The sequence below is a fragment of the Castor canadensis genome, chromosome 5 (genome assembly GCF_047511655.1).
Source record: "Castor canadensis chromosome 5, mCasCan1.hap1v2, whole genome shotgun sequence".
In the NCBI taxonomy this organism is placed as follows: domain Eukaryota; kingdom Metazoa; phylum Chordata; class Mammalia; order Rodentia; family Castoridae; genus Castor; species Castor canadensis.
In genome coordinates, this window is record NC_133390.1 from 127,265,194 (window position 1) to 127,367,893 (window position 102,700).

The following is a 102,700-nucleotide window of genomic DNA, read 5'->3' on the forward strand; positions in this document are numbered from 1 at the left end:
GTCCTTAGATCATGCCCTTGAAAGAGATTGTAAGACCCCGCTGGTCCTTGGTCTCTTTCTGTTTCTTGGATAATGAGATGTAAGCAGTTGGCTCTGCTTCCTGTTCCCCATCATTGCAATTTGGTGCCCTCACCAGAGACCCAAAGCAATGGGATTGACCAGTCTTGAACTGACACCTCTGGTCGGTCTCCCTCCCTCTCTAGAGTGCTGGGATTGCAGGTATGTACCACCAGGCCCAGCAATCAGAGAAAATGGGCTAGAGGTGTGGCTCAAGAGGTATACCGCCTTTGCAGTACAAAGCACTGAGTTCCAAACCCAGTCCCACCAGAAAAAAAAAAAAAAAAGATGGACTGCAAGTACCAAAAAATGGATCAGTGACTTGATCTCTCCCACTTGAGACCTATGTACATAGGTAGCTGCTGGCCTCAGTTATAGTATACATTGATGCTAGCAGGAATTTAGCAAAGGACACACCACTGTCCTCAGAGTATTGGCTTTTGTTCCTGTGGTCACAGGTATTTGATCACATCTGCACTGAAGGCAAGATGAGGGCAAAGGCAGTCAATCTTGATAGGAGAGTATCCAAAACAAGGCTTTCTCGGAAAACTCCCAGCCAACCTGTACTGTGGGAAGACAGAGAAGCAACTGAGTCACTAACTTGTGTGCCAGAGTTGTCTGATGGTCCTTCACATCGTAAGGGAAGACTGAAGTTTCCCAACCAGGTGAGCTTTGTGGACTGACATTGCAGCTCCTGCCCAGCCCTGCAGGGCCCACACAGTGACTTCAAACTCTTCACCTCTAGGACTTGGCTCCCACTGGTTCTCATGCCCAAGGTGCCTTCTTCCCATCTTCTTCCTGAAGCTCACAGACCATCCCATTGTATTAGTTTTGTTGCTGTAACCAAAATATCTGACATAAATAATGTAAGGGAGAAGTGGTTTTTTTTTTTTTTTTGGCTCATGGCTTCAGAATTCTTGGCTCTGCTGATTCTGGGCCCATGGTGAGGCAGACCATGGTGACAAGCATGTGATGGAGGCTACTCACCTTACGGTGGACAGTAGCAGAGAGATGGAAAGGGCCAGGGACAAGATGCCCCAAAGGTCCACCCCACTGATCAGCTAGATCCAACCTCCTGAAATTTCCAGAACCTCACAAAAAGTGCCACCAGCTAGAAATTTAGGATTTAACATGTGAACCTGCAGAGGACATTTCATGTTCAAGCTATAACACCCATCTGTACAAAAAGATTTTTAAATGCCTCTTCCCTGAAGTTTTTCTGGGTATTTTATCCCGGTGTTTCTTCTGGTACATACAGTTGAGGTTTTTGGTTTTTTGTTTTTCTTTGAGGTAAGGTTTTGCTGTGTTGTCCAGGAGGACCTGGAATTTGTGGTTTCAAGTAACCCTCTGCCTCAGCTTCCTGAGTAGCTGGGACTACAGATGTACACCACCACATCCAGCACACACGCTTTCTTTTGTGGTACAATGGGGTCATATCCTGATCAACCCATCAGAAGTTGAAGTCGAGATACATTTAGCCGGGCGCTAGTGGCTCACACCTGTAATCCTAGCTATTGGGGAGGCAGAGATCAAGAGGACTGCGGTGTGAAACCAGCAAATAATTCGAGAGACCCTCTCTCAAAAAATCCCAACACAGAAGTTCAACTTAAAATTTTTTGGCTTTATGATGGTGCAGGCTGCCATTTGTTATTCTAAGAAACTAACCATGACTGGCTTAAAACGAGGATTTCATTGTTTTTCAGTTTCAATGCAATGTTCAGTGAACTAGAGTTAGGTATAGCACAGTAGTAGGGCACTTGCCTACCATGAGATTTGAGCCTCAGCACTGCAAAAACAAGAATGTATTAGGGACTCGGCGAGTTGTACACAAACTTGTAATCCCAACTACTCAGGAAGCAAAGTCAGCAGAATGGCAGTTTGAAGCTGTTAAAGACAAGGGTGCAGTCTGTGATCAGAAGACTTCCAAATTCTTTGTGTCCCTTGGGAAGAATCCATAGTAGGACACATGGGTGTAAATGGAGTTTGTTAGAAGGTAGGAAAGGAGACAGGTGCCGGTGGCTCATGCCTAATCCTAGCTACTCAGGAGGCAGAAATCAGGAGGATCATGGTTCGAAACCAGCCTGGGCAAATAGTTCACAAGACCCTTCCTCAAAAAAACCCTTCACAAAAAGAGCTGATGGAGTGGCTTAAGGTGTAGGCCCTGAGTTCAAACCCCAGTACTCCAAAAAAAAAAAAAAAGAACACCCTTTCCAGGTGCTTTTAAAACTTAGGTTAACCTATGGGAAGAATCTGGTGATTCTTAGCCAATAATTAATGAGTGGGGAGGGGCATGTGTGGTCTCCAGGCCAGATAAGGTCAATCCAACCATCTCTGAGCTAGGGCATGGGTGACCCACACACAGCTCTGTAAATGAATTAGAAAGCTCAGAGAAAGAGCAGAATGTTCAATTGGAAATGGAATACTAAATCCCAAACATTACCTGATTCTAGCCTGCCTCAAAGCTGGTCCAGACAAAAGCACAAGACCTTAGAGTGCTTGCCTAGTGAGCACAAGGCCCTGGGTAAAATCCCCCATCCCACAAAAAAATAACTTATAAGATATTCAACAGTTTGCTATAAAATAGGTTTACTAAACCAGGAATGCCATGCCTGTAATCCCAGCTATTTGGGAGGTGGAGGCAAGAAGATTGTGAGTTTGAGGTCAGCCCAGACAAATTAGCAAGATTCTAGCTGAAAAATAAGGGTTGGTGGTATGGCTCAAGTAGTAAAGCACTTGCCTAACAAGCAGGAGGTCCTGAGTTCGAACTCCAGTATCACTAAGTAAATAAATAAAAAGTTGATAAAGTGAGAGCACACAAGGGAGGTATGAGGATAGGTAAGACACCTAAAAAACTAGATAGCATTTGTTGCCCTCAATGCAGAGAAACTTCTTAAAAGCAACTGAGGCCAATAGGAAAAGGGGACCAGGAACTAGAGATAAGGTTAGATCAAGAAGAATTAACCTAGAAGGTAACACACACACACAGGAAATCAATGTGAGTCAACTCCCTGTATAGCTATCCTTATCTCAACCAGCAAAAACCCTTGTTCCTTCCTATTGCTTATACTCTCTCTACAACAAAATTAGAAATAAGGGCAAAACAGTTTCTGCTGGGTATTGGGGGGGGAGAGGGAGGGAGTGGGGGGGTACAGGAGGGGGTGGGGAAAGGGGGGAGAAATGGCCCAAACATTGTATGCATATATTAATAAAAATAAAATAAAATAAAATAAAATAAAATAAATAAATAAAAAGCCTCTGAGCTCCTAAATTTAATCCTCTGTTCTGCAAAAACAAAAAGGCTTTCTGTTAGATGATTTTGAGTAAGGTCAAGGTTAGCAAGGAGTCTGTGCTGTGAAGTCCAGTAGCTGGATTTTCAACCTGCATTGGGTCGGTCAGTGCATCCTCACTGTTAAGGAAAACATTTGATCCTGTGGCTGATCCTCCCCATATCACATGAAAGCATCACACTGCATAATACGTGTTGGAGAGAGATCAAAATTCACCTAGGCTAGGGATGTGTTTCAGTGGTAGAACACTTGCCTAGTGTTCACTAAGTCCCCAGCACTGAGAAGTATACCTTCTACTCCATGTTACCACTTTCACACCCTGCTGAAATAAAAAATGTAAGTAAAATCATTCCAAGTGATAAAAGCACCTCCCTAGCAAGCTTAAGTCCTTGAGTCCAAACCCCAATACCGAAAAACAAACAAACATGCCCTGATATTCCTACCGCTAATAATCGGTCACTTTTCTGACTTCCTAGCTAGCAATAATGCCACTTACTCACCCCAAGTGACTTTGACCAAATGACTTATCTCATGTTTTCTGACTGATTTGTAAACTGTGGGTCCCTCCTCCTTGGGGTCCAGAGTGAGGGTTAAAATGAGATCAGAAGAGATAGAGTGCCTGCCTAGCAAGTACCAAGCCCTGAGTTCAAACCCCATACTGCAAAAAAAAAAAAATGAGGATGCAAAGTACAAATGATGTCACTTTCCCTCCTACTTCCTGCAGTCACCCTGTAGCCTTCCTTCATCCCAGCCTCATCTTTTTGAGTTCCTCTCATTCCTTCTTCTTGGTTCCCACCTGGAGAATAGTGACTGATGATGTCATGGATCCCAGTAGTCAGACTCCATATCTTAATTGTCTCACTGGGGACAAGTTTCATGTGGAACAAGATGCTTTCCTTCTTTTTGTGCCAGTTTTTTCATCTGTACAGTGGAAGTACTTATGGCAGGGAAACAGTACTACCTTCTAGGGTTAGAATGAGGTTTAAGGGCTTAGCTGTTGTTAACACTTGATTTTGCCTTGGACCCCAAATCTTCACACGGAGCTCCACAGCTCCCATTGTAGGTAAATCGTAAAAGTGTTGAGAAAGCCAGATTCCCTGAACTCCTAACATTTTGGAGGTACCAGTGGAAGTGGGGGTTTCCTTGAGGTAAATTGCTATTGTCCTTTACTTTACTTTTTTTTTTTTTTTTTTTTGGTGGGACTGGGGTTTGAATTCAGTGTTTCCCACTTGCAAAATCACTCCTTCAGTCCATTTTGCTTTGGTTGTTTTGGAGATAGGGATCTCACAAACTGTTTGCCTGGGCTGGCCTCGAACCTTGATCCTCCCAATCGCAGCCTCCTAAATAACTAGGATTATAGATGAGCCACCGGTGTGCCTGGCTTTTTTTTTTGGGGGGGGAGGTGGTGGATATTGGGGTTTGAACTCACACTTGGAAGGCAGCAGCAGGCACACTACCACTTGAGCCATTCCACCAGTCCTGTTTTGTGTTGGGAATTTTCACACAGAGCTGCCTCCTGCCCAGGGATCCCACAGACCTTAAAATCTGTCTCTTTGAGGCAGCCTCTAGTTAGGGAAAGTTTGAGACTCATAAAAAATATATGAGTTAATATTGTATGTGTGTGTAGGTTGCCCTCATCTGGCCCAGGGATGACTGGAACCACCCTCAGCTGGTCCAGGAACCACCTGGGCCCCTCTCCACTCTGATTATTGGATGGAAATCACCTGATTCCTCCCTTCCCATAGATTAGCATAAATTTGTTTTTTGTTTTGTTTTGTTTTGTTTAGCTTGTTTTAAAAGTACCTGGGGAAGAAAAGCACTCTCTCTCTGCTCTGGATTCCACCTGCGCCCACCATGCCCCTTTTTGTATTTCCCTCCCCTATTAATAAATTCCATTTACACCCACGTGTCCCGCCATGGATTCCTCCCAAAAGGACACAAGGAATTTGAAAGTCTTCTGATCACAGACTGCATTGCACCACCAACATCTTCATGGTAACTGCTCCAGCCTCCCTCCTTAGCGTCTATGAATTCCTCCAAGCCCCCAGATGTCAAGCGGCCACTTCCCACCATGAGGGCTGTATCTTGTCCAGCTGTGCTGCCTAAAATTTTCTTCCTTGCACTTCCCAATGCATCAACATTCAGCATTCTCATACTGCCTGTCCTTTGCCCTCCTCCTCCAGGGAGGGTTCTGCCATGGTCAGCTCCTTTCACCCAGGATAACTGAAGGCATGTTCTGGGCTGGTGATTTTTGGTGAGCCCTACAAGAAGCTGGCAAATCTTGAAACCAGAGTTTTGGGCCAAAGACATACAAAATGGAGACAAAGATGCCAAGCTTTTCCTGTTTTTAGGTAATTTGTGGGCTCAAGTAAGGAATCAGTGCTTTTCAGCAAAAGCAGTTTGAAGGCTTCTTACATTCCGACTTTTGTGATATGTTCTCTGTCAACTGTTTTCTTTCCCCTCTGGGAGTCTAAGTACCTGTGAAGATAGGCTGTGCATTACAGTGTGTGGATTGTTTCAGGTGAACAATAAAGTCTGCTTAGAAATTTAGATGATGATTTCTTTCTGGGATAGACAGTGCTGCACAGACCCAAGGGTCACAGGCCTGAGCATCCTTGACCCGCTGAGCCTATGGAGCAAGTTAAACAGTGGCCCAGGAGAGGCAGGTTAGTTACTGGTCAAACTCAATCCTCCAAGCCAGCTGGCCCAGCGTAAAATAAACAAACCCTTGCACAAAGCCAGCGTTTTCCACATTCATCTTCCTTTTCTCTCTGGGAAGGAGGCAGAAATGTCGGCTCGGGGGTGGGAATGGGGCTGCCAGGAGAAGGCAGCGAAGTTCATTAGCCCCCTCATTTGGGGTAAAGGGAATCCGTGTGGTGACGCACAATTGTCCTGGAGGATTTAGGGGGATTTGCCCAAGTGTCCCCCTGCGGGCCCCCGGCCTCCTCCTAATCCCGTCCACATTTCAGACTACTTAGGATCGCATTAAATGTCAAAGCCGGCGTTTAGGGAAATATCTACATTTCGTATGCATCGCCCGGGTCAAAAGAAAAGCTGAGGGAACCTGGGAGCGTTTGGCGCGAGAGGCGCTCTGTGTGGTCCCCGGGTGAATGGGCCGGGGCGGCGCCCCGAGGCCTCAGCGCAGGAATGCGGGCCTTTCACATGGAGAAAATGCTAATGCTTTGTTCCCGCCTGGCCTCTGAGGCGCGGGGCGCCCTGCCCAGCGATTGTCACAGCTCCATTTGCATGCGGGCGCCCCCCGGGCCCCCGCACGCCCCTCCCCCAGCACGCTGGGCTCCCGGTGGGACAGTCTGCAAATGTCCTCTGCAGTCACCTAATCCCCGCGGCTCTGCAGGTAGCCGCTCCGAGGGATGGCCTGCCCCAGGCACCAGGCAGGTGGAGAGTTTCTACTCTGTACTTAGCATGATGACGCTTTCGGCCTTTGTATGTGACACACTTAGCAGCTATCCCACGGAAGAGGATCAAGGCGTTTGGATGAACCGCTCTCTGGTCCAGCTGCACATCTGTCCCTGGGGACAGTACCCTGTGTTTGATTGACACTTACTGTAGACTGGCCAATACGCGGCTCATCTGCATAGCAACGGGGAAAGGCGTGGCAGGCACTCACTGATGGGTCACAACCCACGGGGCTGGGGTCCCATGGCACAGCCCCGAGGCGCGGACGCTCAGCCTGCGGAGCGTGGGCCCGGGCTGGACCTTGGCGCCACAGCGCCACCTGCCGGCGTCCGGGAACGCCGCGCCCCGCCCCACCGCACCCGAGTGCCTGAGCCCCGCCAGCTCCAGCCGCGCCCAAACGTGGAGGCCGGCCCACCTAGTTTCATTTATTTCACTTTGTTCGTTTTCTTTTATTTCTTTTCTTTATTTATTTCGTTTTGGCTTTGGTTTGGTTTGATGCGTTTAGAAACAGGGTCTCGCAGTGCATCCCATGCTGACCTCAGCCTCCCAGTTTTTTTGTTTTATTTACTTTTTTTTTTTTTTCTTTTCTAGTGGGACTGTGGTTTGAACTCAGGGCTTCACACTTGCAAAGTAGGTGCTCTATCGCTTGAGCCACGCCTCTAGTCCATTTTGCTCTGGTTGTTTTGGAGATGGAATCTGGAGAACTATTTGCCCGGACTGGCCTTGAACTGAAATCCTCCTGATCTCAGCCTCCCAAGTGGCTAGGATTACAGGTGTGAGGCACTGGTACCCAGCTATTTTACGTATTTTTATTTCATTTTTGTTTATTCTTCATTATTTTATTTGGTTTATTATTTCATTTGATTAAATGTATTTCATCTGTTAACTTCATTTATTTGGGGATTTTATTTTTTCATTATTTAATTTTTAATTTTATTCTATCGCATTAATTTAGTTCACGTTTTCACTTCACTTTATCTTGTTTTACTTTGTTGTGAAAGATAGGTATGACAAACTTTTTTATCCTATTCTGAGGCTTCTGTATTTTTTATGCCTCTGAATTTTTGAAATGGTTTAAAAAAAAAGAAGTCTGTGTTAAAACGGGGGCTGGTGGCTCACATCTGTAATCCTAGCTACTAGAGCTAGGGAAGGTGAAATTGGGAGGATCACAGTTCGAAACCAGCCCTGGCAAATAGTTCTTGAGACTCCATCTCCAAAATAAGAGCAAAATGGATGGGAGGTGTACCTCAAGTGGTAGAGCGCCTGCTTTGCAAGTGCTAAGCCCTGTGTTCAAACTCCAGTCCCACCAAAAAAAAAAAAGTTGGGTCATTTGGTTAGGAGGTGTGGCTCAAGTAGAAGAGCTACTCTCTAGCCTTGCACTTGCTAGAGAGTTCAAATTCCAGTACTGCCAAAAAAAAAAAATCGAAAGAAAGTTGGAGGGCGCAGGTGGCTCACACCTGTAATACTATCTACTCAAGAGGCAGAGATCAGGAGGATCATGATTCGAAGCCAGCCCAGGAAAATAGTTCATTCAACTCTTTCTAGAAAAACCCATCATGGAAAAAGCCCTGAGTTCAAACCTCAGTACCACAAAAAAAAAGAGTAAAGTTAGGTCAATCCGATTTTTTAAGTCCTGTCTAAACCCTTGCTCAGGTTAAAACCCATTTCCCAGTGCATACAGGGCAGACTTTAAGAGGAGACCCCAGCTGGGCACAGGGAATCCTCACGCCTATAATCCTCACAGAGATCAGGAGGATTATTAGTTCGAAGCCAGCCTGGGCAAATAGTTCTAGAGACCATATCTCAAAGAAAAAAAAAAAAAAACAAGCTGCTCTGATGGCTCCTAGCTACACAGGAGGCAGAGGATCGTGGTTCAAAGCCAAGCACTGGCAAATAGTTCCAAAGACTCTCAGAAAAGCCCATCACAAATAACAGGCTGTGGGGTGGCTCAAGGTCAGGACCTGAGTTCAATCCCCAGCACTGCAAAAAAAAAAAGAAGGTCCTAGCCTCTACCTGAGGATTAGAAGAAGACTTCACACAGGCTGGGGGGCTGCTCAGCAGGGGAGCTATGCCTTGTGCTTTCCAGCTCCAGGCCCCAGGCTCAGTCTGGAGCACTGGGGTGGAGATGGGGTCTGGGGTTGGGGGGCTGCTGTGGGTGACTCAGGAATTAAATCCTTCACACTGGAAAGAACTGGTGTGGGTCATGTATTCTTTTCTGGAGGGGGAAAATGATTCACTATTTACTAACAATTGTATTTCTGATTTTCACCATATTTTCCCCAAACCTTTTATTTGAAAATAATAAATATAGCTGGGCATCGGTGGCTCATGCCTGTGAGCCTCCTAGCTACTCAAGAGGCAGAGATCAGGAGGACCTTGATTCAAAGTCAGCCCTGGCAAATAGTTCATGAGACCCTATCTCAAAAAAAAAAAATAACCATCACAAAAATAGGGCTAGAGGAGTGGCTCAAGATGTAGACCCTGAGCTCAAGCCCCAGCACCAAAAAAAGAAAAGAAAATATTCAATTTATAAAAAAGACGGGAAAATGGTGTAAGAAAACTCTTTATGCGCTAGATCTACCAATTAGCATTTTGTCTTCCAATTCAACCAATTAACACTTTGCCAACATATGCTTTAAAATTCTCCCACTCTCATACACACACACACACACACACACACACACACACACACACACACGCTTTTATAGCTCGACCTCTGAGCTATATCCTCAGCCCTATTTTCCCCTTTTTCACTGAAAAGAGAGGATAAGGTGTGGACGCCATGACACTTCATCACTAAACACCTCAGTCTACATCTCCAAGAGATGCCATTCATTCTCTTTTATAATCACAGTTCAATGATAACCCCTGTGAAAGTTGACATTGATATAGTAAGTTTATCTAATAATACACAAAATATATTTAAATTTCCCACAATGGCTCTCAAAATACCCATTATTACTGTTTTTCCCCTGATCTAGGATCTGATTCAGGATCTCAAATTGTCTTTGGTTGTCCTACCATGTACTGGGTTTGAACTCAGAGCCTCACACTTCCTAGGCAGGCATGCTACCTACCACTTGAGCCACTCCACCAGCCCTGTTGGGTATTTTCAAGATAGGGTTTCTTGAACTATTTGTCCAGACTGGCCTTGAACCTCGAACCTCCTGATTTCAGCCTCCCAAGTAGCTAGGATTACAGGCATGAGCCACCAGCACCCAACCTAAGTTTTTATTTAGTCTTCTTTAATTCAGAACATTTCCTTTTGGCTTCTCATGAGAGTGACAGTTTTGAGTGCTCTAAGTGAGTGGACTTGGAGAAGTTTCCTCTACCTGAATTCATGTATTTCTTGATGGTACATGTGGTTTTTACAGTTGGAGGCTCACTGTTTTCATTCCCAAATCCCCTTCCCCAGGGTGAAGGTCTTCTGCTCAGAAGCCATGCCTAGGGTTTGTTTTTTTTAACAGTGATAAAATACACTTTTATTTACTTTGTTGAGTCAGAGGATTGTAAAAGAAATTATCTCTAAAGTAGATATTAGGCAAACAGAAAAGCCCTCTAAAAGTCCAGTTACATTGGAGTTTATTTAAACTAAGGGGAAATGGTGAAGACATTTTCATGCAATACATACTTGGTTCTTTTAAAGTTTTTTTATTATCATCTTATTGTTGTACTGGGGGTACATTGTGATATTTACAAGACATACTTCGTTCTTTAGATAGCAGATGTGACAAAAAGGCAGAACAGATGGACAAATGCTGCATTGTGACCCACGTGGTGAAACACCAGTATCTGGGCGTGCATAATCAAAGACCTGTCCCAAACACTTTCCAAAATGCTAAGGCTAAGGTCGAATGCCTGGGGCCACACAGGGATGGAGTCGTTTTGGCTGGGGGCCCAGCACTGGGGAGGCTGAGACAGGAGGATCTAGAGTTCCAGGCCAGGCTGGCTACTTAGCAAGACCCTGTCTCATAAAAAAGGGGGTAGGGGGAGTTAAGAGGATAAAGAGGTAAACATTCAAAGTACACTGTAAGCATCTATGGAATTACACAATGAGAGCCCTTCTATCACCAATGTGTGCTAATAAAAATAAATAAATTATACTGGGCCAGGCGCCAGTGACTCACTGAGAATCCTAGCTACTTGGGAGGCTGAGATCAGGAGGATCAAGGTCCAGGTCCAGCCTGGACAAAATTTGTGAGACCCCCATCTCCAAAATAACCAGAGCAAAATGGACTGGAGGTGTGGCTCTGGCTCAAGCTTGTTGATCCCTGTTTTGCCAGGTAAGCCCTGGGTTCAAACCCCAATCCCACCAAAAAAAAAAAAAAAAAAAAAATCCCATAAAAAAAAAAAATACTGGGACTCAATTTCTTTAAAATCACTGTGCAACTACTGACGAATGGATCAAGAAAATGTGGTATCTATACACAACAGAATTTTATGCAGCCATGAAGAAGAACGAAATGTTATCATTCACTGGTAAATGGATGGAATTGGAGAACATCATTCTGAGTGAGGTTAGCCTGGCCCAAAAGACCAAAAATCTTATGTTCTCCCTCATATGTGGACATTAGATCAAGGGCAAACACAACAAGGGGATTGGACTTTGATCACATGATAAATCGAGAGCCCACAAGGGAGATATGAGGATAGGTAAGACATCTAAAAAATTAGCTAGCATTTGTTGCCCTTAACGCAGAGAAACTAAAGCAGATACCTTAAATGCAACTGAGGCCAATGGGAGAAGGGGACCAGGAACTAGAGAAAAGGTGAGATCAAAAAGAATTAACCTAGAAGGTAACACCCACGCACAGGAAATCAATGTGAGTCAATGCCCTGTATAGCTATCCTTATCTCAACCAGCAAAAACCCTTGTTCCTTCCTATTATTGCTTATACTCTCTCTTCAACAAAATTAGAGATAAGGGCAAAATAGTTTCTGCTGGGTATTGAGGGGGTAGGGAGGAGAGGGAGGGGGGTGGAGTGGGTGGTAAGGGAGGGGGTGGGGGCAGGGGGGAGAAATGACCCAAGCCTTGTATGCACATATGAATAATAAAACAATAAAATAAATAAATAAATAAAATCACTGTGCAAGAAAAGCAGCATTGAAGCCAAGTGCTAATAATCCTGGTTACTCAGGAGGCAGAGATCAGGAGGATCAGGGTTCCAAGCCAGATCCTGGCAAATATTTCTGAAGACCTTATCTTAAAAAAAAACAACCATCACTCACACACACACAAAAAAGGGGGTTGGTGGATTGTCTAAAGTGGTAGAGCACCTACCTAGTAAGCATGAGGCCCTGAGTTCAAACCCCAATACTCACTGCTGCCCGCCCCCCACAAAAAAAAAAGCAACATTGAACTTCGAGCATGGTTAAGTGGTGCCTGGACTAAATAGAAGGTGGAAAAGTTGAAGCTCTCTTCCTCTCTTTCTGGTAAACAACTGAAGCTGAATTTGGAAGAGCTTTTCCCCATGGGATTTCACCTTGGTAGGCCTTTTTAACTTTTTGCTTGAAGGAGGCACAAGCTGGTGCTCTCACCAAGCCAGACTCACTAAGCCAGCCTCTGAGTCCTCTGCTTTGTGCATCGAGGGGCAGTTGATTTGGTTATTTTGGGAAACCATTTCATTTATGCTGTGTCCAGTGTCATTCCACTTACCATGTCTACAGGAATATTGATCTTAAGTCTTGTCCACCTGGAAAATTAAATCCAGCTCACAGATATTTTAAAACACTTGTGTAATGTTTCCACAAATACTTGAATTTGGTAGAATTTTTTGTGTTTTGGTTTTGTTTTGTTTTGTTTTTCAGTGGGACTGGGGTTTGGACTCAGGGCTCTGCATTTCCAAAGAAGGCACTCTAGTGCTTGAGCCACACCTCCAGTCCAATTTGCTCTGGTTATAGGAACTCTTCCTAGGAAATTATAAATATTTCTCTTAGACACCAAATAGAAATCCACTGGTGATCTGCTGTTGTCTATCTTTCTGGTTCTGAAAGCTGTAAGTCCAAGGTCAAGGTGCTAACTCAGCCTGCTTCTGGTGAGGGCTCTCTTCCTTCTTATCTTCTCCCTGTGTTCTCACAGGACCAGGAGAGAGGACAAGGACCCCTTTTCTAAAAGGTTTCTGCTTTTGTTTTCCTGCCTATTTAGATCCCAAATTCCTGTCCCCACGCAGCTCCCAAACCAGCCCAATAACAAAGCACCAAGGCATCTGAATTTCCCAGATGGCAGGTCTGGACAGACTGGGGCACTCTGCTTTCCATTCCCTTGCACTGTTTGTTTGGTTTTTTTTTTTTTTTGTGGTACTGGAGTTTGAACTCAGGGCCTGCACCTTGAGTCATTTTGCCAGCCCTATTTTCTGTTTTTGTATGCATGATGGGTGTTTTTGAGATAGGGTCTCTGGAACTATTTGCCTGGGCTGACTTCAAATCCTGATCCTCCTGATCTCTAACTCCTGAGTAGCTAGGATTACAGGTGCCTGGCTCTTACTGAGGTTTTCATTAGCACACAGTACTGGACAGGGAGGAAGCTGAAGATTGGGAGAAGGCTGCAGATTCAGGCAATTAGAGGCTACCACAGTGATGAGAGCAGCAGCATGGCTGTCATGGTGACATACAGAGAGCACAGCAGGCCTGAGCAGAGGACAGAGAACTTCGAGCTCAATTGCAGCTAAATTTATGATAGGCTGGAGAAGAGACAGAGACTCCAGAACCACCCTGCTTGGGTCGGACTCACACCTCCACCACTTCTTGTGTGGCCTAGGACTTCATTTCTCTGTGCTACAATTTCCTCATTTGTAAAATGGAATCACAATCCTCTTGCTGCAGCCTCCTGAGTGCTGGGATTATAGGCAGGGATCACCAGGCCTGGCTCTCTCTTCAATCCTGGAAGGAAGTATGATGGATTAATGGAAAAGTCCCAGGCTTTGGAATTAGACTCCTGGGTTCACATCTTAGTTCTGCCACTTCCTGGCTGTGTGCTGACCATGTGAAGGCTGCTTGGCCTTACTGAACCTTTGTTTCCACATCTATAAAATGAAGGTTATGCTCATTTGGAAGGTCAGGGTAAGGAGGAATGCTTCCTTAGTCAAAGCTGCAATGGCTACTAGTGCTGCCTGTGAAATCCCGTCCACCAGGGATGGTAGCTACTGTGGGCATAAAAGTATGTGTAGCTTATACCTGTAATCCAAGCTACTCAGGAGACAGGGATCAGGAGGATTCTGGTTCAGACCCAGCCTGGGCAAGTAGTTCATGAGACCCCTTCTCAAAAATACTCAACACATCCAGGTGCTGGTGACTCTCACCTGTAACCCTAGCTACTCAAGAGGCAGAGGTCAAGAGGTTTGTGGTTGGAAGCCAGCCCCAGGAAAATAGTTCGAGAGACACCCTATCTTGAAAAAAACCCATCACAAAAAAGAACTGATAGAGCAGCTCAAGTGGTAGAGTGTCTGCCTAGCAAGCATGAGGCCTTAAATTCAAACCCCAGTCCCATACACACACAAAAAAAAAAAGTGTGAAAACCTCCAGGGACCTCACTAGTGGCCTCCTGGATCAGAAATCTGAAGTTATATTCACCTGACCTCCCTTTCAGGGCAGGCCAGTCAGCTCCCCTCCAAAATAAGTTTGGTCCCTTATTCACTGATTTGAGAAAGGAGCGAAGCCCCTGGAAACGTGTGAGCTAGACTGTGGATCAGGAGACAAAGCCTCAAGCTGTGAGGGTGACTCAGGGGCAGGAAGAGTGCTTTCCATGCAGAGCCCACATTTGATCCGTCTGTTCCCCCCAACCTCCCAAAAAATAAAAGGCCTAGACAGGTTTTTCCTTTTGTTTTGTTTATGGTTTTCTTTCATTGCCTAACATCGTGACTACATTTTTTGGTGGTACTGGAGTTTTAACTCTGGACTTTGGGCTTGCTAGGTAGGCATTCTGCCTCTTGAGTCACAGCTCCAGCCCTTGTTTGTTTATTTTGAGACAGGGTCTTACTACATAGCCCAAGCTGGCCTCAAACTGGAGATCCCCTCCTATGTGCTGGGATTACAGGTGTGTGACCTCACATCCAGCACAAGAACATTTTACTGCTTGAGCCACTCTGCCAGCCTACAAGAACATTTTAAAGAAGTATAAAGAAGTGTGTGTGTTTTATGGGACTGAAGGTCAGAAAGGACAGGAGCAAATGGAAGAAAGTGGAACTGGTGAGAATTACTTGACCACAGGGAAGTTTTGTTGTTGTTTTATTTATTTGTTTTAGTGGAATTGCGGTTTGAACTCAGGGCTTCACACTTGCAAAGCAGGTGCTCTACTTCTTGAACTACACCTCCAGTCCATTTTACTCTGGTTATTTTAGAGATGGGGGTCTCATGAACTATTTGCCCGGGCTGGCCTTGAACCTAGATCCTCCTGATCTCAGTCTTCCAAGTAGTAAGGATTACAGGAGTGAGCCACCAGCTCCTGGTTGTTTTTTGTTTTTTGATACTGGGGATTAAACCCAGGCATGCCAGGCAAACATGCTCTACCTTGCTGGGCACCAGCAGCTCAGGGCTGCAATCCTAGCTACTCTAGAGGCAGAGATCAGGAGGATCGAGGTTCAAAGTCAGCTAGGGGAAATAGTTCTTAAGACCCTATCTGGAAAAAGCCCATCACCCGGGCTGGCAAAGTGGCTCAAAAGTGGTAAAGTACCTGCCTAGTAAGCATGAAGCCCCAACTTCAAGTCCCAGTACCCCCCCTAAAAAAAAAAATCTGAAAAACCCCTTCACAAGAAAGGGCTGGTGGAGTAGCTCAAGGTGTAGACCCTGAGTTCAAACCCCAGTACCACAAAAAAAAAAAAAAAAAGCTCTACTCTTGAGCTACACCCCCAAAACCCCAGCCTGACAGAAGTATTCTTGGGTCCACTGAGTCTCAGGCAGGATAATTGAGCCTGAGAGGGTGAGTAGAGAAACAGCTCACATACAGGTTTCCTTTCTGGGACAAGGACTATTTTTCATTATGATCCACAATCCAGGTGACTGTACCTAGTTTCCCAGTCAGAATCCACTCTGCCTGGGAAAGGTCTGCCCTAGCTCTAGAGACCCTAATTCCACCTGTTTGGCTAGTGTTTTGTGTTTTAGAGAGTGATCCTGCTGAATTAAAATTCAATTAATCCAACTTTAAGGGCAAGAAAAACTATTAGTGAGAAATCATTAAACAGCACATAAACCCTTTGGGGACATGGAGTAGTAGGAGAAGCACAGCCTAGCTTTTGTTAAGGTGCTTTTGGGCCCAAGGAGTGAACTGTTTGAAGGAATTTTAACAAGATAGTGGTCAAAGTGGAATTTGTTCTTGTTGTTTATTTAAGGCTTTACAAGGCCCTGGCAGGTCCCCTGGGTCTGGAGGGGAGAGTTTGGTAACTGTGGTGAGAGGTAGACTCTTAGGGGGGCGTTTTCTAAACCTGTGAGGAAGCAAAACAATTGGCCTGGAGGGGTCACAAGTCTCAGGGTCCTGAAAGACAAAGCAAGCCTGGGGGGAAGTGTCTGAGACTGCGGGTAGGGAAGAGACCTGACAGCTAATGAGCAGGGGATCTTGGGAGCGGAAAAACAGACTCACCCAGAGGTTGTTGGGACAACTGATGAAATGTGAATACAGTCTGTGGATTAGATAATAGGACTGTAGCAACATTAAATTTCCTGATTTTGATAACTGTACTTGGGTTGTAGAAGATAATGTTCACAGTCTTAGGAAATGCACAAGGAAGTGATTGGGGCACCATAGCTACAGCTCTCCTCCCAAATGGATCAGAAACCACACGTGTGTGTGTGTGTGTGTGTGTGTGTGTGTGTGTGTGTGCACGCACACGCGTGGGTAGATATGTACAATGTGGAAATGGCCGTGCACACGTATTATGGACATGTAATATGAATATCTTATGAAAGGCCAAAATGTTAACAATAAAAATAGTAAAACTAAATAAGCCTGCAGGATGCCAGTCATACCTACTCAGGAGGCAGAAATCAGGAGGATTGAGGTTTGATGTCAGCCAGGGCAAATACTTCCAGAGACCCTAATCTTGGAAAAAAAAAAAATCCATCATGAAAAAGGGCTGGTGGAGTGCCTCAAGGTGTAGGCCTTGAGTTCAAACCCCAGTACAGCAAAATAAACGTAAGTGATAAAAACTAAAGGAAAGGAGGAAGAAAAAGAGAGAAAGAGAAAGAAGAAAGAAAGAACGAGGTAGGTAAGAAATAAACAAAATGTTCATATCTGATCTTATTTTGCTTATATATTTTGGGTGCTGGGAATGGAACCCAGGGCCTGGCACACACTAAGCCAGTGTTCTACCACTGGCTACATCTCCAAGCATGATAACATTTATTGGTGGTTTCCCCCTGCCCAGGAATATACTAAAATAGGTGCTAATAGATTGCACAAGAATTAGGAGTCACCTCAAGAGAGGCTCTCAGTCGGTGAAAAGCCTTGCCCGTCCTGGCTCCAGCGAGGCCTGAGCTTTACTGAAGGCCTCTGGTGCCCAGCCCTTGCCTTCAAGGCTGGTAGCTTTCTGGAGGAGACAGACATCTACAAAATTAGTGCTGGATGTGCCTACAGAAACTGTGTTGGCAGCGTGAATGTGGGAAAGTGCTTCTCAGTCTTCAAGGAAACTGCCAGAAATGGCTTACTTCCCAGAACATGGGATACTTGAAGTAGGTTTGGGTTTTTGTTTGTTTTGGGCAGTATGGGTTTTGAACCCAGGACCTCATGCTTGCTAGGCAGTCATTCCACCAGCCCTTTTTTGTAAAGGGTTTTTCAAGATAGGGTCTCATGAACTACTTGCCGGGTCTGGCTTCAAACCTTGATCCTCTTGATCTCTGCCTACTGAGTAGCTAGGATTATAGGCAGGAGCCACTGGCGCCTGGTTTATTTTTGTTTCTTGAGGCAAATTATTGCTGTGTAGTCAGGCTGGCCTCAAATTAGTGACCCTGTTGCTTCAGCCTCCTGAGTGCTGGCAGTGGGATTACAGGAGTACACTAACATTTTGTTGTTTTTGGCACTGGGATTTGAACTCAGGGCCTCAAGCTTGCTCAGCATCACTCTATCACTTGAGCCATGCCACCAGCACCTTGAAGTAGGTTTTGAAGGCTGAGTGAAAGTCAGAGAAGGAGGTTGTGAGCAGGGGTGGAGAGACAGTTTGCAAAGCAGAAGGAAGAGTCAGCAACTGCCTGCAAGGGTTCTGTCAGTGTGTGTGGAGGGAGGTGGGCCCTGCAAAGCATGGGGCAGGAGGCCAGCCAGGTGAGTCTGCAATGAAAGGCATGGAGGAAGACAGCATGTGAGCTGGGATCTGAGGAAAGAGACCGCCAAGGATGCTGCAAAACCATGACCTACCTAGACAGAGGGCATGTCTGGAACAAAGAACAGAGGTCAGGCAGGAGCAAATCCCAAGGGATGGGGCTGGTAAACACCTGGACACTGAGAGTTGGCTGCAGGTGCGACTCTCAGAGAGTTGTGCAAGGTGTTTGCCTCTCACTTGAGCCTGCGCACTTTCACATAAGGCCTTGGTGGAAGAGTTCCCAGGTCAGAGTCACTCCAAGAAAACATCCTAGCTTGGGGAGAAAGGCAACTGTTGTACACTGTTGGGGGGAATGTAAATTGGTATGCAATTAGGGAAAACAGTATGGTGGTCCCTTGAAAAATTAAAAATAGAAAAGCCAGCTGGGCATCAGAGCTCATGCCTGTAATCCTAGCTTCTTGGGAGGCTGAAATAAAGAGGATCGTGGTTTGAGGCCAGCCCAAATAGTTCTTCAGACCCCCATCTAGAAAAAAACCAGGGAAAAATGAACTGGGGTTGTGGCTCAAGTGATAGAGTGTCTGCTGAGTTCAAACTCCATCACTGCCAAAAACAACAACAAAACAGATTTAAGACTCATACCTGCATATAAAATAGATAGCAACTGTGTGCTGGTGGCTCAGGCCTGTAATCTCAGCTACTGGGGAAGCATTGATTAGGTGCATCGAGGTTCAGTTTGAAGTGAGCAAATAGTTCTAGAGACTCTGTCTCAAAAATACCCAACATGAAACAGGGCTGGCAGAGTGACTCCAGTGGTAGATTGCCTACCTAGCAAGCATGAGGCCCTGAGTTAAAGCCCCAGTACCTCAAAAAAAAAAAAAAAAAAGGAGGACTGGGACAGAGCTGAGAGGTCTTAGGCAGCCAGGTATAAAGCAGTTTGAGGTAGCTTCTCTAGGAAAGAGGGAGTCCTGGAACTGGGGGACAGGTGGACGACTGAAGAATGGTTACTAATAAATGCCATAGAGCTTGTCAGCTGGAAATTCAGGCATTTGGAGTAAGGTATAACAGCATGGATTGACATCTATCTTTTGGTTTTTCTGCTATATTTATTTCAAGTGTAACTTTTATATTATTTTTCCCTTTTGATGGAAGACTTAGAGTTACATTTTTGAGAAGAGATTGGGAGCTTAGCTTTGACATTGCCAGTAACAGGTAATGGGGGGTCTTGAGGTGGGAGGACTGTAACTTCTGTTATGGAAAAGAAGGAGAATGTGACTGGTGGTGGTTGCACAGGTCCAGGGTAGCAGAGTGATGAGGCAATGACACACTAAAGGTAGTCAGGCAGTTTACAAGTCCCTCCAGCAAATGCTGAGTTTTTGTTTTTGTGGTGCTGGGGATTGAACTCAGTACCTCAGGCTTACTAGGCAGGTACTCCACTGAAAGAGCCATGTCTCTGGCTCTGTAATAAAACATTTTCACAAGCTTATTTAACCTGATAGGCTAGTACATATCATTCTTGCTACAGGGATGGAAAATCTTAGGCACAGAGAGGGTCAGTAAGTTGCCCAAGTACACAGTAAAGAGTAGGGGAATCAGGATATCAGCTTACCGGAGTTTTAAACTATTTTTAATTACCAGTACTGAGTGTTTACTCTTGTGTTTTAGATGTATAATTCCAATTCAAAACTTCCCTAATTTATAAAGTTCTAGGAAACTAGACTTTCCATCATATCCTATGACATGTTGCTATGAACTCAGTGTTGCTGAAAGCAGCTCACAGTCTTCTGTAATGGTCCCAAGGCCACAGTCAGAGTAGAGTGAAGAGGCTATAGCACACCATCCCCCCTCAATTGGTGGGCAGTGATTCAATAGGTGTCTGTGTTAGACTGGTATCTACCCCATATGCTCAAAATAGTAATTATGATGTAATGTTTATTTTATTTATTTATTTTTTGAAAAAGCACATACTCTGGAGATTTATGTATTTAAAAAAATTATGTGATTGCACCCGGAGGATGATGGTGAAAGGTGCAATTTTGACATCAAAACAGGAGGTTGCATGGAATATTTAATGAAAGGATCTGATGAGAAAAGCAGATTGGAAGTCAAGTTGCTGTGATGGAAATGTGGCCTAGCCCACAGTCCAGGGTCAGAGAGAGTGGCAGGGAATGGTGTCATCTTTGAAAACAAAGTAGGGTTACAGACACATGGGGTAGAATGCAAATTTACGGCCTACCTACTTTCAGGGCTGGTTTTCTTTTTTAAAAAAGTGGTTACTTATTAAAATAAGATGATTTGTTTTCAGGATTCAGGAAAACTGGAAGGCTGCAGGCTCCTCATCTCTTGCTAGGAAAGAGTGTTTACTAGTTAGGATGGCAATGAAAGTTTTAATTCAATATAGTTTATAGCAGGGGACTGTGTCCTTGCTTTTCATCTGGACACACAGAGCAGCCTTTTCTAGATCAGCCAAAGTCTTCCTAGGTTCTAATACTAATGTATTATTTACCTATCACTATGCCACATTAAAAAAAATCATAGCTGCGTTTCTATACAGTTGGGGTTAAATTGGATGATTGACAATTCCCTCTTCTCTGTAGTAAATGAAGTCTTAACTGAAATTAGGAATGTGCTATGTACCAATTTACACTGCAGGACTGCTTCCTGGCAACGTCTGTCAATCCAAGAAAAAAAAGGATGGGAGCAACTTTTCATGAAGAAAAATCAAACCTCCTGCACCTTCTCTTTCTCTTTTCTTTGTGCTTTATTCTGAGCAATTGTCCTCAGGAAACCAACTCACCAACTGCTGGCAAGTTTGATTCCTCTTTCTGGACTCACAGCCTTCCTGCTCCTCAAACTTTTACCTTAGAAACAGGGCTGCTGGGTTTTTTTCCCTTGTCATTTTTTCTTCTTCTTCTTCTTCTTTTTTTTTTTTTTTTTGTGGTGGGTGGGGCCAAACCGAGAGGGAGACAGCAGATCTGGGCCATCTGACCCTTCTGGCAATTCTCTTCATCTGTTTTCCTTTTGTTTTTTTAAAGAAAAGAATTTTAAAGCAATCAAAGAGAAGAAAAGAAACAGAATCAGGAAGATTCTAAACTAGCTCTGGAGTCAGGCTAGTATGCTGGAAAATGACAGGAGTATGTAGATTTGTGTGCGTGTGCAATTTACAGCTCTCAAATTAGGATGAAGAATCTTGTTCTGGCAGTGCAAGATGGCATGAGAAGCTCTGTCTCTCAACAATTGGTTTATTTTTGATGCTGAGAATTGAATTCACGGCCTCCTGAACATGCACAAGCTACCACTGAGCCACACCCCTAATCTCTAATTTATTTTTATTTTTGAGATTAAGTCTTTCCATGTAGCCTAAACTGACCTAGAATTCTGATTCTTCTGCCTCAGCCTCCTGAGGGCTGGGACTACTGCCATGCCTGGCTTCAGCCCCTAATTTCAGTGATAAAACCTTTATTTCTTCATGTGGCAGAGGAGGTGCTTAGTTTCAGTTTCATTGGATGCAGCTTCCCCACTCCTCACACATTTTTCTGGTGGTCACTGATCTCTACTTTTGCTCAGGGGGTAGGGAGGGTGCCCTTGAGGGCAGCTGAGGACTGAGACCATTCTAGTGGGGCTGCCAGGCTCTTCTGGGCTTCGGAAGCTGTCCTCAGACCGCACCTGGGAGCACTTAGGGCCCTGTCTTCCAGCACCTTTGCTCAGTTGAGTTGAGTTAAGGGCTCTTTCCAGGATGATCTCCCCCTGGAATATGATGAGCAAAATTAGGGACGTCTATGCATTGTAGTCCCTCTCATCCTTTATGACCCAGGCACGGTTGTCTTGTCTTCTTGTCGTTGAAGTATAATTTCTATGGTGAAATTTTGCACAGATCCTGAGTGACGTTTTATTTATTGGTAGGACTGGGTTTTGAACACAAGGCTTCCGGCTTGCAAAGCTTGTGTTCTACAGTTTGAGCTGCATCTCTAGTCCATTTGGCTCTGGTTATTTTGGAAATGGGGTCTTGTGAACTATTTGTGCAGGCTGACCTCAAACTGTGATCCTCCCTAACTTGGCCTCCCAAGTTGCTAGGATTACAGGCATGGGCTGCCGGTACTAGGCTAAATGACATTTATTTTAATTGAGACAGGGTTTTGCTGTGGCCCAGACTGGCCTGGAATTTGTGATCCTCTTTCCCCAGCTTCCTAGGGCTAGATTACAGAGGCGTGAGCCACCATGCCTGGCCATTTGTAAGTATTGACAAGTGTACACAACAGAGTATAGATTTTTATTTCATTCCCTCACAGTTTCCCCCTCCCAGCTTTTCATCCCCTACCTCCATATCTTACTTGTGCCTGTTCTAGAATGTCCTGTAAATGGGGAATCATAACAGCACGGATTTTGTGTTTGGCTTCTTTCTCCCAACATGATGTTTTGATGCTGATTATGGATTGTACCGGTTTAAATTGAACCAAGATATCACTCACGGTCAGACAAGAGTAAGATGGGGACAACTGAGGACCCATTGGCCTCCAAGGCCTGATACTCCCTAAATCTTGGCATGCTGCCCCGTGGTGGGCCCTTCCTAGCTAGTCTCTTTACAAGGCCAGCAAGTTCCTCTCCCAGAACCGCCCAGACAGCCTCGGGCACCACCCAGATGGCCGCGGGGCCGTCACCGGGTCGCCTCCTTGAACAGCTGCCCCTACTCCCATTAAAACTCCAAAGGGAGCTGGCCCCTCCACGGACCAGAATTCAGATTCGTTTAATTCCACGCATCCAACTGTACACAAAAGTGTGATGCGTTTGTGCTGGTCCCAGATTTGTAGAGTCCTTGAGAAAACGTAGAAGGAAAAAAAGAAAAGGTGGGGAAAACCGCAGCTCTCCGGAGGCAGGGGATATCAGCCTCCGAACAGCCAGCGTTTTAGAATGAAGTCTTTTCTTTTCTTTTTTAAATAAACGGAAGAGTCGCTCTCTGCTCCTCGCTCGGAAGGTTTCAAAGGTCGTCACACTGAGGCCCGGGGGCGTTCATCTCCCCAGCGGCCGGGAGAAGGGAGGAGGCTGGTGGGAGGGGGAGGGAGCACACAAAAGCGGCCGTGCCGAGAGGGCTAATGTTTCCTGTTTGCCTGGAGCCCCCTCCTCTGCGTCCCCTCCCCCAGCCCCCTCCCAGCACTCGGGCGGAAGTGAGTTTGCTCCTTTGGAGATTAAAAGGATTCCGAATTCCGATCAGTCCCAATAACCGGCGTTCTGGGAGGAGTAGAAGAGGCGGCAAAGCAGAGAAAGCGGGGGCACGCGGGCGCGCGCACGCAGCCCGAATTGGGGGAGTTGTGCAAAGCCCCAGGAGGCCAGGGCACCGCGAGAGCAAAGCCCGGTAGGCGCGGCGCAGCCGGGGCCACCCGCGTCCCGCTTGGAGACTCGTTCCTGAAGGAAGATGACGCAGGCTGGTGCCGGCGGCTTTGGCCACGCGGCTCCCGAACTCGCCGCGCGGGGCCCTTGCCTGTTCCACTGATTACAGCACGCCCGGGAGGAGGCTCCGTCCCCGAGGCTTGGGATCGGAGGGGGGGACCAAGGCGAGGGCGAAATGGCCCGATGACAAAGGAAATGTGATCCCCCTTCGCTGCCAAGGTTTCAGAGAGGACGGACGTGAGGAGGAGGAGGGGCGCGGGGCGCGCGCGGAGCTCGGATAGCATTGCACGACGGCCCGCGCGGAGCGGGCAGCGGGTACATCTAATATCTTCCTGCCGATGAATAATTCAGGGCGGCCCGCGGGGACCTGCGGCCCCGCGCTGCAGCGCGGCTAAGCCGGAGGGGAAGGAGTGCACGAGAGGCGCCCAGGCCGGGCCGGCCGAGGCGGGGACACGAGGGTGCCGGGCCGCGTGGGGCGCGCGTGCGTGTTAGCTCGGGTTGCCGCGGCCCGGCTGGGCCGGCGGGCGCGCGGGAGACTCGAAGCGCGTGGGACGCGCGTGCGTACTGCACGCGTGCGGCCCCGAGGCCGGGCCAGCACGAGGTGCAGCTGCGCAGGGGCCGACCGCCCTGAAGGGGAGGCTGCGCCTGGTCGTGCGCAAGGCCCGACCGCTGCACGCCGGGCCACCCAGGAGCCCCTGGCCGCCGCGTCATGCGGCGGGGCGGCCGGCGTCGCGCCGGGGGACACCAGCTTGGCGACGCGCTGCTCCCGCCTTCAGGAGTTTGGGGCTCCTTCCTCCTCCAAGAAGAGACGAAATCCGTTTAGCGAAAAGCAACACACCAAATACTCGTGCAACCAAATTCTGCTCTCGCCGGGACTGGATTCCGCCGTGGACTCTGAATTTGGGGGCTCCTCGGCTAGCGCGGAGCGAAGCCCCAGCTGCTCCAGGGAGTAGGCTGACCTCCCAGCCCTTGCTCGTCCCTCGCGTGCCGGGGCTTGTCCCGGCCTTCCCGCTTGGAAAGGCACGCGGCCCCCACGACCTCCGGGAGGAATCCGTGTCTCCCCTGCATAGTGGCATTTAATGCCTGTAGTGTTGGGCCCGGCAGCGCGCAGGCCGGACGTGGCGAGGCCGAGGGGACAGCGTCGATCGGGTGTCGGCTCCCGGATTGCAGGCGCCTAATCGATGCGTTTTTGTGAGTGAGTCGGTGGCTCCCCCACCCGCCTCGGCCGCTCTCTCCTCCTTCTCCTTTTCCTCTCTGGTCTCCTCCCTCCTGGGCCGGCTTGCAAATGGCTTCGTTCCCCGAGACTGACTTCCAAATCTGCCTGCTGTGTAAGGAGATGTGCGGCTCGCCCGCCCCGCTTTCCTCCAACTCGTCCGCGTCGTCGTCGTCCTCCCAGACGTCCACGTCGTCCGGGGGCGGCGGCGGCGGCCCGGGGGCGGCGGCGCGCCGCCTGCACGTCCTGCCCTGCCTGCACGCATTCTGCCGCCCCTGCCTCGAGGCGCACCGGCTGCCGGCCGCAGGCGGCGGCGCTCCTGGAGAGCCGCTGAAGCTGCGCTGCCCGGTGTGCGACCAGAAAGTCGTCCTCGCCGAGGCGGCGGGCATGGACGCGCTGCCTTCGTCCGCCTTCCTGCTCAGTAACCTGCTTGATGCCGTGGTAGCCACGGCCGATGAGCCGCCGCCCAAGAACGGACGCGCGGGCGCCCCAGCGGGAGCGGGCGGCCACAGCAACCACCGGCACCACGCGCACCCGCGCGCGGCCGCCTCCGCGCCGCCTCTCCCTCCGCCGCCGCCGCCCGCGCCTTCTCGTTCGGCTCCGGGCGGCCCCGCCGCCTCCCCGTCGGCGCTGCTTCTGCGCCGGCCCCATGGCTGCAGCTCGTGCGACGAGGGTAACGCGGCCTCGTCGCGCTGCCTTGACTGTCAGGAGCACCTGTGCGACAACTGCGTCCGCGCGCACCAGCGCGTGCGCCTCACCAAGGACCACTACATCGAGCGCGGCCCGCCGGGTCCCGCGGCCGCCGCCGCGGCGCAACAGCTCGGTCTTGGGCCGCCCTTCCCCGGCACGCCCTTCTCCATCCTTTCGGTGTTTCCTGAGCGTCTCGGCTTTTGCCAGCAGCACGACGACGAGGTGAGTGCGGGCGCGGCTTCGGAGAGACTGTCCAGGGGGTGGGGTGGTGCGTGCGTGTGTGCTCCACGCGGGAAGCAGTGCCCGTTTCAGGCTTGTTTTGTCTCTGGGTTTCGTGGCAGTCGTTAGTATCTAGTAGGTTATGGCCTGAAAAGACCCAAATTCTGGTGTCCCCCTTTGCTTTACTGCGTGGCAAAGCGTGACACGATTGATCTGGGGAGGGGAGGTGTGTGTGTTGATGGGTTGTGGGTTCCTTGTGCGGCCCGCCGGAGGCCTCCGATCGCGCGGAGAGGGCTCACCTTCTCTCATTTTTGTTTGTAAACCTCTCGGATTGTTGGGTTTAAGACGGTCATGGATCGGGAGGAGAGTTGCGTGGATGTGTGTGGAGTACATGTGCGGGTGTAGATGTGCGGTCCACGTGCGCGCTGGGCGGGGGGTGACTTTTTGTTGTCGTTTGGACAGCGTGGCAGTCGCTGCGTCCTTGTGTTGGTAAGGCGACGCCTGTAGATCTTGGAGGGCCAAGGGGCTGCCGTGTGGAGCCCTTATCTGTGCGTAGCTATTGCACGTTCTATGTAAAATTGTGTTGTGGCCCCTGAGCTCTCACGGCCAGTTGCCGTTTGGCTTTCTGGGCCCACGGCTGCACCCTGAGGTAGAAGGCGAGTCAGGACGACCTTACCCATTCCCTAAATCACCTGAGACTCTGGTGCTGCTCCCGCCGTCCCTACGAGGAACCGGTTTCCCTGGTTAGGAAGTGTCCCCACCCTGCTCACACACAGGCTGTATTCGCCTTGGGAAAATCCGGAGCTGCTACACGCAGCTAAAGCTGGGCGTACAGCAGTCTTTGGGCTTGATTCCGCTCTTTGGGCAGTCGGACAAACCTTTTCCGCTTTGGTACCGGGCCGGTACCATCTTGTACCTGCTCCAACCCACTGGAGGCTGGGGACCAGAGGGTTTGAGAAGCAGACTGCTTGAAAAAGGGGGTCTGTGACATAAACACATGGTCTTAGAGGTTTGGTGTGTGATCGCCACAATCTTGCCTTGGGGTGGGGGTGAGGGGGAACAGGAGATGCAGAGGCTTTAAAAATTCTGCGGGATTCGGAGCGGGACAACTGGTGCCGAGTACTGTTGAAGCCAGCACCGCGCCGCAGCCAAACCTGTTATTGGGGGAGGAGGGCGGAGCTATTGCCTGATAGCCTTAAGCCGATTTCGTTGATTGGAAAAAAGTTGAAATTCTAATTTTCAGTGAGCGCCTCCCTCTTCAAAGTTCCGTCCTAGTCTGAAGCTTGGGGGGTGGGGGGCCTGGCTGCCTTAAACTTTGAATGGGTCTCACAGTTAACTTATCTTCTGGGTGAATGTTCTAGCCTGTTCTTTTAGAAAATTCTAGGAACTGAAAGATGGAGCCAGTTTCCCTGCAGATTAGGATCGAATGGAGAGCGGGGGAAGGGAGAATTTGCCTCCTGGGATGGGCATTGAGTGTGTCACTTTTTATTTTTATTCCAAGTTAAAGGATCTACTTTTGTGTCTTTGGGCTAAAATTGTAGATGCTCAGCATTGCCATATTTAAAACCATTGAAACTGTGTGGGAGGGCTGGAAGTGCGAAGTGGAGCTCTCCTCACCCAGTGAGGGACCCGGATGCTCTCATGTCACTGTTTAACATGTGCTGTGATAGGTTGTGGTTGTTTAGAAAGCATTAAACTACTAACTAGGTTGTTAAAACAAATATCCCTTAAAAACAAAAATCTACTGTTTTGACCAAGATTCTACTTCTTGTTGGGTTTTTTTCATTTACACAAGAAAGCTTGGAAAGTATTAGATTACTGGATTTAGAATGCTAGGAAGTTGGAGTTTAAAGGTGTCAAACCAACCACGAAGAAGGCTATGGGAGAAAAAACAATCCTCCCCCTCAGTAGCGAGGTTCTTAAAGGCTGTCTGAAGTCTTCCCTTTCTTTGGATGGGAGTGATCATTAACGGTTTCAGAATATTGTTCCTTTAAAAAGCCATTGCCTGTGGCTGGGAAGGGGCCCTGTCTTGATGGTGACACACTGGACCCCTAAATCCATGTGTTTATACGTACCCTCTACTCCCGTTTTTAAAATATGCTGCTTCGCTGAGTTGCTTCCCTTGTCAACAAATTACTCCATTAAGTAATTTGGGGCGCCTTTTCCTTTGGGTAACTGATGCCACCTGACTTGGGAAGGAGGCCGGAATGCCTACTATCATGTCCAGGAAAAGGCTGCCTGACTGGGGAAGGCTGCGTTCCTTAAGCCTCGGCTCTGGAATGACTCCCCAGGACTGGCCAGTGAGGCGGGGTGTGTGACTCTTGGCGTGAAGCGATCTAAAAGGGGGCAACGGGTTTGCCAGTGATGAGCTGGTTTACTTTCTAGCTAACACACAGGGTTCGAGGCTTTAGCTGTTCTGGGGAGGGCGCGCGGAAGCTGCGCGGCCGCGGGGTCGCCGGGAGCCCGAGCCGCCTGCGTCCCCGACGCTGTCCGGCCGGCGGCTGCCCGCGCCCACTCGCGCGGCCCTGGAGAAAGGCGCTGCCAAGAGGCGCGTGCGCCCGCTGCTCACTCGTTGCCTTTACGTTCTTTTCCGCCTTTTGGCTCCCTGTGACCACGGAGGACGCGCGCTCTTTGCTACCTTGGAGGCGACACTGGGAAAGAAAAGAAGTCTGCATGTTCAGTGTCTAAAGGAACCGGTAAATGGCAGGAAACGGAGCAGAGTTTGAACGTGTCCAGGCCCCCCAGGAAAGGCTCTGTTATTCATGGTGACATAGTTGCCATCTTGAGTCAAGGGAGACAGTGTAGCTGGGCCCCACAATGTTCCCATAGGCAGGTCAGTCAGGGACTGGGATTTTGCTGAACCCCTTGGACTGAAGATGGGATGCTGGTGCCGATGCCATTTATTCAGTCGGTAGTTGCAGCTCTAAAATGCTAGAAATCCCACCAGATGTGACCCTGAATGTGGAATCTTCTTTGGACTGTGGTCTCTTAAAACCTATGCTCAAACCTATCCGATCTCAAGTGAGCAGTCTCTCTGGTCGACTGCATTTTATCTTGAATCTCATCTTTTTAGGTGTGCTTATACCCATTGCACACAAGATTCTTTTTAAATTATATGCATGTTTTGTGTAAACTATAAAACTCATACCAAAATACGTATTTTGGTACAAAATACAGTACAATTTTATTTCTTGTGCTACATGTCAAAGTAGATTTTTTTTTTTTGTTATAAGACAGTCTCACTTATGTATCTTCTGCCTTCTGGTGCTGAGAATGCTAGGATTATAGACAGATGTATGCCACCATGCTCAGTTCGTAGCTTTCTCGTTAAAAGAATGATTATAGACACCGGTAAAGAGCTTTCTTTCCTACCTTTATCCATACATTGACCTGTAGAGGTGACTGGATATAGCTAAAGTTGGTGAAATTCATGGTAAACTTTGAATTTCTACAAAAAAGTGGGATTTTCACTGGGATCCCATTGATTCAGAGGTGTATCTATTTATTTAATAAGCTCACAGGAGAGAACTAATGGGAATGACTGGATGGAAAGATAACCTTTCCAAAGTAACACAGGTCGCTACTTTGAATTTTAGCAGCTGTAAATTTTTAAGAAAATACTTGATGAAACTGTATGAGAAGAGAAATAAAATGAATGTTCATTATTGATATGTTAATTGCTCTCTGAATATAATTCAGCCATTAAAAAGTCATTCTTGAGCTGAGTACTTTCATTAAGGGCAATAAGGACCTGTGGAAGTGGGCCATAGCTAGTTTGGCATCTTGTACTCTGGTCATATTGCGGTTTCTTGGTGTGTCAGGTTGGTCTGGGGACCTTGTCACAATATTAAAGTTGTTTTTTTTTTTGTTTTTTTTTTTTTGGTGGGACTTAGGTTTGGACTTAGGGCTTCATGCTTGCAAAGCAGGCCCACTATTGCCACTCCTCCAGTCCTTGAAGCTGTCTTTCTCAGGGATTGTGAGACTGCATAGACTTGGTACAGTGAAGTCATGTTGGGAAGACAGTGGGCACTTTCTTGTAGATTTCTGGGCTTTATTTGACATTACTGTATGTTCTTTACCATTGACATTTTCAAAATTAAACACTCACTGTTTTTAATAGTGAGATCGCAAAAGTGTTTGAAGATTGAGGAAAATTGCTTTTTTCCACCCCTGTCCTATTGTATTTGTATGTACTATTTTTAGAGTCCTTTTTAGAGGCTGTAAAATGTCTAGGCTCCTAAAGCATTCCTTAAAATAGATGCAACATTCTCCTGACAAGTAAAAATTTGGGCAAATTTTTGCTTCAGATTTTTTTTTTTGTCTTTTTCATTTGAAAAAAGGCCCTTTTACTTGTGCATATATATCGAGGGAGTTCTTGTGGAAGCCATAAATAAGGAGGTGAAATGGCCAAAAGGCTTTTGGTGTTGAAGTGGTTTCTAGATTAGAAAGTGTTGGCAATTTTCATTTTTTGGTGATTGTGGAGCTCTGAAATCTGTCCCCTTCACCTGCTGAAAGTCACATGGTTTGCATAATCTTGCCATTTCCTGGTCTGATTTTTAAAACAAGCCGAGGTTTATTTCAACTGTATGCATTCTTAGTAACCTGTTAGGACTGTTTTGGTGCTTTTTTTTTTTTTTGGGTGGAACTGGGGTTTGAATTCTGGGCTTCTTTTGCAAAGCAAGCCATGCCTCCAGTCCATTTGGTGTCATTCTTCATAACCTTTAAGCAAAAAATTGAAATGAGTCTTAATATGCAGGAAGTTTCAAAATGATATTCCCACTCCCTTCCCTCTACAGCAGTAACAGAATTACAGGCCTGTCTTAGGCTGTTTTTGCCATCTTGGTTTTGGAAAAGCAAAAAAGTAAGACACTGAAGAATTACAGTTGCCTCAAGGGAGCACAGAAGCTATCCAGGACAGTCCACTCTTTCTCCCTTTTTTTCTCCTTTGAAGCACAGTTCCTTGGACGAGGGAGCTTGACCCATCTTTCCTCTTCACCTGAAGGTGACCTTCTGCTTGTGCAATACCAAATTACTCCTCTTCTTTTGAGTCTATTTTGTTCTGGTTATTTTGGAGATGGAGTCTCTCAACTACTTGCCCCAGCTGGCCTCCAACCTCGAATCTCCTGATCTAAGCCTTCCAAGGATTTTTTATTTGTGCCCACAAACTAAGTTGATCAAAATCAGATTGACTGCTTTGATTGACAAGTCTCTTACTTGTTAACAGCAAATTTGGGAAAACAGTGAAGACATCTTGGGAAGAAAAATGGGCACTTGAAGGCTTTATTCAATATTACTGTATTTTTTTTAATCATTGACATTTTCAAAATTAAGCACTAGTTTTATTTGAAATAGCAAAATCTTGAAAGTATTTGAGTAGAACTGTTAGTAGCAAATTTGGGTGGAGTGAGCAGCCGTTTGACTTCACCTCTTAGATGCCATCTCTTGCTTCCCTGGTGTTGCAGATGGATGTAGCTTGCTTTTGTACATTGAGTGAATGAAATGGGAAAATCCCAACTCCTTGGTTCATTGTCTCTCACCCAAACCCCACAGATTTTGAGGGTTCCATATTCAACTAATAATAGACTAGTTATGTTTTCATCCTTAATATTTTCGACTAAACACAGATGGTAGTTCCTACTTGAGATCAGTTCCAGACTGATTCCAGTTTTGTTATCCATAAGCGCAGAAAACTAACAGCCAGTTGTAAATTGTTGAAAATAGTTTCCTACACAGATGCCTTTTAGAAATGGTGTTTGTTTGTTTGTTTTGGTAGGACTGGAATTGAACTCAGATGCATGCTTCCAAAGCAGACAGGCACTCTTATCTACTTCTTGAGCTATACCTCCAGCCCAGAAATGGTGATCTTTATGATAAAGTTACTGCTTTCAGTAATTGCATGTTAGCAAATTGAAGTTGTGATTGTTTGGGGATTTTGTTATGAAGAAGAGGTTAACTTGTTTGTGAAATGGAACCCAGGGCCTTGGGCGTGCTAGACAAGCTCTACCAATGAACTGTAGCCTCCCAACCCTTTTCTTTATTTTTGTAGTACCTGGACTTGAACTCAGGGCCTGCACGTTGAGCCACTCCACCAGCCCTTTTTTATGTAGGTTTTTTTTGAGATAAGGCCAGGCTGGCTTTGAACCATGATCCTCCTGATTTCTGCCTCCGGAGTAACTAGGAGTAACTAGGATTATAGGGTTGAGCCACCAGCACCTTGCACTCCAACCCTTCTTTTTGGGGATGGGGTCTCCCTCCTGAGTGCTGGGATTACAGTTATATACCACCATATCTGGCTAAAAAGGGATTGATTGTTGATTGTGATCATTTACAGGAATAGGGCTTGTGCAAAATGGCATGTTCTCTCACCACTCACTGAGTCTGTAGCAGAGAACTGTAGAATGAAATAGACTGAGAACTTGCCCTCGTGTTTTTGACACCCTGTGAATCTTGGGGGTTTTGGCTTAGCTTTGGAGCATGAGTGGGTTGGGAACCCTTGGGAATGCCTAAACACCAACTGCATCCTTCAGTTACATATGGATGGTTTGGCTAGCCTTTTCCTTCTATCCTTAACCATTTGTAAGGTTAAAATATGTTTTCCAGCCAGGAGCAATACCCCTGAAATCCCAAAGGCTGAGGCAGGAGGATCTCAAGTTAGAGGCAGGACTGGGTTACATAGTGAGACCCAATCAGCAAATCTCTGCTCAGATTTTGCTGCTAAATATGGACCTCCTGACTACTCCAGAAGCACAGATTTTGTTGGGGGGATGGGAGTGGAACCTAGAGCCTCTTGCATGCTATGCAAATGCTGTGCCCCTGAGCTACACCTCCAGTGGAGACACAGGTATTTTTAAAAGAGAACTGTGAATGAAGTGGTGTCAGCAGTCATTATTCCAGTGTGTTGGACATTTAAAGGAAGCCAGTTTAAACTATATCTGCAGATTCTGGTCTGGGATCAATGCCAAAGGGAGGGAGACAATTTGTTTACTTATAACCACTGGTAGGCTTGCACTGAATGCCTCCTAGAAAGAGTGCATGCTTAGAAAAGCATGGGCAAGGAAGGTAGATATGGTGTGAAGAGAATTTTAGTAGTAGTAGAAAAACAGAAGATTTCAGATGAGATGTTGTTAGCAGCTTAGGCAAATGCCCTACCACCTAAGACACACACCCCCAGCCAACAACTTTTTTTGGTGGATGTGGGGTTTGAACTCAGCGTCCTGTGCTTGCTGTGCAAATACTATACTATGTGAGCAGCATGGCCCCAGTCTTTTTTATTTTTTTTCCTCTTTGAGCCAGGATATCACTGCAGCCAGGCTGGCCCCCTGCACTTGAGATTGCAGGTGGGCACCACCACACCTCAGTATTTCTTTCAGAAGTTGACTTTAGTTGGTTTTACTCGAACACTCTGACATCGTGGTTCTAGGTTTAGATTCTGCTTCGCTTCTGTTCTCATCTGTGATAGGAGGGTAACTATGCAGCCGTGTGAGGATTAGAGAGAACACATGCACAGTGTCATTGCAGTGTCCCAACACTGCAAGCCATTGTAAATATTAGTGATAGCAGACCCCCCCCATCACAGGGGGGAGGCAGTAGTAACACACTTTCCATTTTCAGTATTAGGAAATGTGGCAGAGGTGTGCAAAACCCTCTACCTCTGAGCCATTTCCACAGCCCTTTTTACTTGGTTTTGAGAACAGGGTCTCACTAAGTTGCCCAGACTGGCCTTGAAGTCACAGCCTCCAGTGCTGGCTGGCATCACTGCCCCCAGTTAAAATGTTGGGTTCTGATGAACTTTTTTCTTTACATTATCATATAGGTACATACAGAAATTTTGTGATGAAAGGGTGAAGAGTTGCTTGGGAAAGTGCCTGCAGCTTTGGTTTAATTTGTGGTTAGGACTTGTGTTTTCAGTTCAAGTGTTGCCCTGCAGTAGCCGTGTGACCTTGGACAAATCACTTAACTGGCCTGATTTCTGACTGGGTACCCAGAGATAGGAGTGGATGCCCCTTGGGGAGCTGTAATTTACATGTGAGTACTTTGAAAGAGCTAAAAGAATCATGACTTAAATATCCTGAAAAAAAATCTGACTTCAGTTTTTTTCTGCAAAAGCAATACAGTTAAAAATCCCTTTTCATGAAACTGCTGTGCTCAGCTGTAAATCCCAGATGAGGAAGAAGGAGGGTCTCTGGTTCAAGGCCAGCCTGGGCTAGGCAGTCAGACTCTATCTCAAAAACAACAAAGTTCCTGGTTGATGGCCAAGTGGTACTTGATGCCATGAAATAATTTGGGCAGTTCCACATTGCTGACAGGAGTTGATGTATCAAGATTGGTCATTACAACATTTGAGCCCTTGTCCTCTGCTCTAGAATTCAGATCCACGCTAAGAATGTGTAAGAACAGACTGTGTCCCCCTGCTTGAGCCTTGTGGTTTGTCTGGGATTGTGAAAATAAAAATGTGAACAAATGAACCCAGGAGGGGAGGGTAACAGTTTCCCCATTTGCTGGCTTTATATGTGATGCTATCTTTTAAATGATGAGATGAACTCTGAATACTAAGAATCACTGCGTGTAAGGATCAGATGAGGCCATGAGTTTGAGCTGAAAAGTTTAAATCTTGGACTATTTTTCTAATTCTTTCACTGTCCCTAGGAAGGGTGTTAGGTCTCTGTTTATAACCTTTCTGTAGGCACGTTATTGGCACGTAGCTGGTAAGTGACTTACTGGTAAGTCAGTCAGGGCCGGAGTCACCACTTGGTTAGTTAATTTAAAGAGTGTTGATGAACCAGGCCGCTGAATGGCAAGAAGAGGACACTCATATTAGTGCAGAAGCAGCTGTGGGAAGCAGCTGCCTACCCTAGGGCTGAGCGATCAAAAAGGATGAGGAGGCTCAAGTCCTGGGGGCCTGGTGCCGCAGGAGGAGGCAGTGCCAAATGGTCCTGCTACTGGAACAACCATTGTAGGAGTAAGTCTGTTGATGACAGGAAGCAGATAAAAAGGCCAAATCCTTCCTCCCCCTAAGCTGCCACATTGGCAGATCCTGATGGTGAGTCAGCCCACAAAGCAGAGGTATGGTTTGCTTAGTCCCTTTCACAAAGGAGATAACCACTGAGAGAATGAGCTGGGCCTGTGGCGTCCGCTCAGTGAGCAGCATGGCTGTGAAGGCAGCATGTCAGGTAGTCCATTGCTCCTGGCTTGTAGTACGATCTGACTTGATTCCACTCGGAGCTGCTTATGCAGACGTGGAAGACACCTCAGGAATGCAGCAATGTATTCCACCTGTCCTCCAGCTCTTACCAGCCGAACTTTACATTTGCCTCTAGAGGGACTGCCCTTTTCCTTCCTTGGCTACATCAATACTTGTTGGTAGTAGTTACACCAGTGAAGTAAAGGTAAAGATGCCTGGAAGCATGGGTGCAGATTTTTTTTTTTTTTTTTTTTGGTGAGATTAGGGTTTGAACTCAGGACTTTCTTCTTTCAAACCAGGCTCTCTGCGGCTTGAGCCACCCATTTTGCCCTTAAATGGCCAGCTGCTTTCGCCTACATCTGTGCCCCAGAACAAGAGGCACAGCTGTACCTTTGCTATCCTGCTTAATGGCTTCCTGTTTTGATTGTTTTAATTGGGGTGTAATTTACATATAGTAAAATTCATCTTTTTAGAGTATAATTCCATGCTTATTTTGGGGTGGGCAGTGTTGGAGTTTGAACTCAGATAATTGTTTATTAGATAGGGGGTTCTACCACTCAGCCCTTTACTAGTTGAGATGGTGTCTCCCTTTTTGCCTTGGCTGGCCTCCAACTGGGATCCTCTTCTCCTGAGGAGCTGGGATTACAGATATGAGCAGTTGTGCCTGGCTAATTCACACATTTTGAGAGCACATTATAACCACTACCACAGTCAAATTACAGAATAGTCCCATCACCTTCAGATTCTTTCCTCCTTGCCCCCAGCCTCAGCAACCACAGACCTGTTCTCCATTCCTATGGCTTTATCTTTCCTGGAATGTATAAAACACCTGTGTCTCTACTGGTGTAGTATTCCAGTGAGTGTCCTCTACAGGTTGTGCATCAGTTGAGGGACATCATGTTTGCCATTTTGGGGGGCAACTGTGAATATGAATGCATACTTAAGTACATGTGCAGTGCTGAGTTGGGTGTTGGTCCCTGTCTACTGTTGGAGTCTCCTATTTGTGCTTGTCAGTAAACTTTTCCCTTATCCCCCTGCAGGCAACATTTGCAGTAGACTGCTGGGAACTAAGAGTCTAGGACTTCCCTTTGGAGAATCCAGTGAGATTTTCTGAGGGAAACTGCGGTGTGCCCTATATATAAATACAAGTGAAGAAAGAGCCCTGCTGGCTGACCCATCTAGCGCTCCCCTTTATAATGATCTTTTTTTCCTTTGAGGAAAAAATAGGGTTTTGTTTCCTTTGTTTATTGTTGGTAGCTTGATCAAGAGCCTCCAGGGATTTGGGGAATAACCTAAGAAGGAAATTTATTTTTCTAATTTAGTTTGATTTAAAAAAAAAAAAAAAACCCACACAGGACAGGGCACCAGTGGCTCACAGCTGTAAATCCTAGCTACTCAGGAGGCAGAGATCAGGAGGTTTGAAGCCAGCCAAGGCAAGTAGTTTGAGAGACCATATCTCAAATACCTAGCCCCTTTCCACCCCCCACCAAAAAAAAAAAAAAACGAACTGCAGAGTGGCTCAAGTGGTTAAGAGTGCCTGGCTAGCAATCATGAATCCCTGAGTTCAAACCCTAGTTCTGCCAAAAGCAAAACAAAGTGGGGCTGGGTGTGGTGGTATGGATCTATGAGTCTACTATGAGGGATAGTCAGCAAAAAGCCTGAGACGTGGGCTGGGGGTGTGGCTCAGATGGTAGAGTGCTTTGTGAGGCACTGAGTGCAAAACCATTATCTCCCAAAACAAAACCCACATGCAAATAAAAAGAAAAACTAAAAGCTCTCTTTAGCTGTGAATCAACCCAGATATGTTGGAGCTTTGGAGAATCTTAGAATCAACCACTGCTGAAATGGCTCTGGCTGTGGTGTGGAAGGAGAGGCTGAATGATTCTGGTTCTGTGATGCTAAATGGAAGCCTATTTATGAAAGGGTAGTGACTCATTCCTGGGATATTAATTCTTGTGACTTTCTATAACAATGCACGTTTCATATGTGTGGGAGGGGGAGGAAGGTGGGGTTGAAACCCAGGATCTCACGCTGGCTGGGTTGTCACTGAATCACACCCCTAACATTCTTACCATGTTTATGCACTAAAGCACACTTCCCGAATTCTAGAACTGGAACCTGTCTTCCTGTGCAGCATCTTTGCTAACTAAAGTGTATGTTGTTTTTTTTTTGAGGGGGGGCAGCACACTGGGGTTTGAACTCAGGACCTTAATCTTGCCATGCAAGTGCTGAAATATTTGAGTCACACCCCCAACCCAAGTGTATATTCATGTTTTTAAATGATGTGAATAAATGCTAATAGCATGCAAAGACATACTGAAAGGCATTGATTTTATTTGGGCATCTTAGACTGTGAGAAGGTTAGCTGTATCTAGTGCAGCCAGCTTTAACATTGGAAAACAAAAGCTGGGCACTGGTGATTACTTCTGTAATCCTAGTTACTCAGGAGGCAGAGATCAGGAGGATCTGGGGAAAAAAAAAAAAAAGAGAGTTGGAAAACAAAGCTGCTTGTCCCCTAGAAGGAGGTCTGGTCCTCCCTTTGGTGTCTGAGCACTCATTACATTTGTCTTTTTTCTGCTCGTTGTCTGGGGTCCATTGCAGAATCTGAGCACAGACTTTGTCTGAGTTTAATGACAGTACCCAATTCAGCAGTGCCTTTTTGGCCTAGCCCCACAGAGCTTACTTTTCAAGATTGTTTGCTTGTTCCGTTGTAAAAACCAATTCTCTTGCCCATCAAAACAAACTGAAGTACAGAAGTCCCTGTCCTGTCTGTCTGGCTTTTTCATTTTGGTTCCTTGACTTCTGCACTTAAAAAAGGAATCACCATATGAGGGTCCTCTTTCTATCTTGAGGGCAAATAGTAGACAGGTTTGCTCAAGTTAAGAGAAAAGAGGAACCCAAATGAATGAATTCTTAATAAAAACTATTTTTGCTGGACTGACGTGTGGGAGGACAAGTGTGAGGCCCTGAGACCAAATCTTAGTACCTCCAAAAACCAAAAAAGCTAACTGTTTTTGTAATGCTGGGGTGTAGTGTAGCTCAGTGCCAGAGCTCTTGCCTAGCATTCCTGTGCTCTAGGTTCCATCCCTGCCACAGCAAAAAACAAAACAACTACTTTCATAAATACCATTAGGGCTAAACTGGAGCAAGGAAAAACAGTTTTGTAACCTTTTCATTCCCTTGTCCTTCACCATCCTCAGCTTGCAGTTGCTGGATGAAAGGGAAGCAGTTTTTTCTCAGGGTTAACCTTTATTCCCAGGGAATAGATTGAACTGGTTCATTCTAACATAGATTTAATTATACAGGTAATACACAAATGTGTTTCTTTAGATTATCTGTAGTCTTTTGGTGGTTTGGGATTTGAACTCAGGACCTCACATTTACTATGCAGGCACTCCACACTTGAACCATACCTCCAGCCCTGTACATTTTGATTTAAAAAACTTTATTTCCATGCAACAGCCATTTTACATACACAGCATATGGAGATAGTCTGAAATACGCAGTGCTGTCCATCCTGTACTGACTTTGCTGATCCTTACTAGCATTTATTTTACCCTCTCCTGGCTCAGGGGGTCTATACATTTGGCCATTGCTAGTGGCTCCTTGGCCTTGTTCCTCCACGGCGAGGGAGGTTCTGGGACCCTGGAGAGGCACATTTGAAATGTTAATAGATCCAGCACTTTGTCTTCCAGCCACATTTCCTCCCACCTCTGCCCACCCCATTGCCATCAATTCTCCTGGGAGATAAGTGGCTTGGCCTGTGTTTGTACCTTGTACTTCCGTGATTACTAGGAGGTGGGTGTAGCTTTTCATGTGTTTATTGGCCATTTGGGTTTCCTCCCTGAAGTTCCCTGGCCAATTTCTAGGGTTTGGAAAGAAATCAGTTTGTTGGCATTTTGGATCAACACTGAGTACTGTGTGTAGTGGTCTGCAGCTCCCCCAATTATAACTTAGTGTATACCTTTTTCTTGGTGGACTGGGATTTGATCTCAGGGTTTTCACTTTTTTTCCCCAGGCAGGACACATGGATGTGGTAAGAGAGGTAATGGAGCTTATTCAAAGTTATGGAAAAAGCTACAGACAGCCATATGATGGGCCAGGTATGAGGCTGAAGCAGAGAGTGTTTTTCTCTTCCCAGGTGCTTTTAAAACTTATCCTCATTGCCTGTAATCCTAGCTACTCAAGAGGCAGAGAGCTGGAGCATCATGCATGGCTTGAAGCTAGCCCAGGCAAATAGTTCTTAAGACCCTATTTAGGAAATACCCAACACAAAAAGGGGCTGGAAGAGTGGCCTTAAGTTCAAACCCCAGTACTGCAAAAAACAACCCCAAAAAACCTTACCCTAGCCTATGGGAAGGGAAAAACCTGGTGATTCATAACCACCAATAATTGATGAGTGGGGAGGGGCATGGGTGGTCCCTGGGCTTGGGTGAGGGTGGTTTGAGTTGTCCCTGAGCCAGGGTGTGAATAATCTGCACGTATTTGCAGTTGAAAAGGAGGCTTGAGAAAGAAGACTGTTCAACCTGAAATACTATATTAAGTCATATGTTTTAAGAGTTCTGAACTTAACCTTAGCTTGCCTCAGTTCTGCAACTTGGTTTTTATTTCTTTTAGGTTCAGGATCTGTGTCCACAAAGGTCTGATCTTGAATTAATGATGTTCTTGCCTCCCCCTCTGGTGCATTACCACGCCCAGCTTGGTTTGTATTTCTAATCTAGTTATGGACCTGGCACGTCTTTCCTTGTGTGACAAACAGTAGAGTCCCACTTACTCATTTCTATCATTTTTATTGAGGTATAATTTAGGTAGGAATAAAATACATTCATTTAGGTAGGAAAGTTATAAAATGCATTTTGATGAGCTTATATCTGTGTGAAAATACAGACCACTCCCCTTTCTCGAAGAAGGTCGGAGAGAGCTGTGGAGTGGAGGGGTCTCTAACGATGGGAAATTGCAAGGCCTGGTATCCTGGCTCATTTCTGATGGGGGCTAGCTGTAAAAGTCCCTAAAATCTTGTAAGGCAGTTAGCCTCTGAAGAGGCCCAGATTCTAGCTCTCTTTCTTTCTTTATAAACATTTGCTGTTGGGGCCACAATGCGAATGGTCAGGCCACATTGTTTTCCAGGGAGCAGATGCCTGCTGGGAGGCAAATTCCTCAAGGATTGCTTGGAAAATGTGGAAGTGAATTCCATTCAATCAACACACTTTTCACTGAGCATCTGCCATGTGCCCGGCTCTCTCCGGGTGTTTGAAGACACAAAGAAATAGAGCAGAGCTTGCCTTCTTGGGGACCTTTGCATCACTAGCAAGGGACATAGAACTACTGGGTTTTTTGATACCCTGGTTAATGATGTACATCTTTTGTAAAAGTAATAAATTATTTTTGATTACATACTAGATGCTTATTTAAAAAACAAAATCAAGCACTGAAGTGGGGCATGCTGAATGCCAGTTTCTGAGTGCAGCTCTTGTCCTTGGAGGGAAGACTGTTAGAGGCTAGTTGAGCTCCACTCAGAAAATTCATGGCTTTTTAGGCCTGTACGGCCAATTGCCCATGACAAATAGGTAGTTTCCATTCCTGAACAGTCTTCCCTTCAGAAAAATGTTGGGGTTTGAGCTTCTTAAAAAGGAGTTAGTTTTGCAGAGGACATTTCTTCTGGGGGTGTGGGACAGCTCCTGGCCATGGGCCAGCTGTTGAACATGACATTTAGAACTGCTTTCCACAGGATCATGAGGTCCTAAGGGAAGTGACATGGTCCTCCCAGTGAGGGCATGGGACTCCCAGATTCTTTACAGCAGGGTTCAGTAGGTCTCTTACTCCTTTTTTTTTCTTTTGCAGTATTGTGGCTTGAACTCAGGACCTACACCTTGAGCCACTCTACCAGCCCTTTTTTGTGATGGATCTCATAAACTGTTTGCCTGGGCTGGCTTTGAACTGTGATCCTCTTGATCGCTACCTCTTGAGTAGCTAGGATTATAGGCTTGAGGCACTGCTCCTGGCTTCATTTCTTACTCTTTCCTCACATGCATTCCAGCAGGAACTGAGTCTACTGGGAAATGGATTGAATAGGGAACTGGTTGTGTGGTGTGGCACCCTGGCACAAGGAAGAGGAGCTACAAGTGGTGGTCCCAAAGGAAAGATATGGAAGCCTTTGAGGAGCCAGGCGCTTGGAAACCTGGGAAGCACTTTGTTGCAGGCTTCATTGGCGACATCTGCAAAGCACACAGCACATGTTTAGCCAGTGTTTGGAGTTTGAATTCAGACTGGCTCTACTTAAAACCTGCCCCCTCTACTCTCAGAGCAGGAGAGAACCCCAGGATGTGTAAGTTTGCCTCCATACTTTTTCCTACCAGCCTCTGAAAGCCCCTTTCAGCCTCTGAATGTCCCTTTCAAGAGGCCTGAAGATTTTCCTAGTGTGTCATTAGCCAGAGGGAGAGAATGGGGCCTTCTCTTCCCAGCCCTATCCCTTTCCCTCCCTTCCAAAGGCCCTTTTTGTTGGGAATCAGTCTCCCTGAAATCTCCTTCTGTGGTTCAAAGCCCTTGTTTAAACAGCCCAGAAACCTCACCTTCAGTGCTTTGAAGGGAGGCAGTTGGTTACCCTAAAGCTTGTGCAGAGCATGAATACAAAGAAGACCCTCCAAATTAATGATTAAACCCAGAGGTTTAGGCCCCTGCCTCTCCTGAACTTGCTTCCTCACTTTTTGTGACTCCAGATTGTGTTGGGCTCTGATATCTACTCTGGAGTCTTCCCTTGGGTCTTCTCATTCCTCTGCCAGGACCCAGAGGTGTGGGGGCTTCCTAATGCCTCTTGCTGGGGTTGCTTTTTCCTGCCTGGTTTTATTTGCACAACAGTCCCAATTCACATGGTTGGGGCAGCAAAAACTCCTCCCCTGGCTCTTTATTCCCTCTCCAGGGCAGGAATGGCGCTTTCTCCTGGAATGTTGATAGCCAGGCCTGAGTGGCCAGCAACCATTGAAGCCCTTTGCCTAGGGAGTTCCCAGGGCCAGTGTGGTGAGAGAGGAGTGTGCCTGGCTGTGACTGTCCTGCAAGGTGCTTTCTTTCTTTCTCTTGTTTTTAAATAAAAGATTGGTTAATCAGTTTACAACTACACTCATCTGGCCTCATATGGCTTTCTCTGCCAGTGAAGACTTCCTTAACACTGGGTTTCCCTTTTCAAGGTGTTTGACTTCACCTAATTTGGAACCCAGAGCTTATCAGGGAGCCTCCTGACTAGGGTTGTCAAACTTAGCCCCTTCCCCACAAAAGCTGAATTGGAATTGCAAATAAATAGTGAATAAGTTTAGTATGATTATATCTTATGTAATATTTACTTAACAGTAGAAATTGTCTGAAATTTAAAGTTTGCACGGCATCTTGTACTTTATATGGCCATCTTGCTTTGCTCTGGCATTGTATTTTAAAGCTTTCAGATGGTGGGGAAAGTCCTCCACGAGATAACACGACTCTGCATTTGGTTCCACAAATTTTGTTGCGGAGTTCTTGTGACGGGAGTGTTTCAGTGACACTATATGAGACCAGGGGTTTTCTGACCCCCATCCCTGTAGGCCCTGGCAAAGGAGAAACCCTGGATGCCAAGGCTCTTTGGATGTCACCCAGGGTGCTCCCCCAACACCCTGGCCTCATTGCTGCTAACTACCCCGTAGTGGTCCTAGTACCACCCTAGAGGTCTCTGTTGATGAGGATAGTTTCTTAAAGATCTACCATTCCTGTCTCTAGGTTCTGGGGCAATAAAACAGATTGTAGTTCTGGGGTTTCTAGATTTTACACCAGGAGCACCCTTACTCACTTCTGGGCACCTTGTGTCTACCTTCTTTTCTCCAGCATAAAAAAAAGATTGTTCTTGTATGGTTTCAACAGGGCCTGTTTCTGGGTCTGCCCAGGAGGGAAATTCACAGAGTAGATTCACTGCAGGGGTGGAGGGTAGGGAGGGTGGATCATGACTCTTCAGAAAACTGATGGCTTGATAATGACAGATGTGTAGTGTTGTTCATTTTGGTGGTGCTGAGGTTTGAACTCAGGGCCCCGTCCTTGCTAGGAAGGCAGTCTACCACTTGAGCCCTACTGTTCATTTTGCTTTGACTACCATGCAGCTTGTAAGTGCTAGAGACCTCCCCTCCCACCAAAGATTTTTTTATTTTATTTATTTATTTTTTGGCAGTACTGGAGTTTGAACTCAGGACTTTGTACTTGTTAGGTGCATTTGTTAGGCACACCTCCAGCCCAAGATTTTTAGATTATTTTTTTTTTTTGCAGGGCTGGGAATGAAACCCAGGGCTTTGCACATGGCTAGGGAACACTCTACCACTAAGCTACTTCCCCAGCAACTTTGTCTGTGTGTGTGTGTGGGGGGGTGGGGCACACTGCGGTTTGAACTCAGGGCCTCATACTCTAGACAGGCACTGTGCGACTTGAGTCACTCCATCAGCCGACTTTGTCCTTTTTGACTCAAATTTAATTCTGTTTTTTTTTTTTGGTGGTAGTGCTGGGATTTGAACTCAGGGCTTCACCATTGTTAGGCAGGTGCTCTAACACTGGAGTCACTTCACCAGCTCTTTCTTGTGTTGGGTATTTTCGAGATAACAGACTGGCTTCGAAGTGACTGACTGTTTGTAATTGATTTTCTCCATAAGCTGCTTAGATAACGAGTAAAAATTGCTGAAATAAAGTTCAGTTAAAATAGAATGAAATTTGAGGGGCTGTACGTTGCCCAGGTTTTTCTGTTTGTTTTTTCCTTCTTTTTGCGGTGTTGGAGTTTGAACTCACAGCCCAAAGCTTGCATGGCCCATAAAAGTTTTTTTTGCTGTACTAGGGCTTGAACTCAGGGCCTTCACCTTGAGCCTCTCCACCAGGCCACTTTTTTGTGATTGGGTTTTTCGAGATAGGGTCTCTGGATCCTCCTCTCTGTCTCCCGAGTAGCTAGGATTACAGGTGTGAGCCACCAGGGTCGGGAGTTTTTGATCCAGCACATCTGACCGATGGGAATATCAAAGAATTGGACCACTGACCTATCACAGCACTTGGTGAAAACACTCCTCCTGTGTGCTGTGCTCCCTTCTTGGACAAAGTCTAGGCCACGGGATGGGTCAGGGGACTTGCTAGTGGGCCTCAGAAGCTGGGGGCAGTGAGGACTGCTAAACTCTCCTATGTAAAAACCAAAGCAATTTCAGAAACCCCAGTTAGCCATGTCCCTTTGCTGAGGCCCTAGCCAGGTGTAGGCATTTCTGATCCATGTTGTCGTGGTCTCCCCCCCTCCCCCCTCCAAAATGTGCAATTTGGTACAACTTCAGATCCCTTCTTGAGAGGTGGGAGGAAGTGGTTAATCCCTGCTTCCTTCCCTGGGACTTTCATGGGCCTCTGGAAGCCTGCCTTAACCTGGCCTTAATGGTCATAAATGACCCTCTCCCTGGGAAGGGCCAGGCTCCTGTGAATCTTTGCTTGGATTCCAAGGAGTTAGGTGCTTAATAAGTGCTTCTGATGGTGATACCTTTGGTTTTCTGTAATTAGAGGGATGAGGTGGGAAGCTTTGTAGGATTATCAGGGTGATGGCTAGAGCCCCCTCCAGCTAGAGCGCCGTGGGGAGGCAGGGGCTGCTGGTGTACAGGGTTTGACTCAATTTGTTAGGTCCTGTGTCTGCTGGTAAATACAGGTGGGATGGGACTCCACCCTCCAAGAGGGCCCGCTGCTTCCTGCTGCTTCTAGTCCATTATATCTGGTCTTCAGAATGGATCCCAGTGGATTTTGTATCTCTGAGGATACTCCCTTGTCCTTTCCTTTGGTTCACGTGGCAGTAATTACCCAGTAACTCTCTTCTTGCTCTCATGCTCTCTTTCTCTCTCGCTCTCTTTTTTTTTTGAAGTGCTGGAATCTAACTAACCCGTTCAGCCTGTGCATGTTAGGCAAGCGTTCTACCACTGGGCTATGTCACCAGCCCAGTAAGCCTAATTTTTGAGAAAAACCTGGTTGCTCAGGTCTTGGGAGATTTACTGACTGACCTTAGAGTAAGGGATACTGGGATCTGTCAAAATGGAGTGGGTGGCCGGGTTTTGCCCCAGGCATGGAGTTTTGATTAGTGGCACAGGAGCTCTGAGAAGGCATCATCTCCCCTGCTAACAGGTCTCCCCTTTTCTCTGCCAACTAATTCTCCTGCCTTCACAGGGCTTTAATTAACTATGTTTAATCCTCCCTGGGAAGCTGGCTTAATGCCTGGGTGGTGCTTAGCTGGTTAACTGGTGGGTTTTCTATTCCAGTCCAGCCTAGGAGAAGCTCTAACCCTGATAACCCCAAGGGACATAGGTGAGGAGCGCAGTGAGCTAATGTGACCCCTGTCTGCCCATTTCCACTCTGTGGAGGGGCTCCATGAATCCCACTGGATTTCATGTTATGCATGTAACTCCGGATACTCTGTTTTCTCTGGTTAAGGACTCAAGATACCTGAATGTGAAAGAAAATAAAAGAAAGTCATTCACCATTAGAGCAGAAGTATTTTCTTTCAGTGTTTTTGCAGAAAGCATTTTGGTGGTGCTACCTGCCTCATGCTTGCCCCTGGTTTATTTCATTCTTGGTTACTTTGTGTGGTCTTCTGCTCTGTGACGACAATGACTGTTAGCCCTGGGGCTCCCACCTCAATAAGATTTTGATTCTCTAAAGCTGGGGAAGGGCTTGGTTGCATCTTTTTTCTTTTACGGATGCCTCTGGAGTAGCTAGGGTTAATAGTCACACACCACCACACCTGGCTTACTTGTTGAAATGGTGTCTCACTAACTTTTGCCTGGGTTGACCTCAAACCACCATCCCAATGTGTGTCTCCCAAGGAGCTGGGATTGGGATTACAGGTGTGAGTCACTGTGCCCGTGGCTCCAAGGCATCTCGGGATTCTTTTTTTGGTGGGACTGGGGTTTGATCTCACAGCCTACACCTGGAGCCACTCCATCAGCCCTTTTTTTGCGATGGTTTTTTTTTTTTTTGAGATAGGGTCTCTATTTATCCTGGCTACTGCCTCCCTGGGGGGGAAAAAAAGAGGCACAAATGTTGCCCCTTGTGGGGGACTTCAGGTCACACCAGAGACTGGGTACACTGCTTTGTTTTGGGGTTGGCATTTTACCCAGTTGCCAGTTATAAATTGTTTGATTTTAAATTATGATCTGTTTATCCTCAGATGCTCTGGGGTTTTAGCAGCCCTTGCAAATAATGAAGTTTTAAATTATTTTGGTATTTCTTCATTGTCTTTGAGATATTACATATCTAGAATATTCATTCAACCTATATATAGCCAGCTCCTCTTCTGAACCACCTTTGGAAAGGGTCAACGAAGGCATTACAGTTCTAAGAAGTCCCTGCACACTTCCAGAGTTCCAGGGTGGAGTGAAAAGTCAGTTCTGACAGGTGAATGACAATAAGTTTTTGGCCTGAATTTGAGTGAATCATTCCTGCAGCCCTTTCTCATAGTATTCTGTCTTTCACCAGACAAAGGCAGCCCTGAACAGGTTAGGTGCTTCTGGGCCCCTCTGGGAACCCTTGTCCTGCTGTGAGGTGAGGCTGTGCACAAAGGCCTTGGTGTAAGACTCTGGTTCTGGTTTCTTCTCCAGTTGACGTTTCTGTTGTACAAGTGGAGTCCTTCCAGGTACATGTCTGTAGAGCTTGTGCCTGTTTAAGTCCTGGGGGGTACTGGAAAATTGCAGGAGGGTCTTAGGACAGTCAAGCAGCTTGTGAGAGAGGAGGGGTGGCTCTCTGCTGAATCATGTGAATGATTGCAGCACCACCAAAGAGGCCCAGGCCTTCTCCCCAAGTGGTCCAGCTGGGCCTGTTTTGTGGAGGGTGATTTTAAGACAAAGCTGAATGGAGTGTTGAGCTTTCCCCAATCCAAGTCCAGGCTGCCTTTTCTCCTCCCAGTTAGATACCAGGGAGGAGATGCAGGTGCTTTTGATCCAGAGCTGGATCCACTAATGCTCTGCACAGACCAGGAGCCCAGAGCAAAGAGGATAGGAGAGAATTTAGCTTCTGACTGCCCTACCTAAAACCTCCTAGATGTCCCAGTGTCCCTGACCTGACTGGGCAGCTCCTGCTGCCACACTGGGGGCAGTCTTGTGTCAGCCTTGCTGGGCAGTCCTTCCATCTGCTTCTCCACTATGAGGTTTGCAGGGAGTCTTGGACTTGGGTTCCTCACAGGTACAAACCTTCCCTAACATTGCGGGCCCTAAGCAACTCAGCAGTCATTGCACAAGATTACAGGCCACATGACTTGTGCCTCCAGAATTTTATTTTTTTCCCCACAATTTAAAAAATGGAGATGGAGACTGGCTCATTAGATAGTGCATTTATATATTTACTAGTTTTTAAAAATTTTAAGTTACAACCTTTTATCTGTTTTTTGAGATGGGGTGTTACGTTGTCCAGGTTGGCTTCTTTTTTTTGTAATTAGCATATATTAATACTCATTTCCCCTCACCCATTTAAAAATAATTTTTAATGAGTTTTATTTTAGTTGAGACTGGGGTTTGAACTCAGGGCTTCACACTTGCAAAGTGGGCACTAGACCCTGCCTCCCGGTGATTTTGCTGTGGTTATTTTGGAGATGGGAGTCTGGAAGTATTGCCTGGGCTTTCCTTGAACTGGGATCTTCCTGATCTCAGGCTCCCAAGTTCATTATTCTATTTTCATACTTGTATATAAAATACTTCAGTCATAATTGTCTCTCCCCCCCACATCACCCTCTCCTTTCACTCCTTTCACCCTTCCAATTGGGGTCCTACCCCCCAATGACCCTGCTATTGCTATATTCTGCATACAAGAGAAATATTTGTCTTGTTTTGGTCTTAAATTTTTTGGTAGGGGGGAGGAGGTGCAATACTGAAAAGCAGGCACTCTACAACTTGAGCCACACTTAGCCCCTATATTTAGATTTGTTTTGGTGGGACCGCCATGCTGTTCTTCATAATATAGCTGCAAGTTTTAAATGTGATAGCTGTTCTGTGTACACATCTAACCTGTTGTGAGTGCAGCCCCTTCCTCCTGAACTGGTGAATGTACCGACAACTGGAGAGGTTTGCCTGGGGCCTGCTCCCTTCCACTTTGGCCTCAGCATCTTGGCTTAGCCACTCTTAATATGGAACTTTTTTTTTCTTTTCTTTTTTTATAGTTGAGGTAGGACACATTTTAAGAAGTTACATGTTTGAAAGCACTTTGTACAAGCTACTTGGCACTGTGACCTCCTGCGAGCTGGAGCTCTCTTTGTCCTGGATTCCTTACTTGTTGACTAGGCATGATGGCAGGCCATACCTGTGTGATACACTGTCCACGCAGTGCAATGCAGTGCAGGGTGTGTTCCACAGCTGTGCACCCCAGGCTAGGGTACACTTCTCCCTGCACTCTTGGTTCTGCAGGCTGAGGAATCCTGCCAGAGGAGCTGTGCAAGGTCGGGTTTGCAAACTCTTATCTTGTCTCCAGAAGTCAGCTGGCCTCGCTGTTGCCCCAGGGCATGTGGTTGAGTCATGAGGATGCCACTGTTGGGGTAGGGCAGGGGTAGAAAAACAAGGACAGGTTTTGCTGAGTATTTGCCCTCTTCAGCATTTCATATAACTAAAAATTGCTTCTTTTTTTCCCCATATACCTAGGTTTTATTGAATTTGTTAATATTACAGAATTTTTGGACTGCCAAACCATGCCTGAGAATCCAAAGAAAGAAATAATGTAGTGGACAGCCTCGTCTACCCATCATACAGTATATTAAAACTTGATTCTTGTGCCTTTTGATAATTTCACAGTCTTTTAAAACATTAAGACTTGGAATTTATATCTGCTGCAGGTCTTCAGATCTCCAGTACAGTATGCCATTAAATAAACCCCTTCATATTTGTCTCAGCTCAGTTCTCAGCAGAATTTTGTGGGAAAAATGCATACTTAAGGAAAATACGTGGCTCAGTGTCCAAGCGATTGCCCGTCAAGGTTTGTGGTTCCCAAATGAACTCTTCAGTTTAACCAACAGTCTCTTTATTTGTTGTTTAACCATGCAACCTGGTGCTGGCTGACTTAGCCACTTGCTCAAGTCCTCAGACCCAAGTACACCAGAAGGCGGGCACTGTACCTGCTACCTCCAGTAATGGAGGAGATATTAGCCTCCTGGGACCCCAATTCCTGTGCGAGCATACTCAACACGACTGAACCTGTAGGAGTGTTGACTTGCCCGTTTGCTCCACTCTTGGCAGCAGCAAGCCTCTAATTCCCTCCTGCATTTGGCAAAGGGACCCTGGAGAAACCCAGACCCCGCATCAAGTGGTCACATACTACTATGGACTTTTTCTATTGAACCAAAGACACAAATCTGGGAAACTGCCAGACCATCTCATTAAATGAAAAGACATAAAAGTTCCTTTTTTACATGTTCATTTTTTGATGAATCAAGCTCAAATTCATTTGAGCTTTGTCCCACAGGCAAAGGGCCTGTGGTTGCTTTCCTTTGGCCCCAGGCAGTATTTAAATGTAATCTTTCATTTTTGCCCCTGGCCCTGCTGGGTGGATGAGAAATTAAGATACTGTTTTACACTATTCAAATGGGAAAATTTGATATTGGGTGGGCCTTTCAGCTAGGTGACAGGAGACTTAAGGGGGCTTAACTGTGACATAAATTTGGAAGCTGCGGATAGTCAGAAGGAGCCAGATCCCACAGGGCTGCTGGGCATTCCCTTTCCTGCTGGTTTAACCTCCATTCCTTTCACGGCAAACTGTATAGAGTGCATCCTTTTGTTTGCGTTAGTGTGTAGGCCTGGCACTGCAATTTCCCTCCAGGATTTAGTTTTATTTTTTAGTGTTAGGGATTGAGCCTAGGGCCTGTACATCCTAAGGCACTCTCTCTTCCAGGAAGTTTAGCATGTACGTCAACTAGAACTAAATTTTAAACAGGTAGAGGAAGGAGCCTGGAGAAGACCTGCAGGTCTAGGAAATCTTTACAGGTCTCCTGTGTTGCCTAGGTTAGCCCGAAACTCCTGGGCTCATCATCTGACTTAGTGGTCAGTGACCCTTTGAGAATATGGCACTTGTGTAGCTTCTTACCAGATTAAAGGGCACATTCATATTGTGCTCACGATTGAGGTGTTGTCTGGCTCTGGAATTGTTGTGAGTTATGCCCACAGATAGAAGGCAGCTCTCATCTAGCTGGAAAGCTTTTGTGGCTCACGATGTTCTTGGGATAGATCTGTTTTGTGTTTTGAAAGTAGAACAAAACCCCATTTGACTTGGATGATTTCAGAATTCAACACTAGCTCCTGTGGCCCCGAGGCCCGCAGTGACAAGCCCCCCAGCCTCACTGTTTCCATGTGTTTTCAAAGGTGTTGATAGTTCTGAGGTTTTGCTAGTGGGATGGGATTAGAAGGGAAATTTGCATCATTCATTAGGAAATCAGGGTTTTTGTGCGAGCATTATGGAGGGTAAAAAGCTAAGAGGAAAATTGTTTTCCAAAAGATTTTTGCAAGGCATTTTGGGTTTAACCTATGTATATATTTGTAGAGCACTGATGTCAGAGCATTTCCAAGGGATCTTATGTGTATTGACCATGACTTCTTTTAAATAGGTCCAGAATGGGTCTGCCAGAAGTGGAAATTGTCCTAAAAAAATACCTTAGTCATTTGTGATGACTGGAATCATTCTCTGTCCTGCTTAATTCTGGATTCCCTTTGCAGCAACTGTAAGACAACCATCAACTCTAACCTGAGAAAAACCAGCTTGTGTGGACTAGTTCTGTGGATTTAAAAAAATGTGTTTTAAGATGCAATACTGAGTGCAGGTTGGGAAGCAGACCCTGCCAGGGAAGAGTGTGTGTGAACTACTTACTCTAGCTGGGGAGTATAGGGGAACCATTCCCTGGCCCATCTGCCTGCTTCATGGGACCTTGTGCTTCGCCCCTAACATACATGTTGCAGTGGTCAAATCCCAAGTGTGTATTCTCCCCCTATTCTGGTTAGAAACCCTAATATGTGGGTGGCGGTGCTGCTGCTAATTGTTTAAATACAAAAGTTAATCCTTAATAATGTTGAAGAACAAGCCTTTGGAAAATTTCAGACCTTACTGTTCAAGTTAGCATATTGTCATTTTCATTTTCCTAGTAAAGCTGCTTATACGCTTTAAATAAGCCTTTCTACCTTCCTGCGTTTTTTCGGACTTGTCTTACTTTTTTTTTATTTTTTGAAACATTTTTATTAGCACATCTTGGGTGTACAGTGGTACCACGTCTCTTGGTTAGGTTCATCCCCACCATCACCTCCCTCTTCTTCTCCCCCCCCGCCCAGTTTAAAGTGACAGGCTTAGTGTTATTACATAAAAGTACATTGAGCGCATTCACCCTCTTTTACCTCCTTAACAGGACCTGTTCTACGTTCCTGTCCTTCACTGTTCCAGTGCATGTGCATTGTTCACGGGGTTTGCCGTGGTATTTCACCTGTGAGTTTATTGTACTTTAATGAGTCTAACCTCTATTACTTTTCATTACTCTCTCTGTCCTATTCTTTATTGTTCAACAGCTTTCATTCATTGTGCCTGCCTCCTATACAGATAGGATGTATTTCAATGTTACTCTTTTACTTTCTTTCCTTCTCCCTCCTCCTTGTAGTCTCCTCAGTCATTCCCACTATTGGAAGCACACTCTCTGTGTGTATTCATACATGATCATACTTGTGCTTGCATGTGTTTATTTTGGATCTATCTTCCTTCCACATGAGAGAAAACACGCGGCCTTTGTCTTTTTTTTTTTTTTTTTGTGGCGTAGTGGTGGTAGTGGTACTGGGGTTTGAACTCATGGCCTCACGCTTGCTAGGCAGGGCTCTACCACTTGAGCCGCTTCACCAGCTCTTGTTTGTGTTGGGTTTTTTCAAGATCTAGTCTCTTGAACTATTAACCTAGGTTGGCCTCGAACTGCAGTCCTCTTGATCTCTCCCTCCTGAGCAGCTAGGATTATAGGTATGAGCCACCAGCACCTGGCTTGTTTTTAGTTTTTTGAGGAAGCTTCATACGGTTTTCCATAGTGGTTGTATGATTTATATTCCTACTAACATTGTATAAGGGACCTCCTCCTCCCCCCAGTCCTCGCCAACATTTGTTGTTTATATTCTTAATGATAGCTATTTCTAACAGAAGTAAGGTAGAATCTTAATGTGGTTTTGATTTATATTTCCTTTATGGCCAGGGATGTTGAGCATTCCTTCATGTGTTTTTTGGGCCATTTGGACTTCTTCCCTGAAAAATTTCTGTTCAGTTCATTTGCCCATTTCTTTATTGGGTCACTGACTCTTTGGGAGTTCAGTTTTTTTTAGCTCCCTATAAATTCTGATTATTAATCCCTTGTCAGATGTATATCTGGCAATGATTTTCTCCCATTCTAGTGACTGTTTCCTTTGCTATGCAGAAGCTTTTTAGATTCATGTAGTTGAACAGGTATTTTTGAAAGTGCTCTTTCCCAACATGTGACTAATAATTTCATGAGCTCAGTTTATGCAATTTAAAATTTTTTTGGTGTTTCTGGGGGGGGTGGTGTTTCTCAATTTCTTTCCCACTTTTAAAGAACATAACTAAGTAGATAGTGAGTTTTGAGTTTCATGCTACAGTTAGTAAAATAACTGAATACAGTTGGTAATGGAACTGAACGCAATTGATGAATGGCTGTCCACAAGGAAAATCTTGGAATTGGAATCAGTTGGCCACATATCCAGTTTGGTTTTTTAGTTGGTCAGACCTTTTTCTCTGAGAGGGAAGAGATGGTTCTCTAAGCTTATTAGCTCCTTATGACATTACTCATAGAAAACTTTATTTGGAACTTAATAATTTCAGGGTGGCAAAATAGGGGTTGGAAGAGTATTAAAATTGCAAGAGGGAGAAAAAGAAAGGCATGCCACTTTTTCCATCTGGGCTTCAGCACAGCTTTTACTTAGGGGAGGGCCAGGAAGGAATTTTCCGTTCACTTCCTGTGCCCTAGGGAGCTGCAGGAACAAAGGCTCTGTATGGACCAGCTGCCATCTTGGCTATTTTATCATTGGCCCTCTGCCTTGCCTTAAATCGAACACAGATTCTCTGAAGGGAATCTCTTGGAACCTTTTGGATTGTAGGCTGCAAATGAAATTGGGACTGGGAGTGTGTCACGGCTTAATTTGGATCCCCTTAGGGGTACTTCCTGGAGGAGGACAGTGAGGACTGCGTCCTCTCTGACCAGAGGGAAGATGGTGGTCGGGAGATACTTTTCCACATACATGTGCCTCAGAGGGGTTGTGGAGAACTTGGAGATATGGGGAGCCAAGATGAGTAGTTCTGTAAATGCAATGTGATAAGAGAGCAGGGCCTTAAAGAGGCGTGAGGACTTAGAAACAAGGAAGATACTTGGCTAGAGATTTCACTCTTCCAAGTGCATGTAGGGAGCTGTGGAAGTCTGCTGTTAGTATCAGGTCTGTTATACCCACTTATTCTTGACCAGTAGGCAATGGGGAGCTGTTGAGGGTTGTGGAGATTGGAAGTCATGAAAAAGAAAGCAATTGGATTGTTGTAGAAATGGTGGGTGGCTGTAGACATGCCTCTGCCACAGGATTGCAAAGTTCTGACTGGGTAGAGGAAGCTTTGTGGAGGTGAGATTTTCAGGGGTGGGAGGAGTACAGTTAACTGTAAGTAGAGGCCACAAAGCATAGTGGTTTCTGCATTGTGTGTGTGTGTGTGTGGGGGTGCAAATTCAACCGTCCATGCCCCAGGTCTGTCTTCCTTCCTCCCTTCCACTGGCCCTTGAACTCAGGGCCTTTCCCTTGAGCCAACTCCACCAGCCCTATTTTTGTGAAGGGTTTTTTGAGATAACAGCATTCCGTAGAGTGCTGATTAGGATTAAACAAGTTTGTATGTTCAAACACACATACTTTAGGGCTTGATCCTAGAGTAAGTACTTGCAGAAATATTTGCCAGTATTAAGACTGCTGGCCTGGTAAAGCTTCAGTACACGAAACTCTGGACCCGCTATGCTTTATTTACACTCTCTGTGTTACACCCTGTGAAAATTTACAATGAAATTAAACTGCTAGTTGTCCTATTAACAATTTGGTGTTTACCATTCCACTTTTATGTTTTGTTTTAAAAGCCATCCCTCTGCTCCTCACTTAAGATCAGAGTTCTAAACAACTACATAAGCACCCATTTGGGTAAAAATACATAATTGTATTCTGACATGCAAGCAAGTGTCGCTCACTGAAGGTTTGGTCACAAATAGTAGCATACTATATACATTAGTCTGCTCCATATTTTTTCCATAGTAATAACGTATCTTGGCGTTTACTCCATGGGCCCAGAGCATCTCTTTTTGGGGCGGGTGGTACTGGGGTTTATGCCCGGGGCCTTAGGCTTACTAAGCAGGTGCTCTACCACTTGAGCCACTCCACCAGCTCTCATTTTTTAAAATTATTGTCCATTAGTCAATTAATGTAATGATTTTTAAATTAGTCTCCTATTGACGGCCTCTAATCTCAAATATGGTGCCATGAATCACCCATATTTTTAATGACGTGCTTAATTCCTAGCCAGATAGCTTGAACATACCTAGATCTGTCTTCTGGTTTGTAAGGGTTCATGTTTACTCTAGAAAAGGATGCCTTTTCTTTTTCCTGAGAAGATACTGAGGTTAACAGAGGCAGTCTAGCCATGCTAGACCAGGCTGACCTGGTGATACCAGATCCTCTTGCCTCCCAAGTGCTACTGTCACAGGCCTGCACCACCACAACTGGGTGAGGTTAAGATTTTACTGAGATTATAGCAAGCCAGTGATAAAAAAAAAAAAAGAGATTACAGCTGGCATGAATGGTGTATCCCTGTAATCCCAGCTACTAGGGAGGAGGCAGGAGGATCTTGAGTTCCATTCCAGCCTCCAGTCTGGGCAATTTAGAGATACTCTGTCTTAAAAAAATTTTTTTTTTCAACTTGATTTTTCATTTGTTTATACTGATAACTGTCTCATAATTATAGATAAACTGGGGGGTATAGCTCAGTGATAGAGTGCTCAAGGCCCTGGGTTAAACCCCAGTTTTGTAATGGTGATGGGTATAGCTCTAGGGACTGGAAGCATGCTCAGTGTGCCCAGTGGTAGAGTTCTTACCTACTAGCATGGAGGGTGGGGTCCTGGGTTCAAGTTCCATCATCACCACCAAAAAAAAAAATTACAGCTGTACTGGACTACAGTCTTGTCACATCTGGTGTTGGCTCCATAGAAACTGCCCAAGTATTTACATTCTTATTTTAACATTTTTGTAGAGAGATGCTTCTAGACATTGTTTAGGCTGTTGAAGTTCTGAGAGGATGTAATAACCTCTTGGGTTTTCAGAACCTGAATTTTCCTTTGGCTGCTTATGACTTCTGCCTGACCAGTCTGTGGGCAGAGGTAGGAAGGGACCTGGAGTGTCCTATTCATTTTCTAGGCTCCAGTCAAAGAGCAAAGAAGACATTTTCTGGTTGAAGATAGCTAACCCCTAGCTCTAGCGCTGCCCAAAGTGTGTTATGTTCTTTAACAGATGAACAGTTTCCGTATAATTCCGTAGAATGTCCACCCAGTGAGTCTTCTGCTCTACTTCCTGGTTAGGGCTGTAGTCATCTGGGGGCAGTGCTGGTCAGCTTTCTAGAAGGCCTGAGAGGTTTCTCCACTGCACTCCCCCCCAAGTCTGTTAGGGCTGTGGGATTTCCTATGGCTTGGGCTTCTCAGGCAAAGTTGCTGGGCTCTGAGAGTTTCCCCAGCACAAGGCAGACTATAAAAGGCCATCCCAGATTAAAGGGCAAAGGAAATAAAAAACAAAACAAAACAAAAAACACAGCCATCTTTTCTGGACTGGAAGTGACTTTTCTAGGAAAAGTCCATAAGTTCACCTAGATACCACCTCCTGTGTTGAGTCTGAATTTCCCTAACAGCCTAAATTGTTACTCGAAATTCTCATTTTTTTTCTTTCTCTCCCCCCCCCCCAATGGAAGGGTGCCTTAAACTTAAGGCTCTGAACTTGCTAGGCAGGTACTCTATCTATCTCTTAAACCACACTTCTGTCTAGCCCTTTATTCACAGTTTTAGATCTGCAAACTGTGGACCACGAACCAAGTCCGTCTCTTCTCCCCTTTGCCCTGATCTTTGTTTTTGTTCTTGGAAGGGAGTGTATCTCATCACCCCCATCTCATCAGCAGGTACACACAAGACCCAACAGGTGCCCAGAGCTCAACTCACCACCACTGATAGTGCAAGGGCACAGTGCCCCTTTTCTGCTCCAATTTTACTCTGGTGGGATACAGTGTGACACCCCCCCCCCCCGCCCCCCGCCAAACAGACTACGAGTATAAATCTCATTTCCTTCATTCTGTTTGTTGAAGTATTTATTATTCAGTGATGTTGCCAGACAGTTAGATGCTGGGATTGAAGCAATGAACCAGACAAAGTCTCAACCTTTGCAGTGCAGACATTGTAGTGAGCAAGGTTTACTTGAGGAGCGAAAAGTGCTGTGGAGGAGGAAACAATCCAGAACACACTTTTGAACAACAGTCTCCACAACAAAGAAGGGAATGGAAGTGAGGTGGACCTGTACCATGGGTAGCAGTGAGGACAGTCCCTGAGGAAGCAAGAGTGGAGCTTGCCAAAGAGACAGCAGGCCATGTAGGTGGTGGAGGTGGTAACAAGCACAGCCTCTGGTAGACGAACAGGAAGGATGGCTGGTCACACTCTGTGTGAGTATGGACTGCAGGAGCGGAATGGGATCTACCAGTGGGATTTAAGGAGAAGAATGGTGCCCTGATCTTTGACCTGTTAAAAGGCTCTGTCATCTGTGCAGGGAGCGACTGCAGGAAACAAGACAAGCTTTTTGGAGGCCTGGAAGGTGGTGGCATGCTTGGAAATGAAGAAAAAGTTCCTCAGAAAAGATGGTCTGCTCATACCAGAATGAAGGTTCAGGTCCAGGGACAGCATTTATGGGGGACACAGCAGGGAGGCCCCGACTGAGAGGAAGAGGAGTCAGCTCAGGGCTGGCCTTGGTGAAGTATGATTTAAAGTGGGAGTTTAGGGAGTCCTGCTTGTGGGATGGTGTTAATTAGCTGCCTCTGAATTAGCTGTCTAAACCAACAGTCCAGAGAAAGGATTGCCTGTGGTGCTGTCCTGAGCAAGGTCTGTACTGTCTGGTGTTGATAGGCAAGGTGGTAGCTTGCTTTTCTTCTGATGGAAAGTCTCCTTTTGGGACCTTTACGTTACACATCCCTGTTTGCACTTGCAGACTGCAGTCAGACTTCCTCTCCTCTGGGAAGTAGGCCAAAATTACACCCCAGGCCCTATGTTTTCTCAGTCTTTCCCCTGAACGTTAATTGCTTGGCCTAGCTCAGTTGTTGCTCCTGATAGATTGTGACCTCAGAGAGCACAGGCATGGCATTACCAAGCTGATGTAGTAAGGAATCCTGTTTAAAATAATACAGCCTCTGATTGGGGTGGTGGTGGAGGGCTGTGCTGCCTCCTGAGTGGAGGAGGGGAGGAGGGCAGCCTGGCCTCCTGGGCAGGCACTGTGGCCCACAGAGGAAGTTGGGTCAGAGGTCATCATTTAGTATACCTTTTCCCAATCTTATTTATGGAATCGCTCAACGTTCTTTTCAGTGGGCAAATGATACTAGCCCTGCAGAATGCTGGTAAAAGGCCTTTGAGTGTGGCCTCACCGCTGGTTTCACCCTGCCTTGAAGACAGAACTTAATTTGCCACTTAACCTGTCTTTTGGACCTGCCATCAGCATTTGGATTTTGTGCACTTAAAATGAACACTTCACCAACAGCCACAAGAATGTGGCAGAAATGGAGCTCAAGAGCCAACTTAGTAAGCACCCCAGAGCACGCCCGATCCCCTTCCATGTTCAGGTGACTGGAACAGTCACAGTAGGCTCTGTCACCTCAAGGTTGCCAGAAGAAGTTCTGTGCAACCCCCTGCTCAGAAGTGTGCCCTGGGTCCCCATTCTCTCCATTTTGCCCCTTTTCCCCCTACGCTTTGACCAGGAACTGTCTGCTGCTTTGCTCAAGCTGTTCCCTTTGACTCCCTTTGCCCTCCTCCATCTGTCCCATTCTCTCTAGGAAGCCATTTCTGATCTGCCTCTCCACCCCGAGGGCCTGCACTGCAGCATCTCATGGGCAGTGGGTGAAGTTCAGGCGAATTGGGCCTCGTGTAATTTTTGTTGATTTACCCCTTTTTCTTACATACCTCTTTCTCCAGGGTGGCATGCAGTGTGTTTTCCAAACTAGGTCATTTTTGAAAGCTGTTAATAATTATGCCTAGAGAACACAGGTACAGTGGGCCTCCCTATAGTGACTAACTGCCTATTCGAGATCACTAAGCTTGTTTTTTTTTTTTTTTCCTTAAATCTTCCAAGGTTCTTAGCTCCAAGCCTTAATTTTGGTGTAAATAGATAAAAATTAGCAGAAAATAGTTATAGGAGCTGCCTTTAAAACAGGTGAAGTTGAGGCTTAGGAGGGGAGCCATGAAGCTCCCCACAGCTGTCCACCGTGTCCAGCCAGTGTCTCTAGGGAAGGCTGCAGTGGGAAGTATAGGGTGGAAGGACTAAGGAAAAGCCACAGTGGCCAGGAACTCAAGGCACACAAATTGAAGGGTCCAGTAGAGCCAAATACATGTTTCTCTTGCCTTACATCTCCCCCTTTCCTGAGTTAGGTGCTCACCAAAATAAAGGTGACTTTCATCAACAGCAAGGCAGGAATTTCAGGGCCCACCCAGAGACCAATTTAAAGGCCATTGTCCGTTGTTTTCTCTTGAAACCTTGGGTTACATGACTGATACACCTGGATGTTTCCCCAGCTCAGTTGGTTTTGCCTTTTTCTCACCTTAGCAGGCCTGGTATCCCCCATCATTTGAAGGTTTTCCTTGGCTATGTGTGTGGGCGTGGGAGCGGGAGAGGCTTGGCGTCCTCACTCTCTGTAGGGCCCAAGTGGGGTGGCTTCCATTACCGCTGAGCCTGGGTCTGCCAGTTGCCTGGCCACAGCTAAGTTCTGTTGATGAAAATACAGCCTGTTTGAAGAGGTGCCTCACTTGAGCTTGTTGGAGTGAGGTTTGAGAAAGGCCTATCTCAGGGTTGAATTCAGGGCCCAGCACTTGCTATACAGGCAGGGGCTCCATGATGCAAGGCCCCCTCCCACCCACCCCCCATTTAAAAAAATTTTTTTTCTGGTAGCACTGGGGTTTGAACTCTGGGCCTCATGCTTGCTTGAGCCTCTCTGCCAAGTCTTTTTGTGATGGGTTTTTGGGCTTTGACCTGTGATACTCTTGATCTTGGCCTCCTGAGTAGGTAGCTAGGAATATAGATATGAACCACTGGAGCTCAGTTCTGTAATACACTTTTTGACAGAGGCAGAAGAGTCCAGGCTTGGGGTTTGGCAATAAATCCCTTGCCTTACAGACAGACCCCAGCCCCCTACCTGAGTCCCAACACCCCTTGCCCTGCTGGGGGGCACGGCACTTCCTAGAATCAAACTGAACGCCATGGGTGAAATCATCTACACCTTCCCGGGATTGACCCCTTCCTAGTTTAAGTAATTCTGGCTGCCAACAACTCTGGATTAAAATGAAGTTCCTTCAGTAATAAATCCTGTTCAGCCTCCAGTTGGACGCATGGTTTGAATGGATGTGACCCCTGGGAATCCTGGGGGCCCAGGAAGACCAAGATTGGACCTTTCTTACCAACCTTAACCAGGGCAGATGCCACTGACTAATGTATGGGTGGAGCTGCACAAGATACAGAACTTGCTAGAATGGGGAGAAAGAAAAGAACTTTAAAAAAGTTTGTATCTACATATTATTTTGTGGGCATGGGGTTTGAACCCAGGGCTTCCTACTTACTAGGTAGGCACTCTGCTACTTGAGCCACTCTTGTAGCCAGAATCCCCCCCCCCCATATTGGGGCTTGAACTGGGGGCCTTCACCTTGAGTAACTCCACCAGCCCGTTTTTGTGAAGGGTTTTTCAAATTATGGTCTCATGAACTATTTGCCCAGGGTGGCTTCGAACTGCAATCTCCTAATCTCTGCCTCCTGAGTAGCTAAGTGTGGGCCGAGTTGGCTAAAATTCCTGATTTTTTTTTTTTTTTTGGTGGCACTGGGGTTTGAACTGAGGGCCTCATGTTTGCTAGGCAGGCACTCTACCACTTGAGCCACTCCTCCAGTCCCAGAAAAATTTTTATTACATTGTTAAGAGTAGAATCTGGCTTTTTAAATATTAAGAAGAAACTTGTTAGTTAGTAGTTTATTCTTAGCTGAGTCTCCTCCTCTTGGCCAGTTTTCCCCACGCAGTGAGTACTTTCTCTTGTGTCTTGTGTCCCCCCCCCCAGCCCCATGACCCCCACTACACAGGCAGTTGAAACCTGCTTTACTGCTTTAGGGAGTGAAAGGAGTTCAGGTGTACAGTGTTGTCCCCTGTTGAAGAGATGGGGTTGGACTTACACAGCCACCAACAGAGTCTGGCCTTTTTTTTTTTTTTCTAAGTCAGCCCCCAGCCACTTCCAACTTTTGCCTAGAACACAACCTGGGAAAACTGTCTTCAAAATCTTGCATGTCTAGTTGAAAATCTGTGATTACCGTCGGCAGTGGTCTCAGTGTTGAAGGCAGTCTCTTATTTGTGGCTGGAAGCTGCAAGGCTACGCATTAGTACATCAGAGGTCAGATGCATGCCAGGTGGCAGCTGGGACACTAATGATTTCATAGGGCTTTGTATGGCACTGTAAATCTGACTAAGGGCTCTTTTTCCCCGCCCCCCCCCCCCCAAACCTCCAGTGAGTTAGTCCATGCTTGCCTCTTGGGAGATAGACTTTTAGATAATATTTATAATGGAGGGCAAAGGAAAATAATACCTAATGGGAACATTGTGGAAAGAATGGTAGCAACCCATTAGAAGTAAATTATGTGGGGCCATTGAAGTTAACTCATTTATGGGCTCAACAAGTATTTATTAGGTTAAATTAGGTAGGAAGAGCGCCACAGCTGAGGCTGGGCTCCAGGCTTCACCCCATCAACACCTACATTGTTGTTGGATGTCCTGCTTTGGGGTATAATAAGTGTACAATTTGAGCTTGCTGATTGCACCCACCTGTGTAGCTCCCCTCCCACCAAGGCAGTAGAGCACTGCTAACACTCCTGAGCAAGCCCCTAAGAGTGCTGACTTCTATCCCTCCTCCAGCTTGGTTTTACCTTCACACAAATGGATTTGTGCTGTATATCCTTTTTCTATTAAAAAAAATTGTTAGTGTGTATTAATTGTTCAAGGGGGTTTTACTGTGATTTCCAGACATGCAGAGAATGTATTTTGGTCACATTCACCGCCTCTCCATGTCTTCTTGATTATAGCTTTCCCTCTCCCCCCACCAAACACAGTGCATCAGTTATTCATCACTGTGGCACCTTCATCACTTCATCTGTGGGCATGGACGTTCCTCCCCCCTCCCCTTCTCCTCTCCTTTCTTTCTGGGGTTTGAGCTCATCTTCCTTGAGCTCTATCTCATCCCTAGTCCTTGTCTGTATTTTTTATTTATTTATTTTTCCAGTGCTGAAGACCTTGCACTTGGCCAACTATTTTTAAACAAAATTTAAATAAACCAGTTTTCTAAAACCCATGATACGCAGTAATTCAAAACAAGGTGGCATGTTCTAAGGTGCCCCTCAGTTTTCTTTTATTTCTATTTTGTAGTACTGCTGACTGAACTTGCAGCCTCTTGAACCTTGGTCCTCTGCCGTTTTTTGTTTTTCATTTGTATTTGAACTTGTCTCCTTCCTTTTGCCCAGGATGGCTTGAACTCTATCCACACCTCCTGAGCAGCGGGGATTCCAGCTGTGTGCCACCACCCCGGTGGCTGCAGGAGGACACACAAAACACAGTGTGGGTGGCACCCAACTGCCATTGGGAAAATGCTCTTTTACTATGGGAATAAGAAGTACATGTGAGGGACACCGAGCAGTGGGCATGGCCACCCATGTGTGCTTCAAGCTGTGTGGCTGATGTTGATCAGGGCTGCAGAGCCAAGAAGGGCAGGAAGCAGGCTGCTTCAGGTCTATGAGGTCTGGAGCAGAAGGGATGTCAGAGTCACGGTAAAGGAAAGGGGCCAACAGAGGCAGCTGTGTTCTTTTTTCACCTTGGCCTATAGGTGGATCTCCCCACAGCATTTTGATTCATCATGGTTACCCTTTTGAAGATGAAGTAGTTTTTCTTTTTACGTTACTATTAAACCTGTACAGACTAGACTAGCTCAGTGTATGAAGCACATCTTTAACTTGCCGCTTTTCCTACCCCAGCTCCTGGGCCTCTTCCCATCTTTACCCCTACCTTTATGTCTTGCCTGGATGGAGCCATTTCCCTGCTTTCTTCTAAAACTAGGCTCAGCTCCTTGGATAACTTTATAATCACAGAAAACTCCTTTGTTGCTATGCCATCAGTTTAGGAGTGCTCCTTGGGGAATTTTGTCTGTGGCCCTGTCAAGCCTGGTGAAAGGTGGTGGTCTAACATGTCAGTGTCTAGGGGAGAAAGGGGTTTTATTCCAGGATGAACTTATCTGCATACTCTTAATAATAATGGAAATTAAGTTTTTTAAATCAAATCAGCAAGTCAGCTCCACCAAGCACTAGCATTCAGCTTGAGAAACAGTGCTTTAAAAATGTTCAGAAATGTTTCTCGATGTGCTGTGGAGAGATCCTGGGTGTGCTTCTGGGAGAAGGACCAGTGGGGAGTGAGGAAGCTGGTCTTCCACAAGGCTGTTGTGGGAAGAAGTTAGAGGCAGCCTTGGGAAATGAGCACTGTGTGCACTAATAGTTTTGGAGCATTTCACAGAACTATTAGGTAAGCAGTGATCATTTGGTGTACAGGAAGATTTTCTTCTGAAAAACAAAAATAGGAGGGAATCCTGCTGTGACAAAAACCTCAAGTGAACAGAACTATGGATGCTATTTCATGGTCACAGTTGGTTTCTGTGCCTGCATGGCATCTGTGGTGAGCCCCAGTTCAGGGCAAAAACTATCTTTGTGTCAACCTTTCCCTTTCAGAATTGCCTTACTCAAAGGGCTTAAAAATTCTTTACAGATCTGAGTAGAACTGGCCTCTTGGCCAAGTGCTGGGATTTACAGGTGTGGGCCACTGCTCCAGGACACATACTCTTTTTTTTTTACAGTTTCAGGTTTTTGCTAGTTTTTTTCCCCCAATTGTTACTTTATTGCAATATGGTAGAATTAATTACAAATTTAAACTATTACTTGGAAAACTTTAGCTAGGCAACCAATTTTAATAAAAGCAAACTGGCTACCCAAAAGTGGTCACTGAACATCTCAATGCAGAGTAAAGATGAGACACCTGACTGGTCAGCGGATTTGGTTCTCTCAGTAAGGGAAACTGGGAACTTTCCTTTTTTGAGAAAAGTGGACTGTAATTTTAGTAGACAGCAATATAGAAAGATTCTGTCTCAGACTAGTTTCCGTTTAGTTCAGTGTTTGTGGCTGTCTTAGTTGGAAGGGCTACACAAGCAGCTTTAGATCCGCAGCGCGCTTGGCAGTTGTCTCCTTTTCCTGCTGCAAGGGGATGCACCACTTTCTTCTCTACCCAGTTTATCACGTGCTCTTGCTCCTTTTAACACATCATAACCCTGCACAGAGACAGGATAGTCCAGGCAATTCTTGACCTCCTTATGGACTCTATGAGCCCACCCCGGTAAGTAACCTCCAAGGCCATAGCAGTGTTACTGCTCCAGACATCAAAAAGGTAGTGGCACTTCTGAACCAGTGCTTGCTGTGACTTCTCCAATTTAGTTGTATCCTGGATTTGTTTGATGAAAGCTTGCTTCAGCTCTTCTAGTTGGGCAATTTTTTGCTCATTGAGTTTATCAATAAATTCTCCAGTAGAGGCACCATATTTTTTAGTTACATAGACAAGTAACCCTACTACTGATAGGGCAGAGAAGGTCTCAGAAAGAAGGTCTCTGGGGTAATCACATATATTTCTTTAGATAGGAAATACAAGATAAGCCCAGTTCCCAGCATGTAGGATCCTGTTGCACCAGTTTTAAGATAAAGGAACTGGAAGAATTCCTCAGGGATCAGCCCAAGACTACATTTCCTCCATATTTAGGAAGAGATGGTAGAGGGGCAAGACTTGGCTGCTCTGTGTGAAAGATCCTTTTTGCCTGCCATACCCCTGGTCCTAGGAGGGCAGCAACAGAAAGCACCACCTGCAACGGCATGGTCAACAAGGGTACAGACAGTGTCCCTGTGACCCCTAGTTCTGGTTTTGTTGCCAAATAGCTTAAGTAAAACACTTTATTTCCAGAGCACTTTCTGATTTTAGAATTGCAAAAAGGGGTGTATGGGGCCTGACTGGTGCCTTTCCTTTTTTTTTTTAATTCTTAATCCCCTCTTCTTTTACACTGCCCCATCCTCCTCCCCTAACCCATTGCATTTGGGAAATCTTTTCAGCAGTCTGAGCTGAGGATGCAAAACAACCCCTCAGGCTTTCTTCCCTTGGGCTGCTCCTAGGCTGCTTCCTGTCCAGCCCCCACTCCCTCACCCCTCTATGGAACCTCTTGCATGCTAGGTCAGTGCTCTACTATGAAGCCACATTCCAGCCCTAGGCCTCTAGGCCTCTTTCCAACCTTAACTGCAGTCCCTTATGCCCGTGCCCTTGATGACCACCTCACCTGGAGTCTCCCTGCTGCCTTCCGTGTTTGGGCTTGTAGAGTCGAGCCTGGCTCTTGCTCTACCTTTGCTGTTTGGCTGCAAAATTTGGGACTCCTTACTACCCATACTGGCAAGCACATTTCCCCTTTAACAGCTATTGTATCAAGAGATCAGTTGAATCTAGAATATATTATCAAATTGAAAATGTGGAGTCATACAAACAGCAAGGCATACTCAGCGATTGTTGTGACTTTTTTTTTTTAAAATCAGGAAATTTTGTTTTTGTTTTTGTTTTTTTTTTTTGGTGGGTATGGGGTTTGAACCCAGTGCTTTAAAAAAGTGCTTGCCAAGCAGGCGTTCTGCCACCTGAGCCACACCCTCCAATCCATTTTGTTCTTGTTATTTTGGAGTTGTGGGGATTCGCCTCACAAACTTTACGGGGGTGCGGGGTGCAGTAGCTAGGATTACAGGTGAGAATCACCCGCTCCTGGCTAGAAAACAGTTCCAAATTTTGATCAGTACATAGTGCATAAGTTGTGGCATGGTGACACAAGCCTGCAACTGTTTAGAAAACCAGATAGGTCTGTATGGACTGACCCAGAACATTCCAGAAGTTAATAGAATTAAGTGAAAAAAAATTGTCCTCAAACTAATGCAAGTTTGTGCTGGGGTTATTGGTCAGTGGTAGGAGACCTTGTGCCCAAGGCCTTGGGTTTTGCCCCCAGCACCACAAAAATATTCAAATATGCACAGAATAGGGTGCCAGTAGAAATTGAATGGCAGGTTAGGGAGGATTTTCTCTTCTTTGTTTTGAAAGAGACTCTTTTTGCACAGGCTGGCCTCAACTCCTGGATTCAGTTGAATTACTGAGCCTCAGGAGCTTGGAGCTACAGGTGCAGACACCTTACTAGGCTCTAGATTGGAGACACTTAAGGAAATGTTTGTGCTTGTCGGAGGGTGTGTGTGTGTGGGTGTGTGTGTGTGTGTGTGTGGGTGTGTGTGGGTGTGTGGGTGTGTGTGTGTCTGTGTGTCTGGGTTTTGAACTCAGGGCCTCACAGTTCATGAGCCACTCCTCCTCCAGCCCTTTTTTGTGTTGAGTATTTTTGAGATAGGGTCTCAATGTTTGTTGGTTTGTTTTTTTTTTGTCCACTGGTCTCTGTTTTAACTGGCGATGGTGGTAGTGAATGGACTAAATGTGTTCAGCTTTTTCCTTGTACCTAGTGCTCCCAGACCCAACTGTGGGGCAGGGAGAGGGGTGATTTTCTGAGGTTTTGGCTTTGATTTTTCAGTCTGTCTAAACCAAGTAAACCTAAGTTTTGATATTTAGTAGACTTTCAAGTGTCTTATCATTGTATTTCAAGTGGCTTATCATTTTAAAAATGAACCCCTGCTGTCCCCTAAGAGTCTGCTGAGGGACACACAAAGGCAAGGCTCCTGCACCCGGTTCTGCTTGTGGAACGGGTGGTGGTCACCGTCCACTTTGTTCTTACAGTGAGTGAGACCTTCATGGGTGAACATAGGTCTCCTCCGTCCAGGTGCCACTGTACAGCTTTAGTTTGTGGGAGGCGAAGTCAATGTACCCAGTCATTTTAAGGGAATCAGACTAATCTAAAAAATAAATATGCTTCACTTGAGTCATAGAACTTAAAACAGAGGCTGCCCCCCTTACTACTTAGTCTACGTTCTTCGCTGGTAGGGTGGCTGTACTGCAAACCTGTTGATTGTTCTTCCTGTGTGTGGTGTTGGTGGGCCTCCGGTAGTATAAAGCTGGATTCCAGGAGTGCACACCCATGCCCATCTTGATCACAGCCAGCTTAGCAAACCTTCCCACTTTGTGTTTTTATTTATTTAGTTTTCCTTTAACCTCCCCCACCTCCAGTTCCTTTCCTGCTGGGCCTGCATTCCTAGGTCTTTGTCTCTGCCTGGTATTTTAGAAATTTTGGGAGAGGAAGGCAGAGGGTGGGACTCTCTGGAAGCTGGGGGCAGGGAAAGGGGGTGGTCACTTTTGAGGTTAGAGGTCAAGCTGCCTCCATTTAGCTGGGGCAGCCAGATTGTCGCCAGGCCCGAGGGGGCGTGTCCATGCATCTGCCCGGAAAGCACCAAACCGGCTAGGCCAGGCCTGAAATTCCTGCCGCCAGAGGACTTCTTCCATCCCTCCTTGTTCCTGAGGTGCAGCTCATGGCTGCTGCCACATTTATGGTCATGGGTTCCTCTGCATGGCTCCAATATATTCCTTTAAGAGAACCTCTCTCCCAGCTGTTTGAAAAAGAAGCGCACCCATGTCCACACCCTTGTGGCGCTCCAAAGTGGTGCTCGACACGTGCTAAATCAGCTGTGAAATACTGTGAAGGATTAACTCCAATTTAGAGAAATATTGACCTCACTGTATGTTGTTTTGGACACTGAACTCTTTCAAAATTTATGAATCACGTACTGAGGCTATTCTTCAGTATACTTACCTGTTTTGTTATCAGTCACCTGAGTGCTGCCCCACCCCCACCTCTTCCTAGGTCTCTAGACTTGGGAAATGACTCTAGGTAGGGTTGCATGCACAAGTCTCTTTGGCTCATTTTGGGGAAGGTATCTGGACCCTGTCCTTTCCTGACATTGCCCTTTCTAACCTGGATTTCATTCTTTCTCAGGGCCTCATGCTTGCTAGGCAGGCACTTTACAGGTCGAGCCACTCCACTAGCCCTTTTTTTGTGTTGAGTATTCCCTCACTTCCCCTCTCCCTTGCCTTCTTCCCTTCTTCTTTCCTTTCTTTCAGGACTGAGTTTTGATCTCATGGCCTCAAGCTTACAAATGTGTTTGTTGGTTATTTTGAAGATAGCCTTGAATTATGATTCTCCTGCTCTCAGCCTCACAAGTAGCTAGGATTACAGGCATGAGCCACCAGTGCCCAATGTAAGGTCTGTTTTCAAGGTTGGAAAGGGTCTTCTGAGGTTCCTAGTAAGATACCGTTTGTTTCACAGATAGACTGAAATCCAAGCAGGTCAAAGGATGTGACAGATGGTCCTGTCTAGGCCCAGGCTGTGGAGTAGCCCTCACACAACCTAAAGGAGGCTGTGGTCAGTCCTCCCAGCTGCTGAAAAGCTGTAAAGAGAGGAGAGATAGCTTAGCTGCTGGGTGGAAAGGGAAGATCCAGTGCAATCAGAGGTATGTTCTAATTTAAAAGGAACAGTCTGGTGGAAGGTTTTCACACTTCACTTTAGCACTGGAGTGACCCCTTTATTCCCATGACAAATGGAGGGGTAAAGGGGAAGGAATGTGACTGAGGTTGCTGAAACTGGTAGAATTGCTTTAGCACCACATTGTAAAAAGAGGCTGTCCGGGAATTTTTCCTGGATTTTGTTGGTTATTTACACTTCGCTTGAGAATTTTTTAGATTTAAGAGCTCAGAAGAATTAGATCACATCCAAAGGGTGGGCCTGCCTAAAAAGCATTTGGCCTGGAAGAAGGTAAATCTCAGCTGCTTAGCTCCAGCTCAGGGCATCGTTGGAAAAGCACTGCTGAGAACAAAATTGGTAGTAAGGTTTTAAACCTTATCACATTTCCTTATACAGAGTCCATAAAAAAACCTGATCTGTTTCTTCACCACAAAATTAAAAACATAGATAGCATCCTAAATCTTTCATTTTCCGTGTCTTTGAGCCCAGAAGTTTGTAGAGAAGCAGCCTAACCCAGGCTGGATCACATATCTCCCAATGAACTCACCCTCTTCCCTCAAGTCCGGTAGATAGTTCGCAACTACCATCTTGGTTGTTAATAACATGAAAAAAAGTATTAACCCCTATTACCAGTCTCTCTCTGTGGGGCTCCTCAGCCTCATTGCACTTTTTTGCCCCCAGGGCTCCCTCTAGGTCTCCCAAAACTGTCAGTGTCCCCACAACTGCCTTGCTTCCCAGCCAATGTTACCTTGAGGTTTCAATCCTGAACCTCCATGATATTTCATGTCTGGGTGAGATAGCATTACCATGCATATGTCAGAACCAGCTCTTGAGAAAGGTCATGAGTATCCTCCTAGCTGTGTCCTTACCATGTGCCTGTGAGCACCGCACCCTCCCCTTCATGTGGAATGGAAGTGCCTTGGGGTGGGGGGTGAGAAGAATCCCTCTTGGCACATTGCTTTCCTGCCCATCTCATTTCAGCTTTCTTCACCCAGGTGTACGTACGTACACAGGCCACATGAAGCTCTGCTCTTGAAAGCCATCCAGTAAACATTATAGGGAGTGATGCCAAGTGCCCTGCTTTGTCAAGAGACGCATGACAATGAGATTGGCCCAGTTTCTGTGCCAAGGGAGCATTCTCTTGAGCTCCTTGTTTGTCAGTAGGTGAGGGTTGTGCCAGCCCATCTCTCTACCTCCCAGCTTCATCTTCTTGGGTGACTTGGCAGGAAAAAGGAAGGCAGGAGCTGGCTGACCTCACCACCAGCTTTTTGTCTTTGATCCAGAAGCTTAAGCCTGCAGGCAGCTTGGATAGAGGCTTTTCCTGACGCTTTTTTGCTTCACACACCCAGAGGCTGGAGTAGCAACAGAAACTTTGGGTATATTCTTTCAACTTACAACTGTTCTGAATAATTAAGCTGAGATACAGGGAAGTTTGGAAGATTCCTTCATTTCATCCCTGCCTTTGTGCTGTGCTGTGGTATCTGGGTGGACTTCTTGGAGTAGGGCAGACAGGGTGGGTAAAAGGACCATCTGTCTTGCTTGTGGCATGGGTATTGTTAGTTGTGTATTTATAATCATGACACCCCCTGTTTGTCCCTGCAGGGTTGCTTGCCTGGTGGCAAGAGGGCTGTTTGTGGTCTGGGATCAGAGTGCCTTCATACTGCCTTCCCTTCCTCCTTCCCTGCATCTCATTCATTACTGTCCCCTCTCTGGTCCCCAGGTGCTGCATCTGTACTGTGACACTTGCTCTGTGCCCATCTGCCGAGAGTGCACAATTGGTCGCCATGGGGGTCACAGCTTCGTCTACCTTCAGGATGCTCTGCAGGACTCCAGGGCACTCACCATCCAGCTGCTAGCTGATGCCCAGCAGGGCCGCCAAGCAATCCAGGTCAGCATCCCCTTCACTGACTCCCACCAGAAACCTGTCCTTGCCCCTACCAGAGGACAGACTATGATGTGGGGAGCATGGAAGAGTGGACAGAAGGGACTCCTGGCAGTATGGGGAAGATGACAGAGATGTGGCCTAACTACTAGTCAAATCACTCCTACCATATCACTTAGGTTTTCTATTCAGCCCCTCCCCAAATCCAAGTGGACCCTGGCATTTTCCAGTCAGAACTGCAGAAAGAAGACATTTAATACTTTTTTAGATTGTATGCATTTGCTACAGATTTTCCTATTTATAGATGAGGAATAGGGAATACGGGGAGTTTTACTTAAGGTTCAGAGTCTTGAACCATAAACCTTAATAATTTCAATCCTGAATTCTTCCCTTTAGGGTTAGGGAGGGGCATGTGTGACATTGAGAACTGGCCAAGTTCTCTTACATGATTGCTTTTAAATCTTGTCTGATCCAGGTGACAAGGTTTTACGAAATCAGAAGTGTTTTCCCAGTGTTAATGGATAGGGTTGAAAATCCAAGAAAAGTTGCTCAGCTGCTGCAGAAACTGCATAGGAGATTAAATTCTGGGGTAATTAGTTAACTAAATTTTTTGTTTATTCTCTTTGTATTTTAAAATTAAGGCCTTTTCTGTAACTGCTACAGGATTGAGAACATGTCTGGTGGATTTTTATTAAGTTTCTCAGCAGCTTTTATGTTCATACACACAGGATGGAAATAAAACTTTTTTTGATAACCCAGATTTTCTGATGTTTAAGCCATAGTTCGAGTGCCTGCATTTCTGGAATGGCATCTCACCCCTCCCCCACCCCCCACTGGGGTTGAACTGAGGCCCTTTACACTTGCCAGGCAAGTGCTCTACTACTTGAGCTACACTCCCAGCCCTGGAATGAAAAAAGTCTTAATTTCTATACCACTTGTACCTCTCCCTTCCCTTCCCTCCTTTCTCTGTTACCCCAGGCTGGGAACTGTCCATATAGTCCAGTCTGGTTTCTTTGTTTTCTTCAAAATAGCCTATACAGTGTCTCGGTTGCTGTTCAAGTTCTCATTTGTCAGCCTCTCTACTTGGACAATCCTCCTAGACACTGCTGCCTCCAAACACAGTACCCTTCAGTACTGTGCTCAGCTTCCACTGCTCATCACCTGGGGGCTTAGAGAGCCACAGGTGCCTGTCCAACCTCTAGATGGGCAGTGTAGTCTTTTGTACTGGGGTTTGAATTCAGAGCCTCACATTTGCTAGTCAGGCATTCTGCTACTTGAGCTGCTCTGTCAACCCTTCAGACCTCAATCCTCCTGATCTCTGCCTCTCTAGTGGCTAGGATTATAAGTGTGAGCCAGTAGCATCCAGCTGCTGCAGTTTTTCTGTCCTTGGATGTTGAGAACATTCAAGAGCCTTGAAACATCGTTTCTGTCTGTGCTTTGTGGGCTCAGCCACTCTTGGGAGAGAAATGAGTTGTCATGATTTGTTGGAGTCCTACAGAGAACTGTTAAGGTAGTGAAGTCTCAGAGAAGTAGAAATTTGAACTTTTTGTAGAGAAGATTTTGTGTGCTATGCTTTTTTTTTTTAACCTTTCTAAACTCAGTCATCTGAGAGGCTGCTGTGAGCCGAAAATATCATAGGCATGGACCACAGGGGTCAAATACTAGTGACACATGGGGTGGAGGAATCAGGTGGCAGGCGGGTCCTTGGATGGCTGGTAGGCACACAATAATGGTTAACCCTCCAGTCCACAGCTCAGATTGCAGATGGACTCCAGAAGGTCCTCATGTAACCCAAGGGGCATGTGTGTTGGCACCTTTCTTGACTTGGGTTACAGTTCTTCAAAGCTCACATTAAGCCAGTGAGTCAAAGACCAGAATATGCTTGTGTTTGAAGACTGTTCTTAAAATCAGAGCCTCAATGCATTGGCACTTCCTAGGAGAGCACTGTTCTATGAGCTCCAGGGGAGGCCTGGCTGTCTAGAGGGTAGATCCCTGTGCCAGGGCTCGGTTCATCTAAAAGCATTTGAAGAGTACATTGGAAGACATTGGGAAAAGCAGTCATTGTACAGCAGGGTGGTTGTTTTTGTTTTATATAAAGAAATATTTAGATTTGTGCACAAATGTTTAAGTGGTTTTTCCTTTGTTGGTTACTTAGCAGTGGAATGTCACACATTCTATGCTGTCATTTAACACTGCTGTAAAGAGCACAGCAGAGATATCTGAAAGCTGTTTCCTGTTCCTAGGAGAGGAAGCAACGCAATTAACATGCAAGGTTTTTTTTTTTTCTGGGGCAGGACAGTGCTTTCTTAAATCTCTTATTATAATTTGCCCCCTTACCAGCAGGTGGTAAAGAAAATAATTTAATCCACTTAATTAAAATACACAATAATTCTGGTCACACATTTTTTTGGGGTTTGTTTTGTTTTGGTTGGAACTGAGGTTTGAACTCAGGGCTTCACCCTTGCCTAAAGCAGGTGCTCTGCTGCTTGAGCCAAACCTCCTGTCCTTTTTTTCTCAGGTTACAGGTGTGAACCACTGGCACCTGACTTCCATTTGCTCTTTGTGTTATTAACACATTTGTCATTCAGGAACTTGCTTTTTAAAATTTATTTATTGATGGATGGATGAATGGCAGTTCTGGGGTTTGAACGCAGGGCCTCACACTTGCTAGGCAAGCACTTTTATCACTTAAGCCACTCCTCTAGCCCCCTGGAGCTTCTATTTTTATGTGAATTTTTTGGTGCTGTGGTTTGAACTTAGGTCCTTGTGCCACTGAGCCGCCTCAACCCCGAGGAGCTATTAAAAGATGCTTATTTGTACTAGTAAATTGACAGTGCTAAGAAACAGTCCATATTTTGGAAATAGACTTTTATTTAGCTAGTAACCTGATACTGAGTTAAGACAACATAAGATCAAATAAGAGATGATAAATTAGGGGAGAAAGAATAGAATCTAAATAGTCATAATGAATACTGAAACCTGGTGCAAGGGTAAAGGGATGTATATAAAGTGGTAAAGAAACTACAGAACCTGAAATGCATGAAACTGCTTAAAGCTTAGAAGTGACAGAAGAGGCTGAGCATGGGGGGCACACTGGAATCCCAGCACTAGGGAGGCCACCCTGGCCTACCTAATGAGACCCTGTCCCACAAACATAGAAGTGACAGAAGAGTCCTGCATATCAAGAGGAAAACAAACTTGAAAACTAGGACAGTTAAAAGGATTCTGTGGGGGAAAAAAAATAAATATGGGTCAGGAGTGAAGGAAATGAATATATGTCTTAATATAACCAGCTGGGTGCTGAGATTCAGCCTATAATTCTACCAGAGACTGGTTTGAGGCAGTGTTGGCAAAGTTAGTGAGACCCCCATCTCAACATGTCTATGGTGGAAGTGTATATAGGAAGATCATAATCCAGTCCAGCCTGAGCATAGATTCTAGACTCTATCTCAAAAACAAAAACAAAACAAAAAGAAAACAAAGCAGGGCTGGAGGCGTGACTCAGCAGTAGAGTTCAAACCTTGTGAAGACCTGAGTTTAAACTCTGGTTCCACCCCACCCCCAACCCCCAAAAAAGAAAAAAGAAGTGCTGTGGGCTGGCTCAGGTGGTTACAGCACTTTCCTACCAAAGTGCAAGACTCGTGAGTTCCACTTTTAGTATGTACAGAGGTGTGTATATATGTACACACATATGCATATCTACTTAACATAAACATAAGGAAATATATTCTGCCTGAGCAGTAATCCTATTCAAATGCCACCCAGTTCTGTTTTGAACAAACAGTGGTTATGTCCTGCTGTGGAAGATCCCTCCTTTTAGCTGACGGTGGTGCCCTGTAGAGTTTGGGTTTTGTAGTCACTCTTCCTTGTAGTTTATGCTGGTTTTAAAAAAAGTATTAGCAAAACTGGTGAACCACAAAGGTGTTTCAAGAAGACTGCAAAATGGGGGAAAAATGAATAGAAATATTAGGGAATGAAGTAGAAATATACCAAATGTTATTGGTAGTTTTTAAATAATATATTGATTTCTACACCAATTTACAATAAACTGCACATATTTAAAGTACAGTTTTGGCCAGGCTTCATGGCTTCTGTGATAGAGCAAAGTGCAAGGCTCTGAGTTCAAAACCCAGCACCATACGTACACAAAAACAGTGCACAAAGATGTGCATTTCAGCATGAAACATCTCCACAGTCAAGATTGTGAACCACCCCCAGGCTTCCCTGTGCTCTTACAGTAATCTGTTCCTCCCTGCTTCCAAGTCCTCAAACACACACTGGCCTTTACCTGTCACAGGTTAAGATTTGTTTTGTATAAATGTGCTAAGAAATGCATTCTTCTCCAAGACCAGTGGCTTTCATCTCTCTTTTTTTTTTTTTTTTTAAAAAAAAAAACCTGGAGATGAATGTTGTCTTGGAGAATCCTTAACACTCTTCCAAACCATTGCTAAGTGCTGTCATGCACCCTTCTGTTAGGTAAAGCACAAAACAATTTTGTGGTTTCCATATTTTGATGTAAACTTGTTCACCTCATGACAGGATAGAGCACTGAAGTTCCACATTTATGCTTTTTCTTTTTTCTCCCTTTTCCCTTTCTCTCTATTCCTCTCTTATCTTTCCCCTTAATGCCCCTCGTCCCCTCCAGATATGCGGATGTCATGGTGAAGAACTTTAATGTACATCAGCTAGTGAAAAGTTTTCACATGCTGTTGCAGTTAGGATTGTTTGTAACTGACTGGAAGGGAATGGATAATCTTGGGTATGCTTGTAGAATTTGGATGGATCAGCCTTCAGGTGGTCAGGACTCCCACCTGTTTGTCAGCATTCTCTCCATGGTAACCTCACTCTTGCTACTAAGCCTGGACTATAAATTCATGCAGTGTGATAAACAGTATACAGAAATGGGGGTCTCTTCTGGCCCTCCCTGTGCCATTATTAGGGTAAGAGTTCCTAGTTCCTGTTATTTTTCCTCCTCCCCTTCCTCCCCTTTAGGCTTTTGAGTGAGGCTGCACTGGAAGTTCCAGAGATAAAATTGGTCTGGTCTGGCTTCCTTCATTACCATTTTTGAGTACAGTCCTGGAGCCAAGTCTTCAAGCAAGAATACATCCCAGAAGTGAAGAATTTTGATAGACTAATTCTACATTCGGGTGTAACCCCTTACAATTGCACTTTATGATACATCAGCACTACTGTTACTTCTTGGGGTGGGTGTTTTAATTTCCACTTAATAGATTTGTTTAGGGGGAGGGTTTTTTGTTTTGTTTTGTGTTGCTGGGACTCTAACCCGGCGAGGGAACTAACACAGGGTATTGCAGGTGCTCCTCCAGTGATTTAAGCCTATCCCATCCCCACATTTGTTTAGGAGAAATCTTTTCAGACATACCATCTTCTTTCATCATTCAGGACTATCTTTATCTTTCTCCTTCATAGTTGGAGATAATGTACACTACCTAGTGGCATAAGAATGTTTGCTTTTCCTGATCATTTTTGGACTCCTCATATTAGGGCCAGGACCCACAGTTTCTGCCCCCATCCTGGCCAGGTCACAGATGAGCCTCATGCTGCAGTTATGTTTGTATTGTCCTCCCCACTGAGGTCCTCTTTCTCTAGAAACCCAGATGTAGCCTTAGCTACTAAGTAGCTATCACCCAGTGGCATGTACTAATCTTAGCCCCCTCCCATTGTCGTCTCCTTAGCCCTGCTTTAGACACTGGGCAGTAGTCTGGGATTGAATGCATGCCGTGGAGTGTAGTGCTTGCTTGCCTAGTGTATGTTTTGGAACAATTCATTTTGCCTTCTATAAATGTGACTCTCAGCTTGGTGGTCACTCAGATGATGTTAAAAGCTTTCAATCCCTTCTACCTGTTAAGGGGAGGATATAGTTATTTCCACAGGGGCCTCCCTCTGTCCAGGACCTCAGAGGTGACACAAAGGACTAAGCCTGGCAGAGAGTGCAAGGCAGAGGTAGGTAAGGCAGGTAGTCTGCCTTGTCCTTATGCAAAGGAACAGTCAGTGCCTTTTGCACTAGTCTCAGTCCTGTAGGAGTTCTCCTCATTTTTTCCCCCACTTTGGAATAATTTGAGTGAATCTGTCTGGTTTTCTTTGTTGTCTTCTTTACTGTTAGTTTCTTAGGGATGTTGCAACAAAACATCACAACCTGGATTACATGGGACAGTAGGACTTCATTCTTCAGGCTCTGGAGAATCTGAAATCAAAGTGCCAGCACTTTGGTATTCCCTTGGAGATCTGAGGAGATTGTTGCTTTCCTGATCACGGCCTCTGGGAAATGCTGGCAACCCTTTGCATGCACCGCTGTCACTCACAGTTTCTGCCTCCATTTTCACATAGCCTTTTTCCTACATGTGTCTGTGTCATCTTGTGACCTTCTGTGGACATGAGTCTTAGGACTCACCCTAATCTAGTGTGCACTTCTTTCAACTGATTAATTCTACAAAGATTGTATTTCCAAAGCTGCTTACGTTCTGAGGCCTCAGGTGCCACCTGGTTTTCGAGGTGCCAGTATTTAACCCAGTAGTACTATCTAGTGCTGCTTTGGTAAATGTGCTATGGCCAAAGGCATGTGCAAATATAAAATGTATAGGTTGTTTCCATAGAACATTTGTGTTAAGTCACGGATGACTTTAGTATGATGGATTGTGTATTTAGTCTGCACTCTGACGTATAGTGACCAATGGGACTGAGTTGTAAAGACAAGCAGAAGCAGTAAGAGCAGGTGCAGTTCACTCCAGCTCAAAAAGGAGGTGGCATCTAAACTGTATTTCCAAATTGAGGCTGACTTGGGGGTCAGAGCAGAGGCAGAGGATAGCCCAGACCTCCCCAGCTGCGAGCTGCTCAGTGGGTCCCTAGGCCTTACAGGGATTGGAACACAAAGTACACAAAGCACGCAGCCATTTGAGCCAAGGGAACTGGGCCACTGGGCTATGAGTGTAGCTTGTTCCATTCATCATCCAGACCCAGACAGATGAAGGTGGTCAAAACTGTTGGAGTTAATGAGCTGGTAGAATATTGATAAAATTAGGATTGGTCATACATTCTGTGATCCCACCCATATGAAATAGCCACAATAGACAAAGCTATAGAGTCAGTGGATTTAGCGGTTGCCATGAGGGGAAAGTGGAGGTTGCCTGCATACTAGGTATGGGGTTTTGTTTTGTGGTGATGGAAACATTCTGGAGCTGGATAGTGGTCATGACAGCACGGCACTGAACATACAAAATGTCACTGTGGTAAAATTCCTGTTGTGTGTATTTTGCCACAATTTATAAACAAAATGCAGAGAGAGATGTGAATTGATCTAGGTATGTGATCCAACTTCCAGTGAGGCACAAGTGAGTGGGCTGAGCAGAAGCAATGGCTGACTCCAGGTGTTTATCAGCTGAGAACTGCTGATAAGAGCTATAGTTTAATTTACGCCTGTTGCTGTGCTCAGCTCTTGCCTTGGATTTCCCTCGTATTTACCAAGGTTGGAGAAGACTACATATCCAAGGCCTTAGAGGTGAATTTGATCCTAGGTCACCTGGCAGCTCAAAGGATGACTCACCGGTCTGATTTGCCCAGACTGATAGAGCCACATTTCAGGGACTCTTCAGTCCCCACTGATGCCCCAGCTGGTGTCAGGCTTCGTACCCTGGGCCCCCTTCTACTCAAAAGCCTGTAGTTCTGTCAGCAGTCTGCCAGCAGGCATATTCAAGTGTCTCAAATCCTTGTGGTTTTTTTAAGACATGTCATATAACATTAATGAAAACACAGGGCCTTCTGTCTGCATTAATTTTTTATGAACAATAATTAATCTGAGTAAACTGGCTGATTTTTCTCAGGCACAGAGTGTGGGTAGGAGTCTTTCCACAGTGTCTCAGGTAGGTCAGGTGATAGTCCCAGTGTGCACTTGGTATTGGGTTGGGCCAACTTAAGTGAAATTGCTTTTAATAAGAATACGAAGGAGTAGCCACTAGCCTGTTGTGCATCCTTATGGGAGGGACGTAACCTGCGGGGTTTTCTGTAGGCAGAAAGTAAGGCCAGAAAGTCTGGGAAAGCTTGTGCCCCAGAGTTGCAGGTTTCACATTTGATTCCCATTCCCAATGTTTGGTATCCAGCTATTCTGGCTTCTCTGTGTCACAGTTCTGACATGTCACAGACTGACATTCATGGTGTAGGTACCACTTCTGTTAGAGACAAATTCAGCTCTTGCCAACAACTCCTTCAGTTACATGCCCAGCCTCTCTTCAGGTGCCTGCTTTCTTTCTAGGATGCTGGGACAAAGTGGTCCTGGGGTAGCTTTGCATGTGTGATAGAATGAAGTAGGGAAAGCCCTTCAGTACCTCAAGGTTGTGTTTTGGTTTTCCAGCTGAGCATCGAGCAGGCCCAGACGGTGGCAGAACAGGTGGAGATGAAGGCGAAGGTGGTACAGTCGGAGGTCAAGGCGGTGACTGCCAGGCATAAGAAGGCCCTGGAGGAGCGGGAGTGCGAGCTGCTGTGGAAGGTAATGGGGACCATGAGCCGCTCACAAAGAAAAGGCAGGAAGGAGAACAGTCAAGTCTGTGTTAGGTGAGGCAGGCTAGTTAGAAGCGTTCTTGTTTTTGGTGTCCTGGCTGGCCACACTTCCTGCCCCTGTGGAAAGCTAGTTTTCCACGTAGGAGGGCAATGAATGTGTGCCCTTTCTTCCTGTTGAGCAGGAAAGGGTGCTGAGCACACTGGTGTGCTGTTTAGATAAAAATCAACTGGAAAGACCACTGCCCAACTCCAGTCAGCAGCTCAGCTTTTCTCACTGTGTATCCCCATGCAGGAAGTAGGAAAACTGTGTGTATACACTGGCCAGGACTCCACACCAGTTCTTTTACTCCAGTAACATTCTCTGAACATACACATACACAAATGACTGCATAACTGGTTAGAAAGGACACACTTACACACTTGTGGGCTTGTTTTGATCTCAGTATTACATGAACTGCTGAAAGTGACCCTCGCTCACTGCTGTACCCTAAAATGCTGTGAAGACTACATTGGGTTTGCATTGCATTTTCCATTTAGTTACCCTTAAGTCTACGGCCATAACACCCTGAATGCACCCGATCTCATCTAGTCACCCTTAAAACTCTGCTTTCTGACTTGTTAATAGGTATGGCTTGTATGGCTTACTTGCCTCCCAAGAAGAAGAGTCTGTGTGTGAGTAGGGGATTAGGCCAAGACTTAATTCAGTACATAGTTTTTGAGCACCTATGGATAGTCAGTTGTCCCCATGGGTCTGCCAGTGTGATGCCACCCACAAATGTTAATTATAACTGGAGAGGCCTTTTCTTGCAACCTGAGAGCTTTTTTGTGAACTCTGCCACAAACCCGCTCTTCTGGATTTCCTGATGAAAAAGGCCTTTGTGTGTGCGGGCTTCCGGTACTCTCACCTTCACTACACACACTCCTGCTTGTGAGGCCGTCTTGCTGTCTCTCTCAGAACACCTGGAAGTCAAGTGTTCAGAAGTGTATTTGGAAGAAGAGACATTTCTTCTAAGTAAGATAAATGGCTTCTCCTTGCCCAGAACCTACTCTCAGGAGATAATTCTAAGAGTAGTTTGCTTGTTCTAGAACATCTCCATCTCAAAAAATACATTTTGGTTTGGATCTTTGGCCTTGTACTGAGAAAGAACACCCTGTCTTTTAACTAGTGACAGATTTTTCTGTTCTTTCTGAGCAAGGCCTGCCTGTCTGTTTCTGTCTGGGTATGTCTGTGGTAGTTCGTTTTGTTTTCTTTCATTCCTTTGTGTTGGACTTTGAGCTCCATGAGTGTCCAGATGCAGTCCTAATTTAATTGGCCATGCATTCCCCTTTTATGTATCTGGAATCACCTCTTCTTTCTTGTGCCTTACACATTTCTATATACTTACCACTGGTGGTAATCAAAGGTGGTAGAGGTTTGGCCTGACTTGAGACCAAAGGTCAAAATTTCTGTTTTGTAAACCCACCTACTCTGTACACATTTTGTGGTTTTCCACAAGGAACACATGAAAAAGCATGAAGGGGTTCAAAATCCCATCCATACCTCTCGAGGGAAAACCAGATGAAAATACAGCCCTTAGAACAGTGGGTCCTTATTCTGAACTAGACTTTCATTTAGATTGGTAGAGGACTCAGAAGTTATCCTCTACAGACAGTGTAAACTACTTGAGTAATGTTATCCCTCACCAGGAATAAATTAGAGTTAGGGTACTTTAAGTGTATGTGTGTGTGTGTGTGTGTGTGTGTGTGTGTGTGTGTGTGTATGGAGAGAAACAAATTTCATATCTTGGACAAAATACTGTATTTCTGAATAGTTCAGGTTGAGAACTAAAGAAGCAGGAGTATTTTTTTAGGTTAAGATCTGTGTTCTCATATTAAGTCATCTTGTGGGGGGGCTTCAACTGATCCCTATACCTTAAAACTAAATAAAGGACAGTGGGAAAAGTGTTTTTGAAATCTTGAATTCTTCATCAAATCCCCTATCCTACTCCTGAGTATGAGAGACATAAAATGGTCTGAATTTCAGGAATCCCTCAGGATTCTGGTGTGGCTGCAGTCATAATTCAGTGTGCTGGTAGACACAGTCCTTGCATCCTGTTGAACTACCTCTGTACACCTTCACAGCTACCTCTTGCCAGAACCATCCCAGGGTGATCTGATCTCCACTTCTTTATTTTTCTTCCTGCAAGACATGCTCCACAAAGTCAGTCATCATACAACATAAATGTGTTTACATCAGTCTCCTACTTAAAACTGTGACCCATTTAAGGAGCAGTGGCTCACACCTGTAATAATAAGTACTTGGGAGGCAGAGATTGTTCTCCAAGGCCAGCCCAGGCAAGTTCATGAGACCACATCTCAATGGATAAAAAGCTAGGCATGGTGGCGCATGCCTGTCGTTCCAGGTAAGAAGGATGCCTAAGTAGGAGGATCGGTGTCCTTTAGCTCATCCTGAAAAATACTGAAGCAAAAAGGCCTGGGAGCTTGGCTCAAGTGATAGAGCACTTGCCTAACCAAGCACAAGGGCTTCAGTTCAAACCACTACCCCCAATATTTTTGATGCACAGGCAGTTGAAGCTGTAGAGGTGGAACTGCTGGTAGGTACTGCAAGTCCTATCTATGTGATTTGAGAGTCAATTTAAATGTGGAGATATAGCCTTTTTTGGTTTCTTTGTACGAGGACATTTTCTTACATAGCTACAGGATGATTGTAAAAATCACAAAGTTAATCTTGATAGCACAGCAACATCTAATCCTCAGTCTGGTCAAGCATCAAGAATTTTCTTAACAGTGTTGCTCATAGCTGTTTTTCTTCCGGTCCAAGATCACTCATTGCATTTTATTACTGTGTCTCTAGTAGCCTTCTTCTGGAATAGGTCCTTGGCCATTTTGTGGGGTGGGGTAATCCTTTTTAAGTTTCAAGTTTTTTCCACATGTGCACACCAGGACTTTCGTGACCATCCCCTCCGTATCTCAGTATGGGTTTCCTTACACTTGGTTCTAAACCTGCATCCCCTTCCCTTCCTCTCACCTTTTCCTTCAGGTAGAAAAGATCCGCCAGGTGAAGGCCAAGTCTCTGTATCTGCAGGTGGAGAAGCTGCGGCAAAATCTCAACAAGCTGGAGAGCACCATCAGTGCTGTTCAGCAGGTGCTGGAGGAGGGTAGAGCCCTGGATATACTGCTGGCCAGAGACCGCATGCTGGCCCAGGTCCAGGAGCTGAAGACCGTGCGGAGCCTCCTGCAGCCCCAGGAAGATGATCGGGTCATGTTCACACCCCCTGACCAGGCACTGTACCTCGCCATCAAGTCCTTTGGCTTCGTCAGCAGTGGGGCTTTTGCACCACTCACTAAGGCCACTGGTGATGGCCTCAAACGGGCTCTCCAGGGTAAGGTAGCCTCCTTCACGGTCATTGGCTATGACCATGATGGGGAACCTCGCCTCTCGGGAGGTGACCTAATGTCAGCTGTGGTCCTGGGTCCCGATGGCAACCTGTTTGGTGCAGAAGTGAGTGATCAGCAGAACGGGACTTACGTGGTGAGCTACCGGCCCCAGCTGGAGGGTGAGCACCTGGTGTCGGTGACCCTGTGCAACCAGCATATCGAGAACAGCCCCTTTAAAGTGGTGGTCAAGTCTGGCCGCAGCTACGTGGGCATCGGGCTCCCGGGCCTGAGCTTTGGTAGTGAGGGTGACAGTGACGGCAAGCTCTGCCGCCCTTGGGGCGTGAGTGTAGACAAGGAAGGCTACATCATTGTGGCCGACCGTAGCAATAACCGCATCCAGGTGTTCAAGCCCTGTGGCTCCTTCCACCACAAATTTGGCACTCTGGGCTCCCGGCCTGGGCAGTTTGACCGACCAGCTGGGGTAGCCTGTGATGCCTCACGAAGGATCGTGGTGGCTGACAAGGACAATCATCGCATCCAGATCTTCACCTTTGAGGGTCAGTTCCTCCTCAAGTTTGGTGAGAAGGGAACCAAAAACGGGCAGTTCAACTACCCTTGGGATGTTGCAGTGAATTCTGAGGGGAAGATCCTGGTCTCGGACACTCGGAACCACCGCATCCAGCTGTTTGGGCCTGATGGGGTATTCCTGAATAAGTACGGCTTCGAGGGGGCTCTCTGGAAGCACTTTGACTCCCCACGGGGCGTGGCCTTTAACCACGAGGGTCACTTGGTGGTCACCGACTTCAACAACCACCGGCTCCTGGTCATCCACCCCGACTGCCAGTCTGCACGCTTCCTGGGCTCAGAAGGCACCGGCAATGGGCAGTTTCTGCGCCCACAGGGTGTGGCTGTGGACCAGGAAGGGCGCATCATTGTGGCTGATTCCAGAAACCACAGGGTGCAGATGTTTGAGGCCAATGGCAGCTTCCTGTGCAAGTTTGGTGCTCAGGGCAGTGGCTTTGGGCAGATGGACCGCCCTTCTGGCATTGCAGTCACTCCCGATGGCATGATTGTCGTGGTGGACTTTGGCAACAATCGAATCCTCATCTTCTAATAGCATCGTCTGGGTTTCTGTGTTTGGGGTGTGCGTGTGTATGTCTCTCCCTTTTTGAATTTCAAAGAAGAAGCAGTCTCAGGGAAATTTCTTTTTCTTTTTTTCTTTTTTTTAAAGAGAACAAGAAAAGTACAACATTGCTTGCATCCTACCTCATCTTTATTTTTTTACAGATGAATGTACTAACCTCTTGTGCAGGGATTGAGCCTGTGAAGTGATGATTCCTATCTACCTCATAAATCTCCGCGTTTCCTTCTCCGCCAGGCCCTCTTCTCTCTGTGGAGATAGCGTTCCCTCTTGCCCGCATGGGTGTGATATGCACAAGCCCCACCTCTTCAGCTGTGAGGGCCCTGGAAGTGTGGGGTGGGTGCATTCTATAGCTTGAGCCAAGGAAACACAGACACTACTAAGTAAGAAAACAAAACCAGTTGGGGGTGGGGGTGTGACTGTAATATGTGGAAAAGTAGGATTTGAAGTTCATAATTGTAGAGTATTTGTGTTCTTAAGAATACTGTGTTTATTTGGGGTTAGATTGTGTTGTGTGGTTTGATCTTTTTTGGAAAATGGTCTCTTTAAAATGCTGCAACAGAGTGCTTTCCTCTGTCCTCCTTGTATTCCCCCAGTATGTCTCACATCCTCTTCATCTCCTTTCTTATCCCTAGGAGGCATGGTGATGGCTTGCTAGCCAAGAAAAGCAGACCATTCGTACTTTCGGGTGTCTAATCTTCCTTTTAAGGGAGGGTGTGTGTGTTTCAAAGCTATCTTGCACCCAAGTCGTAGAACTGGGAAAGGCACACTACATCCCAAGCAATCTTTTCTTTCTACACTTTGGTTTCTAAGAAATAGATGTAGCTCAGGATTCTTGATTACAAGTATTTTCAAGTGTTCTTACCTTGTTGGATATTAAGAGTTAAGTGGAAGGAAGAAGAAACCAATCTCTTTCTCAGATGTGGACTGAGGGAAGCAAGCGGAGGGCAGCACTCACTAAGCAAGGCACCCCCAAACTAGGGGCTCTTCAGGAGGGGCAGGGGCAAGACCTGACCCCAGAGTGAATGTTGTTCCACAATGCTAGGTGTTTCTTTTTCTAAGACGAGTAAGTAGACAAAGGAATAAACTTTTATTTTAAAAGCACAATTTTTTTCCTGCTTGGAAGTTCAGGGAAGTGGAGTGTTTGATCCTCACACTAATAGGAGCACCCTGTTTCCACATCCTGTACTCGGTTGCTTTTACAGGACCCTTGCACCTGAGTTACACTAAAGAAAGGACTTCATGGTTAATATGGGAACCCCCCCCCCCAGCCTTTGAATGTAACGGATTTATAAACCAAATCACCCCAACTTTAAATGTTGGACATAACCTTTTCTTAATCTTGTTACTTGGTACCAAAGAATGAAAACTTACAAGCTAGACTCCCACTGCAGAATTGGGGGGAGGCATCTGTGTCACTTTATAAGATTGTCTTTTTTTTTTTTTTTTTTTGTAAGCTGTACTTTGCTTCAAACTTTGTGCTTCTAGGCATTTTCTATCTTAGAATCCTAATGGGTCTGTTACTATGCTGGAATAACAATCCTCAGGAGAAAAACCCTTCCTATAGCAGTTTGAACAGCCCTGTTTCTTCCCATTGCTTTAATTCTAGGGTTTCTGAGTGACCAACGTGGTGGGGGTGGGGATGACTCATCTCACAGGGGGGAATGGCACACAATCAAAGATCCCAAAACTGAAACAATGATTCAAACTGCTGCCTCTCACCTGCCCTGTTCCCGGGTTGGGAAGTATTAAAAACTCTTGTTTGTAGCAAGCGCCTTTTCTTTTAGAGTCTTTTCCCAGTTCCTATTCACTTACCTTTTATTTTGCCCTAAAATTCTTTGGCTGATAAAAAGAGTGGAGTAACACCCCATCCCAACTGTCCAACAAATCATCCTTTAAACACCAAAGACAACTGGTTTTAAGTGCTTAAAGATTTTGTTTTGTTTTAAATTGAAGAAATGGATCTTGATAAAAATGTTCTCAGAATCATAGGTTTAATTGTGGCTGAGTTAGTCACTGCTGTTTTGTTTCATTTTTTATACTATCTTAATTTCCATGATCATCTTAGCCCTCTTTCCAACTTCCCCTATATGTGGGGAAATTCTGACTGGTGAATGAGAAACTTTCTTGGTGAATGGCAGTAGATAAAAATGATTATTTAACATTTTACTGTGGATTTGGTTGTACAGCCAGGGTTCCCATTCCATGGTTGAAATTACCAGGTCTTGATTAATAGACAACCAGTATATAGGCTTAGAGCAATTGCAGGTGCAAGATACTGCCTCTGTATTCTCAGAGTTGTGGCCCAGAATGGCACATGACTGCATCTAGAAACATGGTCACATTTGGGAAACTTGTTTTTAAAACAAGTAGCCATTTGTTACTGCCCAAGATTGACTCCTGGCCCATCGAGAGTGTTTATTGTATGATGTGGGATATTCCAAATCAAAGCAAGATGATAAACGCCAAAGTTGGTACACTCTGGTGTGAGGCTACCTGCATATCTCCTGCTTATTTTAGGCAGGTAAGTAGGAATTGGGTCAAAGAGGAGAGTCTTCAACATGGTGAAAAAGATAAGGTCCTGGGTGCGGAGATCAGTATGTTTGTAGGGAGTGAATGGCCATTAGATGACAGTCCCCTTGTAGCTCTGATTTAGTCAGGCAGCAGGGATGTTAGGAGGTGCCCATTGGTATTAGATTGTAGATTTGAATATTGAGATGTTCAAAGGAAATCTTATCCCATAGGTATGAACACTTGGTTGACACCTAGTTTTCAAAAGTAATCTGTTGAAAAAATACTCACTTCACTGTAAATTTGTTCACGGAAAAGCAATCCTGTCTCAGAACCTGTGCTGTGTCGTGGCGAGCAGGAGACCCTCGAGTTGGCTGGGGCCCAGCGGCCTGGGCTCTACCCCAAGTGCACTAACTTCTCAATCAATGCCCTTTTTAAGTCTAACTTATTTGGGGAAATATGTAAGGGTACCATAAACAGAATCTAAGTTATGTGTTGGGCCAAAGAAGTTGCCAGAATTGAAGGCACTTTGTGGTGGAGTTACAAGATCAGCTGGCTCAGTCTATTTTACTCTAGTTAAGCCAAAGCTTAATTATTTGAGGAGGGAAGTCTTAGCTCGAGCAGCAGAACACTTTTTGTTTATGTGTTGTCTTCCTGTTTGGAAAATTCTAGAATTGCTGTGTTCTGGTAGATAGTGAAAGAGATGCCAAAGTTTTAGGCTTGTTTTTCTGTTTGTTTTGTTTGTTTGTTTTGTTTTTTGTTTTTTAAATCCAGTGGTGCCAAAAAGTATTTAGGGTATTTATTTAGAACATCATTCTTACTGAGTTTCCAACAGTCTGGGGCTGTATAAAAGTGGAACTCTTATCCTTATGCATGATGATTGCATAGGGTTGGGTCCCCTGAGGCTCTGAGGCTTTCTCTGGCTACCTGTGGGCCAGGGGCACAGGACACAGCGCTCCCCATCACACTGATTGCTTGTTTGGTCTCTACCTCACTTTTGGTGAAAGTCTTATCTACCTCATGTTAGCATCTGATGGGTCTTGAAAAGAATAGTATTAATCCAGTGGGAGTAGGCAGAAGTGGGAAGCTACCTCTTAAAGAAATACTGTCATAAATCTAGATTTCTCCCAGGAGCAACATTTGGCCTTTAAAGAGAGACATCAGGTAAATGGAGTCATGAACAAGTAGTTCTTACCAGTCTGGTTTCCTCCCCACAAACAGAATTACTCATGCCTCATTGTTCAGTATTATGAAACTACTGGTTAATTTGACCTATTGGAGGACTTAACTACAAATAAAGACCTTTAGGTCTCTTTTTCTCTTCAAGAGAAAAAATATTTTATCTGTATTCGAGTGTCTGCAAATAAACCTTTTTAGGGAGAATCCTCAGTCTAGTTGGAAACATCAAGCGTTTGAAGGGAATGAGAACGCTTTTGACCTCATGATTGTATTTGTAGCTTTCTGGACCCAGCAGGATGGTCATCACCCTAATGTCACAGCCATCACTGTTTGCTGTGGAGCAGTGACTGGTGAGGTATGTGTTGCTCTTTTGTTTTGATTTTGTTTCTACCAAAGGTAATTGATCAGATTCTTTTTTCTTTTTCCTTGTTTGTTAAATACTTGATAAATTTGAGAAGCACATTATCAGGATATACTGTATTGACCCTCTACCTCTCCTCTCCCATGGTAAATTTTTGGTCTGATTGGATGAGAGGGTCCAAAGACCACTGTAGTAGTCCTAAGTTGGGTTTATAAATGTCATGGTGAAGAAGTACCTCAGTGATGTCTATTTTAAAAAACTGATCTTACGGGTTAACAAGCCAGCCTGGTGGGATGTTTTCCATCATCATTTAACCAGTAATGGTTCTAAAAGTTTTGTGTATCCATATGGTCTTAGACCTCTTTTAATGATTGTATTAACTTACGAGCTCAGGTAGTATTTTTTCTTAAGGCTATCTCAGAGCACACTGGCAGAATGTTGGCGTGTGTAGCAATGTGTTTACTTTCCTTAAATAACCAGCTCTGTAATAGTTCTTTATGTTTCTAGCAGCCTGTGTAGTTGTCTTTCTTCAAAGGAAGACTTTTCACATTATGAGATTTTTTTTTTCTTTCCTTGTTTTTAGGATCATAAGATGTCTTTTTCCTTTTCCCTTAAAGTCAGCGCAGGTGAGGGTGGGTGGGTAAAGGGATGTGTTTAGCATGTTACATGTAGTTGGGTGGGAGGGAGGGTTGTTAGTAATTTTTTTTTATGGATCTTGCTTAATACTGTCCATTAGCTCTCATGCCTGGCCAGCAAAAAAAAAAAAAATAGTAAGTTTTAAGTATCGAATACATGACTCAATTGAGTCTTTTTTTTTTTTCTAAAAGAGAAGTGAATGCAGAATTTGAAATTATCAGAGGCATGTTGCCTAATGTTAGCGTGACTAAGTTAAACCTCTTAATTTTTATTATTTGTCCAAGGCAAACTGATAGGAATATGTACTTCCCCTGGCTGCAGAAACCATGCTGCACATTTGAGGTACCTGGGGTGCTATTGTGAATGGATGGGCATTGCTGTGGCAGTGTGGACCCCACATTTTAGTGTATGGAAGGGGAATTTACCCAAACCTTTAGGCAAAGTGAGTCTTTCTCATTTTACGTTTAAACCTTACATGTGACTGTTGCAGGCCACAGGCATGACAGGCAATGAGCAGGTGAAGAACCAATGGAGAAGTGTTCAAAACTCCTGTGCTCGCTAGCAGGCTTCTGAATGTATCGCTGTGGTCCACAGAGAGGGCTGGAGAGGTAGCAAGGAGGTGCCGTGTCAGCTACTCCAGCCGTAAAACAAAGTTGGTGTCTCTGTGGACTTTAAAATTGTTCCTATGCAGCTTATTTTATTTTTGTTTAATCAAATAAACAAGAGGGTTTTTTCCATGGATCCATGTGTCTGTGTGTTCCTTTAATCTGGGGTAAGGATGGATGTGTACAGTACCCTTGATTAAAAGGCTGTCCTGAGGTGGTGGCCCCAGGGCTTCGCTAGGGGTTGAGGGGTAGGAGGGTAGGAGTGTTAAATTGGCCAGGTAGATGGCAGCATTTTGAGTGGGGTAAATGGTAAGGAGCCTTACCAGTTTTAAAACCCAGACTGATAGGCCAGACCTGCCTTTCCCATACTAGCTGAGTAGGCGTCCCTTCAGAGGGACAGGTGCTACCCCCTTCTGGAGGGTACTGGTCTTACACCCTCCCTCTGCGTGGGGAGGGCCAAGGAACCATTTAGAGACTGGACAAGGGAGCAGTTGCCAGGCCTGGCTTCTCCCTAGGTGGATAGAGAAGACTTCTTTTTGAACTCAGTGTGTTCACGACTTACATTGGGACTTCATTTTGCAATGATGGTAAAGTTCACCACCTGTTTATCACATAGCCTCAGGTTTGAATGTGGGGAACTCCTCCCCATTCCCTGTGCTCCAATTTTCTCCTGTGCAGTCTCCTTTCCTAACTGGGTTGAACGCTCATGGAAGTTCTCACTATGGAAGTTCTCACTATGGAAGGACCTCTTTGTAGATTGCAGGGCCTCACTGCCTGGCAGGGGCAACCTCTACCCTTTGTTTCCCTTAATCCCATGTTGGCACTGAACGTGTAAAATGCCATTATTTTGTTGATAACCCTCATCCCCAGTAATCTTGTTCTGAAAGACTCAAGATGAATGCAGCTTAATGGATGCTGAGTCCCTGTCCTTTCTTCTTGCTTCCTGTTCTGTCTCTTTCCCTAGTCACTTTACTTACTTAACCTTTTTACACCTATTTTACTCCTAGCTGGACACAGTGGGAGACTTGAATATGAAGGTTGGATGAGTGTACCTTATTATTTTTTTCTTTCCTTTTTTAAAAGAAAAAATGTCTTAATTCCTTTAAACCCTTAGAGCAGAGCCTGGTAAATGGAAGAACCCATTTCTGAGGTTAAGAAAGCTGTAGTAAGAATCCCCACTTGATTGCTGTGGCCTCCAGTCAGGAAAGGAGCTCACTCTTGAAGATGACTATTTTGGAAGCAGACCAGTGGGCTGCCCTACTCGAAAGTGAATTACAGCACAGTAATTTTTTTTTTTAAACAAGTATTTCACAAGGACATGGAGAAATTGGTGTTCAGAGTTGCTTTTTGCTTTTTTCTTGATAGTACTGGGTATTGAACTCCTGGGATTTGTGCTTGCTAGGTAGTGCTGTACCACTTACATCCCTAGCCCTTGTGGAGAAACTGGGACCCTTCTTCATTGCTGGGAGGAGTGCAGAATGATGCACACACGTGAACGCCATCATGGTGTTAAACATAGAACCCAGCAATGGCAGCATTAGGAAAATTTAAGACAAACCCACAGAAAAACTAGTGTATGACTTTTCATAGCAATATCATTCATAATGGCTGAAAAAGGCAAACAGCCCAACTAAGCCAAAGGTGATGAATTCTACAAAGGAGTTTATTCAGCTGAAAATCATAGTGTAGTACTGCTACATGTTATGACATGGGGAACCTTAAAAATGTGCTACATAAGTAGATATTTGATTTCATGTACATGAAATTGACAATAGGTACCTACATAAAACATTTGCATTGCCAAGTTTGAGGTGGGGGCTTTGGGTGGAATTGGGAGTGACTGAATGGAGTGTTTTTGAGATAAAAATGTTCAACTGTACAGTGGTTGGTGGCCATAATGAAAAAATCTGGACTTGTTATTTTGTTTATTCATTTACTTGGGGATTTTAACTTGGTACCTTTTGGTACCACTTGAGCCATGTCTACAGCCATGAACTCTGAATTATAAGTGGGTGAATTTTATGATATATGAATTACCTCAATGTGAAAAGGTGCAGGAAGGAATAAAAAATTGATACATCTGACTATATTAAAAATTGATGTTCAAAGTAAAGTCCGGTTTCCCTTTCTGGTTCCATGGGGCTGGTTTGACCAGTAGGTTGTAAGCAGCACTATTTCACTGCCGGGATGAGACCTTCCAGACCTCTCTTGTGACCAGAAGTGTCATCAGCTTGACTCTGAATGATGCTGACCCAGAGCAGCACATCCATCCAAGCAGGAAAGCCCATGTGTGCAAAACAGATTGCTTCAAGGAAATGTAGCCAAGGACGTGGGGGAAGAGAAATGAGGTGTGAAAAATGCTTAGGATTATCAGTTGCTTATTTTATTTTAAATAACACGTATTTATAGAACACTTCTGTATTTGAGTCTGGTATTGTTTCATAAGTAGAATGAGGTTATGGGTTATAGGGAAATACAACCAGGAAGATGAAATGCCCCCCGCCCCTTTGTCTCATTGTATTGGGAACAGATTATCAACGTGACTTAGCACTTGGTAATGTTAACCTTGGTCTTTTAATTAAATTGGGATTTGCCATGTTTCTTCACTCTAAAGTTACTATTTGTCCTTCTATTCTCTATTCTTTAAAATAAATCTTTATTATGATATATTCATGATACATAGGGGTTTCATAGTGACAGTTCCGATTAGACCTGCATTGTACAGTAGTTATATTGTCCCCATCATCTCTCCCGCTCAGCCCCCTATCAGTTGCTTCTGAAGTCCCTTGTGCAACTGCAGGGAATCATCTTACCAACTGTTTATGTGCAATTTTATAAAGTCCTCCGAGAAACAGTCTTAATCCTCCCCCACTTTTTTTTGAGATGTGTTAAATGGATTGAAATTATTTGCTTATTTTTCCCTACAACCAATTAAATTACAGGCAACTTTATGTCTTTTATATAAGGGTTTTTTTTTTTTTTTTTTTAAACAGTACTGGGGTTTGAACTCAGGGCCTCACACTTACTTGCTAATCAGGCACTCTATAGTTTGAGCCAATCCCCCATCCCTTTTTTGTGTTGGTTATTTTAGGGATAGGGTCTGTGAACTGTTTGGCTGGGCTGGCTTCAAACTGTGATCTTCCTGATCTCTGCCTAGCTAGGATTATACCAGCACCCGACTGTGTAAAAGCTTTTAATGTTCCATAAGCTATGAATGCTTTTTATCCCATAACATGATGCCTAAGACAAATCTGGAGACCTAAAAGTGAGAAGTACTCAGTGCATTCAAACTACCTTTTGTGTTGTTTTGCTTGTCTGTCTTCCCCTGTTTGTTCATCCTCTTTTTTTTTTTTTTTTAATTTATTTTTGGCACTGGAGGATTGGTTCAAGTGGTATAGTTCCTGTCTACTAAGTGTGAAGACCTGAGTTCAAACCCCAGTCCTCCCCACAGTCAGTAGTTCTTTTGTTGGGGGAATGAGACTTGGGTTTGAACTCAGGACTCTTATCACCTGAGCCTCAGCCCTATTTTACTTTAGTTGTCTTTAAGGTAGGGTCTCAGTGTTGGGTCCTGGTTCTCCTACCTGTGTCCTCACATAGGACAGGTGACCACCATCACCAGCTTACTGATGGGGCTGAGGCCTCTTTTTTCTCATGGTTTCACACCATGGTTCTTCTCAACATTGCTTCCTGAGTAGATGGGATTAGAGGTTGAGCGAGGCTCTGCACCTGGCTACCTCCTCAATAGTTCTGCCTTTGCGGTCTTCCTTTTGTATCTAAATTTATAGGCCTGATCTCCTCACTATGTGCTTGCTTTTACTTATTGTTTTTCTCTTTTCTTTTCTTTTTAGCATATTAGAGTTGTACCAGGGGTATATTGTGACATTTACAGAAGTGCTCACAATTTATCTCAGTCAGGTTCTCCCCTGTTTTTCTCCTTTATCCCCCACCTTTGAAACAGTCTTGCTCTGTAACCCAGGCTGACCTCAAACTCAGTGCTCCTGCCTCAGCCTTCCGCTGGCTAGGTCACTGTGGGCCTTTTTTTTTCTTTTTTAACACAAGCACTTAGCAGTCAGGTAAGGGGCAAAAAAAGGTGAACTATTTTGATGTGTGAAAGCAGTCGGGTGGTCCGTTTGGAGACTGTTAACTGTGGCTGACCTCGAACAGTTGAATGTGACAATTCACAATCAGTTACAGTCTGCCCAGTTAATTCACCACTCCAGTGTTCATGTTTTTTGTTTCTCCCAACAAAACTGACTTGCTTTTCACATGTTCAGTATTTTTTTTTCTTTTAAAGGCAGGTTATGACTTGTATTTATTCACCCCCACCCCCTTCCCCTGCTGCCTTGGGGTTTGCTAGGCAGACACTCTACCACTTGAGCCATACCCCAGCCCCTGTATTTACTCTTGGTCCTCTCTATACCTGGTCTAGTGTCAGAACAGAGGCCCTCCTGGAGGAAGCAGGAGGATGGAAGGTGGGCCCTTTTCTGGGGGTGGGGTTACATTTGGAGTTCCTGACTGGTTTGGAAGTTGGAACTTCCCACGGTACTGACAAACATGAACATGACTTTCTCTGTCAGAAGTCATACAGACATGGTTAGGTTGGACCTTTGCACATTGTTGCCTGATGGGTCCTATGCTGTGAGTGCTTTGTGCTCACCAAGCCCTTGTTGGGCTTGCTAGTACAGGTGGCCCAATAACTTGTTTTCTGGGGTGGAGTAGCTTCCTAGTGTTTTACTGGAGATGTCAGCTTTGATTTCTGTGAGTAGCTAGGATTCCAGGCGTGAGCCTCTTGCACAGCAGAGTTTTATTTCTGCTGCTATGTACTGTCCTTGCTACAAAGGGCTGAGGTATTTTCTGAGCTATGTTAGATGAGTAATCTGAAGTTTTTCACTCTTACTCTACAAGACACCACTGCATGTGATTTCAAAAGCAGCATGAACAACTTTCTGCCACATGAACCCCTGGCTTCCATGTGGGGCTAGTACTGAGATGAGTGCTTGTTAAGAATGGAGGAAGTCTGGGGACTTGGCTTAGAAATGTGCCCACAGCTTCAAGGTCTGTGATGGGCGTGAGAATGGAAGGGCAAGGGATGCACCCAGAACCCACTGCTCCATGTCCCTCGTGAAAGAAGGCTGAGGCAGGTGCCAGCATGTCCAGGTTCCCAGCCAGTTCCAGCGGAATCTGAGAAACAGGCTCTGCAGGACTCCAGAGCCACCTGTTCCTGCTTTACCATTGCTGCTTCTGAGCTCTTTCTCCAGGCCTTTGTTCTAAAGCATGGCTAGCAGCAGCCCTCCCTGAGAAATGGGAAAGAATGGAGACAAAGAGGGCCTTGGGTGCCTTTGTGGGCGGGGCCGTTTGCCTAGCCGGGCCAAGAGCCATGTAGCACTGACCAGTTTTGAAGAATCACTGCCTACTAATTTGGGTTCTTCTCTGCTTTTTGATTGTGCCAGGTATGTTTATGCATGACCATGGATCTTAGCAGTCATCTTCATATTTGTTCTCCAGGAAATCTCTGCCACCCCAGACTCCATGCTTCTCTGTCCTTTTGACAGCTCCTCTGCCTGTCAGAGACTCCTCTTGTTTCAGTCTCAGGTCAGAGATGCTGGCAGCACCTTTTCATTTATTCATTCCTTCTCCCAGTAGGCAAACATCAAGGAAGTATTCAAATGTTTGCTGAAGTTTACTTTTGTTCTTGTGTTAAGTATTGAGACTGGCTTAAGGTTTCTTCTTATTATTTGTCTTCCTCCTCTTGAGCTCATTCCCTGCTGTATACTCATTGCCTAAACAGTGTCCAATGTTCAATATCTATTTGAAAATAAATGCACAAGTTATGGAAGGTATTTAGTTTGTAGTAAGCAGGTTATCAGTCAGGATTTGGGTCATTTTCACTCTGTGCATCATCTATTTTGAACACTTCTTTTGCAGTGCTGGGGATGGAACCAAGGCCCTTGGATACGCTGAGCAAGCCCTCTACCACTGAGCAGCACCTAGACATGAATAAGTATTTCTAGAATGCTTTTTTGCCAGGCCATGTTCAAGGTGTGAGGCGTGCTGCAGTGAACAATACCTACAAAAGTCTGTCATTTGCGGCACTGCCATACTGAGGTCCTGCTTCCCAGCTCTCCCCAGCCCATGTCACCTCACCTCCTGAAATGACTTTTCCCTTTCTCTGTGTTACCACAACCATCTGCTCTCTGCTGCCTCTAGTCTCCTGGCCTCAGCTTCCTGTTCCCTTTTCCTCTGGTGTTCTGCCACTACACTGCAGAGCTGGGGCTGAGTCCCATCTGTCACTTTGTGGCTGAGAGTACTTGGACAAGTGACGTAAAGCTGGATGGTCTCGTCGTGTGGGTAGCAGACACCGCCATTCATTCACCATGTCCTCTGAGGTCTACTTACACTTCCTAGTCCATGGAGTCATTTTGCTGATGCTTTGTGAACTCAGTCTTAGGGGCCAGACACTGTACTCGTTGTCTCGTGTGCTGTCATCCTTAGCCACCTACAAGGGAGATATTTAGATTTGGGCTGATGAGAAAGGCAGGCACTCTACTCCTCCAGTTCATTTTGCTCTTGAGTATTTTGGAAATAGGGTCTCATGAACTATTTGCTTGGGCAGGCTTCAAACTGCAATCCTCCCAATCTCAGCCTCCCAAGTGGAGAGGATTACAGGTGTGAGCCATCAGTGCCTGGCTCTTTATGAGTAATTTTCTTATAATTTTTTTCTCATTTTTCGCTTCACACCCAACTTCCAAGATAAATTACCATAGCTTAACCAAAGCAGAGAAAATCCCATTCAGACTCCCTGGGATGGAGTTGCAAGGGAGAGAAGTCTCTGACTTGGGTGAGAAGATTCTGGAAGGAGTGTGGCAAGTTCACTGCTTGGGGGAGGGACAAGTGGATGAAGAGAAACCCGCCTGGTTTACTGCAAGAATCCAGTAGGGCATATGAGTTCTGAGAAGAAAGAAGGTCTTGCTGGGAAGAGCTCACGCTAAGAAATCCTGTTGGGTGTATGGCTGAAAAGGTAGAGTGCCTGCCCAGAAAGGGCAAGGCCCTGAGTTCAAACGTCAGTACTGCACCTCCCCCAACAGAAGGAAAAAAAAAAAACTAGAAAAAGAAGCCTTGCACCGGTGACTCACACTTGTAATCCTAGCTACTCAGGAGGCAGAGATCAGGAAGATCATCATTCAAAGCTAGCCCTGGGTAAATAGTTCATGAGACCTTGTCTCAAAAAAGCCCATCATAAAACAGGGCTGGTGGAGTGGCTACAGGTGTAAACCCTGAGTTCAAGCCCCAGTACTAAAAAAAGAGCTAGGTGCTGGTGTCCCACGCCTGTAATCCTATTTACTTGGGAGGCTGAGATCAGGAGGATTGTGGTTCAAAGCCACTCCAGGAAAATAGTTTGCAAAATTCCATCTTAAGAATAACTAGAGTAAAATGGACTGGAGCTGTGGCTCAAGTGGTAGAGCACCTGTTTTACATGCTTAGAGCCCTGAGTCCATCCCTAGTCCAAACAACAACAAAAGAAATCCTGAGGGTAAAACACCTCAGTGGGGACCTGGAAGTCTTGGAGACAGATGGAGTTGGAGGTAGAATTGACAGATCTGGCTCTACATCATATGATCAGTTACTTGCTATAGGTTAGAGAGGGCCTGGCTCCAGCCTGTGCTATGACCTCTGTGTCTTGGTTCTGGTGAGTCAAGGGAGCAGCTTTTCTTCTCTCACCCAGGATTTGTCATCCAGCTGTCAGGAAAGAACCCTGTGTTCCTGGCCCAGAAAGCTCAATTGTCTTAGGCCCCTAATGCAAATCCTGCAGCCTCCTCCTCAAGTCTAATGGTGCCTTTACTTTGGGATCACATTTCTTGAAAATAATGGAGAGAAAGTGGTGGATGGGCATCACTTGATCCCTGCCCTAAGTATTACCTTGCTAAGGTCTGGGCAATGAGACAAGCACCATACCAGGAGCAGGGCTGAGATTGACTTTGACAGAGGTTTTGAACCCAAGGCCCAAACTCCTGAGATTCCATATGCCATGTCCGGACACCTACCCTAAACACCAAATAAAATGGCATGGTGATGGCAGAGAGAGGAGGTTTTATTTAGCGCAGGACATGCTGTGGGAAGAGGCAGAGTTAGCACTTAGTCCATCTTCAGTCATCTTTGGGGTACAGATTTAAATAGACAAAGCACTGGGGGCTGGGGACAAAAGGTATGCATAGTTAAACAGTTGCAGTCACAGGTATGGTCTGGTTGGTCATTATCTGGGTCCTTTTTCTGGGGAGAGGTTTGGGAGTTGTTATCTGGATTCACTGTAACTGGTCCATCCTGAGGAAGGTCTACTGTTGGGGATTGTTTCTGTCCCTTGTCATGAAGATATTATCTGTCTTTCTTGGAATCCAAGGCGACTGCAAAGTGACTACAGAGAGAATGGCTTAAAGCAAAGGAAGATACAAAATGGAGGATGCTGAGCTTTTCTCCTGCTTTTAGTTAATTCAGGGGCCTGAGTAAGGAGTCCATGCTTTTTAGCAAAAGCAGTCTGAGCACCTCTTAGTCTTTCTATGTATTTATCCCTATATTTATTTATATGTAGGTAAATATATAATAAATATTTATTATTTATGAGACTGTAGCCAAGGCTGGCCTTTGAACTTGGAATCCTCCTGTCTCTGGCCCATACATGCTGGATCTGGATCAGTAGGTTTTTTTTTTGGAGGGGGTGGTTCTGTAGGAACTCAGGGATTCACACTGGCTAGGCAAGTGCTCTACTGTTTGAGCCACACCTCCAGTCCTTTTTGCATTGCTTATTTTGGAGATCGGGCGGGCCTCCTTTTTTGCCCAGGCTGGCCTGGATCATGAGGATCCTATTTTAAACTTTTCACTGTCACTGGGATCATGGGTGCATGCCACCATGCCCAGCTTTTTTTCATCAAGATGGAGTCTCACAATCTTTTTTTGCAAAGGCTGACCTGGAACTTCAGTCCTCCCCATCTAAGCCTTCCACATAGCTAGGGCTATAGGGCCATAGGCTGAACCACCAGTACCCAGCTAGAAGTCTTTTTTTTTTTTTTTTTTTTTTTCTTTTTTAAGGATGATGTTGGTTTTACTGCTGATCCCATGTGGCTGCAACACAACTGACAAAGCCCTAGTTCCTGGATCATCTGGGCACCAAAGAGGATGGCAAGTAGATATATGAAAATTTATTCAGCATCATACGTGAACAGACAAATGCAAATTAAAATAATGAGATTACTATAAGCCTAATAACGATAGTAATCATAATAAGAATAGTAACAACCATTATAATTACTAAAATCCAAATTGCAAGGCAGGCAGGTTGAGAGTTCAAGGCCAACATGGGCTACAAAGTAAGACCCTGTTTCAAAAAAAAAAAAAAAAACCAAGATGAGAATCCAGAACACTGACAGCGCTAAAGCTGGCGGGCAAGGCTGTGGGCTGTGGAGTGATGGACTCATGCAAAATGGTTCTGCCACTTCGAAGCATGTTTTGTCGGTTTCTTACAAAATTACACATAATTTTACAAGCAGTCACATTCCTTGGTATTTTGAGAACAATGTCCAAAAAACCATACATGCAAGTAAGTAGAGCAGTTGTGTTCATAATTGCCAAAACCTGGAAGCAGCTAAGGCGCCCTTTAGTATGTGAGTGGCTAAGTGTCGTATATCTAGACAGGTATATCTAGACAGTGAAGTCAGCATCGGTGCTTGAGAGAAAGGAGCTATCAAGTCAGGAAAACATGGAGGAACCTTAAATGTAAGTCACAATCTGAAGACGCTCCCTGCTGTGTAATTGCAACTACTGTCAGCCCTCTATATCTGGCTTCCATGACTGGATCAAAAATGTTTCTTAGAAATTTTTGTGTCAGTGGGTGTTATGGTGCATGTCTGCAATCTCAGCACTCAGGAAGCTGAGGGAGGACCACTGCAAATTTGAGCCTAGTGGGCTACATAGTGAGTTCGAGGCCACCCTAACTTAAGCAAGTGAGACCCTATCTCAAAAAAACAATCCTTAGGCATAGTGTGGTGGTACACACCTATCATCCCAGTTACTCAAAGATAGAGATAAGGGGATCACTGTTCAAAGCCAGCCTGGCAAAAGCACAAGATCCTTCTACAAAACCTTATCTCCAAAAAACAAACTAGGTATGGTGGCCCACATGTGGTCACAGCTACTCTAGAGGAAGAGGTAAAAGGATCACGGTCCAAGACTGGTTCTGGCAACAGCACAATCCCCTCTTACAAAACCAACAAAAGCATAAGGTCAGGGACCATGGCTCAAGTGCTTGCCCAGCAAGTGTATGACACTGAGTTCAAACTCTTATAGCTCTCCCCCTAAAAAAAATGCCTGGGGTGTAGCGTGTAGCTCAGTGGTAGAGTTCTTGCCTGTCAGTGTAAGGTCCTGGGTTTGATACTCAGAATTGCAAAAAAAAAAAAAGTGTCTCTACCAAACATGTATGCACATGTTCCTTATGACTCCCTAAACTATTTTCATTACCTTATGTTAGGTATTATAGATAATTTATAGATGATTAAAAGGATATGGGAAGGGCTGCTGGGGTGGTTCAAGTGGTAGAGTGCCTGCCTAGAAAGCATGAGTCCCTGAGTTTAAATCCCAGCGCTGCCATAAAGGATACGGGTGTGTGTGTAATTCTCAAGGATGTGTTACACGCAAATACTAAGCCATCTTATATAAAGGAATTTAGCAACCTTGAAAACTTTGGTATCTGAGGGGAATCCTGGAACCAGTCCCCTGCAGGTATAGGGAGACAGCTGTATATGTTTCTTGAAAATCCCAAACTATGCAAACAGTAGAAAGATGAGTGATTGCTCTGGGGTAGGGAGAAGGATGGCTGAATAGGTATAGCCTGTAATCCTAAACTACTCAGGAGGCAGAGATCAGGAGGATCATTGTTCAAAGCCAGCCCCAGACAAATAATTCAGGGATCCTATCTCGAAAACACCCAACACAAAAAGGGCTGGAGGAGTGGCTCAAGAGGTAGAGTGCCTGCCTAGCATGCATGAGGTCCTGAGTTCAAACCTCAGTACTGGTAGCCTTAGGTTGGTGATGAGGTGTCAGTGCAGGTTGATCAGTTGATCAGTTGTAACAACTATCCCTCTGTGTGGAGGGTGCTGGTAATGGAGGAGGCTGTGTGTGTGTGGGGGGGGGACAGAGGGTATATCCCATATCTATCTTTTTCTCAATTTGATCTGAACCTAAAAGTGCTCTAAAATATAGTCTTACATTTTTAAAAAAAGATGTTATAAAGCTGTGAGGCTGGGGAACACAGTTCAGTGGTTGAGACCCTGCTGGGTATAAACAAAGCCCTATGTTCAATCCCCAGCAAAAAAGTAAGAAAAAAAAATTTACAATTCAGAGGATTCTCATCATTACATTCCTATTTAAAACAGGAAATATAAAATGAGCTTAACTTTTGTGTATGCATAAATTGGTATAAAATTAGTCACTCTTTATTATATAAGAATATATTTCATTCATTAGTTGAATGTTACCATCTTTAATCACCTAAATCATCAATTTAAAGACTATATAATCTCTGTCATGGATGTTCCATAATTAATTGACTTACACAGTTTCACCTGTCCTTTATATTATTAACAATTTTTCACTGTTTCAGTAGTGATGCTTTGAGTTCCCTTTTCCTTTAATCTTTATAATGAGCTCTTATTCATTCCAAAGCAACATTACTTTGAACTAGAATTCTCCTCAAATCAAATGATACATATTTTTGTCTTTGAGCACTTATTTAAATAGGCTGAGTTAGGTCTTGAGCAAATGTGTCAATGTCTGTTTGTTGCACCTTCTTTTTTTTTTAACCAATGAAAGTTTTTTTCTCTCTTAAAATGACTTGCCAATTCATTAGGCAGATGATATTAATGTTCTACTGTTTTTGACTTATTTAATGAAGATTTACTGTGCATTTTTCTTAGCCTTCTTGGTAGGCTAGGATGTGTCTTTCTATATTGCTACTATTTTTCATAGCTACTTAAAAATTTCTTTCATCTTGGGGAAATGGTGGTCCCTGGTGAGTTAGATAAGAACAAAATCTGTGGGCTTGTGGAGATAGACTGGGAGGCAAGGAAGTGGCATGCACAAACACAGACAACTCTTTTTTTGGTACCAGGGTTTGAACATTACAGTTCAATTTCCCAATGACTCAGGCAGGCTTTCCCATTTTTCCCTTTTGCAGGTGAGAAGGTGATTTCAGAGAGATTGGATCTCTTCCTTGCAGTTACACAACATGGAGGTTGTGCAAGTCGGCTGTGAATGAATCTGGAAGTCTGACTCCAAAGTTCTTGTAACTTGTTAATGTGCAATTCCGCTTCCACTTCCTGGTGGTGTGACACACTTCTAGTCTGATGGAAGAGAGAGAAAACAGAGCCATCTCTTTGCAGAGGATGACTAAGGAAGCACACGCTGATAGATAGCAGAGATCAGGTTTTCCCAGGCTGGAGGAGGCTTAGAGGAAAAGATGGCAGAGTTGGGTTTTGAGGGAAGAAGTGGAGCACGCTGGGAGAGGAAAATGGTAAGGGCATTTACAACTGAGGAACAGAGTTCAGATTCTGCTGAGCACTGAGCCATGACTGGCAAGCACAGGTCCTGAGCTCGCTCACGCACACGCACACGCACACACACACACCATACACACGCGCGCGCAGAGAAGTCTTTTGGAGATGTTGCAACACTAGGGGGCAGCAGAGGAGAGCATCGCCCCATGTTGATGAACGCACAGTCCCTGTCACCAGTCTCAGAACTACCAGAGGAAGGAAATGCCCTTCCTCTGGCCTGGATGGAAGTGGCTGCTGTGGTAGCAAAGATCCAGTGCATGTTGCTTGCTAGGGCAGTACCTTCTGGAGCTGGAGTCATTGTTGAAGTTCAGAGTGCCTGGCGTTGGCATGGGGGCAATCCCACAGCCAGGGCCAGGAAATGTTTAGCAGCTGTCCATTAAGGAATTCAGTCTCGCCAGCCCCCAACTTCTCAGCATATTTAAGGGATTTGGGAGATCAAAAGGACCATGCTTCAAGGCCTGCCTGGGCAAAGAGTGTTCAGGACCCCATCTCCAAACTAACCAGAACAAAACAGACTGGAAATGTGGCTCAAGAGTGCCTACTTTGTGAGTGTGAAGCCCTGAGTTCAAATCTCAGTCCCAGAAAAAAAAAAAGAGGAAAAATAAAATTTCATTAGGGTGCTTATAACAAAGTCTTACTGGTAACGTGCAATAACAGTATTGAATAGTGTTTAACAATGTTTAATTCCTGCCCCAGTGCCAGGGTGGGTCCTTACTGTCTGTTTCAAGATGAACAACCAGCTGTGGAGCTCATTGCAGTGACTGGATTTGCTTTTTATGAACACTCTGGAAGGAAGAGTCCCAACCAGGGCTGACTAAAATACAGAAGAGGGAATTATTACTCCAGAGACCAGATTTGGTGACTTTTTGTGTTTTGAGCAGTCAGGTGGGTGGGTACACAGGATACATTCTGGAGAATTATAGCCTTGGATGATGGAAAAGTTTGGTATTCATTAATCCATTTCATATTCCCAAGGAGCCTAAAATATAATAATTAATTTCACACATGGGGGTATCATTCTGGGGAGTAGGATATCATTTAGGGCATTTTAAAAAAAATAAAAATGGTAGTTTATCTCTGGAACCATTACTGAAGTTCAGTTTTGGATACTTTATTTTGTCTCTACTATTCTATTCTTCACCAGTACCAATCATATTGGCTGTTTTTGTGGTTGTTGAGTTGAGGAGTTCTTTCTATTTTGCATATTAGCCCCTTGTTAGACACAGGTATTCTCTCCTCTTCTGTAGAACACCTATATCACTCTTGATTGTGTCCTTTGATGCAGAGGAGTTTTAAATTTGATGTAGTTTAGTGACTCTGACTTTAAGTCTTTGAGCCAGTTGGAGTTAGTTGTTGCATATGATGTAAGTTAAGGGTGCAAATTTATTCTTTGTGCATCTCCAGTGTTCCCAGCACCATTTATTGAAAGATTATGACCATCCTTCTCAAAAATAAATTGGGCATGTCCCCCAGAGAAGGAACCATGCAATGGGAACGAGGACAAGGGTAATTTGACCATGCTCATCAAGGTTTATTTCTGAGCACTCTTATTTCATTGGTATATATGTCTGTCTTTGTGCCAGTTTTGCCCTATTTTGATTAAAGTTCTATTGTAATAAGTTTTGAAATGAGGAAGTGTGAAACTTCTTAACTTTGCTCATTTTCAGGATTATCTTGGCCAAGGAGGGCCCTGTGAGATTTGCTATGAATTTTAGGGTGGATTTTTCAATTCTGCATACAGAGCCACTGAGACTGTGCTAGTGATGGCATTGAATCTATAGATAAGTTTGGGTAGCAATGACTGGATGGTTCCTCTTGATTGTCAGCCTCATTGGATGGAGAACTGTCTAGGAGATTAATAAAGCACACCCTTGGGTGAATCTGTGAGCCTGTATTCAGAGAGGATTAACTAAAGGGGAAGTCCCACTCTGCATGTGGGTGGCACCATCCCAAAGGCTGGAGACCCAGATAAGATAAAAAGAGAAGGAGAAAGCCCTCAGCTGCAGGCATTCTCTCCCTTCCTCCATTTCTCTGTCTCTCTCTCTCTCTCTCCGCCCCTCTTCCTCCCTCTTCCTCCCCCATCCCCATTATTTAAGCTCTTCTGCTCCACCACCATGATGGACTGAAACTATGAGCAAAATAAATCCTTCCTCCCTTAAACTGTTTCTAACAGGTATTTTGTCATAGCAAAGAAGTCTGAGTAAGACACTGATTTAGCAATATTGTCTTCCAATCTGTGAGCATGGGCATTTTTCCATTTATTTATCCTCTTTAATTTCTTTCAATAACATTTTGTCATTTTTAGAGTACAAATCTTTCGCATGTTGGAGAATTTTCTTTGCAAGTAATTTTTATCAGCTCAA

At 45.3% G+C, this 102,700-nt stretch overlaps 1 protein-coding gene and 1 pseudogene across 1 annotated transcript; one reads left to right on the forward strand and one right to left on the reverse strand.

The window, feature by feature from the left end:
• The first annotated feature begins 24,482 nt into the window (after positions 1 to 24,482).
• On the forward strand, positions 24,483 to 87,117 carry Trim71 (tripartite motif containing 71). Its single transcript, XM_020162353.2, has 4 exons — positions 24,483 to 25,511; positions 69,255 to 69,422; positions 77,782 to 77,916; positions 80,968 to 87,117. The coding sequence occupies exons 1-4, from the start codon at positions 24,672 to 24,674 to the stop codon at positions 82,417 to 82,419; spliced, it is 2,595 nt and encodes an 864-aa protein (XP_020017942.1). The 5' UTR covers positions 24,483 to 24,671; the 3' UTR covers positions 82,420 to 87,117.
• Positions 63,213 to 63,934, reverse strand: LOC109685499 (ATP synthase peripheral stalk subunit b, mitochondrial pseudogene; annotated as a pseudogene).
• Positions 87,118 to 102,700: the final 15,583 nt, after the last annotated feature.

Excerpts from the sequence above, each read along its gene's own strand:
- Trim71 (XM_020162353.2), top strand. The coding sequence starts at position 24,672 with ATGGCTTCGTTCCCCGAGACTGACTTCCAAATCTGCCTGCTGTGTAAG. Across the intron at positions 69,423-77,781 it reads AGGGCCGCCAAGCAATCCAG|CTGAGCATCGAGCAGGCCCA; the intron begins GTCAGCATCCCC and ends TTGGTTTTCCAG. Across the intron at positions 77,917-80,967 it reads AGTGCGAGCTGCTGTGGAAG|GTAGAAAAGATCCGCCAGGT; the intron begins GTAATGGGGACC and ends CTTTTCCTTCAG.